Genomic DNA, 122,718 nt, shown 5'->3' with positions numbered 1-122,718 from the left:
AGGCACATATGAGGGCATTACTCTGCGGGGTAATACACCTTCGTTGTCATACAAGAATGAAATTCTTAGTGGGCTCATAGATGCACTGAAAGAGAGATTTGAGTTGGGCGTTTCTGAAACGAATGTTATGAACTCAACAAGAATTCTGCACTTTAAGAATTGGCCAACAGTTGAAAGTCCAGATTTAGGAGGTTATATCAACAAACTTTGTTAAAGTTCTTTGTTGATGTTTTGTTTTAGTTGACACGTTTTGGTTTTATTCAATTAATCATAAATGTTACTGCTTCTGTGTTATTCATATGAATGTAATTCAAATTTAGTATTGAATGACATAATTTGCATTATCAAATTAAAGAAACAATATTTGAATATACATGAATTAATTGATTTTTTTTTTCTCTCAAAACAACTTTGTCAAGTGATGGAATTTCATACTAGCTGATACAAATGCATTATTCTCTATTTGTTATCAGTTGCTTCACATTTTCTACCACAGTCCTTAGCTCTGAAGCCACGTCTGCCAAACTACCAGAGGGCAAAGAAAGCTGGTCAGTCCACCAATGTGATTGATGTGGGATCCTCCATTGACATCACTGAACTTCAAGGTTGGTAAACTTAAATCCCCCTCCCCCCAATTTCTTTCTAATCTCTCAATATTGAAAAGCTTATTTTTTCCCCTAGATTTGTCAGAAAACACAGACATAAATAACATTCCTGAGAGCATGGACAAAGACACAACTGATTCTGAAGCTGATGAATTTCAAGGTATGTATAGTAATTTCGCATATAATTTTATGATTTTTGACAATATTCATAAGTATCACAAGTCAAATTTAATAACAACTACACTACAATTTATTAATTTCCAGGCTCAGCAGAAAACGCAGTTATGGACAACGACGACATGTTTGCTCTAGAAGAAATTTATGAGTCCAAGGATGATGACGAAAACGATCATTATTGTGATGAATTTCGAGATGAACATGATAATTGGGCATTGATGTTTGAGCTAGTTAGAGATTAAATAATAAATATTGGTGCACTGTCAGTTTTTGTTTATTTGTATATGACTTTCGTTCGGTCTGGTAAATCATCATTCGGTCTGGTAAAAACAGAAATTTTACCAGACCGAATGACTGGTAATATAATTTAGACCTTCGCGAACACTGATAGGGGTCATCTATTCCTTATGTTGTACCAGTGTACCAAATTGGGTACGTGTCAATCAAGCAAATAATTCTTAAAATATAGGAGACAATATATTACTATGTCCAGTTCAACTATTGACTTTTGACCTCAAAATCAATATGGGTCATCCTCTCCTGAAGATGTACCAATGTACTAAGTTTGATGTCTGTCAAGTAAAAGGGTTATCAAGATATTGAGTGGACAGTATATTACTATGTCTAGTTTGACCCTTGACCATGTGACCTCAAAATCAATAGGAGTCATCTTCTCCTGAATATACACCAGTGTACTATTTAAAGTTTGATGTCTGTCAAGCAAAGGGTTCTGAAGATATTGAGCAGACAGTATATTCCTATGTCCAGGTTGACCCTTGACCTTTAAACATGTGACCTCAAAATCAATAGGGATCATCTTCTCCTGAAGATGTACCAGTGTACTAAGTTTGATGTCTGTCAAGCAAAGGGTTCTCAAGATATTGAATGGACAGTATATTCCTATGTCCAGTTTGACCCTTGACCTTTGCTCATGTGACCTCAAAATCATTAGGGGTCATCTTCTCCTGAAGACGTATCAGTGTACCAAGTTTGATGTCTGTCAAGAAGAGGGTTCTCAAGATACTGAGCAGACAGTATATTCCAACGTCTAGTTTGACCCTTGACCTTTGACCATGTGACCTCAAAATCAATAAGAGTCATCTTCTCCTGCAGATCTACCAGTGTACTAAGTTTGATATCTGTCAAGAAAAGGGTTCTCAAGATATTGAGCAGACATTATATTCCTATATCTAGTTTGACCCTTGATCTTTGACCATGTGACCTCAAAATCAATAGGGTTATCTTCTCCTGAAGACGTACTAGTGTAACAAGTTTGATGTCCGTCAAGCAAAGGGTTCTCAAGATATTGAATGGACAGTATATTCCTATGTCCAGTTTGACCCTTGACCTAGTGACCTCAAAATCAATAAGGGTCATCTTCTTCTGAAGACATACTGGTGTACCAAGTTTGATGTATGTTAAGCAAAGGGTTTTCAAGATATTGAACGGACAGTATATTCCTATGTCCAGTTTGACCCTTGACCTTTCACCATGTGACCTCAAAATCAATAGGGGTCAACTTCTTCTGAAGACGTACCAGTGTAACAAGTTTGATGTCTGTCAAGAAAAGAGTTCTCAATATATTGAACGGACAATATATTCCTATGTCCAGTGTGATCCTTGACCTTTGACCATGTGACCTCAAAATCAATAGGGGTCATCTTCTCCTGAAGACGTATCAGTGTACCAAGTTTGATGTCTGTCAAGAAAAGGGTTCTCAATATATTGAACGGACAGTATATTCCTATGTCCAGTGTGACCCTTGACCTTTGACCACAAAATCAATAGGGGTCATCTTCTCCTGAAGACATATCAGTGTACCAAGTTTGATGTCTGTCAAGAAAAGGGTTCTCAATATATTGAACGGACAGTATATTCCTATGTCCAGTTTGACCCTTGACCTTTGACCATGTGACCTAAAAATCAATAGGGGTCATCTTCTTCTGAAGATGTACTAAGTTTGATGTCTGTCAAGCAAAGGGTTCTCTAGACATTGAATGGTCAGTATATTCCTATGCCCAGTTTGACCCTTGATCTTTGACCATATGACCTCAAAATCAATAGGGGTCATCTACTCCTTAGGATGTTTGAGTGGACATTATATTCCTATGTCCAGAGTAGATTGACCCTTGACCTTTGACATGAAAAACAATAGGGGGTCATCTTCCACTCATAACCAACCCACATATGAAATATCATTATCATCAAGTGAATGGTTCTCAAGATATTGAGCGGACAACATGTGGTCTACAGACCGACAGTTGCAAAACAATATGCCCCCTCAATATGGACCTCTTTCTGCCCTATCTTGTGATAAAACTAAAAGTGACAGCTCCTTTTTATGTTGTTTACTAACTATGCATTCGAATTTTCTCTAAAGATGTACATGTAACGACGTGCACATTTGTTTACTCTGATTACACAGTCATTAATTAAATACCGTTCCATTTTTCTACACATATATGAGGTACTCATCAATATATCAAATGTAAATTACATTTAATGGATTCATGGTGACAGTCTATTTCTTCAACTTCTCGACGGTTTGTCTTCGCTGTTGTTTCTTTCACTTCATCCACATCCGGTTGAGGATACATGATAATTAAGTTGTACGTAAGTTATATTAGAAACTAAATCTGCTTGTATTTCGATTTGAAAACAATCATGCACAGAATATAACAAATCAATTTCGAGCAAGGATGAAATATTAATTCACATGTAACACGATACGATTAATCAATTTTAGACGGGTACGCATTTTGTACTTCAAAACAGATATAGGCGTACATAAAACAGCTGTAAAAGTGACGCATATTTTAAAAAAAATAATCATTTAAAAAATAAATTAAAAAAATAAAGAAATGATTGGTACAGATGTTCGACATTGAAATAAAAATAGACAAATGTTACAAGATTATACTATAGAGGAAGAAGAAATGTGACACTGATAAACATATTAAATGCACGACAAGTATGTTTACAAGGGGTGAGGATAACAACTTTCATGGTATGAAAACTAAAAAATAAAAAAATAAAAATTGACCCCGAGTTACCTCAGAATCTCTTTCTATTCCATCTTGATGAAGCATCTGCATAAGCATAAGTTTGATGAATATATTTTAGTTGTCATCATTCAGTGGGAGGGGGTGCGGGGGTTTCCAACTCAGGGACTCCCTTGGTTGGAATTTTAACGGTTATTTTATTGACCATGGGGCCGGCCCTCAATCCCCCTTTCTTGGGCAGAAAGGTACAAATTTGGGCCGCAACCCATCCCCCATTAAAAATTTTCTACTGAGATCCGTCGCTGCCATTCATTTCCATGAAATTTCGATTATCAGGCAAATTTATGCAGGACAATGAGGTGAAAGGAAACGATTATCAATTTATAGGGGAAGGGGGTGGTTTTAAGGTAATATAAGGTTTGCAACAACAGGGAGATAACTCTTGATATACCTCAATGCACTTCACACTTTATGACGTCATAATGAAAAAATGCGTCACGTCATAGTTGTATCGAGGGAAAATGTCACAATATTTACTTGTTATCTACTACCGCTGTCAAGTGTCAAGCGGCGTATGCGTAAATCTCTATGACAAAATAATAATGTTTCGCAAATGATCATTTATAAATTATTTTCTAATTAATATTATAAAAGTCTACTATTCTTTTTATATATGCATACGTAGTATGCTCTACGGTTATGTTGTGACCATGTAATCTCTGCTAATCTTGCTAGGGAAAGTAGGATTTATTTTGATGATGTTATAATCGATCATTGTTTGTGAATAGTATCCTCAAAAACAAGGTTCGACATCAACGAAGCTATGAATTCAAGAAGTATGACATTCACAAGCATTTTAAAAAATACGCTATGACATCTACTTACGCTGATAGAGCGATTTATCGCATGAACTTTGAAATGTAGAAAATGCGACTGATATGATCACCTAAGAATAAAAAGGGGTCTTTTCTAGTATATCTTAAAATAGTCTTAATTTTGTCTGATCTGCATAACGTCGACATTTAAAACAGATTTATTAGTGTCAGTTTTACCAATTTTACGTTTACCCCCCCCCCCCCCCCCCCCCCCCCCCCCCGATCCATTTTATATTGTCTCGAAGTTACAGTTGTATGTTCAACTATGTAAACAAACATCAAGCAATGGAACAAGAAGAGGGAATTTATTTCAAAGACAGGATCGCGCTAATGTAACACAGAATTTATGACGAAGCAGGACCGTTGAAAACCCACCGGTATATTGACAAGAGGTACTGTGAGCAATGCTCACTAAGAATACCCCCCGCTTACCCCAATCTCCCAAAGGGTGTTGGTAATAGGTATAAACTACCTCTTTTCTGAGTGTAAAAAACAAATGGCATGACAAACCGAACCATATTGCTACTTCGATGTCCAGTGCGCTTGACCTTTGACCTCAAAATCGATAGGGAACATTTTCATCCCATGGGTAGTCCATATGTATGATATGGTGACTGTAGGTGGAAAGGATAACGCTTTAGAGCCCGGAAACCATATTGATACTTCGATGTCCAGTGTGCTTGACCTTTGACCTTTTGACCCCAAAATCGATAGGGAACATCTTCATCCCATGGGTAGTCCATATGTATGATATGGTGACTGTAGGTGGAAAGGATAACGCTTTAGAGCCCGGAAACCATATTGCTACTTTGATGTCCAATGCGCGTGACCTTTGACCTTTTGACCCCAAAATCGATAGGGAATATTTTCATCCCATGGGTAGTCCATATGTATGATATGGTGACTGTAGGTGGAAAGGATAACGCTTTAGAGCCCGGAAACCATATTGCTACTTTGATGTCCAGTGCGCGTGACCTTTGACCTTTTGACCCCAAAATCGATAGGGAATATTTTCATCCCATGGGTAGTCCATATGTATGATATGGTGACTGTAGGTGGAAAGGATAACGCTTTAGAGCCTAGAAACCATATAGCTACTTCGATGTCCAGTGCGCTTGACCTTTGACCTTTTGACCCCAAAATCGATAGGGAACATCTTCATCCCATGGGTAGTCCATATGTATGATATGGTGACTGTAGGTGGAAAGTATAACGCTTTAGAGCCCGGAAACCATATTGCTACTTCGATGTCCAGTGCGCTTGACCTTTGACCTTTTGACCCCAAAATTGATAGGGAACATCTTCATCCCATGGGGAGTCCATATGTATGATATGGTGACTGTAGGTGGAAAGGATAACGCTTTAGAGCCCGGAAACCATATTGCTACTTCGACGTCCAGTGCGCTTGACCTTTGACCCCAAAATCGATAGGGAACATCTTCATCCCATGGGTAGTCCATATGTATGATATGGTGACTGTAGGTGGAAAGCATAACGCTTTAGAGCCCGGAAACCATATTGCTACTTCGATGTCCAGTGCGCTTGACCTTTGACCTTTTGACCCCAAAATCGATAGGGAACATCTTCATCCCATGGGTAGTCCATATATATGATATGGTGACGGTAGGTGGAAAGGATAATGCTTTAGAGTCCGGAAACCATTGCGTCTACAGACGGACGGACAGACAGACGGACAACCCGATTCCAGTATACCCCCCCCCCCCCCCACAACTTGTTGCGGGGGGTATAAAAATATTGTATTGTACTGAATTTAGAAGATTACAAAATATAGTTGAAGTTCACAACAAATGAAATTAAAACCTTCCATGGGGGAGGTGGGGGGCTTCCCCTGGATGACCCCAACCCCCTAAATCCGCCACTGATGTCCAAAGTAAAACCTTTAAAGGGACTGATTCACGATTTTCCTCCAAATTTTGTTTTTCACTTTAAATGATCAAAATCTAGTCTAATAGCGAGCCAGCAAAGTACTGGCTCGTACTGCGAGCTCTAATGTCACTAGGCCTAGACTAGATATAGATGAATCAAGTGAAACAGCTAATAATGATGATTCGAAAGCAATTATGAAAAACATTGTCGCAACAATGTCAGACCGAGCAAGCACGCAAATGAAATTTAATGATTTATTACAGGAATTTCGAACAGAGGTACTAAGGGAACAATTACCTTGGAATGACATGAGCGATGATGAAAAAACAAAGTTAAGTAGACTGTGTAACTTTTTCTGTTCTTTGCATGTTCTTGTGCATCTTGTTGAAGCAGCAGAAAAGTCTTTAGTGGAGACAGAGAATGTAATTTTTGAAAGTAAAACCACCAATTTTTGACCCTTCATTCAAGAAAGGAAACGAATCTGGAACAACAAGACTTGTGCGGACATCATCAAAAGCTTTCTCTAGGGGTGGGGATGAAAAGAATGGTGCTCATGGACAATTTATGGTTTTAGTCAGCGACTATTTAAAAGAGAAAGGCTTGCATTGCAGCTTCGCCATTGGAAAGATTCAGGGAGAATAGGTTTAATATCTTATTCAGCAATTCAGCCAGTGTGTTCTTCCTATCTGATTTTGTGGTAAGTTTTCTGAATGGAGGGGACAGCAATAGGTTGCTAAAAGCTGTTAAACATGACCTTGGCATTCAAGAATACTTGGGTGGCTGTAGGGCTCTTATGGACTAGTTTCGGAACTCAAATTACAAAGCCGCTGTGGTGTTTGATTGAAAGTAAAGATGTATCCATTCTTGACATGAAAGTTTATTATGTTGAAATGATCAACTACCTTCAAAACATTAACTTTAGAAATTTCATAATTGGATCTGTTGTTCTGTCATTTGTAAGCGAAGAACATCTTGCTTCATCTGCAATATATCAAAAGCTTGTAACTCCTAGTGACACAGACGACCAGGTCATTGCAGTATTGGAAGTTATGCTCCCATCGTTAACACGTGTAATGCAGACTGTTTCAAGATTACCTTCCTGGTGGGAAATGGGCCGATGTTGAAAATGATTTGAAGGAAAAGTTGAAAGCTACTCCAAAAGACAATAAGTTCAGTGAGACTGTTTGGACAACTGGACCGTTTACTCCAAGAGAAACCGAATATTTCTCTGATTACTAGCGAGGCTATGTTGTCGTTTTGCAACAATCGAACAATGGAATAGCTACAGATCAAGGACGAAAGTGAAAGAAAAGAAATCTGTGCAAGTGCAAGGAAGAGTGTGAAGAGACTTAGGAAATCTTATCAGCACAGATTGCATATTATTCGTGAAGAAACTAGGAGGAAATTACATGAAAAGTTAGCAGAGGAGGCAGCTAAAGAAGAAAGAAGAATCCAAAAAATGGAATCCTATGTCAATGACATTCAAATCTGGGGGCTCTGGCAGTCTCAGGATGAGGTTAATTATTTTTTACTGCACTTAGCATTCTTAAAACCAAGAAGGACAAAATATCTGCACTGAAAACTCAGCTGTTGTTTCGAAAGAATGTGTTTCATCAGAAAGTTAATGATCGAAATGTGTATTCATTCTCGAAAAAAGTGGGTGAGAAGAGGGTGAACTTGTCAGTTCAGGAACTCCTAGAAAACATTATGTCTCTTGTTGAAAAGTCACTCTGTGCTGCAGCAGGAAAAACATATGAGCAAGTTCCTGTAGTTGTTGGCAAAAAGGTGCAGCATGCTTTCACTGACACTGATGGCGAAGTAACCTGGTATAGTGGGCAAATAATTTCTCAGGTATTATCTATATTTATAACTAATATATAAATGTCATGTAACCTTTCATCTTAACCTTAACCTTGCTTTTGCTTGTTATATAGAGGTGCATATATATTGCTGAGCTTTTTAAAAAGTTATAGTTCATTTATTCTATAATTTGAACTCTGTTTACACAAGGGAGAGGATGAAATTCCTGAACTTGTTTAGTTTTAAGGTCAAAGGTCAAGGGCATAAGAATAGGATTATGCTACACTCTTTTTTGTGATATTGTACAGGTACCAGGTTATGAAGAATGGTTCAACGTCAAGTACTGCGGGGATGCTGCAATTTACACCTACAAACTGGAAGAGGAGCTTAAGCGGGGTGACCTTCGTGTCCAAGGATAACTCGTAATATTTGCATACTTTCAGTTTAATATTGTAAATGTAATAGTCTGAATAAAATGCAATTAAAACAAGCCTTCATTATTATTTTATTTGGGTTTTTTTTTAAATATGTTATGGCAATATTCAATGAAATTCTTATATTGATATTGACAGAAACATTTTTTGAGATTCAGATTTTTGACTCGTGTTAAAATTTTTGTTTTTACATAAAAAATTAAAACATTTGGTGATTTGACTTTCTTATAACCTCCTTTAATAGAATATATATAGTTTTGGGGTGAAAAATTTATTTTCATTTTTTCTTTGTCCTGGCTACCTAGAGCGCGGGAAATAATCCGAGCTAAATCTAAACCTCTAACAAGGAAAAATTTTTGACGCCAATCCCAGAAGTCCCTTATCAAAAATGGCTGAGATCTAGCAGAGTCACACCTTGGAATATGATTGTGAACTTACTTGGATTATCATCCTAACCTTGTGGCTTCCTAGCTCCAAAGTTCAGTGCACCATTAGGCGATGTTTATGAAAGGCAGGCTAAGATGATGTGTGACGTCATGTCTGCGTTTTGACGTACGTCATGATAAGACGGACAGTGGCGGATCTAAATACGCACTTGTTATTTCCATTTGTAAAAGTCATATTACCGGGACAATATTAAATATACGTAAACATTAGGCATACGTGATATGGCATCGGGTACAAATTTAATATAATCGACTGCAAACCACAAATCTGATTAAAATACTAAATTCTCAATAAAATTTATTATTCTAAAAACGGAGACTAACCATTGGAATATGTGAGGGAGAACAGGTACTGAATTAGTGCTATTTAAAAAAATTACTTAAAAAATCGATGTACGGTGGTATATTTAGGACATGAAAATATTTTTTTCCTTCTTATGTTGGCAAAATTTTATGTCGTTCGAACGAGATATTATCTCGTTCGAACGACTTATTATCTCGTTCGCACGACATCGTTCGGCGCACGACATAATATCTCTATCGCACGACATAATAATTATCTCGGTCGCACGACTATTATGTGGTTCGCCGAGATAAGTTTTTGTATTCTTTTTTTTACTTTACACTTACTATATAATTAACTGACCAAAGTCTATGGTATTCAGAAATTGACTTCATGGATGAGGGAAAAGTTGGAAATTTTAATGATGTGCCTCTAATATAGTACTCTTTGTGTAAATGGAATCAACTAGTTAATTCTTCGAAAAACAACAGGACCGTTGCAAAATAAAAGAACCGAACTACATGTACACATTTAAATATCTATCAAAAATATGTTCTTTGATTTCTTTGAGCGAGGGTGGTGGCGTCAAAGTTAAAAAAAAATGTCATGAGAGTGTAAATTCTGCAACTTGAATTATCCTTAAAATTATTCATTCTCTGCATGAAAGATGTGCGTGAATTCACTTGCACTTTCGTGATGAACATCATGATTGACCAATTGAATGGTTATATATAGTTTATGTCCCTTATAAGATTATTTCACACCAAAAAACCATGCATTTAAAATGAGTCTCGCTTGGGTTTTTGCACCCCTCACTCATGGTTAAACTTAACCTTGTTTGAATATGAAATTATTCGTCCCCCCCCCCCCACCCCGTACAATGCAAAATACCCTAAGTTAGGGCTTTCTACGTATTGGTAGAGGCATTGGGTATTGAAGACTTTAAACCAATGATACATGATAACATAAAAAAGGTATCAGTCATCCAGAAAGCATATAGCACCTACTGCAAAACATATGTAAATATTTAATTCAAAACACAATTATATAAAGTTGAATGTTGCTATAGCTGTTGAATGTCATTTAAGTTAGAGTTTTCATGATCACACAGTGGAATTTCATATTAAAGAAATATACAGTCCTGATTGGTATTTAAAAATGAGTACACAAAATAAAAGTTTTTAAAAAATAAGGAAATTATGTCGTTCGCACGAGATAATAAGTCGTGCGAACGAGAAAATAAGTCAGTCGTGCGAACGAGATAATATTTTCCAATATAAGAATTTAAGGAAAAAAATATTTGCATGTCCTAAATATACGACTGTATCGATGGAATTCGGTCGGGTTGAAAACATTTTTCAAATATCTTTGGGGTTATTTTGCGACTAAAAACAATGAGTGTTTGAATCCATTTCCTTTTTAAAAACATGTCCGGGAATGCAAACAACGACCCCCCCCCCCCCCCGGACCCTCCCTCATGATAACCAACCACGCCACTTCCTATAAATTACTGAAAAATCATTAATTAATTCTAGTTTTGTGAATTAATCTTAAGTAATGTATCCTCACAACAACAGTGGAGAGGGGCTTAAATCAATGATGTTGCAATTTTATTCAATGATTCTATGTGAATGCTGAAATACATATATTTTATTTTCCAATCAAGGGCCCTCAAGGGGCAGCATGAAAATACATACAAATAATGTACATATACATATACAAGTAAAGAAAGAAGTGATTACATAACACATAACTACAGTGTCATATATTGTTCAAAATAAATTTCCCAGTTATATTTAGAATAGATGGCTCTTCAGAACATAGTATGTAAATGAATTTGTGTTCATCATTGAGTTTAGTAAAAAATTTAACGTTTTTTCTATAGCACCACAAAAAGATTTTCTTTCATCAACAAGCTTTTCACATTTAATAAAAAAAATGAATCTCATCACCTAATGAACCGCAGTTGCATATATTTCATCATTGTGTTACAACTAGAATTATGTACAATACTATAAAATTGTTCTGCTCTTATCCTTGCATTCAGACGGTCCAAGTTTTGGTTGTCAACATTAAATGAGCTATATTTTTAATTTTTAACATCAAAAATGAAAAACATTTCTTTCGAAAAACGTGAACCAGTCCCTTTAATGTCAAGAAGAAAGGTGTCGAAACGTCTGGGAGTCGAAACGCCTGATGCTTCAAACATTTTGGTGACGGAGACAAACAAGATGGAGGCAGTCATGGAGAAAACTCCACATGATGCTAGAAATCGTCAGTTTTACTCGTTACCAAAAGAACATCTGATGTCTGAACATATTTTAGATGATACAGAATCAAAAGAACATCTTCTAGAATACATTCGGGAGAATGTAATAGGGAAAGACAAAATTTTTAGTGGACCTTTTGGATTAAGAAAAGGTTAATACGGTTACATTTTCAGTTAAATTCAATAAGTTATCTTGTGCTTAGGTGTGTAGTGAAGTTATGTCGTTAAAATCTAACTGCTTATGTGGTATTAATTTATTCTTTTTATGATTTTAGTGACTTATGTGGACTATATTGCCTCAGGAAGGTATGGATAGAATAGAATATGATTTATTTTCAAATTAGGGCCCTCTCGCCGAGAGGGTCTCGGGCATACAGCATACATGATTGTTAACATTTCAATGTGCAATGTTTATTAAAAAAAATGATGATAAAAAGAAAAGAACAAAACAAGAGCACAATATGCACTATTAGTATGAACAATGTTCATACATGAGACATTTTGAACATGATAATACTTATTTGTAATATGTTTTACGGCGTGACCATGTTTGAGGGCGAAGCAAAATAGTTTTGGCATTAGTATCTATATCCAAAACAGGACAAAAATAACCCGAAGTTAGCACGAGGACAGAGCTGTATCAAAGCATTTTGATCTGCCTATATATTGAACGCAGGAAATATAACGCAATCGATGTAAACAGTACATTGTGACGTCATATTCAGCGTCGTTATTTAGCAAATTTACAAACATAGCGTTTGAACCACAACAAAAAACATGGCGTTAATCGTGGAGTGATTGTATATGATTAAGAAAATAAGATTTACTTGCTTTTACGGATTTTATGTACATGTAACATCTCAGAACGACGTGAACTAGGGTAGACGAGATTCAAAATGGAGGAATACATGTCCACGCGCTAATATTCGAATCGACGCCATTGGTACCAAACTTTTCAAGTTCCATAGGTATGGTTTAATTTTTCATTATTTTCCTATATTTTCCTTTTAAACATGTATATACGTGTTACCTATAGGGAGAACTCCGCTCTCACGGCCCTTCGGGCCGTGAGAGGGCTTCGCCCTCTATTACATGTAAGTACCACCGTGTACCCTAATGCAAAACAGTCAGAAATATACACTGAAAAAAATAAGATAAAAAATATATACATGTACATAACAACACTACATCATACATGTAATAGTAGTAAAGGTAGTATAAGTACATATAATTAATACTCCACTGTAATGCAAAAGATACCACGGGATGGTGCATTGGTACTAGGTCAACATGTCAACATGAAATCTTTCATACATGTATACTTTTCAAAGCTTCTAGTAGACCGGTTTGGTAACTGGTAAACGAAGCTAAACAATTTATCGAGATATAGAGTAAAGCATGTAAAACAACCTTGAACTTTTCCAGTGTTCTGTAAGCTCTAGTCATTAAACTGGTCCGGTGCAGAGAAAACTCCACCAGTTTATCATACCTATATTCATGTATTAAGACATCAAAATAAAGACCATAAACACTCACATGCAGACAGAGGATTATGATGTTGCAGAATGATACTAGTTTTCTATTGATTCATAATAGGGGTTTGTGCAGCATTAGTCAACAATTAAGCAATCAGGTTATTGCAGTGCAGAACACAGGGGCCAGTCACGAAATATTTGCATTCTTTTATATGTGGCCCTTCTCTATGTAAAAAAAATCTTATTTTATATAGAGAAGGGTCATATATAAAAAGAATGCAAATATAAAAGAATGCAAATATTTCATGACAGGCCCTTGTGTGCAGAATGGGAGTTTTACTAACTTTCCCCTGATCAATATTTAACTTTACATTATGTTCACACATGTTGTAATTAGCTGCAATAATGTAGCCCTGTCCAATTTTTTTTTATTCTGACGTTTTCGGGATAGGGCTACAATTCCATAGGATCTCCATAATGGTGCAAAATAATTTTATGAATAACCGATAATAAACTCTGTGTATTAGTCCCAAATGTTGTTTACACCAAAAGGAGTACCAACTTTGTGCTTGGGCATGTCTAATAAAGGTGTTTATCATTAAATATAATGTACAGCATGCAAAATTCTTCGTCTGCTCCGCCATGCTTGTTATCGCGAGATCTCGTAGGTGGATCTAATGAAAAACCTAAATTGACAATCAGCGCGAAAATGTAGTTACTCGAGCCACTTCGACAAAGAAAGAAAAATCATATTGTTGCAGATAGAATTTACACTCTGCTGTTCGGTTTTTAACTTGATATTAAATTCAAACCTTTTCAATACCGACGAAATAGCTTTCGCCTCCATACTTGTCCATTGATGTAAATACTACCTTATATGGCATATGCAAATGACTTGACAATCGGAAGTTGAAACTTCAGTACATCAAACATGGCGCACAAATATGAATCGAGAAATTGGAATTTATCGAAATTGTTGAAAACGGTAGAATAGAGCCTCACAAATCTTAAGTTGCAGGTTGTAAATTTATATATTGACTAAGAAACATAGAATATCATTTTATTTACGTAAAGAAAGTCAGGAAATGTTTAGAATGAGCGCAAATGTTGCGGGAGTGAATCACTCCCGCATTTGCACCATTACGGAGATCCTAAGGAGTTGTAGCCCTCTCCCTAAAAAAAAATCAGAGAGGGCTACATTATTGCAGCTAATGTTGTAATCAGAGCTCACTTGGAGAACTACTCTTCAGACAGCTTGCTGCTTTCACTATGGTTTTGTCGGTGGTGCAAGCATAGCAAAGTGTCAGAAATGGAGAATGGTATCTTCGTGAAGTTCTATCCTCAGACCTCAGTTAGATTCACCAGCCTGATTGCTTATTGTGTGATTAATATAAAGGATGTACACGCTCATATGTAAGCAGTGCTATATTATACATGTATGTATTCATTTTGAAACCATGAACCTCCAGAGGTATTCTGGTTTATATGCTATGTGTAGGTTTGCATCTCTTGGGGGGTCACTTGCAGTGTTTGCTATATGGACAGATTATGGTAACATTCAGTGTAATTTTATTACAATTAATTTTGTATTTTTTTCAATTGTGGAAAATAAAGAGCCCTGAAGTTTATTGAAGATTATATCCAGAATGAGGTTCTGCCGGATTATGGAAACACTCATACAACAACAAGTTTGACTTCTCTTCAGACAACACTATACAGACACGAAGCAAGGTGAATATAAACTCTGATGCATTGTATATTGGGAAGTGTTAGCGACAGTTTTATCTTCGTCTTCATCCTGAATAGGCAAATTTTAATTTTTACCCTTATTAGTAACAAATGGTTTTTTATACGCCCGTCTTTAGACGGGACGTATTATGGTACAGAGTTTATGCTAAGACCCTTTATTCTTATGAAAGTTTGTCACAGCCTCATGATGGCTGATACTACCTGAAGCAAAGTTATACAAATTATAGCACAAGAAAAACACCCTATGTAAGCATTTCACGGGCGTATTGTGTACCGTTTGCGGTACGCTTGTTGCAAATTTGAAATGGAGCAAAATCAATTTTCAATGCATCCAAGCAAAATTGACACTGATGAAAACTTTCTAGGTATACAGTAAATAAGAATGATTAGTCTTATGTACATGTTTTGGCAGGGATATTGTTCGGAACTCTGTTCATGCTAGTGAACACGATTCGGTGATCTTTTGTGGAAGTGGGACTACCACAGCAGTTCACAAGCTTGTTCATGCACTTGATATGGAGAGATCACCAGTAGGTTTGGAAATGTATACTACCATTTAAAATCAATAACTTTATTATAAAATTTAATTAATTGAAAAAAAATTCTGAATTTGAGAGAAATTTATGCTTACTGAATATTTGAACTACAGTGTATTAACAATGTTTTTCCCCAGATTGTATTTGTCGGCCCCTATGAACACCACTCCAGCTTCTTGCCATGGATAAGCATAAATGCTGTGGTTAGTACACCCAATTATAATATCTGGAAGATATTTAGAAAATACCTACCAATATATAGATGTACAGTAGATCAAATATTGTTAACTCATTTTGTTGCATTTTTAATATATTTAAATGTGCATGTATTTTAGATTGTTAGAATTAAGGAAGATGGAAGTGGTAGCATAAGCATTGCAGATTTGGAAAATAAATTACAGGTACTAAAATGCAATTATTGTTAAAGACATATACAAGATAAACCTCCAGATCATTTATGCACAAATTTCCAGTTTGAATTGAGGTACTTTCCTTCACGAGGTCAACTAAGAAAAATCAGCTTTTTCCGTCTTTAAATTCCAAACTGCCTAAACTTTCTATTAAAAATAATAGCTTTTTTATTGATCGGCGCGATGAAAAGCGAACTATTGATTTTAAGAAGAAAACTACCAAACATACAGACTGAAAACAGCAAAGGCCAACATGAAAATAATTAGCTTTTCCATGCAAGATTATGATTTATTTGTGTCTCATGCCTTCTGCTTCTGTAAATAATTCAATTTATTCAAATAAACAAATTTTTACAGAGTTTGTTTTGGATTTCTCTTGTTTATTTTTATGTATCACAGCATTGGCAGTCCTCTGGTCGGACTCTCATTGGGTGTTTTTGTGCTGCCTCAAATGTTACTGGAGTTTTAGTGGATGTCAATTCCATCACTATCTGTCTTCATAAGCATGGAGCCCTTGCTTTCTGGGATTATGCAACAGCAGCTCCTTATGTCAAAATTGACATGAATCCAGTGTTGACTAGGTAAGAATGATGAGATATGTTTATTGTACAAAATTGACATGAATCCAGTGTTGACTAGGTAAGAACGATGAGATATGTTTATTGTAAATTTTACACCTGGCTAGAAACCCTGCTATACTCAGTAATTTTATTCCTTGCAAACCAATTGTATAACTATATTGAACTACAGTGTATTTAGCAACAAAAAAGAAAATGCAATGGGGTTGTTGTAATCGGATGAAATGTCTTTTAAATGCCTGTAGATGTAAAATGGTGTATTTAAACATGAAAGAAAATACATTTGACCCGTCCTTAATGACTCATTCTGTTAACATTTAGTGGTGAGGATCAACCTTACGTTTACAAAGATGCGATATTTATGTCGGCCCATAAGTTTGTGGGAGGAGTGCAGACCCCAGGTACATGTCATGAATATAGAATTAATCAGTAGCACAATTTATATTTATAAACATGTCATGGAGTAAGGATTCTACCATAGAAAATGCTTTTTATAAATTGGACAAGGATTGTTACCTTCATCATTGATACATGCACATTGTAGTACAGTGAATGTGCTGTGTATATAGCATGTTTCATTGGATGAGATTTTATTGTAGGAATACTGGTTGCTAAAAAGAAACTGTTCAGGAACAAAGTGCCGGAAAACTGTGGTGGAGGAACTGTATTTTATGTAAGAATCATTCCAATATTTTCATGGTCAGTCAATCTACTCTATTTTTCTTTGAACTTCAGATTTCTGTAGTGTGTTCACTGAAGTCTACCTGCATGTTCATAAAAGATATGTGATAGGTCGTTGGAATAGCAATTACTTATCCCAGACTCTGTAGTTATCTAAAGCAGGAGTCACTTTGATCTGCACATGCATGTACTGTAAAGCAACTTTTATTCGCGAAATAAAAGTCGTCACAAATAAGGTTGGTTTACAGTAATCCAGAGATTACTACAATATCAGAATTACATCTGGTAATCGGTTTAATCTGCTTAAGGCATATTGCATTTAGAATGTGGAAGTGGAAGTTGTAGAATGGAAGAAAATTAGATCATGAGTTAGGATTCCTGCTGTAGGGTTTTTTCATTATCCACTTGCTGTACTTTATTTATCATAATCACAATTTTTGCTGATACATGTAGATATAAAATTCATGTATTACAACATCACACAGTACATGCATTTCGTGTACATGTATATGAAGCATGAATTAAAACAAAGTGATGTTTGACTTTTATAAATTAATTTACTGTAAACCGACTCTTACTCGTGATGACTTTATTTAGCAACTTACTCATGATGAACTGGTTCATGATGACTAATTTTCACAACTAAGATAATCTTAAATGTAGAAGAAATGTTAAAGTTCTGGTTTGCAGTGAGAAATATTCGCGATGAAGTGGTTCTCTTGAACCTTGCAAAAATTTCTCGAATGCGTTGGTTTACAGTATTTCAAACCCTGTATGTCTCCAAAGTTTTTATTAAAGTTCTGTTACCTTCAACATATTGAGGTTGTTCATATATGTTCATATATACATGCATGTACATCTAAGTGAATTTATATTGACTTAATTCAGGTGAGAAGAGAAAACTACAGGTTTTTACAGGAACCTGAATTTCGCGAGGAAGGAGGAACACCAGCTATTGTTGAATCCATCAGAGCAGGCCTAGTGTTCCAGCTCAAAAATGCAGTGTCAGAACAAACAATCATGGAGAAGGAGGAACATTTTCACAGGTGCAAATTCTATATTGGAGCATTTTCATTCTCTACCGATTGAATATGAAATCTCTGTATTTTGTGAGTACAAGTGACTTTTGATTACTAAAAGTTCATGGGACTTCTTTAAAATTTCAAGAGATCAAGAGTTCAAGTTTTTATGGGTTTAAATCTGCAAATTGGCAATCCACCTTGATATAATTCAAATCTTATACAAAGAGACTGCTGGGTATCTCTACTCTGTTCTTGTGAAAGAAGTCATTGAGAGAGAATTTCCATCCTGATATTGTGATAAAGTCAGATTCAATTCATATCTTATTTGTATTTTGTGATAACTGTAATTAATACTTCTTTCTTTTTGAAATAATTGTCTGATTTTTATGTCTCAAAATTATAGTCTCGAAATAATGTGTTCATACTGTATTCAGTGCTAAAATTAAATGATTTTGATTGTGTAATTTTAAAACACCTACAGTGACCAAGTAGTATATATATTGTAAACACACAATTAACAGTACACACTTCCCATGCAATCTATTTGATTTTACCAAGTAAGGCCCCCCTCTAAGTAAGTAACTGCTGGACTGACAACTTGTATTCACAACTGATTTTTCAAGTTTTCAAGACTTTCAATGTAGTGAAATAGGTGTAATGGAACCCAGAGATCAAGAACTTTGAATGGTGGAAAGTTTGAGAGATCAAGAGTGAATGTTTTTGGTTTTATAGAGAAAAAAATTGGGACTGGAGCTTCTCTTTGAGAGATTAAAAACTTTGAGATTGAAGTTAGAGCAATCGAGAATCACCTGTATAAATATCCAATATTTATCCAGGTTATGATTTTCTGAGAATGTAACTTATTGATTATAATTTCTTTACAGTATTGCTTTAGAGACTCTACAGCATTGTGAGAATTTAGTATTACTGGGCTCAGGGAATAAGAACAGTCTTCCAGTGTTTTCGTTCTTGGTTTACAACCCTGAGGCAGGGAGGTTCCTTCACCACAATTACGTAGCCAGTTTATTGAATGACTTGTTTGGAATCCAGGCTAGAGGAGGATGTGCATGTGCTGGACCTTATGCAATGGTGTGTTGGTTGTCTTAATTTTACTATAAGGGTTGTTCCAGAATATGTGTGTGTGTGTGTGTGGGGGGGGGGGGGGGGGGGGGGGGGGGGGATAATCCAGTTTCTATATTGATATGTGATGGTAGTGTGAACAGATCAAGAATTGTATATGCTTGATATAGAGATAATGATGGAATTAAGTGTAGTTATTTACCAGTTTGATACATCATAGTTTCTTACTCACTCTTCATTACAAACATAATCACTCTATCATTTGCTCAATATTGACATTCATTGTTGGAGAGAGCAAATACAGACTGCTTTCAAAAATGAAAGTAACTCTAGAAACTAGATTTTATGCAATCTTTTAAAAAAATAAGTGGTGGCAATTTACAACTGTAAATAATTGTTATTTTTTATTTTGATTTCAGTTAATTCCATAGTCCTTAACAAGTGATGAAACAAAAATATGTTCAACATAAACATGGGGCCATTTTTAACGGTTTTGAGATCAAAATATGGTATCTAAGTCAGGTTTGATAGGCGGGTGTCTGTTGCAAAGATTATGACAAATAAATAAAGTGTCTGTAAAACCAGAAAATACATCTTGCAGTACAGTACAATATCACTACCGGGTGTTATATATATCAATGTGAAAGAACAATCACATATTCAGTTGATTCTGTTTAATGGGTGGTTGATATGTTAAGAATTCAATTATGTAGGTGGTATCGGTTGAAGAAAAAATTAAATTTGTGGATGGATGGGGGGGGGGGGGGGTTATAAAATCTGCTGTCTAACACACACCTTGTTTAATATTGTGGAACAGCCCAAAGATTATTTCCTTCTTTCAAGAGTACACTGTAGATAAATTGTTCAGCTGTTGGAGTTCACTGTTGCAGGATTTACTAGGATTAGATGAAAGAACATCTGCTGAGATTGAGAATTTGTTAGCAGAAGACACTAGGCTGGATAGGACACACTTAAGGAGATATAGAGAGTATTCACAAAGGGAAATAATCAGGTAAAACCAAACGCGGTTGTTAAATTGTTTAAGGGAGATAACTATTAATTCCTCCGTTCTTTTTTCAGTTTTATTTATTATGGAATCATCTTTGTACAATTGCAGACCAGGTTTTGTCAGGATAAATCTTCCATACTTTATGGATGAGGAGACTGTGCAATTTGTTTTAGAGGCTGTTAAACTTGTAGCGAAAGAAGGATGGAAGTTGCTACCACAGGTGAGGGACAGTCTGGTACACTTTTATCTTATAGAGTGAGGAACGATCTGACACACCTCCCCCCTATATTACAGAGTGAGGAACGATCTTACACACCTCCCCCCTATATTACAGAATGAGGAACGATCTGACACACCTCCTTATATTATAGAGTGAGGGACGATCTAACACACCTCCTTCTATTATAGAGTGAGGGACGATCTAACACACTTCCTCCCTATATCATAGAGTGAGGAACAATCTAGCACACTTCCTCCCTATATGATAGAGTGAGGGACAATCTGACACACCTCCTCCCTATATTATAGAGTGAGGAAAGATCTAACACACCTCCCTATATCATAGAGTGAGGAACGATCTGACACACCTCCCTATATCATAGAGTGAGGAACGATCTTACACACCTCCCCCCTATATTACAGAATGAGGAACGATCTGACACACCTCCTTATATTATAGAGTGAGGAACGATCTTACACACCTCCCCCCTATATTAGAGTGAGGAACGATCTTACACACCTCCCCCCTATATTACAGAATGAGGAACGATCTGACACACCTCCTTATATTATAGAGTGAGGGACGATCTAACACACCTCCTCCCTATATCATAGAGTGAGGAACGATCTAACACACTTCCTCCCTATATCATAGAGTGAGGAACGATCTAACACACTTCCTCCCTATATCATAGAGTGAGGAACGATCTAACACACCTCCCTATATCATAGAGTGAGGAACGATCTGACACACCTCCTCCCTATATCATAGAGTGAGGAACGATCTAACACACCTCCCTATATCATAGAGTGAGGAATGATCTGACACACCTCCCTATATCATAGAGTGAGGAACGATCTAACACACTTCCTCCCTATATTAAAGAGTGAGGGACAATCTGACACACCTCCCTATATTACAGAGTGAGGGACGATCTGACACACCTCCCTATATCATAGAGTGAGGGACGATCTGACACACCTCCCTATATTATAGAGTGAGGGACGATCTGACACACCTCATTCCTGTATTATAGAGTGAGGGATGGTCTGACACACCTCCTCCCTATATTATAGACTGAAGGACAATCTGGTACACCACCTTATATTAAGAATGAGGGATGATCTGACACACTTCTTTCTTATATTATAGAGTGAGGAATGATCTGGCACATCTTCTCCCTACATTGTAGAGTTAGGGATCTTCCAGCATACCTCCCAATCTCTTCTCTGAATTGTAGAAGACATTGCCATTGTATATGATCATTATTTGAACTTCATTCACGCAATTAATTTGCTCATCCATAGATATTTAAAGGATATTATTATGTATATGTACATGTATCTTGGTGTTCATTAGACAATCAGTACCTATATTTTACAGTATATGTTTAATCCTGAGACTGGAGAATGGAGGCAGAAAGATTTCCAGGTGTTTAAAGACAGGAAGTGGCTGGGACACATTTCCTACAGATCAGGAGAAATGCATTACAAAGTTCCTCCAAATATTGTCAAAGGACCCCTCCCTACTGATTATACTGTAAGCTGTCTACAGTCACTTTTCACAAAAGCATGTTGATTATGATTTGAACACGAAATGTTGTTTACTGAAGTTTGTACAGTGTATGTTGCAATTATTTTATGAAACTGTCTACTTTGCTATTAATATCCCAGGTCCATAGATTTCATATACATTTGTAGGATTGTATTGAGAAGTCCAAAGAACTTTTCAGACAGGCTGTAAGGGTAAGTCTCACAAAGACACATGTAATTTATTTGGATACATTTTTATCATAGATATTTCAAGACAACTACATGTACCTTTCATTTCAATGTTATACAGAATGTGTACTTGCAATATGTATTTAGAATGTATGACAATCTTATTTGATGCACTGTTGGACTTGATCATGAAATAACACTTCCATTGTACAATAATTTATAACTGATTTTACAGTTTTGTACAACAATGATTAAGTGCTTTTTCAACAGCGCCAAAGGTGCTAAAATTTCAAAATTCCTGCTAAAATTAGTACACTTATACACGTAGTTCCAAACAAGTCGTTAACAAACTGATGACATGAATGCAGCACCGGCCTATTATTTATGAATATCTGAACTTTTTGACATGAATTATTTCAATTCTAGACAAAGTATCAGTTACCTGACCACACCCATATGTTTGATGACCATGCTAAAAAGTACCGCTGGTTCCTACTACCCAGTGAAGCAGCAGACATCTTGGCTGGACACAACGTTCCAAATTTCTCCTCACAGCTGCTATTTTGCCCTCCTTCCCTCAGGGAAATTTTAGGGTTACCTCCCTTTGTGTTGGAGGTGATGAAGAATGATGGGGTAGTGCACGCCCCTACAACAATAAACCAATCAGAGACCACCACTCATAATGACTTCTCAGAAAAACTGCTTCAAGATTTAGAGAGAGGGTATGGCGTTATAGCACAGTGTGATTCTGAAAATTCTGAAGCTCAGGCTAATTCCTGTGATAAAGACCTTAAATCATGTAAAGGAGAAACACATGGATGTGATATTACAGAAACAAAAAGAAGGGATATCTGTGATAGTAATTCTGTGTCCACACCAGAAACTGTGTGTCCTCTTATCAATACATCAAGAAAACGAGATTTACAGAAGAAAACTGTAGACAGCTGTTCTTTGAGTAGATCTTGTTCAGATTCAAAACAGAAAAAAATTGACAAGACAGTAGGGATAAAGCAGACGTCCATTAATGCAGATGAAGGAAAAAAGTCCACTTGTGCTGCCAGGTCTGAACTTTCATCAAAAAAGAAATCATCAGCAAGTAAATGGTTCTCTCCTCCCAAACCCATCTTTACAAAATTCCTCAAGGTGTGTGTTTTGAGGCAATGACAACTCTCCATATGCATATTGATACAGAACTTGTAAACTCATAGCTTTCATGAAATAAACACTTAAATGCAATCTTTATACCAATGAAGATTCTCATACATGTATGACAGGGTGTAGAGGACTACAGCATGCTTCGTGATGGGGACCGGGTGTTGGTCTGTCTGTCTGGTGGAAAGGACTCTTTGTCTCTGCTACATACCATCAGACAATACCAGTTCTACTGTAAAGCAAAGGTAAGTGATGAACCACATTCTGTTCTACAGGTGATTACGCTGTATTACTGTATTAAATAGTACCCATGTGTCTCTGACTGGGACCTTTGTCATGACAGGGACTGTGTTTTGAATTTGGAGCAGTAACTGTAGATCCTCAGACTCCCTCCTATGACCCCAGTCCTCTCAAACAGTACCTGGCCAGTCTCAATGTGCCGTACTATTACGAGTCTCAGTGTGAGTATTACCAAGTAATTTTGAAAATTGACATTGGGGGGTTTATTCATGAAACAGGCTATAAAGAAAGGAAGGGTGCAGGATTTTCAGTTTGATACTTGATATAGCTGGGTAAATGTCGTAAACTACATGTAATAGTTTGATTTTTCCCACTCGAAAAGGAGGGGATGGTAGTTTAAAAAAGAAAAATCACTGACTGACTGCATTATGGGTTACATATTGTAAGATATGGATTCAACTTAAAAAAGGTTAACAGTAAGATACAATTTGTTTTTTTGTAATTAATAAAAGTGGTTCTATTTAGGAATTGTATTTTCATGAAAACCTGTATTGATCACTTGTGTTGAAGGCATCATGGATCAGGCACAGAGTCTGGAGAATTGTGCATCCATCTGCAGCTTCTGTAGTCGAATGAAGCGTGGCAGGATTTATGCCTGTGCCAGGAAAAATAACTACAATGTTCTTGCTTTGGGACAGCATTTGGATGATTTGTGTGAAAGGTATTAGTGTATGTCATTTATATGAAACAAATTGTTGTTCTGAGAATTCACTTAATAATTTTCCATTACAATTTTTATTACCTGAGGATTGTTTGTGTACCCTCTTTGATAATGAACAGTTTTGACTTTGTGTTGAATTTGCCTTTGAATTCAACCATGCCTCCACTAACTCCCAAATAAAATGTAGATATGATGACAATCCTGTCCTGCCTGGCATCAGAAATTGTTTTAGTATAAACTGCATTTATAGACTCAACATTGTAATATTTTCAGTTTTCTCATGTCTTTCTTCCACAATGGGATCTTGAGGACAATGAAGGCTCACTATGATGTAGAGTAAGTATTTCATCATGCAGAAATATCCACCATATATCCCATTTACAACTATAAAAAATACTGGTAGATACCTTAAAAAGTGACACATTGAACAAATAATGAATGGATGCATAGGAAAGAGACAGCTGCAGTAATTTTTGCTTTGCTCTTGTACTATAAGTATCTTTTATGGGCATTAACAAATTTTGTAAATGTATGCTGCATTGCTGATTGTCAGTTCCATGAATTGAAGGGGAATAAATGAACAGATTCATAGATTTGCTTACAGATAACTGCTTTTTACTTTTACATGTTCACTTTTTTAACCAGAGAAGGAGACTTGAGGGTAATAAGGCCTTTTGTGTATGTCAGAGAAAAAGATCTACGACTTTTTGCAGAAAAGGTATTCAACTTCTTCACATTTACCCACTTAATTCACTCGGAACGGTTTATTAGGTCACCTTAGTTAATCAGGTGATCTGTTGCTAATGGTCTGCGTCCAGTGTCGTCCATGAAGAATCTAACATTTTTAACATCTTTTCAATAACTACCCTTCTAATTCTTTTTAAATTTGGTATGAACCATCTCTGGGACAAGTAGGACATAAATGGTAATTTCAGGACTCCTGCACCCCTGGGGCCTTAGAGGCAGGGTAAAAACTGACAAATTTTCAAAAATCTTCTTCTGTACAACCGCACATCTGCAAGAAAAACTAAATGCATGGTCATGAACAGCAGGGAGGTCTCTACCAAAATTAAAAATTTCATGATCCCCGGGGTTCTAACACAAGGGCAGGGCCAAACTTGGCATATATTGTTTATGTGTAAAACATCTTCTATGATGCTATTAATACTAAATTGAAACTAAATAGGTATTTAGAAAGAGCTCTTTCCAAAAATTGTAAATTTCATGATCCAAAGGGTCGGGGGTTTTGGTTCCAAGGTGGAGGCAACATTACCATAGTGATTATAAAAGACTTTGTCTTCAATTTTGCTGATACATTTTGTACTGTATAAAAACTATATGCATATGTAGAAGCAAAAGGAAATGAACTAAAATAGTGAATCTTGCAGTCCTAGGGTCCCGACTCTTGGCTGGGACCAAAACAGTCATATAGTGTTAATGAAACATATATTATGTAAAGTCTTCCCATTAGTTTGAGTACCTTTGGGAGCTTTTGTATATTAAGAATACATCTTGTTTTATACTGCTGCTGGATATTAGAATTTAACTTAGATATGCGGAATAGGAAAATTATTATTGATTTCATAGCGCTTGGGACTAGTGATACTTTTAACTCAAGTGACCAATAAGGCCTGTGTGTCTCTTGTCTTTTATAAACCGTAGACCATCTCTGCCTATCTGATGTAAGCTTTTCATGTGGTTCCATGTTGAGTAATCAGTCTTGTAACAAACATGTGCCCCAAGAAAGTGAAGCAAACTAAAATTTTGAAATAGTGCTCACTCCTTCAGATTGGCTATTTGTCGTCTTCAGAAAACCGAATATTTGATATTATTTCTGATTAACTGAGCTATTTTCAATGCTCTACACAAGGTGTTTGCTTGCAAAGTCAGTCGTATTTTTTAACACCCCCTCCCCCACCCCGAGATCAAAGATTCTGCAATTCTGTCCGAAACTTTAACCTTGCTAACTTTCGAACAGCAAGTGATAGAGCTTTGATATTTCACATGAGTTTCCTTGTGACAAGACCTTTCCTTGGATACCAACATTTTTGACCCTGTGACCTTGGAGTTTGACCTACATTTTAAAAATTTTAACCTTAAGCTAATAACTTTTGAACAGGAAGTGCTAGAGCTTTGATATTTCACATGCGTATTCCTTGTGACAAGACCTTTCCATGGATACTAAGGCTGTTGACCTTGACATTTCACCTACTTCTACAAAATTGACATTGGTCATAACTTCTTAATGGTAAATATTAGAGCTCTCATATTGCACTTGAGCATTTCTTGTGAGAAGATCTTTCTATTGGTACCAAAATATTTGTCCTTGTGACCTTGGCCATCTTTGGAATTGACCATTATCGGGGGCATTTGTGTTTCACAAACACATGTTCATAGTCGGGTTACTATTGAGACCAGACATAAAGAAACTGGTGAGCCCCATGTGGTCATTGTGGCCCTTAGGATTCATTACAATTTATGGCATTTACTTTTCGTTTCAATTTGGGTAGAACACAATTTAACAAGTAGAAAAAGAAATACTGGTATATAGCAGTATCTGAACACTTTATAGTTAATTTTAGTTAATGCATACATGTATCTTTACTTGTTTTCCATTTCATTCTTTCAGAATAAATTGCCAGTTATTGCTGAAAATTGTCCTGCTTGTTTTGAAGCACCAAAGGTATGGAATTTGCCCCATCATAAAGGTGTTTTTATAACAATCCAGAATGAGCCCATTATCTATTACCCCCTATACACCAGTTTCGAGATTAGAGCTCTCCTGTGTAGGAGTTGCATTTAGTGGAACTTTGAATGCTTAAGTGGGACAGAGTGGCTCTTACAGTCAGTGGGAAAGATGATAAAATGTTTTAAAACTGATTTCTCTTTAAATATTTAATGTAGGAAATATAAAATTCTATTAAAAGAAATGTTTTGCTAAAGTGGGAACATAAATACAATGCCATATTTGCAAGTAAAATCCTAGATGTGATAAGTAGGTGCAACGGAATAACATGATATTGTAAGAATTCCAAGTATTTAAGGTAGGTAAATACTATTAGAAATTTCTGTCAATCAAATTTTTTTTTCATCTAAATAACTTTAACTACTCATAAACTAACTAAAAAACCCATATTAGACCAACCTTAGCAGGCTTATTTTTATATTATGTGCTACAGAGCACATATACCCCCAAATCCAAAATTTAACACAAAGATGCACAATCTCATGTTTTATTAATTTATGCACCAAAACACATCATATTATGCTATAATTTACATAAACCAATATATATTCATTTACTGAGAGAATTTTTAAAGATATTCAATTGAAAACATACACAATTGCTGTTTAATCTGCTCACATCCTTCAGGAAAAAATCACAAAATATCGCAATTTTCAAAAATTCTCAAAATCTAAATTGTTTACATCCCAGTTTTTCTTTTAAAATATTTAGAATTATATCTAAGGTTAACAAAAAAACATATTTTACCATAGTTGACCAGAGATATTTTGCAAAATGGTCTCTTAAATACGTAAACCCCCAATTTTGGTAATTTCAAGTTTTACAATTCTTCTTTGCACACTTTGAAAATAGTAGAATGTAACAGTTAAATTTGGGTGATGAAACAGCTTATGAGAAACTTACTGAGCACATTCACCTATTCCCGCATGTAAACAAGTTGTTTTGCACCTTACTATGTACGAGAGTTCTCCAAAGGGAAATAACTCAGACATACATGTATCTTGAAACCAACGTATTGAACCTAGGTAATATTGTTATGTAACCTTTTTAAAGCTGTTAGTAAGGCATGAATAGCTCATAGGCGTGTCTCTCCCCTCCCCAAATTTAGCAGAAATCATATGTCATGTTATGTTAACCTAGTTTATGCTTGTCTTAATATGTTTACACATGCACATATATTCTTTATAACACCCGTATCTCTATTACCTGTGTATTATGCAGCAAGTACATTCTACTAGACAGGTATTAATAAATGGTTTTATATTCTATCATTCTCATCTACAGGAAAGACACAGAACCAAGCAGTTACTGGCAGCTCAGGAAATTCTGTTTCCAAATTTGTACAACAGCATGATGGCAGCCATGAAACCGATCTTGGCTATTAACAAAACCGGAGTTCGGGTCAGTGACTTCCTGAACCCTAAAGGAGAGGAGTCTGATGATATGGACATTTAAAAGATAAAAAGATGCTTGTATTTAAAACTATTTATTCATATATTGCATTCTTTGCACCATTGTAAAAACAAGACCTCATTGTGGGTGATTTTTGGCGAGTTGCTAATTTTGGTCTGTTTTGGTGATAGGTTCCAAATCTCCAAAATGAAAACCACCAAATTTTAAGCCTTTTTATATCTATACAGTAGATATAATTTAAATTGCCAATATACAACCATCAAAATTAATAACATACTTTCATTCCCCTTGAAGTCGTCAAATTTTTCACCCACCAAACCCCCATAATGCTGTATCCTGCTAAACAAATAAAACGACTCTTCCTGAGGAATCAATGAGTGTTATCTCTTTTTGTACACACAAGGCTGGAGGGTCAATACTGGAGGTTTGACTTGAGGTTTTCCCTTTTTCTTGAAATTAAAGATGTAGAACATTTTGTTTGTTGTATCCTGTAAAGAGAAAAAGATAATGATTAGGGATGACTTAGATGTACTCCTACAGATGTACTCCTACAAGTAAGAGCCTCTGTTAATGTGACTATGCTCCTTATTTACCTGCAGTGATAAAAAATAAATGTACAAAATAAAATGTTATGAAAATAAATACTATATATATATATATATATATAGTGTTGCTGCTGAACCTCTAGCTGGCTGGGGTAACCTAAATGATGGCCAGAAGTAATTGGCATACTCCTATGAAGAGTTCAAGCAGCTGGAGAACTGGTGTACATGTTTACACATTACAAATTCAGAGATTGATTTAATATAAACACTTGGCAAAATTTTACTATTAAAACTTCTTATATGTTATAAAAAATTTTTTTTTACTAAATATAATTGTTTTACTTTTTAAGTACCAGTAGTTAAAAATGTGTGTTGTCTTCATTTTCTCTCAAAATGTCCTGAAACAGCTTGAGAGTAACCATTTTTATTTAGATGAAAGAAAACAACTTAAGAAAATATCTTAACTTATGATCGCGCATAGGCTGTTGTAAAGTTTTGATGATTTTTAAAAAATGTAACTTGCATATAAGTAAAGAAGTTCAATAAAATGAATATTTATCTTAAGTTTATTCAACTTGAACTTAAGAAGTACAGTAAGACAGAGAATGTCATTGTGGCATTTACCTTTGACAGTTGGTAGAAGCCAAACTGTTCAATTTTCAGCAGGAATTGTGGAAGACTCTGGAATCTACTGGCAACCTCAGCAATTTTAAGTTGTCCACTGAAAATGACATGATAAAAATAGACAAGTACTGGATGTGATGTGCATCTACAAATGATTTCGGGTGAATTACGAAATATATGGAATGGAAAGCTAGTCTTAAGGACAGTACTTGATGCCCTAGAAGTTTAAAACTTAAGCAGAGGTTTGATTAGTTTTGCTGTGTAGAATTATAATTCTTCTGCATTGAGAAGTTATCCTGTTAAATATCAGTTTTAGATCTGAAGTCTCTCATCAATTTCCTCACCCAGTTTTCAGAACTCTGTGTGCCTCAGTGAGATAATCTGTAAGGTTAGTCCCCATCAGTGACAGACAGAAAACAGCTACATCCACACTCCCATTATCAAGGGGAACCTGAAGTTCGGAAAATTATAGCTCAATTCAAATTCCTCTACTGTTCTTACTTTCAAAAGTACAACTACACTATGTGTAATTTCAGTAGCCAAAAAACTTTTATGCAGTTTTTATGTTAAATTTTCATGTTGAAACCTCACATGAGACATGTCACAAGCTGTCACAGAATCATTCAGTGCAACCAAGTCAAACGAGTGCACTTTCTGTGGAACACTTCTGGCAAGTTTTGCATCTCCACAACCAAAGTCGGCCACCACTCTGTTACGAGGTCTAGAATACAGAGAAGTTATCCAAATTATATTAGAACATTATTCTGATAATATTTTCATGCTAGCATTTTCAAACAAGATGTGATGGTGAGAATCACTGCTCCCAACATGGCAGTGTCTAATGTTGGCGTTGACCATTGGTCTTGACTTGTAGCATAGCTTTTTAAAAAGGTTTCTCCACCCTCATGTGATGTAGGTTTTTGCAAAATCTTTAATTAAACTTTGTGTATGATAGAAATATATCTTTTGAAGAAATTTTATTCACAGGGTATAATAAAAAATTTGGTAAATAATTTGATGCTAAGAAAGTGCAATAACTCTTCGTATTTTCTCTGTATGTCTATTATGAATGATTTCGTTAAGGATCGATGTCAGATAAAAATCAAAATTCAAATAGTTAGGGGGAAGGGGTAAAAACTCCCGTAAGTTTCTGTCATTTGACATCGATTACACTTTAGTGGAAAAAGAAAAAATACTAGTGACTGTTAAAAACCACATAATAATACTACATTTTAATGAATATTTAATAGTTTTAATGTACACTTTCAATTGTGAATAAACAGTAGAAAAGGTATAGAGAGTGTTATTCATACTTGTATGTTTTTACTTGTTAATCGATTCGTTTCAACATTCATCATATTTAGTTTTAAGGGGGGTGGGAGGATCTTGGTGAAAACTGAATCGGTTTTTTGTCACACATTGAACTTTCGATCTCGGCCCTAATATCCGCAATTAATTTATATATATTTTCACAGTATCAGTTTTATGAAACTATTGATATTTAAATTTTGTCATTTTAACCAGTTGTTATATATCTATATTATATTGTTTATTTAAAATGTGTGACTTTCTGATGCTGACATATTTAAGAAGGTGGTAACATATACATTGTCTTTGGTTACTGATTGAATTAAACTATATTAAGTGCAAATTGATACAGTTTTCCTTTGAACCATAATATTGATAAGTCACATGAGGGTAGAGCTACCAATATAGAGTCTCTATTTTTCTATAAATGTATAATTTGAAATGTTATGACCAAGATAAAAGCTGCACACATACAGTGATTTACAGGGATGTGGTATAAACCTACAGTTGTTTGATATCTCTGATGACAACATCCACTGGGTTGACAGGCCATTTGTTGACCTGTGTCTGGAAGCCCTGATGGTAAACCTGGAATGCTTCCTCATCCTCAGTAAACATTTCCTGAGCCTCCTGACCGGTGTGGGTGTACAATTGTTCGTTGATGTAGCGGAACCGGGCTGAATTCAGCTGCTCCATCAACCTCTCCTTCAGTGACTGGGATGACTGGGACCTCGGGAGTAAGTCCTCATGAGTTTCTTCTTCCAGATCGTTGTTTCTCTGTTTCTTCTTTTTCTTCTTCCTGGCTTCATTTCCATCCTGATGACCGCTGATGCTGCCCTTTTTACCATTACTTGCTGCCTTCTGTGATTCAGATTTTGTTGTTAACATACCAGACAGTATCATTGGATTAAATGTCTTTTTCTTATTCTTTCCATCTGAACTCTGAAAATCAGTCCTATTTCTGTCAAAACGTTTACTTTCGGACTCACTATTGGTATCTGTTTTCGATTTCTTTTTCTTTCTCTTCTTCACACTGACTTCTGATGGACTGTCACATTTGGTATCACTTTGCTCTTCACTTGTTTTACTGTTCACACTTTGAGCTGACCCCCTGTCTTCCATTGTTCCATTCCCATTTGCAAGCTTCCTCTTCTTACTGTTGACTTTTCCCTTCATTTTCTTTAGATTTTTAACATTTTCACATTTCACTGGTACCTCCACAGATTCACAAGTTTCTTTTACTTTAATATCTTTCCTCTGGAAATTTTTCCCACCAGGGTTTCTTGTTATATCATTTCCTAACGTAAATTTGTTCTTGTTTTTCTTATTCTTTTTCTTCTTTCTCTTTGTTGTTTTTGACTCAAAATCACAGCTCATCTCTGCTGCATTAGACACCGAATCAACACTTTCTACTAAATTCTTCTTCATTTTTTTAGAATTGTCATCACTGCTACCTACTCCATGTTTTCTTTTCTTCCCCTTTCTTTGAACACTGGAAATCCTGACATCTGAACTCTCAGTTTTCTCGGGTTTGTCAGCTACCTCTTGTTGTCTCCTCTTCTTCTCTTTTACTTTTTTTCTCTTTCCTTTTTCCTGCAGTGAGAAACCAAACAATATCACCTGATGTTAACAGGCAAAATGTGGACCATTTCAAATTTGTATGCATGAACAAGATGTCTGTGAAACATGTCCTCCATCATGATCTAGAAAATCTGACCTTGGCATGACCTTGACTCTACATGATATAACACAGAAACTTCTGATTTTTTCCCCTTTCAGCTGACCACACAGGAAGTCTCTAACTTGCATAGTTTTAAAGGTTAACAAGGTTAAAACTGCAGAAAAACAGACAAAATTTTTTCCTCAATATTCGATCCCAGGGGCATAAAAATTATTATAAGTTGTTTAAAATAAAATGATATCAAATTATTAAACATTTTACAGTGAATGAAAATAATATAAACAAAATCATAATGACAATGGGATTTTTTTTTTACACCAGGACCTACTCATTTACATCAAGGTTATAATGACAAAGTGATTTTTACTCCAGGACCTTGTGGGTTTGATCCCACTTGTACCTTGTCCATGTCAAACTGAAGGACATAAAAATAGGTAGTGTCTGTTCCTTCACCAAATGCTGGACATTTTGAAGGGAGAGTCACAGGTCTTCTGGATATGACCTCAAAGGGGCTAAGCCTGTTTTGGGAACTCTGTGATACCATAAAGCAGAGTTTGGGCTCAAAATGGGCTTAGCCCCTGTGTATGACCTTTTATAAAAAATACAAGGTCCAGTGTCACAGCACTACTAAGGCCCTAAGCACCTTGCATACATATAAATTTGTGGTATTTCATCTACAACAGCTGGTGACATCTCAATATGAATGAATTTTTAAGGGACATAAAACACACAACATACTCTAGGACCTACAAAATTGCACCATGGTCATTATGACTAAGCAAGTTTTTACATCTACATATTGCAGAATTGAAGTCAGCTACAATAAGCAGCTTTCACTATGTAACAAATTCAAAATGGTATCTATTTTTTCTATATAAGTTTTACATGTACTGTATCATACTTTAGTAGTGTGGTGACCAGCGAACAGGTCTTGGATCAGTTGATCAGTCTCTGCACTAGTCTGCCAGGGCTGAGGGTTAAAGTCCATGGTGACCAAATACTTTCAGTGACCTGTAGAAAAATTCTGCCTGAAAATCATGTTATGAAATATAGACATGGCTAGATATATATATATTAGTTTATTCACCAATCAAGGGCCCTCGGGGGGCATGTACATGTTAACAGGCAATTAATTATAACAATGAAAATAAATAACAATCATTTAGAAGTACTACTGGTAATACTGACAGAGTTCACACTTCTGCACTGCACATATCTATAATTATATATGAAATACTGATTACAGACAAGATTTAAATTAACAACATGATAAATAAAATAACCCTGATAGCTTCACACATCAGTTTCTGGGATAGCAGATAATGATAGTGTTATGTGAATACATATAAAATTGCAATTGTAATCAAATCAGTATAATTATATTTCAGTAAGAACAGTATGCAAGTATAAAACACATGTACATGTAGGATCAATTGTAGAAGTGTTAAAGAAGGTGTGAATTGTTTACTTGATTACAGGGGGCACCAAGGGACAGTGCCTGTTAACAGTCTGGTAGTAAATCTATTGTACCAGACTGTTGGTTTTGTACTCCCAGTAACCAAGACAGCTTACAAGTGTAAAGCAAAGGAAATGTGTACAAAGCAAAGACATGTACTTGTAGTATCATATTCCATTGTTCAAAATCATCTTACTGAATACAGCATGTAAGTATATTACATATGTACACGCAGGATCCAGTTCTGAACGTTTTATGTCTAAAGCAGGAAGGTTAGAATACTTATATATGGGTCATGAACCCAAGCATCTGTGAGATCATCAAAGTTGTGCATGTGGTAGATTTTACGAATAAATAGGTTAATGCCTTCCTGGCAAGCAGTTAATTACACTAATGTGAAGGGGAGATGTGGATAAAGTTTTTTTCCCCTGAAATTCCCGACTCAACCAAGTCATTTGAAAAGAAAAGACTATGTAAACTGTTGATCCATCATTTGCGTAATGACAAGTTGAGGTTCAAGACATTTGTATGAAGAACGTTTACCGTCTGCCTTGTCTTTGACTCAATCGAACGCCTTCTTTTCTCAATTTCTTCTTGCGAAAGAACGGGCTCAAATCTATACGGCTCCAAACTTAACTGTTCGTGACTTGTCATGTTTACAGTGCTGATGATGAAATAAACCGGAATAGACGGTGTGACTTCAATGGCCACTCTCTTAGCGGCGGGTAATTTAAAATACATGATAGATTAATATTGATTTAATTGTTAATCAATTAGGATTTTTGTTGTTAAAGACTGTCAATTACGATATCAGTAAGCCATACTTTATTCATAAAAGCAAATATGTGGTTAGGGTTGCCTTTCCCTTTAATGTCAAAAATGAAAAATATTTTTGTCAAAAAATGTGAACCAGTCCGTTTAACATCTCCTAATGCCTTAACATCTCTTCATCATTAAGATCTCTTCATTATTATCCTAATGCCTTAACATCTTTTCATTCTTATATAATGCCTAAACATGTCTTCATTATTATATAATGCCTAAACATGTCTTCATTATTATATAATGCCTAAACATGTCTTCATCATCATGCAATGCAGGCTAATCATCTCTTCATTATTATCCAATGCCTAAACATCTCTTTCATATATTCATATTATTATCCATTTGTGCCCCTCAGGGATTGCTCTTTTAAAATGTTGACAACATTGTTGCTGTGTGCTATATCTATAAGAAAATAAATTGGCATGAATATGTCAGTCAACCTTTATGGTATAATAAACATTTCAGAATTGAAAAACAAATTGTCTTCTATAAGTCTTGGTATCAAAAAGGCATAAAACATGTACTGGACATATTGGATGAAAATAGCAATTTTTTGTCACTAATTTAAATTTAAATATCAAAACAAATTATGTAACTCACAATGCTGTAAAACAAACAATTATATCGGATTTAAGAAATGTTAACTTTAGTAGGATTGGATTTATACAAAAGTCCAGTGATTCCTTGTAATATCAGTCTTTGCTCTTACTAGAAAAGGATCAAACCTATGTACGTGATCTTAAATAAACCAGTAGTAAATCCTTAGGGTAAAGAAAAGTGGGCTAGATATTTTGAAATAACTGATGTACGATTAAAAGAGATTTACTATCGTCCATTCCTGGTAACAAAAGATGGCATATTACAATGGTTTCAATACAGACTTAACCATCAGATCTTAACTACCAATTGTTTCATGTATGAAATAGGTAAAGCTGAAATCTATAATGTAGTTTTTGTGAAGAAGAGTAGGAAACAATCTTTCATTTAATTTGGTAATATCCTATTGTTCAACAATTTTGGATAACTTTATTTTTCTATGTTAGTCAAAAGATATTAATTTGAATTTAAAAGGGCATGGACACGATTTGAGGTGAAAATTTTTCAAATTTTATTTTACCATTTTTAATGATTAGAATGCTTAACTAAGGTGCGTATTTCTAATGGTCGACATTTTTACTAAAATCAATCATATAGCCTACATTTATGTCAACAACAAAATTTACGACCTTCTGTAAAACTTGGCCTAGATACCAGTACAGTACAATCCTCTTATTACAATAGTTTAGATACCATACAATTTCTTCACAGTATGTGTGTTACCATAACAACTGGCTGCACTAAACGTAATCTATACCAACCTTTCTCTTGCAGGTATGCATATTTTTCTCAGTTGAAGTGCTACATGGACATAATTAAAGTTTTTAAAATTAAATTTATAAAATAAAATGCTGAACAATTTGTATCTTCATAAACTATATATGTCAGACTAAGTACATACATATTCAGCATAAAGGAATATGCTTGCAAACTATTATATGATTTTAAAATTTAAAATAGATCCATCCTGGAGCTTGACAAACTTGTCTATTGGACATTTTGTAGAAATTGTAGAGGACAACCTTCTGCTCGTTTCAATCATGCAACATTTGTCTGCTTGATGCCATGTAAAAAAGAAGCTGACTTTCAACTTAAGGTAGCTCCATCCTCATGTGACTTATCAATGTCAATGGTTGAAAGTGGAAAAACTGTATTAATTTCTACTCAAAATAGATTAATTCAATTAACAACCAAAGAAAATATGTATGTAGCCACCTTTTTCAAGATGTCAGACATACATAAACTGTCAATATCAGATTGCACACATTTTCTTAAAACAGAATAATAGATTTTAAAAACTTATTAAAATGACAAATTTTTAATGTCAACAGTTTAGAAAAATTGCTAATTTATAAATACTGGGATGTATAAATTGTGAGTGGCTATTAGGGAGACATACGGTAGAGAAATACCAGCATAGGAGTTATAAACTTTTTCACTATCAATAGTTTACCAAATTTTTTATTTTACCCAGTGAATAAAATTCCTCTTAAGGAAGGTAGCTAAATTCTGAGTACAACTGTGCAGGATGCTACAACTAAGTATTTAATGGTTCAATTCTGATCCCATTGGTGAAAACATATTACACATCTAATGCTGAACCATATCCAGTTGAAAAATTTGGTGTCCGTTCAAATTTAGAAAGGATTTGGCAGAGACTATATTTTGTGGTGGAAGGATTCATTAATCAAAAAGTTCTAAATCTGCATGATATTACAGTTTCTGTTTGATCCAATGTATCTTCTATTTTTATACTCCTTAAATGTATTTCAGTTTTATAATTCATGATACAGGTAGGTGGACTTGGAACTAGTTCAAATATCGTAATTTATCAACTTGGTTGACATATTTTTCCAAACTGATCACTGATTCTTAAAAAAGTTTTAACTAATTTACTTGATTTTTTTGTATAAAAATTCACTATTTTCGCCAATATTAAATTTTTTATCTCCAACCCCCACTTTTTTTTTAGTTCCATTTTAAATTGTAAGATCAGACCTTGACAATTATGTAAAATTTTAGAAATTGACATTACTCCTAATATGTCCTTTTAAACTCCCAACTTTGATATTATCAAGTGCAAAAAGGTCATTATTTGTTTCCATTACTAGTTTTAAACCTTTTTTTTTTTTATCTGTAGTGTTAGAAGACATGATTATTTATATCTATTTTATGTAATGATTGATTTGTGTTGCTTATGTTGTGTTGATGCCAACAGACAAATCAAGTTTAATTGAATAAATTTTAAGGGCAAAAAGGTCATGCTTAGAACACTGTAGCTCAATAACAGGAGTTGCAATCCCAGTTTTTCTTTTTAAAATTTCCTAATTCTCCCTCAATGTAGAAATCAAAAATACATTTCCCAAAAAATTGACATTACTCCATATATCAGGTGCAAACCTCTTTAAAGATATAATTCTATCATTCACAAAGTTTAATTTAAAAAAGATTTTTGCAAAAACCTATGACATCACATGAGGATCGATCTACCTTAACCCCTGCTCTGGAGGGAATGAATTTTACAATAACTTAATTAATGCTTATGCACAGATTAAGCCTAAAATAAAAATGGCTGTTTCTGCTAACCTGACCTGAACCTCAAAATTATATACCCTGCCATAGATTTTTTTATAGCACATTGTTCAAGAAATCAATGAAGAAATATTTTATTAGAGAGTTGACATTACTTTGTAGTTAATCTATGACAAATCATATTAAAAAGTTGCTTTGATACTGAAAAATTAGTGTCTCATGTTCAATACGTTATTACTAGTAAATAGACATGTAAATGTACCAGCAACTTAAATGGAGATGAACAAGAGATGTTTGTAAAACACATATGGCCCCCGTGGTGCAAAATTGAAAAAGGTTATACACACACATCATTTAATTGATGGTAGTATCATCAATTCAAAACACTGAGCAGACAATATCTTCCTATGTCAAGAGTGGATTGACCATGTGACCTAAAAATCAATAGGGGTCATCTACTCCTTATGCTGTACCAGTGTACCAAGTTTGGTGTCAATCAAGCAAATAATTCTTGAAATATAGAAGACAATATACATGTATTACTATGTCCTGTTCAACCATTGACCTTTGACCATGTGACATCAAAATCAATAGGGGTCATCTTCTCCTGAAGATGTACCAGTGTACCAGGTTTGATGTTTGTCAAGCAAAGGGTTCTCAAGATATTGAACGGACAGTATATTCCTATGTCCAGTTTGACCCTTGACCATGTGAGCTCAAAATCAATAGGGGTCATCTTCTCCTGAAGATGTACCAGTGTACCAAGTTTGATATCTGTCAAGCAAAGGGTTCTCTAGACATTGAGTGGTCAGTATATTCCTATGTCCAGTTTGACCCTTGACCATGTGACCTCAAAATCAACAGGGGTCATCTACTCCTTAGGAATGTACCAGTATATCAAGTTTGATGTCTGTCACTCAAGCAAAGGGTTCTAAAGATATTGAGCGGACAGTATATTCCCATTTCCAGACTAGATTGACCCTTGATCTTTTGACCTGAAAAACAATAGAGGTCCTCTTCTACTCATAACCAACCCACATATGAAATATCATTATCATCAAGCGAATGGTTCTAAAGATATTGAGCGGACAACATGTGGTCTACCGACCGACAGGTGTAAACCAACATGCCCCTCTTCTTTGAAGGGGTCATAACAAAAATATAATTTAAATTCCAAACAACCTATCCTAATTTTTACTTGGACGTTAGCAGAAACACATCAATGTATCTTTTTGTCTGTTTAACATCCTGCAAATTTTTTTAATAATCAGCAATTTGTATTTCTAGACCTATCTCTATAACCTATCTTTGACTATCTCTATGGCCTATTTCTATGACATATCTCTTTGACCTACATGTATCTCTATGACCTATCTTTGACTATTTCTATGACCTATCTCTATGGCCATAAGGAAGAGCTTGAAACTTGAAATTATAGTCCCCCTACCACCAATACATTACACTACGTGCCAAATTTGCTCTGGCTATTCAGTTAATGGCCTGCACATAATTCAGGTAAAAGTGGATAGCAAGAGGTGACTGGAGTGAATCAGGTGACTTAAAAATAAGTAGACATGTAAATGCTATTTGGCAATTTATTCATTTTTCCGTGTCTGATTGAAATGACAGGGCAAGATCATCTTTAAGTATTCATACTGATTTATCATTTATTGCCAAATCTGACAAAATCAACATCAATACATACTACTTTTTGTTTGTGACACTTGAAGGTATCTGCAATTTCAAATTTAAACTGTCCCAGAATCTCAATAGACACCCCCCAGTCCTTGGCTTTTTTGCGTAGATGTTCCCTTGTGCTAGACTTGTGTAAAGAATAAACAGCATTTGTTGACATCATCAAACCAGCCTTCACAAATTCCATGTCAATGCCTGCATTCTTTTTAGTTCCAAATGGAGGATTCATTATCACAGTGTCAAATTTCTTGGAGAAAATGTTCTCCGAAGCACACTTCACATCTTTTGGGGAGATATTTACAATGTCCTGTTGAAGCAAATCTACATTTAAAATATCAAAATCATCCAAGTTTTTCTGACAGACTTCCAAAGCTTCTTCATCCACATCAATCCCCAGAACATAAGTAGCTCCTAACATTACGGAACCTATACTCAGAACACCACACCCACATCCAAGGTCAAGGACAGTGCATCCATCAATGTCATTAAACTTAGTTTGAATCTCGTGCAACATCACGGAAGCTATATGTGGTGTTGTTGGATATTGCTCCAGCAAAATCTTAGGGTTGTCGAAAACTTCTACACTTTGAAGGTGACCCTCCAGCTTCTTCAGCTTCATTCTTGAAACAGCCATTGCCAGACAAAGCAAACTTGCGTTTTATGCGCTCTGAAAAGAAAGGGAATTCCTACTCACCTCTATTTAAAAATGAAGAGGTGACATGACAGTAGACAAAATCTCTCAGAAGATTGTCAAATTACTGATAGCCACACCAAATTACTGATAGCCACACCAAATCACTGATAGCCACACCAAATGTATGATACTAACTGAATATTAAACACAATTTTCTTCTTTCTGACAACACTGAAATTTTGTAAGTTAATTCATTGAGACTTAATCTACACAAAGTTAATTTCTCACCCCATTTCCTTCATCAACTGCACAACATATCAGAAATGAGAATTGGAAAAATAGATAACTTTGAACACCATATGTGTAGCAATGGGCACTGAAATTTTAATATACCTAGATAACTGAATATCAATTTTTATTTTCTAAAAAAAATTGTATCTTTGAAATGGATAAATTTGCATTCTTGTAGTCTATTACAAATTTTTATTGTCTACCTTGTTGTCCCTACTAAATAACATTAGCTGTAACACCATACAATGGTTGTCATAAAAATTAACTATCAGTGAAATTTTAACAATCCAAGAATATGAGTCGTATTTTTTTTTTATCAGACATTATTTCCATTCATATTCAACTGGATAGAGAAAATTAACATAGCCTTATCTACTATTATTTCTAAACACTAGCCCATATGCAAATTTTCACTAGCCTGATGGATAATTCTATAGAGTAATTTAATTTTTTTATAGCCAGAGCTATTGGACTAGTGTCAGTTTATTCTCTTTCTATTACATCACTCAGGAGATTTGTTTAATACTGATACATAAATAAAGTACAATTTGCTACTAAATATTAACTGTAAGATGAAAGCGGATTGATTGAAGTTAAAACCATAGGCATAAATAACATCTCATTTATCTGCTCAGTTCACCTCAGGTTGGCAATGATCAGGTTGGGAACACTTCCTCTACAGTGAGATATTCTCATGAAAATGCGATAATCACTCTTTATCAAATTATAAGCAAGAGTAAACATATCCCGTACAACCGAGAGAAACACCCATGGAGTACATCTCTTCGTGTTTTACGTGGAAAAAAGAAAAAGTGCTACAATATCTGATACTTCTGCAATTATATAAATTAAAATAAAAACACGGTGCGCATTGGATTCAGCATCCTTCCCTCTTACGTAGCGACATTGATAATAAAATTTCTTGACTGTTGTCAATTTTAGAGAGACAATTCACGTCATGTGTCACACTTATGCAGCATATTGCACGGAATTTACCATTATTTTCAATCAAAACACCCAAACACATGTTTATGGTAATGTTTACTTTCTCGCTAAAGATGGATAATCGCATTTAGCGAGAAGATCTCGCAATAGCCTAATTAGGGGCTAGTGTTCCCAACCTGATGATAGCACACATTTCTAGCCTGCGGAGTTTTTTTTTTTATGGGAGAAGTCAGTCTTTGAAGTAAGAGCTGAACGTTGATATATAACGTTACATGATATTATGTGTCCTCTACAGAACAGTACATAAATTCATTTAAAAAATGACCCCCCCCCCCCCCCCCCCCCCCCCCCCGGTTCAGAACACGCACAAGTAATGAAGCAAATCAGTGTAACAAAGCAGTGCTGCACATCTATCATTGTAAATCTACGAGTAAAACATTACATATACATTTTCTAGAGGTGAATTGTATTTTTCTTTTTACACTGTGTCGTATGTCTGTACCGTATGATACCGTTAACAATCCCTGGTTGTTATCATGCATGGTAATTCATGGGCGCAGCCATTTTTTTTCTTTTTACGTATTCTAAGTCCAAAACCAAGTACAGATAATATGTTAATTTCCGAAATGTAGCAGAATCTGAATCTTTACTTCGAATGATGGAATATATATATAGTGTGCCTTGATGATAATACATGTCATTCCTGTAATATTGGGTGTGGGTGGGAGGGGTAGTAGAAAGGAAAATTGATACGAGTCGAAGCTTAGTTATCTCCCGTTGACCGTATTTGTTAATTTTGTTCATGTTTCAAAAGTCGTATTTACGAGAAAAAAAGGTTGAGATAAAAGGTCGTTAATCATGACTTTTAGAAAGTCATATCTGTTTTATCTTGTTAATTAATACGACTTTTATCTTGTAAATACGACATTTCAAAAGTAATAACGACTTTTTATCTCACCTCATGACACCTGTCAGAGCTGAAAGCTCTTGATTTTCAAGTGCACTTTTTGTCCGGCGTCCGTATGTAACCTTTTTACATTTTCAACTTCTCCAGAACCGCCATCGTCGCAAACCACGGGTTATTGTTTCATTCTATTTCACAAACCAATAACCCGTGGTTTGCGACGATGCAGAACCGCCAGCCACCAAAGTTGGTACAAAGCATCGACTTTCAATTCGTTCAATGAAGGAGCACACTCCCTTCAAAGGAGAGATAATACAGTATTACGAATTAAAATATCATAAAAATTGTGTGGGGTCATTTAAAAATCTTCTCAAGAACCACTTAGATTTAGAATAGTACGCAAACACGCAGCATCGTTTTTTCAAAGTGTATAGGGACACTCAGAGGAGAAATTGTCTTCTACAATTGTTGACAAGCAAAAAAGGAACCTAAAATGTCTCTTTTGTCCAAACTTCGTACTCCTAAATTGGAGGGAGGGGGCTCCGTTCATTCTTCAATTGATCAGTTCATTCATTATTACATCTTTACCATTCATTACTACCACCAAAAGAGTGGGGTGGGGGCCAATCCGCCAATTAATCTTATTTCACATGTGAAAATAATTATAGTTTGCATGTGAAAATAATAGAAATTGAACGTTGTCAAAAAAATGGAGGGTCAGCCCCTTGGTTCTACGTATTTAACATTACAATCGAAAAACAATATTTTAATGCTCTTAATTGTATATATATATATATATATATCACATACATATTACTAAGCATTGGGAGGGATTGCACCCCTTTCGTTTTGAGAGAGAGATAGAGAAAGAGAGAGGAATTGAATAACTGGTGACAGCCATATAAATGATTTAATTTGAGTCTCGGCCGCCATATAAATTAAGTGGCGGCCGCCACTTAATTTATCTGGCGGCCGCCACTTAATTTATATGGCGGCCGCCACTTAATTTATCTGGCGGCCGCCAGTTAATTTATATGGCGGCCGCCATATAATTAACTGGCGGCCGCCACATAAATTAACTGGCGGCCGCCAGATAATAAGTGACGGCCGCCAGATAATAAGTGGCGGCCGCCAGTTAAATTAAGTGGCGGCTGCCACATAAATTAAGTGGCGGCCGCCAGATAAATTAAGTGGCGGCCGCCAGTTCATTTATATGGCGGCCGCCAGATAATAAGTGGCGGCCTCCAGTTAATAAGTGGTGGCCGCCAGATAATAAGTGGCGGCCGCCAGTTAAATTAAGTGGCGGCCGCCACATAAATTAAGTGGTGGCCGCCAGTTAAATAAATATTAATTCTATACCCTGGCACCTATCGGCTTCCGTATGTTTATACCACTTTTTATCTCCTAATAAAATAATGACAACTTTAAATCTTGTTCATACAACTTTTTATCTCCTAATAAATTAACAACTTTCTAGAGTTCGTAATAACAACTTTTAATTTTTTCTGTTAGGTCTATAAACTTGGTGTTTCAGTATAGTCTATTGTGTACACAATATATAATATTTCTCTACAAGTTAGTACCATGTCAGGACCTAGTCATTGGTCTAATTTTCCCGATTCCTTACTGGTAAATATTAATGAAACAAAACAACATTTTCCCTAAAATCAGCCCAGAAAGCTGACAATGACACCTGTACCTGTAGAAAACCTTCTGTTACTACTGCTAGAGTAGCCCTTCAAACACCAAACACTACAACAACTCTTCTGTCAGGCTTCAAGCTGTTTTATACTTGGAATTGTTATGTTTATTAACACAATGTTTCTAAATGAAAACAATAATATTCATCATAATCATATTTGATGATTTTAAATATACTAATAGTAACATACATGTATATTGCACAAGTTACATAATATGTTTGTCAATTCATCAGATTCACAGGTAACTGCATAAATCTCAAACTTTATTGTAGTTTCCTCAAATAAAATCCTGCAATGGAGATACACACCAGTATCGTAGTCTCATAAATGTACATAAAAGAGTTATAAAATCATGATACGTGAATAGAAAAACAGGACAGTCGATACAAGAAAAAATACAGGTACAGAAACTGTATAACATATACAGAAACACACTGTACAGAAGTAGCTTTTATTGCTTATTAACCAAAGGAGCCACGTGGCTCATAGATACACTGTGTACCATACAGGCAGAGGATTCAGAATTATTACAATATGTAAATATATATTATCAGAGAAATAAGTTCATAAACAGAAATAAATTTAATGAAAAATGAAACTTCATCAATGACAGTTTACACATAGTGCTACCCTTTGTTTTGTAGCTTTCAATAAATACTGACAAAGCTTATGAATAGTGGACACATTGTACAATAGTACATGTACGGACACTGTACAATAGTACATGTACAAGCACATTGTTCGGACACTCGGTACATGTATGGACACTTGGTACAGATTGGGAATCTAATGGACAGTCTCTGTAAACTATGCATTGTTTGATGTGATGTATTATGAAAAACTAATGTTGGATACTTTAGAGGTTTAAGAAAGATACTCAAGAAACATAATAAAATAATCATGATTTTTTCATTGAATGTACTTGTATTTACGTTGCACATTTTTTTGTTTGTTGATAGAACGTTCACATTTTTTACTTCAGTAAATCAATTCAATGTAAACTTGTTCTGATGATGACCGCCTTCTGGTCGAAACCGGTCAACCACTAAATTTCATCTTGCATTCTCATGATGTGTGAGTGATCTGTTTTAATTCTTTAACTTTAGAGATTAGACAAAAGAAGAACAAGTTGTGTATGGCATTAAATAGGAAAATTCTGTTGTCTTTGGCAACCTTAAGAAAATTCATTTTGTAAAGATACATATACATGAACACTGGTACACATGTACCGTCTGAACATCCTATCTCAAATGTTCTTGTAACAGTATTTTAAAAATAATAAAGACCTTTAAAATAATTTTTTTTCTTAGTTTACACATGAGAGTTGTGAAGACAATGTGAATGTTCTCTTTATTCATTTGTACTGCAACACATTTTGATATATGCAATGTAATTTGCAATGAAAAGAAAACTCAGCAAATACATATAACATGTCTTCAATAGGGGACACTTTTCATTACAATACTATTAATTGCATCATAATCACAGCAAGAAGAGCAGTCCTGAAGAGCTTTCTTACAAACGTACAAACACAGACTTCAGAATGTATTCAGTTTACAAGGAATGCCTCAAAACAAACAATAACATTTCACCATTCTGACAACAATTCTATCACAGAGATATGGTCTATAGTATGAAATAATGCATCACATACAATGCCTTAGCGGTGGGTCTACAGGTACGGGTACCAGTCAACATCATCAGGACTTGTGTTTTATCTTCTCTATCATAGAATGGTTCTCCTTCTTCATTTGCTGGTAGTCTGATGTAATTTTCTCCAAGTTTGATAAAACTTTGTTTTTACTCTCATTTTCAATCTAGGAAGAAATAATGTGTACTCATATTTATACATAAAATAAAAACCCCAGCAGAATTCCGTAGTCCTATTTTCCACTAAAATCCCCAGTCATAAGTCAGGTAACAAACTTGTTTCACAAGTACATCTTAAACTAATGACAGTGCACATTAACAGGATTTTGTACACTTTTACATAACCTTAATTACCTTTAAACAATCGGAACATCACTCGGCCTATTCTGGAGAATAAATAAGAGTTTATTCTCCGGAATAGGCTGAGTAATGTTCCGATTGTACCTTTAAAGTAATTCCACCAGCATGTGATGTGATAAGATTTTGCAAAATTAATGATTTATTTAGATTTATGCATAATAGGGATATAAATTTTGTTGGAGTCTTTTCCGATAGTTATTATATGAACAATCAATGATATGTTAGAATTTTTTTTTATTGAATCCAAGGGCAATAACTCTGTTTTCATAAATTTCTTTCCATTATGCGATAGAATTCCTTTATTTTTCACATTTAGTATATTTAAAGAAACAGTTTCATGAAATTGTAATGAATACTATTATACTATTATAATCATCATAAGCATTTTTTGTGAAATTTTGATAACGTTGTTTAAGGAAAATACCAATTATCTGACATTGATATGTGTGTCTCACATCTTAAAAAGTACGATGTCGACCTATATATTTTATTTGATAATTCATTAGTTTTAACTCTAATCAATGGAAATAAATACACTTTCTATACATTTATAAGATAATAATGTGGATATGGAGTTAGAAAGAATTTTTTCTATTTCTAAGAAATCACTCCTTTATATGAAAACTGCTCATGAATAATGTCTGTTCTTTACCTGATCCTCCAGTTCTCGGATTTCTCTCATGATGACACCTGTGTCAGCTACAGTCTTCATTAGCTGTTCACAATTCTAAAACAAAAGCACATCAAATAAAAATCAGCAAACAAGCTTATATTTCCTCACCCCATTAATACAGTGGAGCCTCGTTAATCCGGACACTTTGGTTCCCAGCAAAATCGTCCGGATAAATGAAGCGTCCGGATAATTGAATCGCATATTTTCTATCTTTACATAAGTAACCAATATGAGCCTACTTTATTGATGCATAGTGAATTAAACACATTCTATCATTGGATTTGACCATTTGCATTAGAAATAAATTATGATAATGTTAACATTTACATGCATTTCAAAGCACTAAAATTTAATGTACGTGTTCAGTGTATTTGCCTGTGCTTACATTGTACATACATATGATCCTTACAAATTAATATAGAAAACTGTGTACCGTATGCACTAAAACAAATAATGAAGCACTTTATGTAACTATAAGTAAATAAATCATTAGTAACTAACATAATCATTTACACTTCAAACATTTCATCACACTTTTACTTCTTAAAGAGGCCGGTAATTTCCATCTGTCACGATTCACGGGTTCGGCGGTCTGTTAAAACAATCTTCATCGTCCAAAGTTGATATAAGAATTTCGTGATTATCATGTCAGTTGACAACATTCTTTAACCAAAATTCAATCTGCCAGAGTTTATATTTCTTATTCTATAATTATCCAAGACAATATCGCGAGAACAAAATCATTGAAGCTTGTAATATCAAGACCTGCTACTGCTTTGATCTAGTCACGCGCACCTATTATTTTCATGATGCGATAATAACGGAACAAAACTCGGGTGAACATTACAGGTACATACAGAATTTAATTGTCATTTTCCTTAAAATGGTAATTTTCTCACTTCTACCCAGAGTTTAAAAATTCGAAAGCAATAAAGCTCTACAATATCGTAACAAGAATCAATCGTACACAGGTACATTCTACATGCATAACATTCTAAACGTTAAAACCTTATACTACATATACATGTGCATGAACATACATGTATATTTCACGCCAATCAACAGTATAAAATCCAGAATCTAGAAGTATAGTCTAGACTCTTTAGATTTGAATAAGCTGATATCAATTTACGAATCAGCATAACTGACATGTGTAGCAGTTAAAAAAATTATCATTGCGGCATGATGTTTAATTTATTAATACTATTAGGCTATTGATCAAGACTATAAAATAATATGTTACAGATTTATTTACAAAATTCAACACTACACGCAATAACGATCTTATGTGCGAAAATTGGCAACACAATGTCTCGATCGGCACGTGCTATCTAACGGACTTATCATCACACACCACCTAATTGGAGAGAGGTGTTGACAGGGTACAGGTAATCACTTCAATTAGACAGTGTGGCTTGTTTTCTTTATAATTTACGCCTTGCTAAAATTGTCCGACACAGACCTCCCCTGAACAAAATTACCGTCCGGATTAACGGTACAATTTTCAATTCATTATAACGTTTTGCAGTAAAAAGTGACCGTCCGGATCCGGAACGTGAATTTCCGGATTAATGATGCAATATAATGTATAAAAATTCCGTTCCCTAGAAAAATCGTCCAGAAGGTGAAGCGTCCGGATTAATGGCGTCCGGATTACCGAGGCTCCACTGTAATCGATAATAGCTATGTACAAGTACCTCGTGTAATGCTGCTAGGTGTCTGTAGGCTTTCTTCACAGATTCATCCTTTTTTGCATCCTACATTAAAAACAAAACCAGTAAATGATGAAGCTCCCACTTATTAACAACAGAGCAGAACATTCCTACAGAATGTACTCACACAGTATCAAACCTGAAGCATTCTACATCAGTATTCACTTACACACCTAACCACGCACAGTCTCCATTGTGATTACCGGTACAGAATGATATGCATAAATTAACCAGATCCTCCAGAATATTATTGTCAAAGAAAAATGAATAATCAGAGAATCCTCCATGAAAGAGATGGCTGTTACTAAATAGGATATATAAGTTCATCAGTGATTGTTACTTACTCTAGATATAAGTTCATCAGAGATTGTTTTACTTACTCTAAATATAAGTTCATCAGAGATTGTTTTACTTACTCTAAATATAAATTCATCAGAGATTGTTTTACTTACTCTAAATATAAGTTCGCCGGTGACTGTTACTTACTCTAAATATAAGTTCGTCAGTGACTGTAAAGGTTCGGTCCAGTTTTCCAGACAGGTTGTTTATTTCTTTCTGTATAGATCTGGTATCAATCAGCACCTATAAATCAGGACAAACAGCAAACAAGTTTTATAAGGGAACATTTATGTAGTCTTCATTTCTTCAGGATGGACTCCTGTCATCATTTAAATCAGAAGATATATGTGTGTATTCTCTCTAGTTGTAAAACTTGTGGATCATAAGGTCACAGTACTCTTTCTTACTTATAGTTGTAATATTCAATGATAAATTGGGGTCTGAGGAACTTGAATTACATGTATTGGGGACTCTTTCTTCTTAGTGGAATCAACTGGCAGTAAACTATCTCTTTATTCCCTCATTTGAAAAATTTTAAAGTACCAATTTTAGCTTCAGAAGAGCAAAATTACAGCAAATAACATGATGGAAATGAGATGTAACTGACAAAATTAACAGAGTATAGTAAATTTTCAAGATATTATGAACTTGCTATCCCTCTTCAGGCCATGTTAGATGCCCAACTCCATATCTTATCTTAAGAAATTAAACCCTGAGATAATTTTCTCTTCCTTATATGACCCCTACTTAAATTCATGACATTGTGAACTTTATTTAAACCAGTCTAATAACATTAAAAAAAACTCCAAAATATCTAGGCAGTAGAAGTATGAAAGAAATAACAATTAAGGTGCAAAAATTTAAATACATGTATATGGGGAAATTTAGCCTACATTTTATGTTTATATTGAATTTGCCAATGTTTATTAGTGAAGCTTTGCAAAAAGACAGAAACTTATTCATTTATAGTGTTTATGCAATAAATGACATAATTGTAAGAAATCGCTAGCATAAACAATTTATGCCTACTCTAATGAAATTTTAAGGTCCTATAGTACATAAAAATGATTGTGACCTTGATACTAATCTTGACACAAAAACAAAAACCACAACACCCATTTTTCTGTGTCTCAAAAGAATGTATACATTCTATAATTCTTCAATACAAAATGTCATATATCAAAGCATCCAATAAATATGAGAAGAATCCATCTTTAAACATAAAATTTGTTTCCTGTCATTTACATAAAATCTCTTTTATTCAAGTTAATTCTTAAAATCCCACAAGTTAATTTTTTTCTCTTTTATTCAAGCTAATTTTTAAAATTCATTTCCCCCACAAAGCACATTCACTGTATCTTCCTTTATAGTAATTCTTTCCAAGTTTTCAATCCCAAGTTTGAAATTACCTTTTCTATTTCATCTCTTTGTTTCTTAATGCTAGACATAATTTCCATCATTCTCTTGGTATAGGAAGATCGCTTCTCATCTTTCTTCATACTAGTGTACTCAGCATTCTATGGTTCCATACACAAAATGAATTAGTATCAAGTACTGGAATCTACTTTTGAATTTTTTAATTGAATGTACATGGATGCTATAAACAATTGAGATGTGAGTGGCAGCAATCGATGGGGCACTCACCAAGTGCTTAAGCATTTCCTCTTTGTTTCTGGCGTCGTCTGCTACTTCCTTCATCTTCTGTCGATACGCTTTAATTTCTTCTAACCTCCTCTCTGCCTCTGACTGTGGAAGAATTACACCATTACAAATGACATGGATATTGAATCATAACACTTTTATGACAAATTAGAGTTTAGCTATAAATCCACCATCAATGCAATTCAGCAGACAGTGAAAAACCAGCAAACCTCTTTTTTGGAATTGAGTTCTTTGAGTTCCCTGAACTGTTGTATGAGAGGCACCCTGTGTTTCTCCCATTGATTAGCCAATGTCACTAACTTCTGTGCACTGGAATCCACTATGGCCTTAAAATAATAGAAAATGAATGAATAATGCTACAAAATACTACTGCAAAATACACCTATGCTTCTGTGTTACTATGTTACTCTATGTAAACATACAACATAACAGATCAGAATGAATAAGACGTTGTATCTAGTGTTATTTCCTATTCCAAGGTTTAAACTATCTTCCTTATAAATCAAATGATCTTATTCTTCCTACACTCTTCATTTGTGCTATTTCAATACATTTCTGATTGTGAAAATACATGTTCATTTACCTGAACTTTAGCAATATTATTCTCAGCATCTGGTAGAAGATCTAGGGTTCTTTTCTTGACTTTATAATTTTCTTCCTTGTCAGAGTTCTGTCTGGATTGTGTGTTGATTTCCTCTTCCATCTGTTTCACACCAGCATTAAACTTTTTGACCTCCAGATCTAATTGATCAAGTTTAGAGGTAACACTTTCAAGTTCTTGTTTTATTTCTAGCACTTCCTCCTCACGCTGTTTTATAAGTTCCTAAATTTTCAAAACAAAAGAAAGACACATAATTTCTGGTTCTTAATCTGTACTTATTTGAAATACAAATTTCCCCCGATATTTTATCATAAATATAACATACAAGTAGGTTAAGGCCACAGTTTTTCAATTTCTTGGTTTACAGATGTAGGTAAACTTTCACTCACCTCCTCAGTGTGTGGTTTTTCTGCCTCTGTTCCTATCTGTGATAATGCCTCATCCTAATGGAAGGGGAGGAATCAAATTTTATAATATCGATAATGAAGTATGAAAACTTAACTTTTGTATTAAAAGACAGTGTGCATTCAAAAATGGATAAAACAGACAATAAACACTAAATATACATATATACATGTTCCAAAACTATCAATGAAATAATCAACAAATATACCAGTACATGTACAATGTATATTTGCATGTAAATCTAGAGAATTTTGTGGAATTTTAGTCCTTCATTAATGTCAATCAGTGTCACAAGATGACCAATGCCTTAAATATTTAGAATTTGAGTACAATGCATTTAAAATCATATAATACATATACATTAATATAATTCAATATTCTTATAAACATTTTACTAAACTTACCTTAGCAAATACTAGCTGTTCTGTGTGTGTAAATCGTGACCCTTTGGTTTTGGCAGAGGAGGTTCGACTTGCCATTTTGTCTAGAACCTGCTGTAGATTCTGGGCGGAACGAGAGGATGACACTTCCTGACTTCTCTTGACGTCCTGACGAAGCGTTTCAGCCAGCCGTTTCTGTATTCTTTGTCGCTTTTTGGCTCTGTAATCCTGTAATTATACAAACATTTAGAACCATCAATTACTTACTAGCATTTCAAACTAAACTATAGACATGAACTCCAACTCCACTTTTTATAATATCTCAGAGTAAACTTATCATATTAAAATCTTCATGTAAATATATAAGTCATAATTAGTTCATACAGGGGATTAAGTTTTGGGGGGAAATTCTTCTTAACGATGCAATTAATATATCATTTTCTACTGATCTCTCTTCACATGCCTTTTCTGAGAGTCTAGTTGCAAGTCCTTGGCTATTCCATTCATTTTCCCACTCCATTTGAGCAGAAATTTCACTGGCGATTTCTTCTAGAATTGACGGGGCTGTATCTTTATGATTTGTTGTTTGGTTTGTTATATATGGAAGACATTCAGAGTAGTAAGACTTTAATTCTGGAAACAGAAAAGTTACAGAAAATAATTAGATAGTGAAAAGATGCATTTTTACACAACATCTTGAGATTGTTGCAATATTACAAGCACACACACATTTGATTAGCAGCGTTGGTATAATTTGCAACTAATTACTTTGTAATTAGTTTATATTCATGGAAAGGACATTTATAACATGTTGACCAATCCTTTTCTGTATTGAATGAAATATTCATTAAAGTAAATCAATAAATTTTCCTTGTTTGAGTTTAAAGACAGATATAAAAACATTTTATAATTTATTTCACCTTTTGGCACTTTCTTTGTTAGATCTCCTGAACCACTCGGGGACTTTAATTTACATGCACGATAATTACACATGGCACATGATCCCTGAAATATATCAAATAAAGATTTGCTTTTTTCCTAGAAGGGCACAGAATGTTTTTATTTTTATATAGGACACTTGCATTTTTCATGCATCTTTAAAATTATCAAAAATAATTAAGAATAAATAAACGAAAATCTTTTGTGCATCTTTAAAATAAAAATAAAAATTATGAAGAATAAATAAATGAATATCAGTGGACAGTGCATTCTCACCTCTCTCTGCCACATAAGAGGTTTACCCCTCCATGTGATGGAATCTTGTTTCAGATTTGGAGAAATCCATGGTGATTTCATCTGTCTCAACACAGAGGATGCTATTGCTCTCTGTAGCAAAGCAGAAGACCCTGTAAATCAAAGTCAACAAGTTAACAAGCATAACTGGTCCTGAACTAGAAATAAAATACATTCACATATTGCATAGACTGAAACATTTTGAATTTTCATTTTAATCATTACTGTATTAAAAGGTGAAAGGATAATGTTCACCAGGTGATTCAAAGTAAAGAAAGAATCCTAAAATCCCCCCAAAAAGTAATGTTTTATAAGATTCAAACATACATAAAATTTGAGGGATGGAGATGACAGACCAGATGTCAGACATATAAGCCAATTTCAAGCTGCTCAAGGGTCACAGAAAAATCAAGACACAGGTGACTCTAGATGGATCAAACTTCAATCTCTCAAAGTGAAGTCCCAGTTTTGATTTTTCTCTCTAACTGTCAAGGAAATTTATTTTCAATTTTAAGAACTTTCGATCTCTAAAAATTCTTTATTTCTTCAAGTAAAATCTGGTCACGATATATTAATACATATTTCGCTTATTGCTTGCATTGGCAATGTGTACCATTAACTGGGTGTTTATACTATATGTAGAACTATACTGGTGATATCCTACTTGTCACTGTTAAATCCGGCAATTAAGATGATTTATATTAGCATTCAGGGCTTGCTTGAAACTAACTTTTTATGTCACCAGTCCAGCCGGACTGATAGGGTATAATTTCAACCAGTCCGCAGAAAAATTTACCAGTCCACTAGAGTTTTTCAGAAATAATCAAACATATTTTGTTTATGTTTTTTTTATTAAAATAAATTAACGGAACTTGATATGCCTTATAGATGATATTGTAACACTTATATGAGATTTATATTTACTAATCTGGTTCGTCTGATATCTACAGAGGAATGCCAAATGTGTGTTTAAGATTCCATAAGTATGTTTTCCAAAATGATGTTTTAGAAAATTGATCAGTCCCATCGGATTGACTAAAACAAATGCCAGTCAGTCCATCAGACTTTTAACCAATCACGGACTGACGTTCATATGTTAATTTTGAGCCCTTGCATTGTATAAGGTATGAAACATGGACATTAACTTTGAGATTATAATGTTGAAAAGATAAAGTGAGATAAGAATTTGGACATTGTTAAGAGAAGAGCCAATTTCAGCTACAATACAAAATGAATCAAACCTGATTTTGTTAAAATGTGATTATGGCAAGTATCGCTCAACAACTTCCTACACAAGGACTGAGCAGCCAAACTGAGTAAACTTTCAGTATTAGATTTGAAATACATTTGTCAGATTGCTGATTTCCAGAGTTAGCCAACTCTTAAAACTTAAAATCCTGATCTCTGTAAGTATTTTGGGGACTGAGTTATTATGAGTCACCTGTATTTTGTTGACTATACTTTTAAGCATCATATCAGAGTAAGCAAAAATGACTCACCAAGGGGTTCCTCTGCTGCTTCTGCGGTGTCTTTAGGAAGTTTATCCACCAAAAACATAAATACCTTCCTAATCTCAGATTCATTGGAGTATAAAAATGTCTGATATCCAATTTCTCCTTTGTATCCAAGTTCCTTTAAGAATTACAATATTATGTTTTAATGTTTCATAACTGAATAATCTATAAGAAATCCTATCATGGTGGTAAAAGTAGATGTGATACAGAAGCATTCTATATCGAAATGACATTTATAACCAATTGGGAAATTTTTTTACAACACATTCATAGTACAGACAAGTAATGAATGTCTGCTTATTATTCAAGAACCCAAATACCTGTATGTAGTTCGCAAGTCCAGTTCCAACACGAAACCTGGCTGACATACCACCAGGCAGAGTATTTGGCAAATCAACATCTTGCTTCAAAATAGTCTTGATGCACTGGACAGCAGACGATACTATGAGCTCAGTTGAGAATTGCTTCAAACTAACAATTTCATCCTCAATGTCACTAGAAAAAGTAACAATGGACAATATTCATTATACAATGAAAGGTCAAGAACATACACACAAATCAATCGACTTTATTATCATGAAACCCATAGGCGAATCCAAGAATTTGTGAAAGGGGGGGGGGGGGGGGTCTAGCACTTGATCTTTTACATACTTTTCACAACCTCAAACTCTACCCCATTTACACCTTTTGCTTGTGTTCATACCATCTTTAGTGCCTCCGAGATCTTGAGAGTTTTTTAGACGTGAAAATGCTTAACTTATTTACTACTTGTTTCCAAAGTTTTAGTCATTCTAATCACCATACTCAAACCTTGAAATAAAAAAAGAATGAAATAAAAAAAGCTGATTTAAAGGTGACTCCCATTAAGGTCTGGGCCAGAAACTTTGGGGTAAATGGTACAAAATCCTGCATTCTGAGCATTTCCTGACTCTTCTTTTTCTCTTTCAAAATTGTCTACTTCTTAAACAAAACTTTTACGTTATATAAACTTTTTAAGATTTTTTAAGTGATACTTGTATCTGACGAAAATATCGTAAATATATATCAGTGTGTCGTCTTATTTATCCTAGAATTAAATGATATACTGGCATTGATAAAATTGAATGATGCAATACGGGACTTTCAAGATATGGATCCACTCTGACTTTTATTGCGTGTTGAACGTAATTTGTAGGGCATGTCATTTCCGGATTACAATAACAACTAAGTAAACAAGCATGGAATACTTCTATTGTTATCAAATTACTGTATTAAAATGCTATTTTTCAAAGAAAGGAATCACTACAACCATTTATAGGAAAATGCATTTGATTAAAATATGTGAGTTCATGGCAGGCGAGGAAAACAAATCTAGGGAATATCTTGAGGATACTCAAAGACTCTTGAAAACTGAATAACTCTAAAAATTTATAAAAAAAAAATAAAAATAAAAAATTGGTCTGCAAAAAAACCCAACAACAACAAAAAAGACCCCCCCCCCTTCCTCCTCTCGATCCGCCCTTGAATCCAACATGACCATGAAAGTGTAACATAATTTTGTAAAAAAAATTGCATGTCTGACATTTGAATAATTTCATTACGTTTTCTTTACTCTAATGTAAATATAGACAATAAAAATCAAACAGCACTGTCAATAATTTTATATTACAATCTAAAACATCGTAAACATCCATCGCATGGTAATTTCTGCCACCCCCAGTTTTCAAGGCTACAGCTGCATACGCCGCATACGCAAGGACAGTTTTTACGCAACAGCTACGCCTACTCTACAGCAAAATTCTAATAAGCAATGTACAAAAAGCTTCAAATTTCTGGATACATATCCATAATAACCCAAGATATTCAATTACCAGCCAATTGTTCGAAGGGAGAAAATAATGATCTTATCCACCTCCTCCATCTTGAAAAATCATGTGACTTCCATGTGTCGGAGAAAATGACCATGTGCCAAAATAAATAGATAAATAGATAAACAAATAAAAAATATAGTATTCGTAAATATATTACATAGCCAATTATTTTAAAATATATCTTTTCTAAAGATATTTTCGAATAAATATTCAAGGAAGCTTTTAAAGGCCATTTATTCAGCCCGGGCCTGTTTGTTTACAAATATGGCGACTTGGAAGGAATTTTTAAAACCACGAAGACAAAAATCCGTAGAAATCATATATTAGGGTTAATGTGACAGATGCTTTAGACCAGATTTACACGTTTTTGGATAATAATGGAAGACCAGCAGATAGAATTTCTGAAAGATCAAGGTATAAAGATTTTAACTTACGCTTGCGGCGGGTTTCATTTGTGCAGGTCCAAACGAATATTTTAGCATTACAGAATTATTCTTGATACCGAATTGTGAACTTTGTTATACATAATGAATTTACCAAAGATTAGAAAATATGTAAAATCAAACTTATATTTGTTTTTTGACGGTGGACAGGCCGTTTAATTCGTCTATAGATCTAGCTGCTAGCTGCATTTTGCATACAAAATGAATTTTTCCTCTCCAAAATATGAATTGCACCGGAAAATATTTATGAAGCTCCAAATCAACAAGAACTCAAATAATTGAAGATATCTTTGATAATTTAATTATTGTGTGTATCAAATCAATTATTGCTCTCATCAATTGATGTACACATCAGTTCAATTATTGCACAATAATTGAATTAATGCATGCATCATATTCAATTGATGAGACCAATAATTGATTTGATTTGCACATCTGCCTTTTTTTCTGCAATTGTTAGTACAAATCTCTTATCATATGTGATGTTAATGTACTGTATAGCAGGTTAATATCGCGATCGGAAAAAATCATAATTTTTTCATTTAGCAACATATCGCGGTCGGTTTAATTCGTGGAAAAACAAATCTTAATATTCTTCAATTTATTTCTTTAAATATATCAATATGAAAGATTAATTCACTGAATGTGAAATTTGCGGAAATTTTGTTTCATTGAATATAGCGAAAATTAACTCCGTGAGTTAATTTCCTGCTATATAGTATATTGCTGTATTTAGTAAATCACGCCAATAACCATCATGTAACCATATAGTTTTTGAAGGAATTCCACGAGTTTTACACAATAAACAACTATTTTTCAGTGCAAAGACTCAATGCTGAATTAGCTAAATACAGACATCATGAATTAAGGAGAGAAGAAGAGGTAACACACATCTAGTTCTCCCATCACATTCAAGGAATGCAGGATTTCCATTAAAACTTATCACAAAGTCAGAGCAATTTATGAATATTTTGTTTTGATCAAAAGCTCTAGACTTGAATTAAATGTGGAGGGTACATATAATATGTTTCTGTGAATAATGGAGAAAAGATAAAGGAGATAAGCAAAGAATGCATTTGATATGACAATCTTTTTACACTACTCATACTGTGTAATACATGAATTAAGAAGCTATTGTTATTTTAGACTCCTCTTGATCAGCCTGGCCCTCCTGCACCATGGTTAACAGAAAAAAGGTACCTTTCGATGTTGATCTATAAATGTGAATACATATATAAAGATCTGTGTTTTCATTTTGCAAAGCAAGATGTTAATGCATGACAGAAGTTAACAGCGAGAAGATATATCCTTAGAGCTATATGAAATTGCATGTGTAATGTAAACAACCATGTTGTCCATAAGACTGTAGAAAACTTGAAAGAGTGATTCAATGACGTAACACAAATAGAAGTTAAGATTAATTTGATGAATGGTGACTAATAAGTCCATGTTATTGCAGTGTTTTGTCACCGCTTATAGCAGAATATGATCAACAGTTTCAGGAACTGGAGCAAGATAGAGACATTCTGAAGGTATATCTTATAAAGAATTCCCTCTAGATTTGAACCATTATATTATGATTTATGATATCAGTACAAAATCCACTATTTAAATGTATGTTAAGTTTAATTTTACATTGCATATTAATTTGCACTATCTTGTGAATGCATTTCCTTTTATGGCACTAAAGTGAAAATCATTTGCCTCTTGTGTAAGTTACTTGTACACAGGTGATTAGACTAGAACTCTATTTCGTAGGAAGAACTATCTCGTCTAAAACCTGAACTAGACAGAGTTGTTTCCGAGAACAACAAACTTGTTCAACAGTTAAGGGAGTCCATAGAGAAGCAGCTAGGAACTGTGGATAATGAGTTCTCTCCTGCTAATGACCAGGAACAGGTCTTCCAGAACCTCCAAATGCAGGCAGAAAGTGCTTTACAGGTACACTGAAATTATTATTTTTTATGCAGACCACTTAATTAAAAAACAAAACAAAAAAATCAACCATTGTTATTAAATCCATCTTTACATATCTTTAACTTAAACAAATTATTACACAGCTGTATAGATCTTGACATATGACTTTATTTCCTTGCAAATCAGCAATCTACAGAATTTGACCTACATAAATTTAAAGGATTTCAGAGTTTTAGAATGTGTAAAGAACATGCTTTTGAAAAATGCACCAAGTAAACACGACTAGGAAGAATTATAAGTAACAGAAAGATTTATTGTGTTATAGGAAAAAGATGCAGCTTTAGAAAGATGGCAAGAAGCTGACCAAGAAATAGATCGTCTTCAGCATGAGCTACAGGTAGGAGTCCCTGGATGAACAGGAAATCGTGTATAAACACTATTAATCAATGGGATATGATTCATTTTCCTGATACATATATTTACTCGAGCTTTGTCATTAATAAATCTTTGATGATTCATTGTTTGTAAATCTTGATGAAAACTGTGACATGTAAGTGACTTTTCAACTTTACATAAAAACTTATATTTACACATGAAACAAATGTGGTGTTGAATTACAAACAATTCATGGAAATACATGTGTAAGGAATGGATGTGAAACATGCATCCATTATTTTTATTACTCATGATAGACATTTATTCCTTAATCAGATCCATGATTTATAGTAAACAGTCATTATCATGGAATAAATTTTGAAGAAAAAAACCCATTTTGCATTGTAATGACAGATTCATGAGGAAATTTGTTAAAATTAATGTATGATATCTGAAAACTGCTATTAATTAAAGGAGTTTTATAATATGTGAATTGCAACTACTGTACAGATACACATTTGTATTATTTTATGATTGTTTTTAAAGAATGAAAAGGACAGTCATCAGTGGAGAGTTGTAGAACAACAAGCCCACCAGGTGAGTGACTGTACTCTGTCACGTGTAGTACCAACAAAAGGTACGAGAGAGACTGTACTCTGTCACGTGTAGTACCAACAAAAGGTACGAGAGAGACTGTACTCTGTCACGTGTAGTACCAACAAAAGGTAAGAGAGTGACTGTACTCTGTCACGTGTAGTACCAACAAAAGGTACGAGAGAGACTGTACTCTGTCACGTGTAGTACCAACAAAAGGTAAGAGAGTGACTGTACTCTGTCACGTGTAGTACCAACAAAAGGTACGAGAGTGACTGTACTCTGTCACGTGTAGTACCAACAAAAGGTAAGAGAGTGACTGTACTCTGTCACGTGTAGTACCAACAAAAGGTAAGAGAGTGACTGTACTGTGTCATGTGTAGTACCAACAAAAGGTAAGAGAGTGACTGTACTCTGTCACGTGTAGTACCAACAAAAGGTAAGAGAGTGACTGTACTCTGTCACGTGTAGTACCAACAAAAGGTAAGAGAGTGACTGTACTCTGTCACGTGTAGTACCAACAAAAGGTAAGAGAGTGACTGTACTCTGTCACGTGTAGTACCAACAAAAGGTAAGAGAGTGACTGTACTCTGTCATGTGTAGTACCAACAAAAGGTAAGAGAGTGACTGTACTCTGTCACGTGTAGTACCAACAAAAGGTAAGAGAGTGACTGTACTCTGTCACGTGTAGTACCAACAAAAGGTAAGAGAGTGACTGTACTCTGTCATGTGTAGTACCAACAAAAGGTAAGAGAGTGACTGTACTCTGTCACCTGTAGTACCAACAAAAGGTAAGAGAGTGACTGTACTCTGTCACGTGTAGTACCAACAAAAGGTAAGAGAGAGAGTGACTGTACTCTGTAACGTGTAGTACCAACAAAAGGTAAGAGAGTGACTGTACTCTGTCACGTGTAGTACCAACAAAATGTAAGAGAGTGACTGTACTCTGTAACGTGTAGTACCAACAAAAGGTAAGAGAGTGACTGTACTCTGTCACGTGTAGTACCAACAAAAGGTAAGAGAGTGACTGTACTCTGTCACGTGTAGTACCAACAAAAGGTAAGAGAGTGACTGTATTCTGTAATGTGTAGTACCAACAAAAGGTAAGAGAGAGAGTGACTGTATTCTGTCACGTATAGTACCAACAAAAGGTAAGAGAGTGACTGTACTCTGTCACGTGTAGTACCAACAAAAGGTAAGAGAGTGACTGTACTCTGTCACGTGTAGTACCAACAAAAGGTAAGAGAGTGACTGTACTGTGTCATGTGTAGTACCAACAAAAGGTAAGAGAGAGACTGTACTCTGTCACGTGTAGTACCAACAAAAGGTAAGAGAGAGACTGTACTCTGTCACGTGTAGTACCAACAAAAGGTAAGAGAGTGACTGTACTCTGTAACGTGTAGTACCAACAAAAGGTAAGAGAGAATGACTCAGAACAAATCTCCTTTAATCTTCTTGTAAAACTTCTTCTCTATTCTGAATTAATTTTTTCCTTAGATGCAGTCAGAATATTTTGAAACAGTGTCTGTTTTGAACAAAGAAATTGATGCCTTGCAGAATGATCTTAGGCAAGTATTTCTATTGATGGTTGATTGTTCAAACCCGTGCTCTGATGAAGAAAATTGGAAATCAATATTAAGAATGTTTGTCATGTTTTGGAAATTGTTTTGATGATATTTTCCTCCACTGACAGGTCCACACGAGAACAACTGGATGTGGCCAACATGGAGGCCAGAGATCTGAAAAGATCCAACAAGGATCTGGAGCAGCAACTCATCTGGAAGGTACACTGTGCTCCATACAGAAAGATCAATAGTCAAATGTAGTTATTAGAAATAAGCAGTAACCACATGTAGTCATCAGAAACATCAGGAACAAATAGTAGTCACATGTAGTCATCAGGAATAAGCAGTAGTCACATACATGTAGTCATCAGGAACTAACAGTAGTCACATGTAATCATCAGGAATAAGCAGTAGTCACATACATGTAGTCATCAGGAACAAACAGTAGTCACATACATATAGTCATCAGGAATAAGCAGTAGTCACATACATGTAGTCATCAGGAACTAACAGTAGTCAATTACATGTAGTCATCAGGAACTAACAGTAGTCACATACATGTAGTCATCAGGAACAAGCAGTAGTCACATACATGTAGTCATCAGGAATAAGCAGTAGTCACATACATGTAGTCATCAGGAACAAACAGTAGTCAAATACATGTAGTCATCAGGAATAAGCAGTAGTCACATACATGTAGTCATCAGGAACTAACAGTAGTCAAATACATGTAGTCATCAGGAACTAACAGTATTCAAATACATGTAGTCATCAGGGACAAGCAGTAGTCACATAGTTGTTAATTGTTAATAGTCTGAAAATGGGTGATTTATTTGCTAAAAGTGGTATTACTGAATTTTAACACTGAGGAATGCAGTAAGAAACCCTACTTTCTGATGGTGATAATCAAATGAAATATGTGATACCCTTCATTCAGAGTGTGTATGTGGTGGTGGGGATTGTGGTTGCGGTAGGAGGGGCATCAACATTATTTTACTCAGTTGTTGAGAATGTTGCAGAACATTTCATCATTAATTTCATTAAACTAATTCATCGGATATACACACCTGTTTTTGAACTATGGTGTAGAATCTATGTGGATCATATCCTCATAAGATGGCAAACATGTAATCTCAAATTATTACATGTACATGTTTATATGCAATTGGGTAGTGAAGTATAAAGTGCACCAATTGTCCAGTGATATTGTTAAAGAAACTGCATGCAGTTATTATAAAGTATCAAAGTTTTACAGGTGCACATTATTAAAATATTTGTTTAGAATACTGATCTCCAAATCCACACATTAAGTCTATAAGCAGATTATGTTGTATTATCTCATTTCTCAATACTTAAGAATGAAATCTCCAAATAATTTTACTGTAACTGATAGAAGGTTTTGTACCTGAGGTTAACAGAGAGAATTATAGGCTTTATCTTGTTGACTTTGAATGCAGGATCAAGAAGTTGCAGATGTCATCTTTAAGGAAGGAATGTCTGATTCCAGAGTTGGAGAACTGAAGAAAATAATGGACGAGACTTCACACAAGTTAGTTGAGAGATAATGGGAATTTTTCTCTGTATATCACTCTAAATGTGTTCTTTCCGCCAACTGCATCTAGTAACAGTTCATTCATCTGGCGGAATATTATAAATGTAAATATGCACACAATTTATGAAGACAGTGATTGAAATTGATAGTCACAAGATTACGCATTGGTATCTCTTAAAGATATTTCATTCTCTTAGATTATCATCAGCATTAAAAGAATTGGATGATGTGAAAGGAGAAAAGGTTGCATTAGAAGCACGAGTTTCCGAGTTAAAGAAACGAGGGTAAGTATTTATTTGTATTGTACACATGTACTAAACACAAAAATTACTTCCTAGTAAGTCAGAGACTTAAAAAGGGAATATGTATGGTTACTTAGTTTGGGGTGCTACCCATGGACTATTGTGATGATAGGCTAATAATGATATCTACAATGTGATAATAATGTGAACTGTTTTACTGACTATGCTGGTTCTAACATCCACACATGGCTGAAGACAGCTACATCAAACTTTATGTATGTAAGCATTTCATTGGCAGTTCTTGAATTTAAATCTTTAAATGCACATTTTTCTTGCTAAGGGATGAATTAGAAAAGAAAGAGTTTGATTATGTGGCCCAAGTCAGAGATGCAGTACAAATGGTAGAAAATTCTGTGCTGGAAAAGGATCAGGTGAGAGAAAACAATTAAACACCTTCAGCTCAGAGTTGTTAGGGCTCTGTCTAATTAGCAGATGCCCTATAGTGATCTTCCTGTGTGAGTGTGCATGCATCTGTCTGTACAAACACTTTTGTGGACTTTTTTGCCTATCCTTTTAGCTATTGAATTGAAAATTTATACATGAACTTAGTTCAATCAATTACATTTGGGATTTGTTGACTGATTATTGAAAGAGTTATGGACCTTGAACATACATGTAGCAAAATTCTTGTACATGTACCTAAAATAATTGTTTAGTTTTTTTAAATAGGCAGAAATGGAGGTGAAACAAAAGGAGGAAGAAATAGAAAAATTACAGGATGCTCTGAATAAGTTGATAAATGATGCTGGTGTCAGAACAAGGCAAGAGGTATGTATATTTTATTCTGTATGGCGATTTTCAGAATATTAAAGTGGTTCTGCAAATATTTGCAAAAGAGAGAATTATAGATATAGGAGATTGTTTTAAAATAATTCAGCTACTGTATAATCCATAATATGAAATGTTAGAAATATTCTGTGCTAGAGACATGCATGTTGAATATAAAAATACAAACATTATTTGTAGGTGGATAGTGTCAGAAAACAGTGTAATGAAAGAATTTCTAAACTGACAGTGGAACTTCATACCATGGAAATGGTAAGAATTCATGGACAGGGGGGGGGGGGGGGGGGGGGGGGGGGGAGAATTCTGAGTATTTGTCATAAATTAGGACAAAATTACATGCATCATAATTAATTTGATTTAAAAAATTCACAATTATAATCTTCCTAGGACAATGCTGAAAAAGAGGAGCAAATAAAGCGGGCACTTCGTGACAAACGTAATGTAGAGGCAGAGCTAGAGAAGGTAAGTCTGCTTCCATAACCTGCTTGTTTCTTCTGAGAGAAATATCATGATGACAAAATCATATTTAGTGGAACAACTGAAAAGGTGAATGTGGTAGATGTGTACATAAACAAATGTAGGTTGCTGAAAATTTCCTACGGACATCTAGTCTTTTCTAGGACATCTAGTCTTTTCTAGACAATTTACAGCAACAGTTTTGAAGTTAGGACATGCCATGTGTCTGTTTTAGATTCTAAAAGAGGGTCATGCACAAGCAGTAAAGGACAAGGGTTCTTATGAAGACATTAACAGGAGGGCTATACAGGCAGAGAGAATGAGAGATGAACTGTTGGTCAAAGTGGATAATCTGACAAGTGCACTGAAGAGAGAGGAGATGAAGTAAGTATTTTAAATATGTCTCTACATCAAATAGTCTTACACTCAATGAAACTGTCTTGTTTTCATTTTTTTTTTTACAATCTACATGTTGACTGATGTTGATTTATTTTGTCTTGCTATTTACATGTACATAAATATAATTAATGTTATGGGAATATAATCAATGTTATGTGACTATAATAAATGTTATGTGCTTTTCCTATACTCTTTTTTTTTTAAGTCAAGAACAACTTAAATCTAAATCAGAAAAAGAGCTGATGGAAATGAAAAAAAGAAAAATCACCATGGACACTGAATTTGAGCATTTAAATGAAGAGAGGATAAAATTACAGAGTGATGTTGATGAAATGAAGAAAAGGGTAGTGTTAGCTGAGAAAGAGAAAGAGGGAGCTCAAAGAAAGTACCAGAAAGAGGTAACTGGTGTAATCGAAGTAAGATTAACATTGCCATTATTTTCTAATTGCAATAAAAGTTTGACTGTCGAAAATTTGAGTTTTAAATAACCAACAGTGTCGTGGCCTTTTCAGTGATTTCATATTATATATATATATATATATATATATATATATATATATATATATATATATATATATTGATTATCACATGTATCGTTTAGATCCTAGGGGTAAACGTAAGGTTGGGTGTTATAATTGTTTGTTTGTGCTTTATATATATATATATATATATATATATATATATATATATATATATATACATATATATATATATATATACACATACATACATACATTTATATATAATACATGGGGAGAGAGATGTATTCAACTTTTAACAGAAAAATTCTTTACTAAACTCAACATTCAAATACAGACAGTCAAACTTTTATTGCAATTAGAAAATAATGGCAGTTATTTTTTATGTTACGTGTACAATGTAATTGATTTAACTGGACAATCAATGAGTGTATCATGCATTTAAAAATATTTTGTGAACTACCCAAACCAATATGAAAAAATACTTTCATAAATTTATTTAAGACAGTCACTGCTCATGGACAACATACATCCTCCAAGTTTTAAACAAAGTTAGAAATGAATGCCACAACCAGTAGTTTTATACTAGCAAATGATACCATTTTCAATGCAAAATAACTAGTGTTACATGCTTATTTGCCTGTATCTGTGACCGAGAAGCTCAATTCATATACAAGGATTGACAATTTATATACATTGTACAAGCAATTGTATAATTCTTTATGAAAGTGAAAATAGATAGTGAATGACAGAGAAGATCTCACTAAAACAGTGTTAAATGAGAACGGATGAAGATGAATCTGTACGTGATTGGAAAGTTACTAAATTTTATTCCATATCACTACCACTAGTATATAGATATATCTCATATTAATTCATTCAATGATACAATATTTTGAGATATTCTTCCACTTATAGTGGTGGATTTAGTTTTGTTGATAATGCCAGAATCAAACCACTAAAGCTGTTGATAAATCTCATAGATGGCCTTCCTGGAAAATGACATTCAGCAGAAGATACAGGATTACGAGGTGAGACTGCAGTGTTCTGACGACGCCAGCAGGAAAACTATCGCAGAACTCAGGAACCTCTTACAAGGACAACAGAGAATGAGTGCAAGGTCTGTACGAGTTTTACAACTTTTGATAGTTGCGTGTTTAGAAATCTACTAACTACTGGAAATATATCGGTATTGTTTATAATGTCAGACATGTGATGGTTATTTTTAATTTGGTGTATGTTATAAATTTAAGTAGTTTAAATAGGAAAAGTATGCCAATGATTATACATGCAATAACTAGACATTATGAATTTGGAAAACCGAGATAAATTGGTTAGTTGAGTTCCTTACTATGAATAAGAGCTACACAGCATATGGTTATCCTTCCTTTGTGATCCAAGTAATGGAAATTCGATTATCTCTTATTCTCAGATGGAAAGAGGAATGCCAGTCTATTACGGAAAAGTTTGAATGCAAGATAAATGATATGAGATCTGAGGTCAGTCATCTGAAAAAGAGAAATGATGAGCTTACATCTCTTCTTCGAGAAAGCCAGGCCAAGACTCTGGAGGTATTTAAGTCAGATCAAAAGTTGTTCCCCTTGAAGTGTTTTTTGAAGTCGTATCAAAATTTATTTCTTTGTTGGTCAGATAGTTCACCTTTTATCAATAATATAGGTGGGTTTTTTTTTCTTTTTTTTTTCGTAGTATAAATTATCAGTTATTTCCCTTATTATTATTTTTTTTCATTGGTCATATCAAAATCAAAGGCAATTTCCCTATTATCAACAGGGGTGGATCCAGGAATTGCAATTACGGGGGGGGGGGGGGCACTTTATGAGGCAGGGGGTCTGGGGGCCACCTTGAGGCCCTCAAAGCCCCCGGAAAGCTCCTGGATTTTACAAATTTCATAGGGCTTAAAATATATCTCCTATCTAAGTCATTTACAAGTACTATTTTCTATCATTTTTAATAAGGTGAGTAAAATTACTCAAATTTTTGTTTTTAGAAAAAATTAAATTATTAAGTTCTTCCAATAAAATAGTTCAAGAAATCAAAAGATTTTGTCATTTATTTCTCTGGGAGTGGAAGAAATTATTGCTTCTTTTATTGTTTAGTATATTTTTTCTAAACAAGTAACCATGATTTACCTTAAATTTGAAAATTTTAGGGGGGGGGGGGGCACCAGCTGCGCCTCCCTTAAATCTGCCACTGATCAATACATGTAATAGGTTTTCTTTTAGTAGAATACATTATCAGTTTGCACACATACTGTTTCAGGCTGAGAGGATGATCACAGATTATGCTAAAAACATCTACAGGATAGAGGAGAGAATGAGGGAGTCTGAAGCCAGAGCAGCTGAAACTTCCAAACAGGTCAGCCAAGCAATTAGTCTCAAAATTGTATGCATTCGCCTTGACAGGCAGAGTGTTAGATAGTGAACATTCATCAATCACATCATGTTATATTTCTGTTGACAGTTAGCAAGACAATCTGTTAGAGAGAGACAAATGGCCAATGAGAAAAGAAGCTTAATGCAAGAGTTACAAAGAAGCACCATGGAGAATTCTTTCAGGTCAATATCCAGCACTACTTTACTCCATTTGGAATTCCTTTACAGTACTTTTGCAATTCATAGGGGCTACATTTACATGTATCTTGTAAACAGTTTCTCTGTCTTTAACTAAAGGACTAGATTCAATATTTTTGAATTAATGTAGTATTTAGTCATTTCAATGTTGATATAGTTTATACGAAAAAAAATGGAATTCATGTCCCAAATGCTTATTTCTATTTTGGAATGTTATCACAAAGTGGGTGATTTTTTTTTTCTATTGCTATAAGAAATTTAGATCTCTGTAGCAGTTTTATGCCTACAATAAAAAAACATCGATGCCATGTGCAAATCAAATCATTTTTAAATGAAAAATTCAGTATTTTCTAAGCTTTTTGGCTTCAGAAAGTATGGGTGCCATGTGGTCAAATTCAAATACATGTATGTAAAACTATATTATAATTTTGCAAATATAAAGTTGATGGTACACTCATGGCTCTTGCACTTTTTATGACCAGATTGCATTAAAAGGCCTGTTGAAGAAATGGCAGAAATCAAAATGTCTGTAATGTTGTAGATTAAGTATCCATTGCCAATATAATAAGTGGTTTATACATGTACATGTATATTTAACTTATTCAATGACTAATTCATTTAAATCAAATTTGAAATAAGCAATCTGTTTTTTAAATTATCAAAATTTGAGCCAAATTATACTGCTGAAGAACTTTATAGCTCTTTCAGAAGTCCACAATACCAAAACTTTATATCAAATGTTTATACATGTATATGTATGTCCAGGGGTCCGTGTTTGCCCAACTCTTAATTTTGTTTTTCTTTTAAGAGTTATGAGACTGATTGCTATTTGTTATCTTCACTTTTTCACAATCTAGACCAATATCATTTCTTGTTTAAGTTCAGCAGTTGTGTCAACCTGAAGACTTCTGTTTTACAATGTCAACTGACATTTGTTTATATTCATCTTTTTCTTTCATTTGAAAACAGGAACCCCGATGCTTTACTGGTTAGTGAACTTGCCTCAAGTCAGCACTCTGTGAAGTCTGTCAATGGTACACGGGTCAAAGCTGACATACAGGATGTGATAACTGACCGATGACAAACTCCAATCTGACTGCCATTAAACTGACCATGCCAACCTGTGATAAACAGTGCCAACTGACACCCGATGCCGTATTAGAACCACTCACTTTACTTTGTAAGGTGGAAATCTATTGGATAGTATTTAATACTGACATTAAAGGTGAAATGGTTCTCAGTGATATAGATTTGTGATTCCATCCAGTACTGCCCAGTATGTTTTTACAATAGGGTATACACTTAATAACTATATTTGTTATCTTCATATACTCATATCATGTATTTTAGGCATTATTACATGCAATATTACCATATACTGTTGTTGTTTTCTATTTTCTCTTGTTAGACATTGATTCCAGGAATTACAATGGTTACGTAGTACCAGCAATAATTATATGTAAAGAAGGAATCCTGAAATTAGTTTCAATTACACAGGTACTACAAAACTTTTGAACTACCAGGTAATTAAGGTTGGACTAATAAGATATTGTAATCCTTTCATTAATTTCTCTGGACATAAAAAAGATGTCAACTTCATAGACAGCTAGACAGCTTGTATGTATGAGAGGATGTGTTTGGGAATCACTATGTCCCAAACAAGAGGAAATTGACATTTGTCCTATTTACCTTCACATTTTCAGTTTACAATGTATACAGTAACTCAGTAGTTATAGGATTAACTTTCATCTTCAAAAATGAAAACAAAGTCCAGTATTCATACTAAACATGTACATGCATTTATTAGAATATACAACCCAGAGTTTTAATTAGTTTTCCCATCAACCCCAAAATATATGCTAAATATATGCCCACTCTGATGTTCTTCAAGATAGGAGTGTAACTGTCCAAAGTCCATGTGGTACTCCCTCCCTTTGCCTCCTCGGACATTGAACACCTTTTCCTCAAAGTTTGAAAATTTTCGATGTTTGACAATATCATCATCACCAATGTCCACCTCCTCTTTCTCTCTGATAACAATCCTTTTCCAGTTCATCCCCCTCAGTCGATGCCAGTAGTCCTCCACATTGCGACTGTACCCCTCCACACAGATTACACCGGGTTTTCCAGGTAGACTAAATCCAGTTAATTTCAATTCGTCTGCCCAGTCCAGAATGTCCCTCCGTTTGAACTTGCTGTAGATGTGGTGACTGTAGATCCACAGCCTAGACAATACTGTATCATACTGAACCTCAGTGACTGGAACGGAATCGCTCTCTTTCAATGCCTGAACATAGTTATCAATGTTGTCTTGAATCCATTCGATCACTGAATACATACAGATTTCTCCACGGTCCAAACTCTGCATGAATTCATGCAAATCCTCGTTGAGTTTCCTATGATTCTCCTTACTCATATTTGGACATCGAGTGAAAACATTTGGAGGAGCTTGGGGATACTCATGGGGGAAAGTGCATACCAATTCCACTGATAACTGAAATATTCAATCAATGGGGCAAGATTATTACATGTATGTGAATATGCTACAAAATACGCTTTTAAGTTTGACAGTGTGATTAAAATAAATAAACACATGTACCAGCAATCCGTGCGAGATTTGCATGTAATTTTTTTTTAAAAAATACAAATCACGAAAAATTATTGCATATATATGTGAGATGCAGGAAATTGTGTACATCAGCTAATTTTTTTAATGTTTTAATTTAAACATTTGATACATTTGACGAGAGAGAAAAAAAACATTTCTGCAAATCAACATTTATGAAATTCTTATTCAGATTTTAACTTCCTAAAAGTACCACAGTTTAATGTTTAATATACTAATGTAATGATGTATTGATGTGCACCTGAGATCCTTCTGGATGAACATGAAGAGAGAATCCTATTCTTTTGTGAAGATATTCATACTTAATATGTCCTGCTAAGAAAGACTTTACATTCTCCAGTGCAGAAGGGTCATCAAGTGAAAACTCTGCTTTGTCAGGGAACATACTGGTCAGCATTTCAATCTCGGATACCTGGAGATCCAACATGGCCGTCACATCACAGCCAGGGTGGTCACTCTCCTCCTCTGCTGCTAATGACATCTGACAAAGTACAGATAGCAATTCATTATTTCGTTCTCATGTCACTAAATATTTAAATATACACTCACCAATGTTTTGTTTGATGCAAAAGTTGCATCAAAATTAAACAATTTCCATGAGACATACCGTAAAGCTGGTATTTTCTATGGTTGGAATTTTTTGTGATTTGATCACTAAAAGGTAGCAAATTATTTTCTGCATTTTTGATTTTTGCATTTTCATTATAACTATGCATGTGTGTGTCTGTATACAGCTGAACTTCGGTATCTAAACAAAATGTCATAAAACCATAATGAATCAAATCAAATACCATGGATGTATCGAAGTGATTTGGAAGTCCCAATCACTTATTTTAAAACTATTTTATCCTCGATATCTCAAATACTCAGATATCTCAAAGTTTTTTTTTGGTCCCATCGAGTTCGGGATAACGAGGTTTGACTCTATTATAATATTTATCTATTTTGCGATTGTGATTTTTGCAATTTTTTTTTCATCCACAAAATTCACCAAAAAAGGAAAAACCACAAAAATGCCCATTTTATGGTATGTCTGAACATTTTTTTCAGGGTAAAACGCAGAAGAGTCCAAAACCATATCATTTTCAAAGGATACCAGTTTATTCACTATTTTCATTTTGTGTACCCAATAATACTTTAATCTAAATTTGGGTTTGATATTCACTGATTGTTTCTGGAAAAGAATATTTTCAAAGGATACCACCTTATTTTTACTATTCTACTATTATTGCCCGAGACATGGAAAGGGGTGTGGCCTCCGTGTGAACAAACTTGAATCCCTTTACCCAAGAATTCTTAGTTCCGAGTGTGGTTGAAATTGACTCAAAGGTTCTGGAAAAGATTCTCAAAAGGCACCACCATTTTATTATTATATCCCCTTCAAAAGAGATGTGGGTTGAAATTGGCTTGGTGGTTCTGGAGAAGATTTTCAAAAGCTACCACATTGTTACTATTTTGTAATTATCTCCCCATGGAAAGGAGCGGGATCTTTCATTGAACAACTTGAATGCCCTTTACCCGGGAATATTTTTAAATGCTTAGTGGAAATAGAGAAGATTTTAGAAAGATAATCCCCTATACATGTAGAACTTGCACCCCTCCTGTGGCCCCAATATTAGTCTGGGATCTAGTCTGGTCCTCCTCCCAAAATTTTGTTTGTGTACTCTCTACATCTCAATGTAGAGTGCTTGAATGGAATTTAAGGAAGGGCACAAGGCTATCTGGAATCATATATAGCTTAAACAAACTCAAATCTAAACAAGAGATGTTTGTAAAACACATATGCCCCCATGGTGCAAAATTGAATAGCGTTATATACACATCATTTAATTGAGAGTAGTATCATCAATTCAAAATATTGAGTAGGCAATATCTTCCTATGTCAAGAGTGGATTGACCATGTAACCTAAAAATCAATAGGGGTCATCTACTCCTTATGCTGTACCAGTGTATGAAGTTTAGTTTCAATGACCGTTGACCTCAAAATCAATAGGGGTCATCTTCTCCTGAAGATGTACCGGTGTACCAAGTTTGATGTCAACCAAGCAAAGAGTTCTCAAGATATTGAATGGATAGTATATTCCTATGTTCAGTTTGACCCTTGACCTTTGACCATGTGACCTCAAAATCAATAGGGGTCATCATCTCCTGAAGATGTACCAGTGTATCAAGTTTGATGTCTGTCAAGCAAAGGGTTCTCAAGATATTCAGCTGAAAGTACATTCCATTGTCCACTTTGACCCTTGACCTTTGACCATGTGACCTCGAAATCAATAGGGGTCATCTTCTCCTGAAGATGTACCGGTGTACCAACTTTGATGTCTGTCAAGCAAAGAGATCTCAAGATATTGAACGGACGGTATATTCCTATGTCCAGTTTGACCCTTGACCTTTGACCATAAAATCAATAGGGGTCATCATCTCCTGAAGATGTACCAATGTACCAAGTTTAATGTCTATCAACCAAAGGGTTCTCAAGATATTGAGCTGAGAGTATATTCCAATGTCCAGTTGACCCTTGACCTTTGACCATGTGACCTCAAAATCAATAGGGGTCTTCTTCTAAAGATATACCAGTGTACCAAGTTTGATGCGTGTCAGGCAAAGGGTTCTCTAGACATTGAGTGGTCAGTATATTTCTATGTCCAGTTTGACCCTTGACCTTTGACCTCAAAATAAATAGGGGCCATCTACTCCTTAGGATGTACCAGTGTGCCAAATCTGATGTCTGTCAAGCAAAGTGTTCTTAAGATATTGAGCGGACAGTATATTCCTATGTCCAGAGTAGATTGACCCTTGACCTTTTGACCTGAAAAACAATAGGGTCCTCTTCTACTCATAACGAACCCACATATGAAATATCATTATCATCAAGTGAATGGTTCTCAAGATATTGAGTGGACAACATGTGGTCTACCGACCAACATACCGACCTACAGGTGTAAACCAATATGCCCCTCTTCTTTGAAGGGGGGCATAAATATATTAACGAAGCTAATAATTGTAAATATTGGCAGTGGTTCTTGTTGAGAAATGTTTTAAAGACACCCATCCTATGTTAATTTGTTTTCAATTACCTCCCCTTTCAATGAGTGTGGCCGTTCGTGTGAAAAAAACTTGAATCCCTTTTACAAAAGATTCCAATATGCCAAGTAAATGATTGAAATTGGCTAGTTCTTTTAGAGAAGATGAAAATGTGAAAAGTTTGATAACAAATATTTATCAAAAAATCTCACTTGAGCCTTCAGTTTTGGTGAGCATCGAAGTGCTACTTTACGGTCATACACTACATTTCTGAATAATATATAATTTTTGGTGACATTTCACATACAATTCACTTGCATTCTATCTTGTTTCTACAGAAATGTAAGGTCAGCTTTTACATATTACAGCAAGCTGTACAAATGGACATTATTAGTTCTGTAGCATCTTTGAAATAATTGGGTATTGGACTTGGGACCCTTACATTACTAGCTAGGTGATCTATCCACTGAGCTACCAAGGCTGATATACAAAGTATGGTAATATTACTATAATAGTATAAAATTTAAAACTTTTTTGAAAATTCATACAAGAACAAGAGGCCCACATGCCTTATCGGTCACCTGAATACTAGTGAAAAAGTATCACTACTTCCATGGGCTATGAAATCTAGAAAAAAATTTCCTGTTCTGAATATCTAAGCTAAATTCTAATGTTCAGCAACAGTATAAAACAAGATGTGTTCTTAAAACCTCACTGCCCTCAAAAGTGCATACACTGATGAAAGACTTTAAATAATAGGTGTATTAAATTAAAACATCAAAATATATGACTAATTTGGACTCATCTTAAAGTCATAATCCTGGGTTGTGAAATTCACCATTTTTTGTAAATCCTTTTCTGCTATTCCTAAGTATGCATTTAGATTTTATACAGTATCAGCAAACTTACACATAAATACTATATACTAAGTTTAGCCCCACCCTGGGGTCAAAACCCTTACTCTGGGGAAAGTCAAACTTACAATTTTGGTAAAAGACTACCTGCTCTATCCATTTAGTTTCAATTTTTAGTATCAAAAACACTAAAGAAAATGTTATTTAAGTGTTTTACACATAAACACTATATAACAAGTTTGGCCCCGCCCTGGGGTCAGAACCCCTACCCCGGGGATCATGAAATTTACAACTTTGGTAGAGGCCTTCCTGTTCTACATCACTATGCATTTAGTTTTTCTTACATGTGTGTGGTTCTTGAGAAGAAGATTTTTGAAAGTTGGTCATTTTTGGACAGTTTTTGCCCCACCCTTAGGGCCCCAGGGGTGCTGGAGTCCTGGAATTTACAATTTATGTTCCCCTTGTTCCAAATATGTTTCATACCAAATTTGAAAAGAATTGGAATGATAGTTATCAAGAAGAAGTTAAAAATGTCTATTGTTCACACATTTAATAACTGACCATTTTGGCCCCACCCTGATACCAAAACCCCTACCCCTGGAATAATCAAATTTACAATTTTGGTAAAGGACTACCTGTTCTTTCTAAATATCTATTTACTATCAATTTAGTATCAATAGCATTAAAGAAGATGTAATTAAAGTGTTTTACACATAAACACTATATAACAAGTTTGGCCCCGCCCTGGGGTCAGAACCCTACCCTGGGGATCATGAAATTTACAATTTTGGTAGAGGCCTTCCTACTCTACATCACTATGCATTTAGTTTTTCTTACATGTGTGTGGTTCTTGAGAAAATTTTTGAAAATTGGTCATTTTTGGACAGTTTTTGCCCCGTTCCTAGGGCCCCAGGGGTACTGGAGTCCTGAAATTTACAATTTATGTCCCCCTTGTCCCAATGATGCTTCATACCAAATTTGAAAAGAATTGGACTGGTAGTTATTAAGAAGAAGTTAAAAATGTTCAATTGTTAACGTACGACGACGGACGAAAACCAATTGTAATAGGTCACCGGAGTTTACTCAGATGACCTAAAAATAATTTAGAAACAAGAGATGTTTGTAAAACATATATGCCCCCTATGGTGCAAAATTGAAAAGGGTTATACACATGTATCATTAATCAGTCTTCATGAAAACTCAGTGGTCTGAAGATTGAGGCCAGTGAATTTTACAATCGGGTCAATGAAAATTAAAAATCAGAAAGTCCGATGGGCTTGTAGACTTTTTGTAAGTCACATTATATAATTTTGGATTTAGATATTCTAAATGTCTTATTTGCTTAAATCTACCATAAAAATAAATAAAAAAACAGCACATAAAGTAAGCGTTTGGACATCGTGGTTTGTTTATTTCGTAAAGAACGATAACTATACTTGTAATTGTCAAGAAGATAACTTGTACGTTGATCACGTGAATATTAAACGAACAACTTGTTGAAACAACAAAAATGGCTGCGTTCAGTATCGCACCACACACCAGTAATTGCAATCTCTACCCAGAGTTATCGTTCCTTACACTCACTTACACCTCTGTCACCGTCTCAAGGGTTTTACAAGATTTTTCTAAAATGGCACGTATGCTCAAATAAAGTATGCATGGTTTTGACTTCAGTTACAAAAATATACGTAAATAAATAAATACTGAGCAGATGTCAAGTATTTTTGTGACACAAGAAGCATTGATTTGGGTTGAAACGTGGATGTTGGGTAGTTCTATTGCACCAGGCCTGTACATAGGTACATGAAGAATATACAGTAATGGAAAAAAATCTACAAATAGTTGCTTGTCCTACATTTTCCCAGATATTTTATAAAATAATTTTTAGTTTTATTAGCCATAAAAAAAAAGTGGATTTACATGTGGAATAACATTGCTTATTTTCAGACGTTAACAGAGGTGTAAGTGAGAGCAAGGAATGATAACTCTGGGTAGAGATTGCGGTAATTGCTGCTTTATTGCAATGTCCAATTAAAATGAACTTCGTCAATTGCAGTTACCTCTGATCTTATTCAATATCTATAGTTTATAGAATTAATCAATCGTTTACATTTGATGTTAGTAGAGAAGACTACTTTGATGTTGGTAGAGAAGGCTACTTCCTAAGGTGCACTCGGGCTATTTTCGTGTTTGAAAAATACCTGAATTTGTAGTCTTGTTGTTTGCGGGCGAAGAGAGAGAAAATACCGTGTACGGTGTTGTTTTTCTGGTATCGACAGAAAGGATGTCTTAGGGTGGATATGAATACGAGTAATAACCATAGTTTCAGTAAATTAATTTTACAATGCATTCCATAATGTATGTAATAAACATATGAAAATTTAGGGGGCCAGTAAATTTCATTGTGGGCCAGTAAATTCAGACAGTTCACTGGTCCGCAAGTTTTAAATGTTTTCGTGAAGACTGTCATTTAAGTATCACCAATTCAAAATATTGAGCAGACAATATCTTCCTATGTCAAAAGTGGATTGACCATGTGACCTAAAAATCAATAGGGGTCATCTACTCCTTATATATGCTGTACCAGTATACCAAGTTTGGTGTCAATCAAGCAATTAATTCTTAAAATATAGGAAACAACATATTACTATGTCCAGTTTAACCCCTGACCTTTGACCATGTGACCTAAACTTCAATAGGGGTCATTTTCTCCTAAGATGTACCAGTGTACCATCAGAGCAAAGGGTTCTCAAGATACAGAGCTGACAGTATATTCCTATATATGCCTAGTTTGACCTGTGATCTTTGACCATGTGACCTCAAAATCAATAGGGGTCATCTTTGCCTAAAGATGTACCAGTGTACCAAGTTTCATGTCTGTCAAGCAAAGGGTTCTCAAGATACAGAGCAGACAGTATATCCCTATGTCCAGTTTGACCTTGAACTTTGACCATGTGACCTCAAAATCAATAGGGGGTCATCTACTCCTTAGGATGTACCAGTGTACCAAGTTTGATGTCTGTCAAGCAGAGGGTTCTCAAGATATTTAATGGACAACATGTGGTCTACCGACTGAAATACTGACAGGTGCAAAGCAATATGCCCCTCTTCTTTGAAGGGAGGCATCACTTCTTTGAAGGGGGGCATAAAAATGTCAGAAACGTTGCACATGTCGTTAATAAGTACAGCAAATATAAAGAGACACAGAATAGGAATTTAAGAGGAAAACTGGTCATGGGGGAAACTGCATACTAGAGTAAAATTTCTCCCCTGGAAAACTTACTCTGGGGTGGGATTTCCATGGTGATAGTTGGAGATCCTACAGTTAACTCTAGATCCAGTTTTTCTTAAGAAAACTACTCGAGTCGTTTTTTTTAATCGGGAGATTTTTAGTGGGGGTCCTACTCTTCATAAACTGTATGGCATAAGCTCACATTTAAGTGTCATAAAAATCAGATGTACAATAATCAACACCTTGTCAATAACACATGTGATGGAATTATTTTGAACTTTCAAGACATTATCTTGCATAGCATAAGTTGCTTGACAAAATGACTTGATTTAGCTATATAGCTTTAAAAAAGCTAATGCACGCTTTTTGTTATTTTCAATGATTTTGATAAAGTAAACCAAAGTCTCACAATCAATTTGGACTTGAGGTATGTCATGTGACATTTCTTTATCTCGGTTCTTTATATCAGAAATAGGTTTATATTCCATGTTGTAGTAATATTACCATACTTCATATATTGTTCTGGTCAGCTCAGTGATAGATCACCTAACATGTAAGGGTCCTGGGTTTGAGTCCCAATTAATCCTAAGATTTTTCTATCTTCTTTGCCACAATAACTTAGTTGTGTCTATACAACCTTCAGTAATACACAAGCCGAAGTTTTTAACTTGCCACAACCAGTTAAAATATGTGAACTCTAAAAGTAACCCAGTAATGTACCTCAATGGTTATATATATATATATATACTCGATAATATATAATTTTTCATGACATGTTGGGTAAATTCGACTATATATATATATATATATATATATATATATATATATATTGCTTTAGTAGAAAATGAGAGGATGCAAGTCGAATTTACCCAAAATGTCATGAAAAATTATATATTATCGAGTAATGTCGCACATGACCTTAATCACTGCCATCTTTCAACCATCCAAATTGTACATAATTATAAGAAATTTTGTGTCTGTTACTATATTTTCAGTTGAATAAATCAATGTACCTTTAATTGATTAACTGTATTCATCAGGTTGGGAACACTTCCCCTATAGTGAGATCTTTGCGCTAAAAACGTGATTATCCCTCTTTAGCGAGAAAGTAAACATACTCCATGGGCGTTTTTCTCAATTGTAAGGGATAAGGGATAAATTTACTCTCGCTAGAGAGAAATAGTTGCGTTTTAGGGAGAATATCTCGCAGTAGGGGAAGTGTTCCCAACCTGTTCATGAGGGGGTACATGTTCTTGCAGAATCCTATGGAGCGCCAAATTAACATAAACTCAAATAATTGAAGATATCTTCAATTATTTGAAGATATCATCAATTCAATTATTGCTCTCTTTAATTTGAATTAATGTGTGCATTAAATCAATTATTGCTCTCATCAAATGAATTAATGCACACTTCAATTCAATTATTGCTCTCATCAATTGAATTAATGCAGCCATCAATTGAATTAATGAGAGCAATAAATTATTTAATGCACGCATTAATTCAATTATTGCTCTCTTCGATTCAATTGTTGCGCACATTAATTGAAATAATGAGAGCAATAATAGATTTGATGCGCGCATTAATTCAATTATTGCTCTCTTCAATTCAATTGATCAGAGCATCAATTTAGTAAAAATATTGCTCGGAATAATTAATTTAGAGCTCAGTATAAATAATTTGATGATCTCTTTAATTCAATTGAAGATATCTTTAAATCATTTACAATGCATTTGTTTAAGGAATTAATGCGTGCATCAATTCTTTTAAAGAGAGCAACAATTCAATTAAAGATATCATTAATTCAATTGTGGATAATTGAATTGAAGATATCTTTAACTATATAGTTGCTCTCTCTAAAAGAATTATTGCTCTCTTCAAATGAATTAAAGATATCATTAATTCAATTGAAGAGAGCAATAATTGAATTAATGAGCACATTAAATCAATTATTGCTCTCATCAAATGAATTAATGCGCGCATCAATTCAATTATTGCTCTCATCAATTGATTTAATGCACGCATTATATCAATTATTGCTCTCTTCAATTGAATTGATATAATGCACGCATTATATCAATTATTGCTCTCTTCAATTGAATTGATATAATGCACGCATTATATCAATTATTGCTCTCTTCAATACTTATCATTTCCATTAGTGGAACTCTTCAAATTAAAGGCGCGTAAAGTCGTGCTACCGGGACAACATAATGTGAATACATTACTTAGGCATACGTAATATGAATAATGGTATCGAATATATATTATAACCGACGGCAAACCACAACGCTGATTAAAATTCTAAAGTCAAATTTAGGAATTGATTATTCTTACAAGAAAACAGACGAACTTATTAAACTATGTGAGGGAGAGAAGCTACTAAATTTGCCAAATCTGACCGTGCGATATAAAGCATCAATCACAAGAAGAACTGTAAAGGGAAAAACCTATATGCACATCCAACACAAGAAATTTTCTTGTAATCAATGTGATTAATGTTTTTAAAGTTATTCTGTCAGACTATGAGGATATTCTATTTTATCATACAATTAGGACAGGTTCATATGGCATGGACTTTGTAATCGTACACGTACACCCCCCCCCCCTCCCCATATTTTACAACAAGTTATATACATGTATATGCCAAACTGCATTTTTTAAAGACGTTTATAACACTAATTAACACACCTAATGCGTTTCCAAACTGCATCTAAGCTAATTTGAAAATTACAAAATATTGATGGACTTGGATGTCCAGAGAACATCGTTGTTTGGAATTTTTAAAATAGATGTGGTGGAGTTTAAAAAACATGTAACATCTTTAATAAGATAGTGTTAGAATATTTGAAAAATGCGGTTTGACTAATGGTAATTTTATTTAAAAATACACCATGCATTTTAACTCTTAAAAAAGGGGGGGGGGTGTTATGTACGTTTTGTTCCGTTTATGTCCCAGTAATCTCGCACTTGCTCGCGAGATTTGTGCATTTTCTTACCAATGACGCACAAGAGTCATCAAAGCGCGATAACTCCAACGAGCTGGTAATGAGAAGTATTGAATTGTTGTGCGCATCAATTCAATACTTCTCATTACCAGCTCATTAGAGTTATCGCACTTTGATGACTCTTGTGCGTCATTGGTAAGAAAATGCACAAGTCTCGCGAGTAAGTGCGAGATTACTGGGACATAAACTAAACGTTCATAGCAAACACCCCCCCCCTTTTTAAGTTAAAGTACATTGTGTATCTTTAAATAGAATTGGTCAAACTGTATTTTTCAAATATTCTAACACTAGTTTATCAAGGATGTTACATGTTTTTTAAAACTCTACTACACCTAATTTAAAAATTCCAAACAACGATGTTCTCTGTCCTAAGTCAATCAATATTTTGTAATTTTCAAAATAGCTTAGATGCAGTTTGGAAACGCATTTCTTGTGTTAATTAGTGTTATAAACGTCTTAAAAAATGCAGTTTGGCAAATACATAACTTATTCTAAAATATTGAAAAATGAGAGAGAGAGAGAGAGAGAGAGAGAGGGGGGTACATTAACAATTACAAAGTCCATGCCCATATGAACCTGTCCAAATTGTATGATAAAATGGAAAGTCTTCATAGTCTGACAGAATAATTCTAATAACATATGAATACCATTAATTACAAGAAAAGTTATTGTGTCGGATGTGCATTTTGGTTTTTCCCTTCACAGTTCTTCTTGCGATTGATGCTTTATATCGGTTAGATTTGGCAGATCCTTCACATAGTTTAATAAGTTCGTCTGTTTTCTTGTAAGAATAATCAATTCCTAAATTTGCCTTTAGAATTTTAATCAGTGTCGTGGTTTGCAGTCGGTTATAATATGTATTCGATACCATAATTTATATTACATATGCCCAAGTAATGTTTACGTATGTTGTCCCGGTAGCACGACTTTACACGCCTTTAATTTGAAGAGTTCCACTAATGGAAATGATAAGTATTGTTGATATCATTAATTCATTTGAAGAGATCATTAATTCAATTAAAGCACACATCAATTCAGCTGAAGAATTAATGCTATCATCAATTCAATTAATGCACGCAATAATTCAGAATTGAAGATATCATTAATTATTTGAAGAGATCTTTAATTAAATTGTTGCACGCATCAAATGAATTGATGATATCTTCAAATGATTGAAGATATCTTCAATTATTTGAGTTTATGTTAATTTGGCGCTCCATAGAATCCCTTAAGGTATCACACCGGTAATTGTCCAATTAAAATGAACTTGGGTTCATTAGTCAATTGTAGTTCCATATATTTAGAGAAATATTTTTTTCCTTGCACAATTTTTCTCATTTCCTCTTCTTCTTTTCTCTTAATTTCTGTACCCCTGATTAGGAAATTTTGTGTAATTTGTAGAAATAACCAAGTGTATACAAAGGAACTATTTGCTGTTGGTAGCTGAGGCTACTTCCTGAGGTGCACTCCGGCTCTTTACACACGTGAAAAACACGTGGATTTGAGGGTAGTCTTGTTTGCGGGCATTTTTTTTTTTTTCGAAAATGCCGCGTAGGGTGTTGTTTTTCTGATGTCGGCAGATGAGATAGGTAACATAGAACGTTTCCGACTGCGTTATTCGGTATCAATTCTGTAAACTGATTTTTTTCCCCTCTATAGTAATAATACTAATATATAGTGAAAATAATTACCGGTGTGATACCTTAATCTATCGACTTGATAAAAAATAAAATGGCCGTTTTGATGGACACCTGATTTAAATAACCTTGTTATTGAAGTATCATATTCCTATAATATCATGTATACTAAGTCTTCACTGTCATGTCTTGCTTCCAATGAGAAATCACAGGAGCCCGTGCGTGTGAGAATGACACCTGTCAATGTAAACACACAACTTCTGGTATTAAATGAATCTCGATCCCGATTTCATAAATTAAAGCAAAAAAGTGTACTTCTACATAGACTGTTTTATTACATATGTATTAGAATTACTATATACAAATATATAAATATTTTATATAAATAATATTACACTAATGCAATATTGTATGCTATGTACAGAATGTATATTACATGTTGATTTCTAATCAATATGATTAAAAATTTTCATTAAAAAAATAATCACATGAAATATTTAACATACCTAAAATTATGTACACTGCTGCTCTTATTACTTGTATTTTGCACCCTATTTTTTAAAAACAAATATGAAGTTGAGAACTTTTTAAAAAAAACAATTCTAAAATATAATTGCAATAGTATTAAAAATGCAGAATGTTTTAACCTGACCTGCATACAGTATATATGTGAATAAAAGAACATTTTATAATCTCTCTCTAGAAATCTGCTAAATATAGCATCACAGTAAAATGAAAATGTCCTCAATGAATGATGGTTGTCATGAATGTCTATACAATTTAGATATGTGTTATTAGACATGATTTCCAAGAGTTGAAATTCAAATATACATGAAAGCTTTTGATATACATAAAAACCTTTTTGAGAATATATGCATGTCTAGAGCTGTTATATTGAACACATGTTTTCATCCCTGTCAGAAAATGGAGATTTGCATGTAAATGAGACATATGTCTTACTGAACACATTAAAATGGACATTTAGGGACATGTAAATGGATATAAAATCATGTGGCAAGACACAAAATAGAACTGAAAATTACAACAGGCAAAGATGACAAAATCTAGTGAGGTTTCAGAAATTTTAAGAAAATATATATACATAATCAGACAATCATTATTGCATTTCTTAATTAGCCTCTGTAAAACAATAAAAGCTCAAATTACACCTCAAAAAAAAATATCAGAGTAAAGCCAGACTTTGCGTGGGATGGGTGTTAAAAATTGACTTTTAAAGAAAAATTCATATTAATACCATCTAACAATAAAGTACCTATTGAATTCATAACTATAAATGATACTGTTTTTGTAGTTTTGTCAGACCATGGAATCAAGTGTTCAACAAAGCACAATTTTTGCTCAAAAAGTAAGAAAACAAATATGTATTTCTACAAAATTGCAAAACTGTATAAAAAAAAAAAAAAAAAAAAATACACAAATTCATGAAATTTTGTGCCAACAATTGAAAAAAAAGTAAACATCATTCGGCATTAAAAATACCAAATACAGACTTGATTTTCTGAGTACTCAACACAACATCAGTATTAATAGAATACCAGTATATAACTAAAGATAGATTATTAGAGGGGCATGGACACGATTTGAACTGAAAATTTTCAATTTTATTTTTTCATTTTTTATGTGTAGAATCCTTAACTAAGATATTTCTAATGGTCAACCAAAATTTGAATGTCAGTTGTCGAGGTACACGGGAGATACAGAGCTCACAATTCTTTGTTATGTAAACAAGGCTCGTGCCATGTTTTTGTTTACATAGGTTAAACATACCAGTACAAGTTTCGTTTTCAAGCAAACTTTTTCAATTTACAAGTTAATTCTGAACACAATTAAATAGTTTCTAGTGTTTGGCACATCTCATTTCATTTTAAACATGCTATTTTCTAGTAAGCAATTTATATGAACACAAAAACATGGCACGAATTTTGTTTACATAACTATACAAATTGTGAGTGCTGTAACTCACTTGTAACTCAACAACTGATGTTCAAAATTTGGTTGACCATTAGAAATACTTTAGTTAAGCATTGTAAACAATAAAAATAGAAAAAATAAAATTTGAAATTTTTCAGTTCAAATCGTGTCCATACCCCTTTAATAGTATGAAAATAATTGGGGGAAATGTAAAATATTAAACTATATTTGAAAACTGAAATAAAAAGAAATTTGACACAGTAACATACAACTATACTGACCCTTTATAATATAAAAGTAATTGCCATTTCCAAACAGTACTAATTTCATTTCATTCATGTAATATTTGTTAGTTTCATTAAATACTAGAATTGCTATATTCATTTATCTTAATCTTGTGACAGACTCATATATTAATGCTTATTTTGTGACATAACACAATGACTGGCACTAAAGAACCAAATATCCATTGAATTTGATATTAAGCTTATCATAATCACTATCTATAAATAAACTACAAAAAATAACATAAAAACAACCTAAAGAAAGCACACACAAAGTAGCACTAGTGATCAACATATTAAAAGAACTAAAAGATTGTCTGAATAAAATGTGCTAATCAATAAAAATTTGTTTTATACATATATTTACAAAATCTAATGATATTTGGTTAAGTGCATACTAGTATGTGTTTGTGACTTTATATACAATGTCTGTCATTGATTTTATCTACAAGGACCAACAGAAAATGGATTAAGAAGAGAGTCTTATAGTATACAGGTAATGTTTCAGAGTTGAATGAAGTATATACATGTATGTACTGTACAATGTAATGCAAATAGCTGGTGACGGTATGTACAGTATTAAAGCACTTATAATTGGAGTGTAATATGATGTGATATAGCATTGACATTGTGCTATGATATGATGTTGTCATTGTGCTATGATATGATGTTGTCATTGTGCTATGATATGATGTTGACATTGTGCTATGATATGATGTTGTCATTGTGCTATGATATGATGTTGTCATTGTGCTATGATATGATGTTGACATTGTGCTATGATATGATGTTGTCATTGTGCTATGATATGATGTTGTCATTGTACTATGATATGATGTTGTCATTGTGCTATGATATGATGTTGACATTGTGCTATGATATGATGTTGTCATTGTGCTATGATATGATGTTGTCATTGCTTCCTTGATTTGAGAATTGTAAACAGATCAGTGTGAAGATGACCACCACTAAGAAAAGAATGAAAAATTGCTGCCCTTGGTTTTGTTGCTGAAGCCCTTGGTTTTGTTGCTGAAGCCCTTGGTTTTGTTGCTGAAACCCTTGGTTTTGTTGCTGAAGCTCAGTAATTGTTTTGTTTTGCTGAGTGTTTTTACTTTGAATATCTGTTGTTAAACATTCAAGATGTGAGTTCTTGCTCTCAAGATGAGAGTTCTTGCTCTCAAGATCAGAAATTGTAATGCATTGTTCTGCTGTTGTACTTTCAAGATGAGAGTTCCTGCTCTCAAGATCAGTGATAGTTTGGGACTGTTCCATCACAGTTTGGGACAAATGGGAATTTCTTTCTGTCATATGAGACAAATTTCTATCAAGTTTGTCCAAATTTACTTCCATTGACTGAATCAGTTTGTCATATTGAGAAGCCAAAATACTTCTGGAAATCTCTACAAATTCTCTCAAATCTTTGTTTTCTCTCTGTAGTCTTATTTTTTCCCCCTTCACATCTAAAAAATATTCCCTCTGTGCCTCATTTTCCATCATAAATATTGCCCTATCTTCCTCCAATTCTGAAATAACTTCTAACTTTTCCTCTAACTTTTGCAAAATAGTTGATTTCTCATAACGTTCTCTGTGCAGTTTCTGTTTAAGCTCTGTGATCGAGTCGGTCAGTCTGTCTGAATTGTGTTCGTGTTCATGAATGGTGACCTGCATGTCTGTGATTGTTTCTGTCTGTGATGTAATTGTGTTCTGAAGTGCCTGTTTGTCTGTCTGTAACTGTTCACACCTGTATTTTAACATTTGTTTGTCCTTCCTTTCATCCTCCAGCTCAGTAAGGCACTGGTTATGATTCTGTTGCAGGGAATTATGGTCTAGCTGGAGCTGTGCCTTCTCCTGCTGGACTGTACACAGGATTCTCTGAAGGTTTAACTTGTGCGTTTGTAGATCATCGATCTTTTTCATACTGTCTGAACTGGACTGTCCCAATATTTCTATTATGGTGTCTTTAGAGCTCAACATTTCTCTGAGAAGTTCCATACTTTTGAGATGACTATTAAGAGTTTCTCTGAACTCTTCATTTTCTAAGTATAGCTGCCCTGCAATGCCAAAGAAATAAAAAAAAAATCATTATGAAAAAGTTCTATCCAGTACAGTAAATCTTTAATCATCAAAGTATGTTCTTAATTGGTTCATATGGTAAAATGAATGACATTTTCCTTATGCATTTATAAGAATTATAAAAGGGATAATTCTGCTCTTGTTCCTAAGTTTAAGATTCAAAGTCACTAGAGTACAAGATGTCATATTTATAGATCATAGTACATGTAGTACATGATAAACACAACAGGGTTATCCCTTTTATCAATTCACTGTGAAGTACCTAATGTCTTGCGAGATGTGTCAGGCTGGTCATTACCTTCATAGATCAGCAGGAAGCGAGAAAACTCCAGGACTCTTGGAGCACGACCTGTAGTGTTTAATTAAAGTAATTCATTTTATTGTGATCTATACAGTATAGTGTAAACATTTAAAGCATGAAGTTCAATGGCATCTATGTAATCATATACAAATCTCAGTCTAATTAAAATTAGCCCCTACATTTCATTATTTGTTATGCTGTATGCCTAAATAAAAACTAACTTAGTTTTTGGAAGAAATGGTTGTATGCATGCTGTTGATCCTCTTGTGATACATGGTTAAAGATGGCCTGTACATAATTGTATTGCTGTGAATCAACATCCTCCCAGCCTACAATTAAATGAGAGGGATTGGTACATAGTAATAAAAAACAACAACAATGATGGTAAATGACTTTTATACTTTAAATCCACTATTGGTCACATCACATGCATATATCATGTACTTTGTATCATGTCATATTCTACATATATTACATGGCTTCATGGACGTCATACCATAATATTTGCCCCGAGGTGACAGGAAAACCCTGGAGTGTTATGTCGCCCAATATCATAGGCAGAGGGCAACATAACCCCCAGGGCTTTCCTGTCACGAAGGGGTGAATATTTTGGTATAGTCGCCTGAGAAGTCATATATGTTATATAACATTTCTACAGTACAAAACCAAAGAGTTTAATTCATTAACACATACTAAATGAAATTTAATGCAAAAATTTGATCAAAGTGAAAAATTTCACTCGTCAGTTTACATTTACTTAGCAACAGCCATTTTGAATTTCAAACCCGAGCTAATCAATATGCAGAATTAATGTGTGTGAGGGATGATATAGCCATTTTGGAGAGTATCATAACTGTCCGGTGTGATATAACTGTGTCCAGGAGAAATTATAACTGTTTTCGGTGTGATGCAGCAGATTTGTGGACATACCGTGACAAATATAAAATTTGTATCATATAGCAAAAACTAATAAGAAAATGTTATATATTCAATTAATTCAAATCCTTTATTGACGATTAAAGGAGAAATATATTCTCTTGCATGTAAATGTATCAAAATTCAAAATATAAACATTTGAAAATTTGAAATAAACGATTAAGCCTTACTCAAATAATTTTGATTTAGATACAGACCACCCCCCCCCCCCCCCCCCACCCCCCCGCCTAACATTGGGGAATAATTAATCAACATTATGCTGATATCTGTTCTTGTCATGTGTATTAATCTAATTAAAATCAGACTTCTTAGATCCATGCCGTACAATTTATGCAGAGTATACAGCACAGATTTAAAAAGTCTGATTTTAATTAGATTGTTTTGTGAATACAATTTAATACACTCAATTTTTGCATATTATATCTATTGATATTGCAAGTAAGAAGTTGAAATTTAAATTCTAAAAGGAATACATTATGTATATGGTAAGTTATGAGATAACATCTTGTTTCTGTTAACTACTCTTTCAATACTTGAATTTGAAATGCTTTGATACAGAGCAGTATAAAGAAGTAGATTCAAAATGATTTTCACTGATACATGTACAACAAATGAAACAAACCTGCAAGATCTTCAGCAATGTTTTGTGTTGGATTGGGGGTAGGAAAAGTTCCTCCAGAGATACTATCACCCATAGTAGGACAGGGGTGAGGAAAATTATCCATGTGCTGTTTGAAGACGTACAAATGGTCTGCATTGACTGGGGGGTATCCTGAAAGTCATATCCAGAAATCAGCAGTGTATTCAATTTATCATTTCAAAAGATTTTTAAGGTGGCTCACTACACTCTAAAATAGTTTCTTAAATCAGTACGAATTGATTTAATCATAAAAATTATGATGATATATAATAAGTAATTATGTCAAAAAAGCAGAAAATATGCAAATTTGGATAAAACCATGATTTTCAAAAATTTATTTCAACACAAATGAACAAAAGAACCTGACGGATTTGAACTCGAGATCTGCGGTTCACCAGCCCAATGCTTTAACCACTGAGCTATGATGATAGACAAACACATCGATCAATACAAATAATTTCACAAAACATGTAAATCGCCATCTTGTGACGTAGTGTCATAAAGAGTATAAGCTTTAGTGTAGTGAGCTACCTTGAGATGGTCATCCCAATTTAATTAGATTGATGGTCATCCATGTTTTAAGAAAAGCACAAGATCAATTACACAAAGCTGGTTAAGAAATTCCTAGTCATGCTTGCTTCTATGCCATCAGAAAGATGCAGGGGGTGGGGATGGTGGTTTAGCTGAATTTTTAAGGTAAAAATTCAGAAAGAGACTGTCTAGTGAGACTATAGTTCAGAAAACTTTCCTAAACACAAACTAGAATAGGATCTAGCTGTCAATGTTAATATACTTTGATAAGAAGAAAAAAGAAGTTAAAATTGTTCAAATATCAACACCCCTAGAATGTCTACTTGGGGTCATTATGGGTCAGTATACTTATCATTTTAGTTCAACACCATTTGACATTCCAAATATACATGCATCAAAAATTCAATGTAAATGATTCATTGCATTTCATTACAACTCTTTCCTGAAAGAAACTTGGTGTGCATAAAACAGATTTTCCCCAAATGAGCAACCTCAATATTCATACCTGTTCTGTTGATGATCAGTTCTTTGATATTATTGATGATTTCCTCATCAACTCCATTTTGAAATGACTGTTGTACTACAGCAGATTGAGAATCTACAAAATGTGATTTATCATCCATTAATTTTCTCGAGCAATCAGCAGCACAAATGAAATTTTGATTTATTCAATATAAACCACTATCAAGTATTCAAGCATAATCAAATCATTACAGATGTGTTTATGAAATGAGGGGTCACCAACAAAATGCAAATGCATTTTCCACATCCACATAGCATTAATTCATTCCATGCACATATTTAGAACCCACCACTACCCACCCCCACCCGACAAAATCCATCCCAGACAATTTGAATTAATTTCATGTGATATGCATATACTGGCCAATTGCTTTCCAGTTTTAAAACTTGTTACAAATTACAAGTCCTTTAGTGAGGGCCCCTATACCCATACCAAAAGCTGAAAAGCATGTACCTATATGTACTTTTATTTATAACAGTGAAATAGAGATCCGTTGAGCGTTGAGACAGGAAATGCATGTAACTAAATTTCAATTACAACATATTTACTACCTGTCAGATCATTTGATAGAGGAATTAAATTCTGGATACTTTATTAATAGACACTGTGACATGAAATGTTCTTGTAGAATACTGATCAAAATACACAATAACCGGCTACCCTCCCCCTCCCAAACTTTCAGCTTTTTTAACAGTTCGGGTGTTAAGACTACAACAAAATCATGTAACATATTATCAAATCAATGTCATGCAATCTGCATAAAATATTTGTAATTGTTTGTGCTCCTGATAGCTAACATTTACAAGACACGCTTTCCGCGACAAAATTGAGCAAGACGTGAAGTTGACATGACATGACATCGGACGGGTAACATCATATTCCATTGGATCTTGCATGCACATACAATTATAATATCTCTATTTGATACTTGAACAAAATATAATCATATCTTACCAACTAAAGCTGCCATGATAGTATCACTTTGTATGTTATTTACAACATAAAGTTTTAATGCTCCATAAATGTTTGTGTCTATTTTTAGAATATGGCAATGGGTAAGGTGGGCGGTAAATCTAGTACTGCCGACTCCCGACTCCCGACTGTCCCGGATTGCGATGTTTTATAGATTATATTAAAACCGGCTAACAGAATAACTTCATATTTCTTGGGAACAATCTTTATGTCCAAATTGATTCATACAATTAAAAAAAACAACAATATTAATAGGTATGAATACTTAAACTGGAGATGCAGCATACTCAAAAGCGGTAAATCTAGTACTGTGTTTTAAATGCCAAAACCGAAAACGGACATTCTTCATTCTATGCATGATTTTACGAAGAGAATGGTGTTTTTTAAACGATATTAAACAAATCTTTGTATCTAACAAGAAGTATTGTTTTCTTTTTCACAGTTATTATACTTATATATACAGGTATTTATGATCAAAGCATGGTACAATCTAAAATAGCGATCACATGTTCAATTAATACTTTTGATATGTGCAATTATCACCTCATCTGCGTCAGTGATATCGACAAGAAAGATAAAATTTAATCAGGATTATTCCAGTGACTGTACATCTTAATGAAAGTGGACAAAAGAAACTCTTCTTCTGTGTAAGAACTGCTGTATTGTCAACAAAGTTCCATTAATTCGAGATACCATTAAAATGCAAAGTTTTTTTTAATTAATAAAATTTCTCATTATTAGTCATTGTTTTGTCTCTCTAAATTATGGCAGAACTCTTAGCCACATAAATTATGTGTTTCCAGGCTCTACGACGTGGACGTGGTTCTACCTCAGAGCCCTTATTTTTTCTTATTTTTTTTTTTTTTTTTTTTTGTAATTTCTGAATTTAATTACACATGTTACAGAATGTCTATGAAGAAATCCATTTAACATATTACCCGATTTGTTATATTTTTTAAGTCAAAATAAAGTTCTGTTTTTAATTGTCGCAAAAAATATTTACAAAATAATTAGATTAACATAAAAGATACGGCAATCAATTTTTGACAATAACAGAAAATATTATGGTTTTGTTGGGAAAGCAAGAAACTTTGAACCTGAATTTAAAAAATGATAAAATATTTGATTTTTATTACATCATATGATATCTTGAAAATTAAAAAATCTGTGATTTTTAAAAATATTTGCGAAAATTAAAAACAGAACTTTATTTTGACTTTAAAAATATAACAAATCGGGTAATATGTTAAATGGATTTCTTCATAGACATTCTGTAACATGTGTAATTAAATTCAGAAATTACAACAACAAAAAATAAAAAATAAGAAAAAATAAGGGCTCTGAGGTAGAACCACGTCCACGTCGTAGAGCCTGGAAACACATAATTTATGTGGCTAAGAGTTCTGCCATAATTTAGAGAGACAAAACAATGACTAATAATGAGAAATTTTATTAATTAAAAAAACTTTGCATTTTAATGGTATCTCGAATTAATGGAACTTTGTTGACAATACAGCAGTTCTTACACAGAAGAAGAGTTTCTTTTGTCCACTTTCATTAAGATGTACAGTCACTGGAATAATCCTGATTAAATTTTATCTTTCTTGTCGATATCACTGACGCAGATGAGGTGATAACTGCACATATCAAAAGTATTAATTGAACATGTGATCGCTATTTTAGATTGTACCATGCTTTGATCATAAATACCTGTATATATAAGTATAATAACTGTGAAAAAGAAAACAATACTTCTTGTTAGATACAAAGATTTGTTTAATATCGTTTAAAAAACACCATTCTCTTCGTAAAATCATGCATAGAATGAAGAATGTCCGTTTTCGGTTTTGGCATTTAAAACACAGTACTAGATTTACCGCTTTTGAGTATGCTGCATCTCCAGTTTAAGTATTTATACCTATTAATATTGTTGTTTTTTTTAATTGTATGAATCAATTTGGACATAAAGATTGTTCCCAAGAAATATGAAGTTATTCTGTTAGCCGGTTTTAATATAATCTATAAAACATCGCAATCCGGGACAGTCGGGAGTCGGCAGTACTAGATTTACCGCCCACCAGTACAAGGTATCACACCGGTAATTATTTTCACTATATATTACTATAGAGGGGAAAAAATCATTAAAAATCAGTTTACAAAATTGATGCCGAATAACGCAGTCAGACACGTTCTATGTTACCTATCTCGTCTGCCGACACCAGAAAAACAATACCCTACGCGGCATTTTCGAAAAACATTACCCGCAAACAAGACTACCCTCAAATCCACGTGTTTTTCACATGTGTGTAAACAGCCGGAGTGCACCTCAGGAAGTAGTCTCAGCTACCAACAGCAAATAGTTCCTTTGTATACACTTGATTATTTCTACACATTACACAAAATTTCCTAATCAGGGGTACAAAAATTAAGAGAAAAGAAGAAGAGGAAATGAGAAAAATCGCGCAAGGAAAAAAAATATTTCTTTAAATATATGGAACTACAATTGACTAATGAACCCAAGTTCATTTTAATTGGACAATTACCGGTGTGATACCAGTATTTACAAAGGGCTGTGGGAATCGGTCAGTGTCTTCGACCGTGTTTGGGTTCCGACATTTATAAAACGTACTAGATTTACCGCTTTTTGGCAGGTGAAAACTCTAGTTTGGTACTTTTGTAGAAGAATTCTCAGAAAAAATTGATGTTTTTTATGTACCTAGGTTACAAACAGTAACCTCTGCAAATTATATGTTATTACATGCAGCATTAAGAGAGAAAACTCGAAAAAAAATCGCTATCCGGGACTTTCGGCATTCGGGTTTGGGTCGTACTACATTTACCGCTTACCATGGCAATGGGTCATACTAAAACAAGTCCCACGGAGAAAATAAGTCCCACATGAGTCCCACGGAGGAAAACAAGTCCCACCATTAAATACGATATTTTGAATGTGTTTTAAAACATATATGTATAGATTATCACTGTTTAAACATAATTTGTAGGGGGAAAAAGAGAAATAATGATTTTAGAGGTTATTTTGATCGTTTACAAAATCAAAGAACGATAACTCTTACTAACAGCGTATCACCTATGTACAAGGTCTAAGGCCCACGAATATTTTTGACATTCTAATCTAGTTTTGTTTAAGAACACATATTTTGGATATATAATGTATGGAAAAAAATTCTTTGAATGTCTTTGTAGAAGTTCACGTAGATGTTCACCACGATTGATTATAGATATAAACAACGACACATCTGCACATATTTCTGTACATAGTGCTTCAATAACTAATTAAGTACAAAAACTGAATAAGAATTTATATATACGTATGAAGTATATCAGAATTTTGTATATAACTTTAAAATTATGTTTTTATTTTTATGCATTTATAATTATGAAATCTAGGTTGGTAAATAAAAGTTTTATAAACATATTAAATTACAAAACTATAAAGTTTCTGTGTTAATTTATTTTATTTATTTCATTCTGTTATTCTTTGAAATATCTATATCATGTTGTTTTATACAGAATGCTCAATTTTTTTTTCACAATATGAGTGCATTTTCTTAGCTTTTACTTATTCTTTAATTTCTACACTAGGATGCGACTGTTTTGTAAACATATCCTGGTGGGTTTTTTTCCCTTTCATTCACATGTATAATATATTGTATATCTAAAATAAAAACATATTTTTAAAGTTATATATACAAAATTCTGATACACTACATTAAATGAGTAGAACTCTTAGCCACATAAATGTGTTTCCAGGACCCACGACATGGACGTGGTTCTACATAAGGCCCCTTTTTATTTTATTTTTTTCTTCATATGTATGTTTTTCTAGGAAATATTTTTACACAACTGCATAAAAATATTCGAGCATATTATCATTAAAGGAACATAAATTTTTCTAGACAAAACATGACAAATTACACCCTGCCTAACCAAGCAATATTCCTGCACACACCCGTCAAGTGGGGGAGGAATACGCCTGATAATTAACCTTTTCTTCCAATTTATTACTGGGATGAGGCTACAGGAATTTTAAGCTTTTTGTTTCGGAATGGAGGTGGTTTTTGCATTTCTGACTCTTTTTACTTGTCCCGGTTTTTTTGCAATGCGGGCAGTGGATGGAATGGTAAGTGACCCGTCTGTTGATGACTGGGTGTTTGATGGTGGATGGAATTTTAAAAAAATTATTCATCCATTTTTTCCTCTGCTCTTCACTCATTCCAATCCAAGCCTCATGGGGTACAAAAAGATGTTTGGCAGGTGAGGCCAGTTCAAAATTACCCCTGCCATGGAGTTCCCCTCTGACATCCTTCAATTGACACTCCTGAATCTCCTTTAACCGTTCAATTAACTGAGGCAATTTTGAAACTCGTCAGTCCCCAATAAGCTTTATTTTATTATTCATTGCCTTGCAGAAATTATTTTTCCAAAGATGAGGAATTTTGGAATTTCTGAGTCTTGGATGAAACACTTTCTCAAACAAGGTCGGAAGTAATTTTTCTGACAAGTAATGAAAAGCCAAAATGTCGTGATATTTTTCAAGAATTTCTTGCGGATAGTCTAGGGACGGATCGGTAATGGGACGAATCGACTAAGGGACGGATTAATAATGAAAGTCCTCCTTAGTCTAGGTCACCTACACGTTTGTCAATGCAGTGTTCTAGTGGGAAGTCAAACGGCTTGCGTGACCTAGGCTAAGTCCCCCTTTGCTCATTCGTAGGTGACGTAATGAGGCCTCGATCCTCCCAATCGGAACTCCTTGAATGTCTCGCGCACTCGACATAGATCTCGGATGTAATACGATGGCATCCATGAGTGAATTTGGCTTTCTAGACGTTCCGTCCCATTATCAATCCGTCCCTTAGTCGATTCGTCCCATTACCGATCCGTCCCTAGACTATCCGTCCCCTAGTTAATACGTCCCCTAGTCGATCCGGCCCAGAAAAAATAATTACCTTTTTCCAAGCTATTTACAGTACTGAATTAGTTTAATTCATCTGCGTATTTCATCTTCATGGTGTGTGTGCCACTGATATCTTCTGTCATCAGGTAGGATGACAATAATATGCCGTTTTGATATTTGACAGCTTTTTCAAAGATCATTATACACATCACAATATTCGATAAAGTGGGCTTCATTTTGAATACAAAGAATAGTTAGGTTACTGTAAGCTCGTAATTAATGACCAAAGGTTGCACAACAATGCAGTTATAAAACTGTTTTCACTCAGGTGTTTTCACAATGATCAGTAGACAGGGGACACACATTTACATTGATTGCTATACATATTTAAATAACGATGTTTCTACAATAGTTAATGAGCACACATTTTCATAACCATCGCACTTCAAACAAAAATTTATCCTAAATAAACAATTTTATTTACACATCTAACTTCGGCAGTTATCTAATAGCAGGGGCCCTACTGGGCAGTCTGCGCTATAAATCTACTGAACCTTTGTCTTAAGTAATTATTCATTTATTATATCTTTGATAAAAAAAAATTGGAGGGGCTGGATCGACTAAGCAAAATGGGCCGAATCGACCGTGGGACGGATCGACTAGGGACGGACCGACTGTGGGACGGAACGACCTGCTACCGTGAATTTGATGCATTGTGAACCGGTCGGCGTAATAATCTTGACCGGATAACGCTGTGTTCGTATTTTATAAAGTCCACTTATTTTTTTTTAATCGCATTGTTTATTAAAGAGATATCATAAGAATTATATAAAATAAGAGTTTTCCTCTTCATTTCAATTGTTATTGCATTGCAGTTTCATCACAAAACACATTAAGAAAAGTTGTAAACAACAACAGCTGATCGATAGCTATGGGTTTTACAGACGACATAATGTATGCCAAGTCTTGTATGGGTATTTCGTTTGATTTGCGTGACAAACAAACTGAAACTTTGAGATGTATTTATGAAGGGAAAGATACGTTAGCAGTGTTGCCGACTGGCTACGGGAAGAGCATAATTTTTCAGCTGTTGCCGTATCTGATGCAGAGGAAATTCGAAAAGTCAATGCCTATGATTGTTTTGATTGTGTCTCCGATTAATTCTATCATGCAGGACCAAGTTAGGCAGTTGTGCATAAAAGGAATTAAAGCTATGTTTCTCAATATTGAAGGAACAGGTGGCCATTGTTTCACTTTCAATTCTGCAAGGTATGGTCGTTTCTCAGAAAATCGTGTTAATCATAATGTTATGATTTTTCGCTAACATATAATAATAATAAATAAATAAATGCAAATTACACTTTTTATGACATTGAGCTTGATGAAAGGTTCTGTTTCATTCCAACACTCAGTATAGGCACCTGATCTCACCTCAGGGGTGCACATTACTCTTAAATTTTTGTCCCTCTTCTAAAGGCTTTATGCGAGATTGATTTTCATGTATCTCTTTGTGTAATTTAAATGAAAATAACAATTTATGAAAAAAAAGTAGTTGTAATTGAATGTAATTATTGACAAATTTTGTAATTGAGCAATTCTTCAATCACAGATAGTTGTAATTTAATTTTAAAATTACATTAAAAAAATGTCACCTAATTCCATTTAAACTGTACGTATTTTTTAAATTACATTTATTCTTATTTTACCATATACTTTTAATACCTTTTTTTTTGTTATCTTGTTTATACTCCCTATTTACTTATAAATGATTTAAATAAATGTATTTTCCTGAAGACAATAACTTATTGATGATTAAAACATAATTTAAAAAAAAAAATAATGTACATATACTAGATGATATTGGATACACAGTATTAAATCTCCTTTCTCTGTGTATTGTCCTTATTAAAAGGAATCCCCTATCAATATCTGTTGATATTGCCAAAGCAAATAATTATAGACACCTGGTCACCTTACCAGTATCTGTCCCCAGATGAGGCATGGTTAATTCTATTCAGGGAGGGACAGACATAACAGTACCATGAATAAAACATGGAAACATCAAAGTCCAGGATGGCATGCATTTTAAAGCACTTTGATTTGTTCCTCCTAACTCGGGGGACATAAAAGTTGAAGTCCAAGTACATCCATTGCACTTCTGACATTTAAATGTAATGTGTAATTCAATTAATTAATTATTTTATCAAAGTAATTGTAAGTTGTAAAATGCGTGCAGTAAACGTAATTTAATGAAGTGTACTTCAAAGTAATTGTAATTCAATTAATTACATTCATATCTAATTGACCCTAACCCTAATGTATAATGCAAATTATATCCATTCCTTGGTTGTTTTTTTTTTTATCATGAAGGCTTAATTATCTGCAAAATTGTCCTTCAGAGATGAGGATGCTGATGGTGAAACAAATGCATACTCAAGTGTATCAATGAGTGACTTTCAGAAGGGGAATTACCATCTGATATATGCCCACCCTGAGACAGTGACAGAGAATAGGAATATTGGCAAAATACTTAGGAGTAAGCAATACCAGGACAATGTCTGCTGCACAGTAATTGATGAAGTCCACATGATTTCAGAATGGTACACTATTATTTTAAGAATATAACAATAAGTCAATATCAAAATTAATAGCAAATTTATTCTGTTTTTAATCACAATTACATTATTTAGAATACAAATGGCCACAGCATATAATCATCAATTCATCATACAGTTTCAACCACAGGTCGAATTACATATGCATATTTGAACATGATTACGACTCGTATCAATAATGTTAACATTTAAGTAACAAGAGGCCCACAGGCCTTATCGGTCACATGTGTAATAGTTAAAAGTATCACTACTCCCAAGGGGTCTGAAATCCAGAAAAAAATTCCTGTTCTGAATATCTAAGCTAAATTCTAATACAGTAGTTTCTGGAGAAGAAGTCGAAAACGTGAAAAGTTCACAGGCAGATGACGGACAACAGGCGATCAGAAAAGCTCACTTGAGCTTTCAGCTATATACCAACTTTGGCCCTACCATGGGGTCAAAACCCCTACCCCGGGGATCATGAAATTTACAATTTTGGTAGAGGCTTTCCTGCTCTACTATGCATTTAGTTTTTCTTACATGTGTGTGGTTCTTGAGAAGATTTATGAAAATTGGTCAATTTTGGGCACTTTTTGTCCCTCCCGTAAGGCCCCAGGGGTGCTGGAGACCTGAAATTTACAATTTATGTCCCCCTTGTCCCAAAGATACCTCATACCAAATTTGAAAAGAATTGGACTGGTAGTTATCAAGAAGTTAAAAATGTTCAATTGTTAACGCACGACAGATGACGCACGATGACGGACGACAACCGATTGCAATAGGGCTGCACAGTGTTCGGCGAGACTTCGCGAGATTTCGTTTCTGGAGATAAACAAACATGTCGAGAGTCACACGATACATAGTGCGATGACGTTTTCGATCTTATACTGGGGATATTACATATTGGGAACAAAATTTTTAGTATCAAACCTTGAATAACTGTTCATTAAGATATGTTGTTAAGATTACTTACGTAAAAGAGATGTACTATGTCTGTGGTAAAACACGAAGCTCAAGGTTCCATGCGAGACTGAAGCTACAGAGTCAGCTGTTACGGTATGTTAAATTTTAGTCTTTTGAGAGATATATATATAGATTTTAATTAACAAGAAACTAATTTTTTACTTCCAATAATTCTAAAAGCTATGTGATGAAGTTTTAAAGGTAAGAAAAACCATACATCCCCCCCCCCCCCCCCCCGCCAAATTTCAACATGAATTAAAATTATCCGCGGCTAGCAGGTTACAGTTATTGTCAAACCCTGAGTATGCATATCAGTATTCAGTTACTCCTAAAGAAAACTACTATAAAGGTGACTGACTCAACTAACTTAATTTATATGTTTAGATCATAATTGGTAACATCAATAATCATGGAAAACAGCACAATCCATAAAATTTTGTGAATGGGCATAAGAAAGAACAAATCACTGCACAGCTGGCATTATTCTCTATGTTTTTGTATTTACACAAAGAATAGATAAGTGATAGCAAATATCAGTAAAATATAATTGAAGAAAGCTAACAAATAATTAAAGGGGAAAATGTATATATATATATTATGTATTTGTATTATAAAACTGTCTTGATCCCAGTACATTTGTTTGATCTTTGTTTATAAAATGAAGACAAACTAGTGATTTATTATAGTGAGAGTGTGCAAATATTATATTCATATTAAGCAATATTATTATCATAATTGAAAACCTCATAATTATATAACTTTTTAAAATTCTACTTTTCAAAATGTATTCATTTCAATTATTAGATGTATAGGAATGTCTTGAAAACAGATGTCAAACAATCATTGATGTAAGATCTTAAGTCTGTACCACCTCGGGCTCAACAAACCAAAAAGGATGGGCTCTATTCCTTGCACTGTGCAGATAACCGAATTGTCAACAACAGGTAATCACATTTTGATGGGTTACTGCTAAGCTTTACATGTAAGAAATGTCAATATACTGTATATCATAAGATTGGGTTTCTTATAAATAGGTGCTTCTTTTTTATGTCAGCATTTTATAAGATTATTCTGTTTCAATCTTCAACAGCAATGCATTGGAAACTGGTTCCTGACCATCTGTACCCATCGACTTGGTGGGTCTACTGTGAAGGACCTGATTTCAAGCCATGATTCTCCATCTACTTCATAACCACAAGACAGGCACTAGCTATTGATAGACTTGTAATCTCATGTCATTGCCAAGAATATATTGTACAATTTGTGTGTCATAAATGATCAAATACTACCACTCTAGAGGAAAAATCAATTAAACGTAGGCTTGACTTATGTACATAAGTATCTACATTAAATTGTATGAAAAGAAAATACATGGTGTTGAAGACTTTTATTTTATTTTTAATACTTAATCTGTATTTGTATATCATAAGATATTAAAATCAACAAGAGTAAAGCAGTTTTCATAATCTGCCCTGGAATGAATTGCTCTGGTAATTCGTTAATCCAGTGTCACTTTTCACAATCCAATAAACCACCAAGCAGTAGGCCCATTATCTTCAAATAAACTGAAATTTAAAAAAAATCACTGTAAATAGCAAAGAAGAATAGTGTACAAGGAAATAATAAATGCATTATGGAAATAAAACTGCAGAGTTCAGTTAAATATATGGAAATGAAGAATTACACATCCCTTCCATTGTTAGATTCAAGCATATTTTTCTGCATCTGCACAACTGTTACAAACAAGAGGTACTGTGAGCAATGCTCACTAAGAATACCCCCCGCTTACCCCAATCTCCCAAAGAGTGTTGGTAATAGGTATAAACTACCTCTTTTCTGAGTGTAAAAAACAAATGGCATGACAAACCGAACCATATTGCTACTTCGATGTCCAGTGTGCGTGACCTTTGACCTTTTGACCCCAAAATCGATAGGGAACATCTTCATCCCATGGGTGTCCATATGTATGATATGGTGACTGTAGGTGGAAAGGATAACGCTTTAGAGCCCGGAAACCATATTGCTACTTCAATGTCCAGTGCACTTGACCTTTGATCTTTTGACCCCAAAATCAATAGGGAACATCTTCATCCCATGGGTAGTCCATATGTATGATATGGTGACTGTAGGTGGAAAGGATAACGCTTTAGAGCCCGGAAACCATATTACTACTTCGATGTCCAGTGCCCGGAAACCATTGCGTCTACAGACGGACGGACGGACAGACAGACGGACAACCCGATTCCAGTATACCCCCCACAACTTGTTGTAAAAATCAAGTTATGAAGTATTAGCCAAAATACTCAACCATTGTGGGTGCCAAATCTGGAGTTTTCATCTACATATGCCAGTAATGCCTTTGTGGCGGAAGAAAAGGGGGAGGGCTAACAATCCGCCACTATATGAAAGTCGAAGCTATTTTATAAAACAGCTGTTAAATGGTGAAGAGGGGGGGGGGGGGGGTCTTTATCCTTCACACCGTCCTTAAATAGCTATTGCTTCTGTTGTTTTTAGTCATCTCTGTAAATGTATATTTACGAAATATTTATTCGTGAAATACAGGGAAAACGTGTAAATAAGTGTTTTGACATCGATTGTTTACATTAGTACCTGCATTGTTTTCCTCGTTTTTTCGCCAACCCACACCTGGAGTAGATAGGATCCTGGACATCTTACATGTTCGCCGTAAACCAAGTTGACAACACGCAAACACGAATAAAAAGTTATGATCGTTTCTTTTAACTTAAATAAGCCAATTCACAGTCTATTGCTATGCTGAGAAATGTGTGCTTGTCTCCGGAAGTTCTCCACCGGAAGCGAGACTGTGTGGCCCTATAGGTCACCTGAGTTAACTCTGGTGACCTAAAGACAAGCCATTTAAAAAAAACCTCTTTTTTTTTTAGGGGAAAAGAATTTCGAACAGCTTTTTCAAAGCTGGGACAACTATCAGGTATCTTTTGTCATGTGCCACACTTGGCACTGACAGCAACAGCAACACCAAAGGATATCCAGCAGCTCTGTAGTATTTTAGAATTTGACAAGCCTGCTGTGGTCATTCAAAATACAGATAGGACAAACATATTTTACGAAATACGTGAAAGGCTACCTAACATAAAGAAATATGAGAAATATAATGAAATCTTGCAAGATATTTGTGAGGAGTTTGAGAGTCTCAAGCTCAAATTGCCTGTCACAATTGTATATTGTGACAACTTGGAGGCCATACGCTACAGTTACATGTATTGCCAACACATACTAGGTGAGCAAGCTTACTACCCGGAAGGTGAGAACATTCCTGAAAATAGGATTTTTGGCCAGTACCATAAGGATTATTCTGAAGAAATGAAACTGCACATTGTGGCTGAACTTTCTCTGAAAAATCCAAAGCTAAGATTAGTGTTTGCAAGTGTGGCACTTGGGATGGGGCTAAATTCACCCTCAGTTTCAAGAATTATTCATATGCGACCACCAACCAGTATTGAAAAATATGTGCAAGAGGTTGGTAGGGCTGGTCGCAGTGGACAAAAAGCAAAAGCAATATTGTATTACAATAAAAATGATATTGCAAGCAATCGTAAAGGATTAGAATCCACAATAAGCCAATTTGTCAAACTTCATACTTGTCTAAGATCATTCATACTGAACTATTTTGGTTTCGATGGTCAGCACCAAGTAGCAGCAGAAATGTGTTGCTCAAATTGCAAAGCAAGAGCTGAATAAGTCATGAATATGAATACGCATCTTCGATAGCCAAGGGTTTACGATCCGCTCCGCTTCTCTACGCAACTAGGTTAAGGGCTTCCATAGTAAAATGCACAATAATCATGGGGTGAAATTGCACCTCAAATTTACAGGTATCATTATACTTGTTACGGTTAAACACCGAAACGATACTACCCATATGTTGACTGTGACTGAGCTACCGTACATTCCCCTCATGGTTATTTCCCGTGACGTCAGTTGAATATCACGTAACACTTTATTTTTGGAAATCAGCAAGAGACCCTACTTGTGAATAAAAGTTTAGGTCCATGCGGGTAACCAGCCGAATTTTTATCGATATATTCAGAAATTCCTTAACATGAAAAGTGTTGGGAGCAAATGCATACTCAAACTAACCATGCTGTAATTTAACCACATATCACTTTTCAAACGCATAAATATACCTAGATTATATATCAGAATTTTTATAGCAGATGAACCAGAACTTTGCCACTGTTTTTGTATATGAGATTATTTATGTACATGAGGGAATTTTTAAACACATCAGTCATTTAGATTAGGGGCGATTTCAAGGTCACAATATAATATGAATATCACCTTAGTGCATACTATATATTAAAAATGGAGAATGATTTGATATCATAAAGGAATGATATATATAATCATTTGACAAGATATGTTTTCACGCATACAGCTTATCACTTGATAACAGTAGTAAATAACGACAAAATATGACACTTTCCCCGCGATCCAACTATCGGAACATGTACGCTGTGACGTACTTTTTCATAGTGACGTCATATGGTGTGAAGTGCACAGAGGAACATTTATAACAGCACTGATTTTTCTCGGATAGCATTAACTGAGCTGCATATTATTAAAGCGGATCAGATCATAAACCCTTGAATAGCATAGATGATCAATACGGTACTACACTAACATTTAGTCTGAATCATCATCTGAACTGTCTGATGTTATGTGCAAGTCTGGTAGACCAAGCCTCAGTCTGTGAACGACAATCATCAATTTATTTCTGAACATGTGCCGAGAAAATGTAAATGGGGACTGTGAAATGTACGCTCCTCCAAAATGGACTCTGAAAGGAGCGTACATTTCAACCGTGCAAGAATGGTTATTGGGGACGCATTGGTAAACATGAAAATATCTCCTATACCATATTTATATCTGTAGCATTTTATACAGGATAAATGAAATGTGTATAACTCAAAGTGGTTAAAACATATATAAAAGATATATGAGAGCAATAATATTGATTTGATGTGCGTAGTGATGAGAGCAATAATTGATTCAATGGGCTTGGTAGAATACTAGTAGAATTAGGAACTCTGAATTTGTTCCGACCCCCAGGAACCACCACTAAGGCCCCAAACTGAAAGCGAGAAATGTTAGCCCTAGGGCCCCTCGTACCTTGCACTGAGGTAATTAGCAGAACAAGAAGTGAGGTTGAATGCTTAAATTCTACAAAGGAGAATTCTTTCGATGTCATTTTCTCAAAAACCAGAAGGGTACAAGATATACTACATTTCTAAAAGAAGATAATAGCTTATTAAATTTAGATACTTAAAGCTCAATGTGCTGTATTCTTTGGGTATCACCATAGGAATAAAAAAAAAGAAGTGTATTTTATATCAAGCTGTATAAGTTGTACACTTTCTGCAAATTATGCAATTTAACTCAATCAGATTAAAAAGTAATCAAGCTATTTTGTATTCTTCGCCCCATTTTGAACTACATTTTGTATAAATTTATGATCACCTGACGTTGTACGCGGAAACGTTCAAGGCAACGTGAAAGCGTGTACGGCCTGCAAGCACGGGCACCTGAAGTGTGGGTAGCTTGTATATATCTTATCCATACACATACACCCCCCCCCCTTCTAGAATGAAATAATTTTTTATAAAGAATCAACAATTTATTCAAAATATGTTATTTCCCCACCGATCACCCCCATAAGTCGTTCTGAATAGTCAGTTTCTACCTTCTGCAAGCTTTTGAGATGACCACTTGTAAGATACTAATAATAGCCTATATGTATCACAAGTGGTCATCTCAAAAGCTTACAGAGGGTAGAAACTGACTATTCAGAACGACTTATGGGGGTGTTCGGTGGAGTTATAACATATCTTGGATAAATCAATGGTTCTGTTCATTCTAGAAAAGGGGGTTGGGGTTGTACATATATCTATACAAGCTATCCACACTTCAGGTGCCTGTGGTACTATAGTGCTGTATGAAACTGCTTTCACTGCTTTTCTGCAAACCGTCAGATTCCTTCATACATATAAATCAGTGATCAGTTGGCTTTTGTGGCAATGTTGTTCACATACATGTGCGTTCCATTTTGAGTTCTGGCTGATGTTTCAGTGATCCCTTTCCATGTAAGGAAGCTGCGGGTCTGCACCCCCTCCGTCCACCTAACTGTCTCTCTGTTGCAACTTAGTTTCGGGACTTTTTTCATCATGCTTTGATTTAGAAAGTTGAAATTTGGTATGTGATTGACCAATTTCGTCACATTTAAAGTGTCCTGATTTTACGAAAATTAATGGAGCTAAATGTACTGAAAATCTAGTTTTCTGGTAAGTTTCGACACAGTTGCCTGCGAGATTTAAGGGACTTTGTGCTGAATGTAGTTTTCGAAATTTCAAGACTATTCTCTACAATGCTTGGTTTAGGTATGTGATTATCTATCAAAGGGGCATGGACACGATTTGAGCTGAATTTTTTTTGTTTACATAACAAAGAATCGTGAGCTCTGTATCTCTCATGTACCTCAATAACTGTCATCGAAATTTTTGCTGACCATTAAAGATACCTTAGTTAAGTATTCTATACATTAAAAACGGAAAAACAAAATTTGAAAAGTCAGCTCAAATCGTGACCATGCCCCTTTAAGAAGAAAAACTCGTAAGTTGTACGAACTTGCCTCTGATCCTTTTGTATATATCATATACAATAAAATACGCTTTAATCAAATCAAATCTATTGAGAAGAAACCTGTAGATTAAGTTTCATTTTCGTCACGGTTGAATTAATTAAACTTATATTCATGGTTGACAGAACTTCTTTAATGTTTATTTTCCGGACTTTTTTTTTTATTATGCTTTAATTTAGGAAGCTAAAATGTGGTGTTTGAGATTACATATTTTATTTATTTTGTATGGTTATGAATAAACTATTGACGTAAGATTTTTCCACGCAGAATATTACGCGAAAGACTTGACATGGGGCCAGTAGGGGACATGTAATGTTTTACAGAATTCATCTTTGTAATTTTGCAATTGCCGGCTTCATCTTGGTCGTGATATGCATTTCTGTGCATTTTTCTGGGTAGAAAGTAATTTGCCATTCGGTTTCCCACTTCTCCGTCAAAATAAACTTAAGTATAGCAAACGTGCTCATGAAACGAAGGGATTCATGTCCAGACGAATGGATGTTGAAGGGGAGGTCATCATCACAGTACATACAACACAATATGATTAAAGAACCAAAGAGATGACTGTCTATGTTCTGAATTTTAAAAAAAGTAAAATTTCATCACTGTAAATGACGGCGTTTAGTCTGGATATTTTCATTGCTTCTATACGAGACAGTATTTTAGTTCATTACGTTATGAAGTATACGTGGACCAATTGCACAAAATTTAGTTAAAAGTTAACTTGATACAAACTCTTGTATTTATCTGGCGTTAATCAAATTTATATGTAACGACAATGGCTACTAACCAACTTTAAAAAAGAAAAAATGATGAAGACTATATTTATGTTTTGATAAGTAAAATTAATCCAAACGAAGCCCCCAAAATGCACCTGAACCCTTGCATCCAGTTAGAGTTGCATGTCATTTAGAGTTCACCATAACTTCTGTACAACTTGGTCCTGGTATCTGATAAATATATAATAAATACAGCTTGTAATACAACACATTCCCAGCATCTTCACTGTCGATCTCTGCGTCTCCAAATTTTACAACTAATAAAGACATCCAACAAGAGCAAAGCTAAATAGACAAAATTTTACTGGTGTCAAATTCCTATTAACTTTTTAAAATATAAATATAAACTTTTTGATATTGGAAAATTCTGAAACATCGTCTCGTATCGTATGTTTCTTTTAGTTTGGTTCAGCGAAATACAAAATTGATGATAAGGAGGGGAGGTGTGAGATAGTCCCACTAAATCAATGTCTGTATGTTTCGTAAGTGTACACATCTTGGTGGACTAGATGCCTGATCCCAGCTGGATGCCCCCAGCGTTGTTTCGGTACTCTCCACTAAAACTTCCACTAAAACCTCTGAAGGTGTGCCGACTTGGGGCATCAAGCACAGACACTTGTTTCTGTAAGTAAGTTATTATTATACAGACGTCATCATTTATTTACAGAAACAAGTGACTGTGGTATCAAGTACGAACCTGGAACCACTGAGCTATATCCACTGCTGATGGCCAATTTCATTGCCACAATGTGGTTCTCTGATAACTATTCATCACTGAGTTTTTTAACTGTTGTTCTTCCACCGATCTGTCTTTTGTCTACACAGCCACCTGGACGCTGGTTTCGATTCATATGCTTACCAATAAGTCTGTAATATTCAGTCCCTATGACTCCAGTAGGTATTAGATAGCTTAAATATGGACTGATGGAGAAATTCTCTGTATTCTACTCATACAGGGAAGCACCATACTTCAATCTATCCTGCTGACTGGGTACTGTCACTAGATACTGGTTCTTGTACCTCTTGCGTTCGTAAGCGCTCTCTAATTGTTTCTCCAATGAATTCATCAGTTCCAGGTGCGAAATATTTTTTTGTGCAATAATAACAAACAACAACGGTTTGCGACAGCTATTTATGATGGAGTTTGCATGTGTCGTTTCAGGGCAACGCATATCTAGGATAAAATGTTCTGTCATACCCAACATACAACTACCTTTTATATTCCTGACACTTGCTTGTTCACCAGAAAACTAATTAATGCTCTTTTATACTAGGGTTTCTTTATAGTTTTGTAAGAGTATCTGCTATGATTCTGTCATGGCAACATGCATATCGTCAGATTTACTGAGCATTTTGACAGGATGAGCACCAGTCTGGCTGGTCGCTCAATGAATCATTTGGCCAGATTTGATGGACTGAAGAGAATTTAATTGATATGCTGCTTTTAGCTGGAATTGTAATCTATGTAACTCTATATTTGCCATATTTTGTTCCAGCTGAATTTCTGCTGTAGAGCCCTTTTCCAATTTAACCAATGAACTTCCTTGTCTCTTCATGCCCACTGCTTTGGTTCTCCTCCAAGGTACGGACCTCCTCCGGTAGGAGGTGCTTGTTCTTTCCTGATGATGTTTCCCATCTCCTCGTGATTGTTACACCAATGCAATCACCTTTTGTCCGACTGCCTGCAGTATCCCTGCGATTTAATGTGATGTTGCTGTATGGTTTTTTCCCGTTTCCGTCTAATTTTATGTGTATTGTCGTCAACCTCTGCACCAACAGTTTGATCGATTGATTGTTTTGCGTCCCGACAAGAATTTTTCACTCATATTGAGACGTCACCAGCGGAAGGTGAAGTACCACAAATTTAGACCTAAGATTAGCGCTCATGGCCGTAACAGTGGAGTTTCTTTTTATCATGCCAACGTCTGTCACAACACGGAACTTCCTTTCTAAAGGTCATATCCGAAAGACCCGCGATTCTCATTTTTAAATGCCGAGTGTTTGGCGAAGGAGCATGTGCAATCACTATACTATTCTAACGTTTTAGGGTTGACGGGGCTCGAACTGACGACCTCCCGGTTCAACAGTCTGATGATGTACTTAAGCATTAAAATGGATTTTGTGTTACTGTTGGAATTATCTCTTCTGTGTAGTCTTAACATAATTGTTATTTATCCTTCATTTCTTTATTCTTGAGCTGATATGTTTCCCCTCACCCTGATCCAGTTGATGGTATCGTCTAAAAATACCATCAAAGACAAATCTAACAGTTTGTTGAAGGTAAATGAAAAAAAGAAAAGAATGGATCTAAACTTATTAAAAGAACAACCACCTTGCAATTTCGTTGCGATAAATATACTAGTTGATACAATGTCATTTAATCGAGGGTACTGTGTACCGCAAGGCCTCCATTTTCTCGGCGAGTTTTTGCCCACGGATGATAAGTAGAAAATGAAATAAATTGTGCATATTCGATAATTGTTGAAATTATTACCAACAATGATAACAAAGCGATTTATTTTACACATTGAAATTCAAAAATCTGCTTTAATGTAAACACAACATTACTATATCTTTATAGACATCGGTATAATCCAATACAGTAATAAGTATATTAAAGCGGACAGTAAACGTTTGTTAGCAGACTTGGCACATTTTTATTTTGGAGTCTGTATTTTCATTGTGGCATTTTTTTAATTTCAATTTATTTAGTTAATAGCGTTTGTAATTATTTTTAGTGGTGGATATCAATGAAAGAGTTATCCTTCTTGAACCTAAAGGCTGTCAATGTTCATGCAATGAGAATTCAAGAACTTTTTGAAAAATCAAGATTAGAATGAAAATGTTGTAAAATATGGCATTCAGCATTGATAAGCTTGGTATATCAGTTGGCAGATATAACTGTAAAAAACAAATTCCTATGAATAACGAATGCAAAACCAAGTTTATCATTCTGCTAGGATGAAAAACAAAGAAATCATAGTTTCTCCATTGTAAACTGCACTTTTGCAACGAAAATGGCAAATTGTTTCTTTTAAAGCATTGTTTTCTGTCTCAAATGAGTTTCTCAATCTGAAACCATAGGGCTCCGTAGTTTAGAGATGTAAATGATAACGTCCATATAATGCTATATATACAGTGTAAGATGTTTTTTAGTTGAGTCCATTCGGAATTACCTATGTACTTGAATCCTACATGTAGGTTCTTAAATGCACAGAACATGTGCACATGTATACGGTCGTGTTTGATTTCGAACACAAATAACGAACAAAGTTACTAGTTCAGTGTACTTCATATAATTCTTAAAAGTTATATAAGGAAATGAAAAATATAGTGGATAAATAAACATATAGTGGATAAATAAAGATGTAAGCTTATGTTACATCATCATCGCTAGCCACGGTTACTGAGTCTGGTAGTACCTACCCTACCTCAAACTAGCGAAACCCTCGATTTTCATGAATATTTATAAATTGACGCAATAACTTTTTGACCAATCACAATAACAGATTTCCGATATTTTAATAGTCTGCGCCAGACTAAGACTAGAGTTGATCGGACAATTATCTAAAGAGAACGGTGTGGTTATGCATGTCGTGTGGTGAATTTATTACACCGATGAAGTCAACAAAGAAGCGTCCATTAGTTACAACAGCTAAAAAAAAGTTTGTTCTCAATCGGCAATCCTCGGATTATTCCGCTACGAGCACGCAATGACCTCCGAATGATTTTCTTTCCACCAAAAAAATAATATCATGGAAGCTCACCGATTGGTTCACTAATGAATATGATATTCATGAAGTCGAGGATTTTTAAAAAATCACAGCTATGGCATCTGTATGGAGCGCCAAATTAACATAAACTCAAATAATTGAAGATATCTTCAATTATTTTAAGACATTATCAATTCATTTGATGCGCGCAACAGTTTAATTAAAGATATCTTCAAATAAATAATTATATCTTCCTTTCTGAATTATTGCGCGCATTAATTGAATTGATGATAGCATTACTTCTTCAGCTGAATTGATATGCGCTTTAATTGAATTAATGATCTCTTCAAATGAATGCGCGCTACAATTCAATTGAAGAGAGCAATAATTGTTATAATGCGCGCATTAAATCAATTGATGAGAGCAATAATTGAATTGATGCGCGCATTAATTCATTTCATGAGAGCAATAATTGATTTAATGCGCGCATTAATTAAATTATTGCTCTCTTCAATTGAATTAATGATATCTTTAATCCATTTGAAGAGAGCAGTAATTCTTTTAGAGAGAGCAATTATATAATTAAAGATATCTTCAATTCAACATATCCACAATTGAATTAATGATTTGTCCAATCAACAAGACGCTTTCAGCCTAATTTCGGTATACAATTGTTGTGATAGCAAAGTTAAGTTAATGCTACCTTAAAAAAAACAGAGTTCCGTTACTATAACCATTACTTTGATTGAACGATATTCTAAAATATTTATTCATGAGAATGAGCGTAATCAACCGTTGCTTTCCGACGATGTTCATAAAGTTGAGTTATTAGTTTACCGTTCAATGAAATATCTAAGTACGAAGCAAATGTGGAAAACTCTGTGGTTTCTTTTATTTCGAGTTCACTGGGATACACGTATATCGAATCGACATATGGATGAAAATGATTATTGTTAATAGATAAAAAGTCGTTGATATATCTAAATGTTGAGATAAAGGAAACGGCAAGAGATTTTTTTTCTCATGTAGAAGCTTCTGCCTCGTAAGAATATAAAAACAGATCAGCTAATAAAGGAATACTATTCGTGCCCATGGAAATTCCAATAGACTGTTGGAAGACCTGATGACCAGAGACTACGAAGATATTGTTATTGAGGAACTGCAGCATCTTTTCAATATCAACTTCATATTACTTGTGCGTAGAATCAGGGTGGTGTTTAACAAAGTAATTTTTTGAAAGACTGATCACTAGATATGAATATTTCCTTTTTCCATTTTTGTTGAAGAAGCAACTGCCTATGATGTCAAAAATTCTAGCTTTTAATATCGTGAAAAATGGTCGTGTAAAGTGTTGACAAGTCATACGTTTTGATGTTGTTAATCTGAGAAAAGTTTTGTGATTTTAAATTTACTACAAGTTCTTTAGAAAAGTTTTAGAATCCAAATTTGATTTACACAATTTCTGGCATATGTTGTGGCACAATGCATTTGAAGTGTCTCCTTCACAGCTGTTAATATTTTCGTCACAGCAAAGACGGGCTTGGTAGAACATTTACTAGATCCAGCAATGTATCTTTTTTGTGAAGTTTAGGAATCCAGTATAGGTACGTTAACTCATATTCATTCGTCCCATTGACAGGGATCATAAATGTGTTTAAAACTGAAGCACGGTTTTAGGAATTACATATTTTGAAAGGTACAGTTGGATCACCAAATGTGGAAATAATGTCAAGTTTGTTTAAAATACAGTTGTGATAATGAGCCTTAAGGCAATGTTGTTACAAGCTTTGTTAGCTGGAACTAAACATATTCTTAGTATAACTTATCTATTCTTTTTATCACTTCTGGTTTAGATGATGCACACTTTTGTTTTGATATGTCTAACACGTGGTTTTAACATTCCTTTAATACTTTTTATCCATTCCGACAAGGTATCGAGTTCTTCTTTTTCATATTTAGCCTATCGTCTGACATAATCTATGACAGAATTCTTAATAGAGATGAAGTTCTGTCGCCAATTGGAAGACCAGTTTCTCTGAATTTAGGAACTTTTAAATAAGAGATTTGAGGTCCTCATTTTCAACCATATCAACATCACCAATGATGACTTGTGCAGCTGGACTATAGTTGGAAGAATGTTGCTTCATACGGCACCTCTCACGTGTTTGAATGTTTAGGTTTATCATGTAGATGGTTGGAGCTGTGTAACGTCCTTTCTAGAGTAGTAGAGTGTGCATGTTCGTCATTCTTCATTTAAATACTCTTCAATTTAGGAAGTAAGTGTATATCATTAACTCCTAGAAACAGTATGAATTTTTGTCAATTTCTCCACAGAATTTTCTTTGGACAGCATACAGATTTTTGACTACACGTTATCATACAACTCTGTAGGTTAACTGATATAAATCAAAATTAATTCTTTGATGAGTCCAAGTTCATTTGCAGCCATTTGCGATGAGCGTTCTATTTCAGCATAACCAAAAAGTCATTCAACACTAAAAGTTTTGGAGTTATAAACCAGACCTGGGGTAATGGTAATGCATTGTAATCATTACATCTTTTTTTTTTTTAAAGTAATGGGATGTAATGTGTAATGCACCCATTTTTGAATTGCAAGTAATTGTAATGCATTACTTTCATAAAAATGTCAGTAATGACCATTACTTTTCAATTACATTTGAATTACATATCATTTCCTTTCCTGGCAAATGCAGCACAAAGATTCTTGACCAACCCGGCAACATCTGCCCCTGTAGAAAGACTTTTCAACATTGCAAGCAGATTTTTCAGACCAGAATGCTGCTCTCTGACTGACAATACTTTTGAAAATCTGATGATGATAAAAGGCAACTATAATGTGTAAAATAACAAATATACTTATTCACAATCTGATTTAAAAGTTAGCTTCAAATAAATTGTGTTCATAAATTTTCTTTGTACTTTTTTCCCATTGTAATGTGTAATGTAATTCATTACTTTAGCAAAGTACATGGTTGTAATTGTAATTTAATTAATTACTTATATGAATGAAAGTAATGGTAATTGTAATGGTGAAAATTCCAATGTAATTGTAATTTAATGCATTACATTTTAAAGTAATTCACCCCAGGTCTGTTATAAACCACAGGGGCTAAGCCCGTTTTGGACCCGAACCCTGTGATACCATAAATATAGATATTTATGGTATCACAGGGTTCGGGCCCAAAAACGGGCTTTGCCCCTGTGTTATAAACCACCGAATAAATGATATTGACTTTATTTTACACAAATGAAATGACCAGAAATTTAAAGATATTTTTTTAGTTGGATATACAGATTTTTACAAAAGAAAAGAATTATTGATTGTTGGGTTAATACATGAATATATTATTGAATAATGTATTGTGTTTATTAAAGATTTGGCCACTAACACAGTAGTGTATCATTAGTGGTGATTGCTAAAATAACGCGCATGGGTGCGAGTTCCCAATGTCAATCATATTTCTGAGCACTGGAGTGGCCTAATTGATCGCACTTGATTTATCACATCGACCAATATTACAGAATAAGATACCCCTTTGACATTACACCTGTAATATGCGTCCAGAATAGGATTTCAAATGTCTTTAGAGTAGGATTTACTCTACAAAAAACTGGTTCTAGAGTAGGGTTTCCTTTGCGTGAGTCCCGTGGGGATCCCGGTTAGAATAGGTCCACAGTACCCCTTGCTTGTTGTAAGAGGCGAATAAATGGGAAGGCCTTCGGATGATACCACAAGAACCGAGGTCCTGTGTCACAGCAGGTGTGACACGATAAAGATCCCTCTCTGCTCAAATACTGTAAGTGCCGAGCATAGGCCTTAATTTTGCAGCCCTTCACTGGCAATGGTGACGTCTCCATATGAGTGAAAGATTCTCGAGAGGGAATTAAACAATATACAATCAATTCTTTACGTATTTGCTTTATAGCAGGATTTCCTCCTAGGAAACTGTACCTAAAGTATGTTTCCCCACAGAAATCCCACTCCAGTCTGCTGTTCGTGGTAGAAATTCCTCTCTAGTGTCAGTAAAAGAATGGAATTTCTCTTATATCCAGTTTCCCTCTCCTTGAAACCATACCCCGTATCACAATTTCAACTCACACCAGTTGGAGGTCCACGTTAGATTTATTGATCATTTGTTCTGTCATCTATCTGACTGTCTGTGTGTCGTCTTGTTGTCAGCCTGTCATTTATCTGTCTGTCTGTGTGTCGTCTTGTTGTCAGAATTTGTTCTGTCATTTATCTGTCTGTCTGTGTGTCGTCTTGTTGTCAGCCTTTGTTCTGTCATCGATCTGTCTGTCTGTGTGTCGTCTTGTTGTCAGCCTTTGTTCTGTCATCTATCTGTCTGCCTGTGTGTCGTCTTGTTGTCAATCTGTCATCTATCTGTCTGTCTGTGTGTCGTCTTGTTGTCAGCCTTTGTTCTGTCATCTATTTGTCTGTCTGTGTGTCGTCTTGTTATCTGTCTGTCTGTGTGTCATCTTGTTGTCAGCCATTGTTTTGTCATATATCTGTCTGTCTGTGTGTCGTCTTGTTGTCAGCCTTTGTTCAAATTAAGGGCAACAGTTCCTTCCAAATGGAAATGATTAAGAAATAGTTCAGATGGTGGAACAACTGACCAGCATGAAAGCCTCCTAACATTAAATGAGGGTAAGTACAATTCGTCAAATTCAAGTACAAATTCTTCACGTAGTATATACATGTATTTGAATATGTTTCAACCATGACAGGATGGGATCACAATACGAATTTTGTTGAGGAATGTTTATAGAAAGATCTTTTAAAATCTTCTTTCAAAGAACAAGGCTACAATTTCACTGAGTAATATGCATAAATCTTCCTGAACTCGAAAGTATCTTCAACGTTATTCTCGACAAACCAATCGTGTAAAATCGTCGGTGTATCGTGCATTATCGTTCGTTCATCGCACGTGATCGTAGGTGTGAAAGGATTTGTCTTTATCACTTCCTTTTGCACGGGTCGTTCGTGACGGTGAGCGATTAATTTCGATTTCTTACTTACCGGTATTATCTATGATATCTTATATTTGATAAGATATCGATGTTAAAAGATGAATTGAAATGCTGTCAATGAAGATTGATATAAATATTATTTTCTGCGTATTTGATTAAATGATGCAACTGCGTAATGAAAGAAAATTATCATAATTGATTTCGACTGACTAATTCGGTAATATATGTTTGTCTTAGACGATCAACTTTTAGTATTTGAAATTATGTTTTACAAAGTACGAGGGCGAGTCAATAAGTAACCAGCCTATACCATTTCCGATTGACCGAGACGGTAACGATTTTCATGCCTTGTTTCAATACATGTTTTATACCTGGGTACAAAATTGCACGCGTATCGAGTCATTCTTTAATAACATATTGAATGTCAAACATGGCTAGTGATGCAAGGGAATGCTTTTCATCTAAAGTTGAGTACCGTGCTATAATTCGGTACTGGACGCCCACTGGATGCCACCGACGAAGAAATGTGTAGGAAAGTTCGGGATCTGGTATACTCTAATAGGCGATTTCAGGTGGAAGAAATAGCGCAGACATTAGGCATTTCACATGGTAGCGTTTCAACAATCTTACATGATCGTTTAGGTATGCGAAAGCTAACAGCCTGTTGGGTCTCCAAATCCCTTAGCGATGAGCAAATGGCAACCAGAGCATCAGTATGCAGCGCCTTGTTTTAGGCCAAAAGATGATTTTCTATTGCGTCTGGTGACCGTAGATGAGACTCGGGTTCATTATTATGAGCCAGAGAATAAAGCTCAGAGTCGTCAGTGGGTAGGGCCTGGGTCCCCAAGGCCAAAGAAGTTCAAGACGCAACTATCTGCGGGCAAGGTGATGGCCACAGTATTTTGGGACGCAAAAGGCGTTATTATGTTGGACTTTTTACCCAAGAGAAGTACAATAACTGGAGTGTACTATGCAAACTTGCTAGACCAGCTGAGAACCGCCATCCGTGAAAAAACGCCGAGGTAAACTCTCTAAAGGTGTTTTGCTGCAACAGGACAACGCAAGAGTCCACACTTGCAAAGTTGCAATGGATGCTGTAGAGCGAAACGGGTATGAATTAATACCACATACTGCCTATTCGCCTAACCTAGCTCCTAGCGACTTCTTTCTATTCCCAAACTTGAAAAAGGATATCCGTGGACGTCATTTCCGGTCTGACGAAGAAGTCGTGACAGCAGTTCAGGAGTGGGTCAATGGAAAGGACCCTGACTTTTTCAGTTCTGGGCTGATGACGCTTGAACACCGTTGGTCTAAGTACATCACACTAGAGGGCAATTACATCGAAAAAGAAGAGGTGGATCTCAACCGGAAATAAGTTAGGCTGGTTACTTATTGACTCGCCCTCGTAACTTATCCTTTTGTGGAGTGATTACATAGAAAATCATCTATTTGCGGCGTCACATTTAGTAAAATCAGATACTGAAAGGTTTTGTTGGCCCTTGCTACCATCTAAATGTTAATTCAATGGAACTGCTACCTTTGGATTACATTTAGCTATTAAACATTTTTGAACAGTAAATACAAATTTCCTTAATACATGTATTCAAATCGATCTGTATTTTAAAGTTTTGATGATAGAAATTCAGTGTTTTCTGAAATACATTATAATTCATTATTTTTCAGTCATAAATCGGTCCTTTAAATAATTTACATGTAATAACTTGTAATTTCATTCTCGTCAGAAATATCTACATATTTTATTGATTGTATAATTAGTATGAACTTACTTACATGCACACAGAGTACTTAAAATGCTAAACTTTCTTATACTAGTAAATAAGACCTTGACCAGTGCCCGCCACTCCCGTCTATCAGTAGCGTATTTCTGTAGTTATCTTCGGTCTTGTCCATCTCTATCATCCCACTCTCCACCGTCCGTTGCTAGGTCTCTATTTCTCTTTCCATCTGTTGTCCATTTAACGACTATTTTTGCGATGTTGTCAGTTTCTTTCTCAGGTCATCTCCATCTTCTCTGTTTTATTTCTAGGCCAATGCTTTGCTGCTTGGCCTTTTAATACAGTTCCTCTTTGGAGATTTTCTGTGGCCAGAGTATTTTGCGGCGAAAGATATTTTAGAAGGAATATAGTCTAATGAGGTATGTTTGAATCAATATCGTGCCATTAAACAGTACAGCTTTCTCACTACTATTGCATATCTTCAGCTTGGTCTTGAAACTGGTTGGTCCGCTTTTCCAAATTGTCGGTAACAGACAAAAGGCGTGTTTAACTTTGCTTACCTCTTCAATATTCTTTCTGTTGTAATTGATTTTGTAGAGTTGCAGTTAACTATCATTAATTTTGTTTGGTTTTTTTCTTTACTAACCGTCACCGTCACGAACGACCCGTTACTTTTAGTCCGATACTGTATGCCTCTTCATAAAGTTTGATTTGCATATTGTGTCCGCTGCTTGAAATTATGCATATATCATCAACAAAATCAAGATCTTCTAGAAACGAGTTAAACCAATCTGACGCTTTTCCATTGTGATGAACAATGCATTCATATCTGGTGCAAACTAGAATATGTGTGTCTGTCCATAAGCTCTAAGGATGGCCCAACCACATTCTCGAATGACATAATAGATATTTTTTAATGTCTATACAGTTTATGACAGGTTATATCATGCTTTGTTTAATTACAGACTGAACCTGCTCATTCTTGAAGGATCATTCTAAGGAAAGATTTTACTGGAGATGGACAGCCAACTGATACTCCTTCAACTGCTGCATTCATCTCTCCTTTTATATGGGTAATTGCATCATAAGCCCCTTCTCCCAATCATTGGATGCTTTTGTCTTTCCAAATGTGTTGAAAAAGCTGATGCAATACATTAATTTTGTAAATGTATCAATTTCTGCTTTCAACATTTCAATTATAGAATCAATATCCGGGGATTTGCCATTTTAAGTTTTTGATTACAGGCTTGATTTCTTTCGTTCTTTCCTCAATATTGATATCCAATTCTTTCCTCAATAGGCTATATCTGCATGGAAGGCATTCTCGGTATATTCAGAATGAAGAGTATCTCTTTAAAATGTTCTGTCTATTTGTCAAGTTGGTTCCTCTCTCTCTCTCTCTCTCTCTCTCTCTCTCTCTCTCTCTCTTGGTTCTCTTCCCTTTTCAACACATCTGCCTTGTAAGTTTGTAAACTGTGTTTACATGGTTTCCTCTGTGCCGATACTTCTTCATTTGCTAGGGACTTCAGATGGTTTTTCTTGTCTAATTTTGCCTTTCTTTTCACTTCTTTGTCTAGTGCATGGTTGAATTCAATATTTCTGGATTTGCACTGCTTAATTTTTTCCTTCAGGGCTTCCTTTCTTCCGCACACTTCTGGGTTTGTAAGCTATCCAGTCCTCTGTGGTTTGTCAACACTTTGGCAGTTTAGATAGATAGATAGATAGTTTTATATAGTTCCAAAATGTGACCAAAACATATGCAGTGTTGTCCTCTTCATCTTGTAATCTGCTAAGTCTGAAAGGAAGTTATCATTGAATTGATAATGATGAAACTCCTCTCATCCACAAAATATGTCAGTGAATAATTAATGGATGCATTAACATATTCATTTAATCTTTCATCTCTTTTACCTATACCTTTGTACATAATTTCGTTTTCTTATTTTACAATCCTATAGTTTTTCGTTTAGATTCATAAAAAATTGCATGACTGTATTCATATTTATGATCGTTCGTGTATCGTATAGAATTAATCCATGAAAGGAGAAGGGTCGTTTGTTCAAGGGTGGATCGTTCGTGTACCTCACAGAATCGTTTCGTGAAGGATCGCTTGTTTAAGGATTAGTCGTTCGTGTATCGTGCAGAATCGTTCTTTGAATGATCGTTCGTTCAAGGTTTAGTCTCTCTAAAATCGTGCAGAATCGTTCTTTGAATGATCGTTCGTTCAAGGTTTAGTCTCTCTAAAATCGTGCAGAATCGATCTTTGAATGATCGTTCGTTCAAGGTTTAGTCGCTCTAGTATCGTGTTGGATCGGGATCGTATGTTTGAACTGTCAAGTACGTTGTAGGCACTGAACAGTCAGTTACATTAAAAACGTTGCCTCCCACTACCCTCTACCGAACAACTGGTCGAGTTTCATGAGTTCAATACGTATCCAGTATGGCATCCGTTTTGATAACCAAGAAAGAAACACAAAATTTAATATAAATTCCAAACTTTTAAGGCTTAGTATTATTTACCAGAAAGCTTTATAGATGTATAGTGATGTGTCCATCTTGTCGGAAGCATACTATAGGATTCAAAAGGGTGAAATTTGGCTTTGGAGAGCGATATTCCCCATGGAAATTCCTATTCTTAAGTAGGAGTAGGGTTTCCGGTGTTGTCTTGTGCGTGTTGGGGGTGGGGGTCTTAAGCACTAGCTATGTTCGAATTCGACTGAAACTTTGTGAACTAAGTATTTCTTACAGTGTATATGAAATAAAGTATAAATTATGAAACCGAAACTGAGACTCCCAATGTTATTTTAACCAATGAAAGAGTTATCCTTCTTGTGAGTGATAAGAATTTGTGTATAGAGGGTCCGTTTTTGCCATGAATGTGTTACTGACAATATATGTATATTGTTCACATTTTCAACAGTAGTACTGAAACTTCAAATTCATTTCAGAGAATTAAAACGTACAATGTACACATATCTTCTTGTAAAGGAGGTGAGGCGTGGAACTAGTATGTCATATTATAATTATTTTTATTTAATGGGCAGGTGTAAATAGAAAAATTACAGTATGTCATATCGTAATTTTGTATTTACACTCACCCAGTGCAATATAACAGACGCACCGTCAATTCACAAAACCAAGTCAGTAAAAGATATAAATGCATGCAGCTTTTCAATGACTTACTGGGTTTATTCATCGCAGCCTGAAGTCTAGAAAGCAATAACTTTATAATAGTTTTCAATTTGTGAAAATACATTTACATTGTAACAGTATTAACCGTACTAATAGAAGTTATGCTGACTCATTTTGACATTGTGTGAATAAACGTTGAATATACAAGCAATAAAACATTTTAAATTTTCTTGGAGGAGATTAACTATAAAAATATTTAAAAGTAATTGTTATCAATAAACAAGCTAATTAAAAATGAAATCCCTTTGATCCGCTAACGTATATATCCGTTGTGTAGCCATGAAAGGTTGTGATTTTAATTAGATTGCTTCACGCATAACCTACCATCAGCAGTTCTTTACTATACATGTACGTTTTCAGGTTGGAGTCGTTGTTCATAAATTAAAAACAAAATCAACGGCAAACCACCTTTCAATCATTTTTGTTAATATTGATTTAATTATTTGTATTTATACATTTACAGTTACATGTAGATTATATTTTTCTTTTTCAAGGTGAACATCACTGTCACCGGACGTGGTAACAGCTGGTAGTGTTTGTCTAAATAACTTTCATAACTATGGACGAATTTCGGTGTTGTTTTTTTTTTGTTTTTTGTTGTTGTTGTTGTTGGTTTTTTGGTGTGTGTTTTTAAAAAAAAAAAGACAACATGGTTTGTGAATTAATGTGGATCCTAATACTTTATGGAGCATGACTAAGAACGTCGTTTATTTACTTTCTAGCCATTCTGATGATCTCTCTCTCTCTCTCTCTCTCTCTCTCTCTCTCTCTCTCTCTCTCAGCGCTGAGTGAAAGTTTTCAATTGGCAGCAGTCGATTCAGGACCAACGGCATCTGGTGCTGACCATGTTACTAAAGAAGTAACTTGTTTCCAAATTCCAAAGAAAAGTCGTAGCTATATATATAAGCGACCTCCATAGATATTGGGTCCACATCTATATTTCATGGGGGGGATCAATTCAAGAATCCCCTACACACTGAGTTAAAATGTTTGGGGAGGGTTGAGGGGTAAACTCACGCCTCACATGACACTCAAGCATTGACGAAATGATACAACCACGCTAAAGATAGAGTATCCATGCTGGTTTTCAAGACAAAAAATCTTTAAAAATTAAGATTTTGCAAAGTAGAAGATAAAAGACTGTAAGAGTTTCAATTAGGACTCAAGAAGAAAAAAAAAGAATCTTCAGCCTATAAAGATGTTTCTGTGTAAACTTGTCATTTGTGATTCGCTGTCGTTTTTTTAATCTCTGGGTGGTAATATACCTCTTGATCAACAAACCGAGAACCTAGGAGGCATTCAAATAAAACATGAACAAGGGGCAGATCACTCAAACTGCTAAAATTTCCGGTGTGCAGCGTAATGCAAATATAATTTCACTCTTTTTGGCGAAACCGGCGTGTCATAGTGTGCGACTTCTGATTGCCTCTAAGGAATGACAAGATTTACACAGAAATTCGATTGTTTTATTTCTCTCTTTCATTTTACAACCACAGGGAAATGGGTCGAGTTATAGTTAGCACCCAAACCTAATTCAAAGAAGGAAAATCAAGGAAAAGTTTAAGATACAGATTGATATAGAAACAGCGCTGTATCTAGTTTAAGTATGTGAAATACACATATCTCTCCTGACATGTCTCTGACCTAATGAAATATATTGTTATTAAAACCTGGTATGTTTGCTCTAGAAATGTTTTGCAGGCCAGTTTGATTTGGAAAAAGAATAATTTTTCGTTAAAAAAAATGTTAGAAAGGGAACAAGGAATCTTGTAGTTTTGACGCAAATGTACAGAATTTAACACATTGTGTAAAATATAACATGAAAAAACCCACTACGCAGATATTTCGAAATTTCAAGGTACGTATGTATGACAGTCAATTTACAATAATGATTAAAGAATGCTAGTATATTTGCATTTGATGAACCTGGTTTATCAGCTGGGGACTGCAATCCACCTTGAATAATTTGCACACTTTAAAAGAAATTTTTATTTTTTTAAGTGCATTACAAAATTCGTTTCGTTTCGCTTTAAAAAAAAAATTGGTGTAATTTTATAAAGACCAATGGACAAAGCAGGGCCTAATCAATCTGACTAAGTTATATTGCAGGTCTTATATAACCAAATAGAATATGTCAGAAATTTCTAAAATGGCCTTCAGAAGCAAGGTTATTCACGATGTTCGAAGTGAGACATTATTTCTAAAGTCTCAGAGGATTTACGTGTCCTCTATTTTATTCCAATTAAAACTGGATTTAAAATGGACTCGCAAACCGGTTCAATTCAGGCATTGTCCTTGTACAGTGCGTAAAAATCACCTGATTGACAAAAAGAGAGAGGGGGCGTCTTGTACTTAAGTTTCAAATACTGCCGCGAAGATTTATAAGAGTTTTTCGCTGAAAATTTTTGTTACTGCTAAACTGACTGTATCACTCCACTTAGCATTTTGAATGTAAATTAAATCGTCACGATTTTGA

At 34.6% G+C, this 122,718-nt stretch overlaps 9 protein-coding genes and 1 long non-coding RNA gene across 13 annotated transcripts in view; 5 read left to right on the top strand and 5 right to left on the bottom strand.

Annotated features, from left to right (window-relative positions):
* The window catches only part of LOC125662049 (zinc finger protein 862-like), a 2,830-nt gene extending 2,537 nt beyond the window's left edge, over positions 1–293 (top strand). The window contains exon 4 of the mRNA XM_056154654.1: positions 1–293. This exon is cut by the window's left edge and continues 329 nt beyond it. The gene's annotated coding sequence lies outside the window, so the exon portion shown is untranslated.
* Positions 1–9,287, bottom strand: part of LOC125679997 (RNA-binding motif protein, X-linked 2-like) — a 22,471-nt gene extending 13,184 nt beyond the window's left edge. Inside the window, exon 1 of one of the 2 annotated variants that reach the window (XM_056154656.1) lies at positions 9,219–9,287. The gene's annotated coding sequence lies outside the window, so the exon portion shown is untranslated. Of the gene's footprint in view, positions 1–3,279; positions 4,631–9,218 lie in introns of those variants that run through there. The other variant, XM_056154657.1, reaches the window with a different exon arrangement.
* Positions 358–1,048, top strand: LOC125666415 (uncharacterized). 2 transcript variants are annotated; one of them, XR_008800099.1, is made up of 3 exons: positions 362–605; positions 682–765; positions 870–1,048. XR_008800099.1 is itself a non-coding variant. In XM_056154655.1 (2 exons), the coding sequence occupies exons 1-2, from the start codon at positions 570–572 to the stop codon at positions 1,022–1,024; spliced, it is 351 nt and encodes a 116-aa protein (XP_056010630.1). In that variant the 5' UTR covers positions 358–569; the 3' UTR covers positions 1,025–1,048. The 2 variants fall into 2 exon arrangements, 1 of the variants encoding a protein (XP_056010630.1); XM_056154655.1 differs by having other exon boundaries at positions 358–765.
* Positions 9,288–11,604: 2,317 nt separating the features above from the next.
* On the top strand, positions 11,605–28,905 carry LOC125679381 (uncharacterized). 2 transcript variants are annotated; one of them, XM_056154653.1, is made up of 24 exons: positions 11,849–11,930; positions 12,054–12,084; positions 12,643–12,746; positions 14,868–14,984; positions 15,415–15,532; positions 15,676–15,741; positions 15,874–15,939; positions 16,348–16,529; positions 16,848–16,927; positions 17,126–17,199; positions 18,096–18,253; positions 19,114–19,318; positions 20,200–20,321; positions 20,427–20,538; positions 21,922–22,077; positions 22,239–22,283; positions 22,686–23,402; positions 23,534–23,656; positions 23,755–23,872; positions 24,222–24,372; positions 24,646–24,708; positions 25,018–25,090; positions 27,002–27,055; positions 28,403–28,905. In XM_056154653.1, exons 5-24 carry the CDS (start codon positions 15,518–15,520, stop codon positions 28,571–28,573), a joined length of 2,751 nt encoding a protein of 916 aa, XP_056010628.1. In that variant the 5' UTR covers positions 11,849–11,930; positions 12,054–12,084; positions 12,643–12,746; positions 14,868–14,984; positions 15,415–15,517; the 3' UTR covers positions 28,574–28,905. The 2 variants fall into 2 exon arrangements, with proteins under 2 accessions (XP_056010627.1, XP_056010628.1); XM_056154652.1 differs by lacking the exon at positions 12,643–12,746 and having other exon boundaries at positions 11,605–11,930.
* On the bottom strand, positions 28,589–42,362 carry LOC125679382 (ribosomal RNA-processing protein 8-like). Its single transcript, XM_048918578.2, has 7 exons — positions 42,177–42,362; positions 33,591–33,700; positions 31,514–32,601; positions 30,292–30,421; positions 30,045–30,151; positions 29,701–29,797; positions 28,589–29,019 (listed from the first exon to the last, which is right to left on the bottom strand). Exons 2-7 carry the CDS (start codon positions 33,675–33,677, stop codon positions 28,912–28,914), a joined length of 1,617 nt encoding a protein of 538 aa, XP_048774535.2. The 5' UTR covers positions 33,678–33,700; positions 42,177–42,362; the 3' UTR covers positions 28,589–28,911.
* LOC125679383 (rRNA N6-adenosine-methyltransferase METTL5-like) lies at positions 33,590–42,252 on the bottom strand. The gene is made up of 2 exons (XM_048918580.2): positions 42,167–42,252; positions 33,590–40,461 (listed from the first exon to the last, which is right to left on the bottom strand). Exon 2 carries the CDS (start codon positions 40,426–40,428, stop codon positions 39,763–39,765), a length of 666 nt encoding a protein of 221 aa, XP_048774537.2. The 5' UTR covers positions 40,429–40,461; positions 42,167–42,252; the 3' UTR covers positions 33,590–39,762.
* Positions 42,363–44,337: 1,975 nt separating the features above from the next.
* Positions 44,338–56,751, bottom strand: LOC125679032 (coiled-coil domain-containing protein 22 homolog). The gene is made up of 16 exons (XM_048917917.2): positions 56,651–56,751; positions 55,121–55,295; positions 54,786–54,918; positions 53,269–53,399; positions 52,974–53,058; positions 52,517–52,686; positions 52,078–52,281; positions 51,658–51,711; positions 51,251–51,490; positions 50,877–50,993; positions 50,650–50,751; positions 50,415–50,522; positions 49,153–49,248; positions 48,652–48,711; positions 46,934–47,008; positions 44,338–46,088 (listed from the first exon to the last, which is right to left on the bottom strand). The coding sequence occupies exons 1-16, from the start codon at positions 56,698–56,700 to the stop codon at positions 45,972–45,974; spliced, it is 1,917 nt and encodes a 638-aa protein (XP_048773874.2). The 5' UTR covers positions 56,701–56,751; the 3' UTR covers positions 44,338–45,971.
* Positions 56,752–56,886: 135 nt separating this feature from the next.
* On the top strand, positions 56,887–69,485 carry LOC125679031 (sodium channel and clathrin linker 1-like). The gene is made up of 22 exons (XM_048917916.2): positions 56,887–57,064; positions 57,914–57,975; positions 58,240–58,289; positions 58,553–58,625; positions 58,852–59,034; positions 59,336–59,407; positions 59,932–59,982; positions 61,477–61,547; positions 61,673–61,763; positions 63,002–63,093; positions 63,294–63,380; positions 63,679–63,769; positions 64,068–64,166; positions 64,365–64,436; positions 64,572–64,646; positions 64,876–65,024; positions 65,245–65,437; positions 66,502–66,638; positions 66,951–67,089; positions 67,799–67,894; positions 68,000–68,094; positions 69,079–69,485. Exons 1-22 carry the CDS (start codon positions 57,028–57,030, stop codon positions 69,188–69,190), a joined length of 2,127 nt encoding a protein of 708 aa, XP_048773873.2. The 5' UTR covers positions 56,887–57,027; the 3' UTR covers positions 69,191–69,485.
* Positions 69,486–69,885: 400 nt separating this feature from the next.
* On the bottom strand, positions 69,886–90,751 carry LOC125679996 (uncharacterized). Its single transcript, XM_056153416.1, has 9 exons — positions 90,665–90,751; positions 89,693–89,785; positions 88,639–88,788; positions 87,302–87,409; positions 87,042–87,128; positions 85,605–86,757; positions 84,882–84,936; positions 70,977–71,216; positions 69,886–70,603 (listed from the first exon to the last, which is right to left on the bottom strand). Exons 1-9 carry the CDS (start codon positions 90,678–90,680, stop codon positions 69,935–69,937), a joined length of 2,571 nt encoding a protein of 856 aa, XP_056009391.1. The 5' UTR covers positions 90,681–90,751; the 3' UTR covers positions 69,886–69,934.
* An 8,296-nt stretch (positions 90,752–99,047) lies between these two features.
* On the top strand, positions 99,048–100,525 carry LOC125670635 (uncharacterized). The gene is made up of 3 exons (XR_008800098.1): positions 99,048–99,250; positions 99,962–100,139; positions 100,248–100,525. It is a non-coding gene; the product is annotated as an uncharacterized LOC125670635 (long non-coding RNA).
* The last annotated feature ends 22,193 nt before the right edge of the window (positions 100,526–122,718 follow it).

This window comes from Ostrea edulis, chromosome 2 (assembly GCF_947568905.1).
Source record: "Ostrea edulis chromosome 2, xbOstEdul1.1, whole genome shotgun sequence".
In the NCBI taxonomy this organism is placed as follows: domain Eukaryota; kingdom Metazoa; phylum Mollusca; class Bivalvia; order Ostreida; family Ostreidae; genus Ostrea; species Ostrea edulis.
Note: the sequence above shows the minus strand (reverse complement) of the source record. Positions and strands in the feature narration are given on the sequence as shown.

Bases quoted from the DNA above. Each gene is read 5' to 3' on its own strand.
- LOC125666415 (XM_056154655.1), top strand. From the start codon at position 570: ATGTGGGATCCTCCATTGACATCACTGAACTTCAAGGTTGGTAAACTT. The intron at 766-869 runs GTATGTATAGTA...ATTAATTTCCAG, and splicing joins TGAAGCTGATGAATTTCAAG to GCTCAGCAGAAAACGCAGTT.
- LOC125679381 (XM_056154652.1), top strand. From the start codon at position 11,618: ATGAAAAACATTTCTTTCGAAAAACGTGAACCAGTCCCTTTAATGTCA. The intron at 23,873-24,221 runs GTGAGTATTACC...CTTGTGTTGAAG, and splicing joins GTACTATTACGAGTCTCAGT to GCATCATGGATCAGGCACAG. The intron at 24,373-24,645 runs GTATTAGTGTAT...TAATATTTTCAG, and splicing joins TTGGATGATTTGTGTGAAAG to TTTTCTCATGTCTTTCTTCC.
- LOC125679382 (XM_048918578.2), bottom strand. From the start codon at position 33,677: ATGGACTTTAACCCTCAGCCCTGGCAGACTAGTGCAGAGACTGATCAA. The intron at 32,602-33,590 runs GTATGATACAGT...TTCTCACTGCAG, and splicing joins CTGGTCACCACACTACTAAA to GAAAAAGGAAAGAGAAAAAA. The intron at 29,798-30,044 runs GTGAGGAAATTG...TGTCATTTTCAG, and splicing joins CACAGAGTTCTGAAAACTGG to TGGACAACTTAAAATTGCTG.
- LOC125679383 (XM_048918580.2), bottom strand. From the start codon at position 40,428: ATGGCTGTTTCAAGAATGAAGCTGAAGAAGCTGGAGGGTCACCTTCAA.
- LOC125679032 (XM_048917917.2), bottom strand. From the start codon at position 56,700: ATGGAGGAGGTGGATAAGATCATTATTTTCTCCCTTCGAACAATTGGC. The intron at 55,296-56,650 runs GTAATTGAATAT...TACTTTTTCTAG, and splicing joins TCCCTTCGAACAATTGGCTG to TGACATTGAGGATGAAATTG. The intron at 53,400-54,785 runs GTGAGTCATTTT...TTTGATTTACAG, and splicing joins AGCAGCAGAGGAACCCCTTG to GGTCTTCTGCTTTGCTACAG.
- LOC125679031 (XM_048917916.2), top strand. From the start codon at position 57,028: ATGGAAGACCAGCAGATAGAATTTCTGAAAGATCAAG. The intron at 57,065-57,913 runs GTATAAAGATTT...ACTATTTTTCAG, and splicing joins AGAATTTCTGAAAGATCAAG to TGCAAAGACTCAATGCTGAA. The intron at 58,290-58,552 runs GTACCTTTCGAT...ATGTTATTGCAG, and splicing joins CCATGGTTAACAGAAAAAAG to TGTTTTGTCACCGCTTATAG.
- LOC125679996 (XM_056153416.1), bottom strand. The intron at 87,410-88,638 runs GTTTGTTTCATT...ATTTAATTGTAG, and splicing joins CATTGCTGAAGATCTTGCAG to GCTGGGAGGATGTTGATTCA. The intron at 87,129-87,301 runs GTTAGTTTTTAT...TAAACACTACAG, and splicing joins CCATTTCTTCCAAAAACTAA to GTCGTGCTCCAAGAGTCCTG.